This window comes from Bos javanicus, chromosome 3 (assembly GCF_032452875.1).
Source record: "Bos javanicus breed banteng chromosome 3, ARS-OSU_banteng_1.0, whole genome shotgun sequence".
NCBI classification, from domain to species: Eukaryota; Metazoa; Chordata; class Mammalia; order Artiodactyla; family Bovidae; genus Bos; species Bos javanicus.
Window position 1 is genome coordinate 54,783,989 of NC_083870.1, and position 118,383 is coordinate 54,902,371.

General features: G+C 41.0%; 3 protein-coding genes across 7 annotated transcripts; all 3 read left to right on the plus strand.

Moving 5' to 3' along the window:
* The first annotated feature begins 13,605 nt into the window (after positions 1-13,605).
* On the plus strand, positions 13,606-40,072 carry LOC133245191 (guanylate-binding protein 7-like). The gene is given in 10 exon segments (XM_061413163.1): positions 13,606-13,803; positions 17,751-17,889; positions 21,538-21,665; positions 24,612-24,734; positions 24,925-25,120; positions 27,828-28,073; positions 29,127-29,242; positions 29,245-29,427; positions 34,009-34,221; positions 38,432-40,072. Coding segments are annotated over 10 exon segments (1,764 nt in total). The 3' UTR covers positions 38,654-40,072.
* Positions 40,073-46,429: 6,357 nt separating this feature from the next.
* Positions 46,430-72,617, plus strand: LOC133244313 (guanylate-binding protein 6-like). Of its 3 annotated transcripts, none has more exons than XM_061411328.1 (11): positions 46,430-46,518; positions 50,886-51,081; positions 54,722-54,849; positions 57,508-57,617; positions 57,821-58,017; positions 60,199-60,444; positions 61,459-61,739; positions 65,264-65,476; positions 69,167-69,269; positions 69,589-69,782; positions 72,277-72,617. In XM_061411328.1, exons 2-11 carry the CDS (start codon positions 50,913-50,915, stop codon positions 72,391-72,393), a joined length of 1,758 nt encoding a protein of 585 aa, XP_061267312.1. In that variant the 5' UTR covers positions 46,430-46,518; positions 50,886-50,912; the 3' UTR covers positions 72,394-72,617. The 3 variants fall into 3 exon arrangements, with proteins under 3 accessions (XP_061267312.1, XP_061267314.1, XP_061267313.1); XM_061411329.1 differs by lacking the exon at positions 46,430-46,518 and adding an exon at positions 46,547-46,773; XM_061411330.1 differs by lacking the exon at positions 50,886-51,081 and having other exon boundaries at positions 46,431-46,518.
* Positions 46,455-104,783, plus strand: LOC133244310 (guanylate-binding protein 4-like). Of its 3 annotated transcripts, none has more exons than XM_061411313.1 (11): positions 46,455-46,518; positions 86,487-86,682; positions 90,836-90,963; positions 93,123-93,232; positions 93,435-93,631; positions 96,707-96,952; positions 97,855-98,135; positions 99,597-99,809; positions 101,020-101,122; positions 101,448-101,641; positions 102,490-104,783. In XM_061411313.1, the coding sequence occupies exons 2-11, from the start codon at positions 86,493-86,495 to the stop codon at positions 102,721-102,723; spliced, it is 1,896 nt and encodes a 631-aa protein (XP_061267297.1). In that variant the 5' UTR covers positions 46,455-46,518; positions 86,487-86,492; the 3' UTR covers positions 102,724-104,783. The 3 variants fall into 3 exon arrangements, with proteins under 3 accessions (XP_061267297.1, XP_061267298.1, XP_061267299.1); XM_061411314.1 differs by lacking the exon at positions 46,455-46,518 and adding an exon at positions 82,171-82,586; XM_061411315.1 differs by lacking the exon at positions 46,455-46,518 and adding an exon at positions 82,610-82,841.
* The last annotated feature ends 13,600 nt before the right edge of the window (positions 104,784-118,383 follow it).

Below are 118,383 nucleotides of genomic sequence, written 5' to 3' on the forward strand. Positions count from 1 at the left end.
TTATCAATGGTGCTGTATAGAAGGAGAAGTTTTGAAACTTCTGTAAAAATAAGACCGATAACTGGAAGCAGGAGGCTTAAGTCCAAACCCTAACTCCAGGGAACTCCTGACTCCAAGGAACATTAATTGACAGGAGCTCATCAAACGCCTCCATACTGACACTGAACCAAGCACCACACAAGGGCCAATGAGTTCCAGGGCAAGACATACCAAGCAAATTCTCCAGCAACAAAGGAACACAGCCCTGAGCTTCAAAATACAAGCTGCACAAAGTCACCCCAAAACCATAGACATCTCATAACTCATTACTGGACATTTCATTGCACTCCAGAGAGAAGAAATACAGCTCCACCTACCAGAACACTGACACAAGCTTCCCTAACCAGGAAACCTTGACAAGCCACCTGTACAAACCCACACACAGCGAGGAAAAGCCACAATAAAGAGAACTCCACTAACTGCCAGAATACAGAAAGGACACCCCAAACTCAGCAATTTAAACAAGATGAAGAGACAGAGGAATACCCAGCAGATAAAGGAACAGGATAAATGCCCACCAAACCAAACTAAAGAGGAAGAGATACGGAAGCTACCTGATAAAGAATTCCAAATAATGATAGTGAAATTGATCCAAAATCTTGAAATTAAAATGGAATCACAGATAAATAGCCTGGAGACAAGGATTGAGAAGATGCAAGAAAGGTTTAACAAGGACCTAGAAGAAATAAAAAAGAGTCAATACATAATGAATAATGCAATAAATGAAATTAAAACCACTCTGGAGGCAACAAATAGTAGAATAACAGAGGCAGAAGATAGGATTAGTGAATTAGAAGATAGAATGGTAGAAATAAATGAATCAGAGAGGATAAAAGAAAAACGAATTAAAAGAAATGAGGACAATCTCAGAGACCTCCAGGACAATATTAAACACTACAACATTCGAATCATAGAGGTTCCAGAAGAAGAAGACAAAAAGAAAGACCATGAGAAAATACTTGAGGAGATAATAGTTGAAAACTTCCCTAAAATGGGGAAGGAAATAATCACCCAAGTCCAAGAAACCCAGAGAGTCCCAAACAGGATAAACCCAAGGTGAAACACCCCAAGACACATATTAATCAAATTAACAAAGATCAAACACAAAGAACAAATATTAAAAGCAGCAAGGGATAAACAACAAATAACACACAAGGGAATTCCCATAAGGATAACAGCTGATCTTTCAATAGAAACTCTTCAAGCCAGGAGGGAATGGCAAGACATACTTAAAATGATGAAAGAAAATAACCTACAGCCCAGATTATTGTACCCAGCAAGGATTTCATTCAAGTATGAAGGAGAAATCAAAAGCTTCTCAGACAAGCAAAAGCTGAGAGAATTCTGCACCATCAAACCAGCTCTCCAACAAATACTAAAGGATATTCTCTAGACAGGAAACACAAAAACGGTGTATAAATTCGAACCCAAAACAATAAAGTAAATGGCAACGGCATCATACTTATCAGTAATAACCTTAAACGTAAATGGGTTGAATGCCCCAACCAAAAGACAAAGACTGGCTGAATGGATACAAAAACAAGATCCCTACATATGTTGTCTACAGGAGACCCACCTCAAAACAGGGGACACCTACAGACTGAAAGTGAAGGGCTGGAAAAAGATTTTCCACGCAAATAGGGACCAAAAGAAAGCAGGAGTAGCAATACTCATATCAGATAAAATAGACTTTAAAACAAAGGCTGTGAAAAGAGACAAAGAAGGTCACTACATAATGATCAAAGGATCAATCCAAGAAGAAGATATAACAATTATAAATATATATGCACCCAACACAGGAGCACCACAGTATGTAAGACAAATGCTAACAAGTATGAAAGGAGAAATTAACAATAACACAATAATAGTGGGAGACTTTAATACCCCACTCACACCTATGGATAGATCAACTAAACAGAAAATTAACAAGGAAACACAAACTTTAAATCATGCAATAGACCAGTTAGACCTAATTGATATCTATAGGACATTTCATCCCAAAACAATGAATTTCACCTTTTTCTCAAGCGCACATGGAACCTTCTCCAGGATAGATCACATCCTGGGCCATAAAGCTAGCCTTGGTAAATTCTAAAAAATAGAAATTCTATTTCTAAAAAATAGAAATCATTCCAAGCATCTTTTCTGACCACAATGCAGTAAGATTAGATCTCAATTACAAGAGAAAAACTATTAAAAATTCCAACATATGGAGGCTGAACAACACGCTGCTGAATAACCAACAAATCACAGAATAAATCAAAAAAGAAATCAAAATTTGCATAGAAACGAATGAAAATGAAAACACAGCAACCCAAAACCTGTGGGACACTGTAAAAGCAGTCCTAAGGGGAAAGTTCATAGCAATACAGGCACACCTCAAGAAACGAGAAAAAAGTCAAATAAATAACCTAACTCTACACCTAAAGCAACTAGAAAAGGAAGAAATGAAGAACCCCAGGGTTAGTAGAAGGAAAGAAATCTTAAAAATTCGGGCAGAAATAAATGCAAAAGAAACAAAAGAGACCATAGCAAAAATCAACAAAACCAAAAGCTGGTTCTTTGAAAGGATAAATAAAATTGACAAACCATTAGCCAGACTCATCAAGAAACAAAGGGAGAAAAATCAAATCAATAAAATTAGAAATGAAAATGGAGAGATCACAACAGACAACACAGAAATACAAAGGATCATAAGAGACTACTATCAACAATTATATGCCAATAAAATGGACAACGAGGAAGAAATGGACAAATTCTTAGAAAAGTACAACTTTCCAAAACTGGGCCAGGAAGAAATAGAAAATCTTAACAAACCCATCACAAGCACGGAAATTGAAACTGTAATCAAAAATCTTCCAGCAAACAAAAGCCCAGGTCCAGATGGCTTCACAGCTGAATTCTACCAAAAATTTAGAGAAGAGCTAACACCTATCCTGCTCAAACTCTTCGAGAACATTGCAGAGGAAGGTAAACTTCCAAACTCATTCTATGAGGCCACCATCACCCTAATACCAAAACCTGACAAAGATCCCACAAAAAAAGAAAACTACAGGCCAATATCACTGATGAACATAGATGCAAAAATCCTTAACAAAATTCTAGCAATCAGAATCCAACAACACATTAAAAAGACCATACACCATGACCAAGTGGGCTTTATCCCAGGGATGCAAGTATTCTTCAATATCCGCAAATCAATCAATGTAATACACCACATTAAAATTGAAAAATAAAAACCATATGATTATCTCAATAGATGCAGAGAAAGCCTATGACAAAATTCAACACCCATATATGATAAAAACTCTCCAGAAAGCAGGAATAGAAGGAACATACCTCAACATAATAAAAGCTATTTATGACAAACCCACAGCAAACATTATCCTCAATGGTGAAAAATTGAAAGCATTTCCTCTAAAGTCAGGAACAAGACAAGGGTGCCCACTTTCACCATTACTATTCAACATAGTTTTGGAAGTTTTGGCCACAGCAATCAGAGCAGAAAAAGAAATAAAAGGAATCCAAATTCGAAAAGAAGTAAAACTCTCACTATTTGCAGGTGACATGATCCTCTACATAGAAAACCCTAAAGACTCCACCAGAAAATTACTAGAACTAATCAATGACTATAGTAAAGTTGCAGGATATAAAATCAACACACAGAAATCCCTTGCATTCCTATACACTAATAATGAGAAAACAGAAAGAGAAATTAAGGAAACAATTCCATTCACCATTGCAACGAAAAGAATAAAATACTTAGGAATATATCTACCTAAAGAAACTAAAGACCTATATATAGAAAACTATAAAACACTGGTGAAAGAAATCAAAGAGAACACTAATAGATGGAGAAATATACCATGTTCATGGATTGGAAGAATCAATATAGTGAAAATGAGTATACTACCCAAAGCAATTTATAGATTCAATGCAATCCCTATCAAGCTACCAACAGTATTCTTCACAGAGCTAGAACAAATAATTTCACAATTTGTATGGAAATACAAAAAACCTCGAATAGCCAAAGCGATCTTGAGAAAGAAGAATGGAACTGGAGGAATCAACCTGCCTGACTTCAAGCTCTACTACAAAGCCACAGTTATCAAGACAGTATGGTACTGGCACAAAGACAGAAATATAGATCAATGGAACAAAATAGAAAGCCCGGAGATAAATCCACACACATATGGACACCTTATCTTTGACAAAGGAAGCAAGAATATACAAAGGATTAAAGACAATATCTTTAACAAGTGGTGCTGGGAAATCTGGTCAACCACTTGTAAAAGAATGAAACTAGAACACTTTCTAACACCATATACAAAATAAACTCAAAATGGATTAAAGATCTAAATGTAAGACCAGAAACTATAAAACTCCTAGAGGAGAACATAGGCAAAACACTCTCTGACATACATCACAGCAGGATCCTCTATGACCCACCTCCCAGAATATTGGAAATAAAAGCAAAAATAAACAAATGGGACCTAATTAACCTTAAAAGCTTCTGCACATCAAAGGAAACTATTAGCAAGGTGAAAAGACAGCCTTCAGAATGGGAGAAAATAATAGCAAATGAAGCAACTGACAAACAACTAATCTCAAAAATATACAAGCAACGCCTACAGCTCAATTCCAGAAAAATAAATGACCCAATCAAAAAATGGGCCAAAGAACTAAATAGACATTTCTCCAAAGAAGACATACAGATGGCTAACAAACACATGAAAAGATGCTCAACATCACTCATTATCAGAGAAATACATATCAAAACCACTATGAGGTACCATTTCACACCAGTCAGAATGGCTGCGATCCAAAAGTCTACAAATAATAAATGCTGGAGAGGGTGTGGAGAAAAGGGAACCCTCTTACACTGTTGGTGGGAATGCAAACTAGTACAGCCACTATGGAGAACAGTGTGGAGATTCCTTAAAAAACTGGAAATAGAACTGCCTTATGATCCAGCAATCCCACTGCTGGGCATACACACTGAGGAAACCAGAAGGGAAAGAGACACTTGTACCCCAATGTTCATCGCAGCACTGTTTATAATAGCCAGGACATGGAAGCAACTTAGATGTCCATCAGCAGATGAATGGATAAGAAAGCAGTGGTACATATACACAATGGAGTATTACTCAGCCATTAAAAAGAATTCATTTGAATCAGTTCTAATGAGATGGATCAAACTGGAACCTATTATACAGAGTGAAGTAAGCCAGAAAGAAAAACACCAATACAGTATACTAACGCATATATATGGAATTTAGAAAGATGGTAACGATAACCCTGTATACGAGACAGCAAAAGAGACACTGATGTATAGAACAGTCTTATGGACTCTATGGGAGAGGGAGAGGGTGGGAAGACTTGGGAGAATGGCATTGAAACATGTAAAATATCATGTATGAAACGAGATGCCAGTCCAGGTTCGATGCACGATACTGGATGCTTGGGGCTAGTGCACTGGAACAACCCAGAGGGATGGTATGGGGAGGGAGGAGGGAGGAGGGTTCAGGATGGGGAACACATGTATACCGGTGGTGGATTCATTTTGATATTTGGCAAAACTAATACAATTATGTACAGTTTAAAAATAAAATTAAATTAAAAAAAATAAAATGACAAAAAATAAAGATAAAGAGACAATATTGAAAGAACCAAGGGAAAATAAACAAATAACATGCAAAAGAACTCCCATAAGCTATCAGCTAATTTTTCATCAGAAACTCCACAGGCTAGATGAAAAATGGCATGATATAGTTAAAGTGATAAAAGGGAAAAACCAAAACCAAGCTTACTCTATGCAACAAGGCAATCATTAAGACTTGATGGAAAAATGAAAAGCTTTATGGATAAGCAAAAGCTTAAAGGGTTCAATACCACCAAACCACCATGACAACAAATGATAAAGGAATTTCTTCTAGGCAAAAATGGCCACAAGTAGAAACAAGAAAAGTTATGAAATGAAAGGCACACCAATAAAGGCAGACGTACAGTAAAGGCAGAAAATCAACCACACACAAAGCTAGTATGGAGGTTACAAGACAAAAGTAGTAAAATGGTCTCTAATCACAGACCAGATCAGATCAGTCGCTCAGTCGTGTCCGACTCTTTGCGACCCCATGAATCACAGCATGCGAGCCGTCCCTGTCCATCACCGACTCCCGGAGTTCACTCAGACTCACGTCCATTGAGTCAGTGATGCCATCCAGCCATCTCATCCTGTGTCATCCCCTTTTCCTCCTGCCTCCAATCCCTCCGAGCATCAGAGTCTTTACTAATGAGTCAACTCTTTGCATGAGGTGGCCAAAGTACTGGAGTTTCAGCTTTAGCATCATTCCTTCCAAAGAAATCCCGGGGCTGATCTCCTTCAGAATGGACTGGTTGGATCTCCTTGCAGTCCAAGGGATTCTCAAGAGTCTTCTCCAACACCACAGTTCAAAAGCATCAATTCTTCGGTGCTCAGCTTTCTTCACAGTCCAACTCTTGCATCCTTACATGACCACAGGAAAAACCATAGCCTTGACTAGACGGACCTTTGTTGGCAAAGTAATGTCTCTGCTTTTGAATATGCTATCTAGGCTGGTCATAACCTTCCTTTCAAGGAGTAAGCGTCTTCTAATTTCATGGCTGCAGTCACCATCCGCAGTGATTTTGGAGCCCAGAAAAATAAAGTTTGACACTGTTTCCACTGTTTCCCCATCTATTTCCCATGAAGTGATGGGACCAGATGCCATGATCTTTGTTTTCTGAATGTTGAGCTTTAAGCCAACTTTTTAACTCTCCACTTTCACTTTCATCAAGAGGCTTTTGAGTTCCTCTTCACGTTCTGCCATAAGGGTGGTGTCATCTGCATATCTGAGGTTATTGATATTTCTCCCGGCAACCTTGATTCCAGCTTGTGTTTCTTCCAGTCCAGCGTTTCTTCCAGTCCAGTGTTTCTCATGATGTACTCTGAATTTAAGTTAAATAAGCAGGGTGACAATATACAGCCTTGATGTACTCCTTTTCGTATTTGGAACCAGTCTGTTGATCCATGTCCAGTTATAACTGTTGCTTCCTGACCTGCATACAAATTTCTCAAGAGGCAGATCAGGTGGTCTGGTATTCCCATCTCTTTCAGAATTTTCCACAGTTTATTGTGATCCACACAGTCAAAGGCTTTGGCATAGTCAATAAAGCAGAAATAGATGTTTTTCTGGAACTCTCTTGCTTTTTCTATGATCCAGTGGATGTAGGCAATTTGATCTCTGGTCCCTCTGCCTTTTCTAAAACCAGCTTGAACATCAGGAAGTTCACGGTTGACATATTGCTAAAGCCTGGCTTGGAGAATTTTGAGCATTAGGAAGTCATGAAACACCTGGAGTAACAGGCAAATTTGGCCTTGGAATACAGAATGAAGCAGGGCAAAGACTAATAGAGTTTTGCCAAGAAAATGCACTGGTCACAACAAACACCCTCTTCCAACAACACAAGAGAAGACTCTACACATGGACATCACCAGATGGTCAACACCAAAATCAGATTGATTATATTCTTTGCAGCCAAAGATGGAGAAGCTCTATACAGTCAGCAAAAACAAGACCAGAAGCTGACTGTGGCTCAGACCATGAACTCCTTATTGCCAAATTCAGACTTAAATTGAAGAAAGTAGGGAAAACCACTAGACCATTCAGGTATGACCTAAATCATATCCCTTATGATTATACAGTAGAAGTGAGAAATAAATTTAAGGGACTAGATCTGATAGACAGAGTGCCTGATGAACTATGGAATGAGGTTCGTGACATTGTACAGGAGACAGGGATAAAGACCATCCTCATGGAAAAGAAATGCAAAAAAGCAAAATGGCTGTCTGGGGAGGGCTTACAAATAGCTGTGGAAAAAAGAGAAGCAAAAAGCAAAGGAGAAAAGGAAAGATATAAACATCTCAATGCAGAGTTCCAAAGAATAGCAAGAAGAGATAAGAAAGCCTTCCTCAGTGATCAATGCAAAGAAATAGAGGAAAACAACAGAATGGGAAAGACTAGAGATCTCTTCAAGAAAATCAGAGATACCAAAGGAACATTTCATGCAAAGATGGGCTTGATAAAGGACAGAAATGGTATGGACCTAACAGAAGCAGAAGATATTAAGAAGAGATGGCAAGAATACACAGAAGAACTGTACAAAACAGATCTTCACAACCCAGATAATCACAATGGTGTGATCACTGACCTAGAGACAGACATCCTGGAATGTGAAGTCAAGTGGGCCTTAGAAAGCATCACTACAAACAACGCTAGTGGAGGTGATAGAATTCCAGTTGAGCTGTTCCAAATCCTGAAAGATGATGCTGTGAAAGTGCTGGACTCAATATGCCAGCAAATGTGGAAAACTCAGCAGTGGCCACAGGACTGGAAAAGGTCAGTTTTCATTCCAATTCCAAAGAAAGGCAATGCCAAAGAATGCTCAAACTACTGCACAATTGCACTCTAAACACAAGGAGCAGTTAAAAAAGACACAAAATAACTAGATGTAAAACAGGCTATCAAAAACAGCAATCTTGAAGGGAGGAGAGTACAAATGCAGGGTTTTGAAAATGTATTTGAAAATGAGAGGTCAACAACTTAAAACAATCACCTATACATATAGCCTGGAGAAGGAAATGGCAACCCACTCCAGTATTCCTGTCTGGAGAATCCCATGGACTGAGAAGCCTGGCGGGCCACAGTCTATAGGGTCACAAGTAGTTGGACATGACTGAAGTGACTTAGCACGCATGAATACACATAGCTTTTCATTAAAAAAAAAAAAAAGAAAAGAAAATAAACCTCTTGGTAACTGCAAACAAAAAAATCTATAATAGATACACACACACAACACAAGGAAAAAGGAATCTAAACATAACATTACAGTTAGTCATCAAATCACAAGAGAAGAGAGCAAAAGATGAAGTAAGAGGAAAAGAAGACCTACAAAAACATTTCCAAAACAATTCACCAAATGGCCATAAGAATATACATATTGGTCATTATCTTAAGTGAAAATGTCCAAAATGCACCAACCAAAAGACACAGAGTGGCTGAATGGAAACAAATCAAAACCTGTGTATATGCTGCCTACAGAGGTCACTTCAGATCTAGAGACACACACAGTGTGAAAGTGAGTGTATGGAAAAAGGAGTTCATGCAAATGGAAATCAAATGAAAGTCAGAATAGCAACACTTGACAAAGTACTCTGTAAAATAAAAGAGAGAAAGACACTACCTAATCAATCAAGGGATCAATCCAAGAAGAAGATATAACAATGCTTATCCTCTGGCTCAGACAATAATCCACCTGCAATGCAGGAAACCTAGGTTTGATCTCTAGGTTCTGAAGATTCCCAAGAAGAAGGAAATGGCAACCCTCTCCAGTGTTCTTGCCTGGGTAATCCTATGTAAAGAGGTCTGTGGGTACAATCCATGGGGTCACAGACGAGTTGGCATGACTCAACAATGAAACAACAACAAAAATACACGTGCACTCAGCATAGGAGCACCTCAATATACAAGGTAAATCTTAGACAGGTAACAGAGCAAGATAATGGAGTAGTGTGTGTCTCCTCACACAGGGCATTAAGTAGGCACTGGTGGGGGTCCTCAGACACCTAAGGAGACAGGAGGAAGCCCCTCGTGACCAGGTGAGACTTGGGAAAGAGGAGAAGGAGGGAAAGTAGAGGCAGGGTGGGATCAGTGTACCTGTGGGTTTTGGGGGTGTGGAGAGGCTCTGATGCTCAGAGGGGCCCACTCACCAAAGTGGGATCAGTGGGGGCAGAAAGGCAATTCTGTAGATCCAATGATTGGAAGGGAACCCTGCCAGTATATCCTCTCACCCTCTGAGGCTCAGGCAAGCCTGTTGGGGTGCCGTGCCTGAACCCCTACTCTCCTCTGCCCCCTCAGAGTGAAGGCACAGTGAAGGGACTGGTGAGAATGGAGAGTGACCTTGAAGGGTTTGAGGGAAAGGCTGCCAGAGACTCTCCTACCTGCTCAGGCCCTGGCCAGCCTGATGAGGTCCCAGGCTTGAAATTTCAACCCCCAGGGCCCCTTCTGGGTGAATGGATCCTGGGCCAGAGCACCCCACCTTAGGCCTCTTCTAGCCATGTAGGTCCCCTCTGGGACACACCCACCCCCTAAGGGCCTTTCCTGGTGCATGGGACCCCAGGCCTGAAGTGCACTCCCTGGGCCCCTACCCGCACCAAGGCCTGTTATGGAAATGTGGGTCTTGGCAGCCTGAGTGCCACCCTTGACAGGGTTTCCTGGCTGTATGGGTCCAGGAGGACTGAGCACCAGCTCAGTCCAAGGCTTACTCTAGCTGCACCAGCCCTTGCAGGGATGCCTGTGGAAATCTGCATCTCTGATGGCCTGCACAGGCACCTGTGCTCAGAAGCAGCTCCAGGAGCAAACGCTGGTGAGAAAAGCACACACAGAGATGGACTGACACAACAGGACCAGAGAGCTGCCTAGGAGCCTTGGAGGCCTGCCTGGGGGTGTGGGGGTTGGTTGTAGCTCACTGCGGGAGTAAGGCCACTGAAAGAGAAGGCACCAGGGAACTGTTTATTTTTTATATTATTATTATTATTGTTTTATTTTTTTATCTTATTTTCAGTTTTTATTTATTTATTGATTTTGCTGTTGCGGTTCTCGTTTCTTTGTTGTTGTTTTATTTTTATTGTTATTTTTTATTGTTTTATTTTTATTTTATATTGTTATTGTATGTTTTTTATTCTTTTCATTTTACTTTAGCTTTTATTGTGTGTTATTGTTCTTCTCCTTACTGCTTGTTGCTTTTTGTCTTTTTCCCACACAGCATGGCTTGCAGGGGCCTGGATCTCCGGCTAGGGATTGGGCTTGAGTTTTTGTGCTGGGAGTGCTAAATCCAGTCCAGTGGACTAACAGAGAATATCAGGTCCCAAGGAATATTAATTGGTGTGAGATCTCCTGGAAGTCCTTGTCTCAGCACCAAAACCAATAGATGAAAAGATGTAACATGTTCCAGGGTTGGAAGAATCAATATTGGTCAGATAACTATACTACCCAAGGCAATCTACAGATTCAATACAATCCCTATCAAGTTACCAATGGCATTTTTCACAGAAATAGAACTAAAATCTCCTGAAGTTGGGAAGGAGACACAAAATTAGTAAACAGAAATCTATTGCACTCAACAGACTAAAAATGAGCCACCAGAAAGAGAAATTAAGGAAACAATCCCATTTACCATTCCATCAAAAACAATAAACGACATAGGAATAATCTTACCTAAGAAAAGTGCTGCACTCAATATTCCAGAAAATTTGGAAAACTCAGCAGTGGCCACAGGGCTGGAAAAGGTCAGTTTTCATTCCAATCCTAAAGAAAGGAAATGCCAAAGAATGCTCAAAATACCGCACAATTGCACTCATCTCACGCTCTAGTAAAGTAATGCTCAAAATTCTCCAAGCCAGGCTTCAACAATATGTGAAATGTGAACTTTCAGATGTTCAAGTTGGATTTAGAAAAGGTAGAGGAACCAGAGATCAAATTGCCAATATCTGCTGGATCATGGAAAAAGCAAGAAAGTTCCAGAAAAACATCTATTTCTGCTTTATTGACTATACCAAAGCCTTTGACAGTGTAGATCACAACAAACTGTGGAAAATTCTGAAAGAGATGGGAATACCAGACCACCTGACTTGCCTCTTGAGAAACCTGTATGCAGGTCAGGAAGCAACAGTTAGAACTGGACATGAAACAAAAGATTGGTTCCAAATTGGGAAAGGAGTATGTCAAGGCTGTATATTGTGACCCTGCTTATTTAACGTCTATGTAGAGTACATCATGAGAAATGCTGAGCTGGATGAAGCACAAGTTGGAATCAAGATTGCTGGGAGAAATATCAATAACCTCAGATACGCAGATGACACCACCCTTACTGCAGAAAGCAAAGAAGAACTAAAGAGTCTCTTGATGAAAGTGAAAGAGGAGAGTGAAAAAGTTGGCTTAAAACTCAACATTCAGAAAACTAAGATCATGACATCTGGTCCCATCATTTCATGGCAAATAGATGGGGAAACAGTGGAAACAGTGACAAACTTGATTTTGGGGGGGTTCCGAAATCACTGCAGATGGTGACTGCAGCCATAAAATTAAAAGATACTTGCTCCTTGGAAGAAAAGCTATGACCAACCTAGACAGCATGCTAAAAAGCAGAGACAATTCTTTGCCAAAAAAGGTCTGTCTAGTCAAAGCTGTGGTTTTTCCAGTAGACATGTATGGATGTGAGAGTTGAACTATAAAGAAAGCTGATCGCCGAAGAATTGATGCTTTTGAACTGTGGTGTTGGAGGAGACTCTTGAGAGTCCCTAGGACAGCAAGGAGATCCAACCAGTCCGTCCTAAAGGAAATCAGACCTGAATATTCATTGGAAGGACTGATGCTGAAGCTGAAACTCCAATACTTTGGCCACCTGATGCAAAGAACTGACTCTTTGAAAAGACCTTGATGCTGGGAAAGATTGAAGGCGGGAGGAGAAGGGGACAACACAGGATGAGATAGTTGGATGGCATCACCCACTCAATGGATGTGAGTTTGAGTAAACTCCTGGAGTTAGTGATGTACAGGGAGGCCTAGCGTGCGGTAGTCCATGGGGTTGCAAAGAGTTGGATACAACAGGGCAACTGAACTGACTGAACTGAAGGAGACAAAAGACATGTATCAAAATACCAGTATTTTTCACACATATAGAAGAAAAAATTTTCAGTGCATATGTAAACAAAAGACCCCCAAAATCCAACTGGGGAGGAAGACTGAGGGTGGGTTTGTGAACTTGACTGTGAAGGAAGTGATGTCATTACTCCCACCTCATCTCATTCCTGCCTCAAAGAATAAAAAGGAAAGAAAGAAAATCTAACAACTAACCTCTCCAGAAAAGGTCATGTGGTTTAGACTTGATTTCCTCTCCTTTGGGGGCTTCCATGATAGTTCAGTTGGTAAAGAATCCGCAAGCAATGCGGGAGACCCCTGTTCTATTCCTGGATCGGAAAGATCTGCTGGAGAAGGGATAGGCTACCCACTCCAGTATTCTTGGGTCTCCCTTGTGGCTCAGCTGGTAAAGAATCTGCCCTCAATGCAGGAGACATGGTTTCAATCCCTGGGTTAAGAAGATCCCCTGGAGAAGGGAAAGGCTACCCACTCCAGTATTCTGGCCTGGAGAATTCCATGGACTGTATATTCCATGGGGTCACAAAGAGCTGGACACGCCTGAGCAACTTTCATGCCACTTTGTTTTTTCTCTTTTTATCAACTTAACCCATAACAGGATGGGTGTAACACCCTGCTCCATTTTCAGTTTCAAAATAGACGTGTTTTCTCAAAACCAAACACAGGAGGGGCTCAGGAAACAAGCGAGGACAGCTGAGAAATTGTTTCCTGGCTGCAGAATACACACAAAGTACACTCCTAAAATTTACTTATACGTACTTTCTTGTTGACTAGAAAGAGCAATAAGTCCCCCAGCACAGTGCCCACACTTTGGGAGGGGAGGCAGGAGAGTATGGAGGGAGTGAAGGACAAGCAGCCTGCAGGGAGCTTTCCTCCTGCCGCTCGGTATCTCGGTTTGGACCTGAGGCAGCTGGCAGGTAACAGCCTGTGCACCATGTCCTGGATGGATGCTCCTCCTCCAGCATCCATCCAGGAGTGCAGAAAGGAGCCCACCACGGAATACAGAGGTGTGCATCCTAACTCTTCTGAGGTAAGGGGGCTGAAGTCCTTCCTAGGACTGCATGACCCAACACCTACCTCTTCACAGAGGCACTGGTTGGGGCTGTTTCCCCTGCCCCTACCCCCCCGACTCTGACTGAGTCCTGACTTTACGTTTCTGGGCATTGAAAAAACTAGAGAGAGTGGAAGTCCCATAATATACAGATTATGTAAACTCTAAGAGATAAACACGATTATTTTTGTATCAAAAATATTTAACAATCCATGGGGGAAGGATGGGAAGAAGGGATAGTTAAGGAGTTTGGGACTGACATGTACTCAATGCAATATTGAAAATGGCTAACCAATGAGGTCCTACTGTATGGCACATGGAACTCTCCTCAGCATTACGAGGCAGCCTAGATGGGATGGAAGTTTGTGGAAGAATATGTATGACAGAGTTCCTTTGCTGTCCACCTGAAACTATCACAACATTGTTAATCAGCTGTACTCCAATATAAAATAAAAAGTTTTTTAAAAAAAATTAAATATTCCACATACTATTAAACTGTATTATATGGAATAATTCAATCTTAGTCTCATTAACCAACTGTAAATAATAGCTTTAAGGTCTAATCGTGTTGATTTATCATGCACTGCTTTTAATACCTTTCCCATATAAGAACTGCCTCATAATAACTTTTGGTATTTCCTGAAAATACAAAGATTAGAGTACTTTTAACCATCACTTCAGATAACTCTCCTGAACAGTAGCCTTTGGAAAACGTTAGTCATCTGCCGTGTAGTATCATTATTTCATTCTATTTGGTTAGTTTTAAAGTGAAAAGTTTCTTGGTTTGGGTACCTCAGTATACTTTGAATTTTAAAAAATACATTGCAAACTCATGAACTCTTACACAAAACTTTATCACTATTTAATCTCAGAAAGAAAGTCTACAATTCCTCTTGCTTATGACTGCTCACCTTAAAAATTAAACAGCTATTTTTCAAGTAAAAGTGGATTTATTCAGGAATAGCAGAGGAATTGTAATTCAGAAGTAGCAAGTTACAGGAAAGCCATGGGCAAATCTCACAAAGAAAGAATATTATTTTATTGAGAAAAGGAAGGAGTTGGGAAAGATTATTTTGAAAACAAGTCCATTAGTAAAAAAAAATAAGAGGTCGGGGTGATGACCCATCCTCATTGGCTGAATTGCTGGGGGAGACAATTCTTCTAGGAGATGCAGTGTACATCTTTTCCTGTTGGGGACTGTCATTGATGATTCCCTTGTTGAAGGTTTTGTCCTTGGGGTCTATATTTGACAGTTTTCCTTATAACTTACCTCCAGTTGTACTGCATGCGAGCTCTTCTTTCTGGCATGCTGACTCCATTTGAGTGAAGTTTCCCCTTATTAAGTTTCACATAACACGGAAGTAAAAGATCATTTTGTTCTCCCATCTCTGCTGCCAATCTACTATAGGAAAAAAAAAAAAAAAAGATACATGTAGAGAGGAATTCTGCTGAAAAAAATTCATGTTTTTTTTTTTTTAAAGGTTTTAGATACCTTGATTATTTACAACTTACTGGAAGCGTTAACAGATTATTACATTTTCTAACATGTTCATCGTTAAAACAGTACATTAATGCAGGAAATTTTCTTAAAATTTTCTGAGACCCTATATGTTATCAACTGTACAGCAATGAATCAGGCAGGAATTATTCTTTTTCCTACAACATTGATAGAAAATGGAGGCTTCCAAAGTTAAGTTCCTTTTACAAGGTCTCAACAGCAAACAAGTCACGTGAACCCTCTTATTGAACCCTGGCAGCCCAACTCCAGAACTTGCACTTGGACTTGGCCAGGCAGCTCTGAGTTCCTCCAGCCTGACTCTCCCCCATCACCATCCTCCCTCTCAGCTGTCCCCACTGGATCTCCCCAGCCTGCTCATCTTCCTCTTGGGATGTGTCCTCCCACTTGCTTGCAACCAGGGAGGGAAGTGTCACTGTTTCAGGCCAGAGCCAATCCTCCTCTTTCATTCAGAAATTATCTTCCCCTTCTTCAGAGGACTCAACTGTAAAGCAATACTTACATTGGATTTACTATGAACCAGCATAATGTTAAGAATAGTGTAAGTATTATGAGGTATTTAATTCTCCTAATGACCCTAACAACAGACTGATTTTTACTTTTAGCGTCACCAGTTTATAGCAGAGAAACATAAGGCACAGATAAATTAATCTTCCCAGTTGTCACATGGTTAATAAAGTATGGGAACATGTACATACTGCTTAACATGGTCTGTGAGAAAAGAAACAATGGGACTGTCAAAGCCCTCAGAGTGCTGTTTGTCTCTTGAGATCATGAAACACCTGATCATTGTGACAAAATCATTTTAAGTAGAGCCTGGCCCAAATGTGAGACTCTGACACACCTAGGCAGACCTTTAAACACCCTGGCTGCTTGCATCTCTTCCCTATCAGCTTAAGTAATAAGAAAAGTCTTGGCTGTGTGTGACGCCTTGGGTTGGGCTGGCGGGAGAAGGTCCGGATGGGCTCAGACCTCCCCGCTACCCTCTCACCTCTGGGCCTTCTGAGTGGGTCTCGACAGGAGGCGGTATCCAGTAGGGACATGTGTGAGGGAGGAGAAGTACGGCGTCATCTGGGGCTGGCTGCACACAGAGTTCTCTGCTACCAGTGATGTTCAAATAAGCGTCAGTGAAATGACTCTTCAGGAATTGGTGCATCAGGCTGCCTCCCTTTATTCAGATAAAATAGCTGTGTGTTTTGTTTTTAAAAAAAAAAAAAAGAAAAGAAAAGTCTTATAATTTCAGCTAATAAATTAATTCGTACAAGCACAACTTTGAGTAGCCACATTAAAGGTCTATCCTTTTGTGTTTGAGAGAGAGCTATGTTCTTTATCTCAATTTTTTTCCCACACTCGCTCTTCCAGCTTGTTCCAGATCCCACTGATTCCCTGCATCCATCTGTCTTCATCAAATCATTGATTACATTCATTTTCCGTACTTGGCACGGTCTTCCCTGGCTACTGACTTCATAAATTCAACCCCCAGTGCTCTATAGGCCATTCCTTTATCCTTTCCTTCTGATCTCTTCCCATCCCCTAATATACACATATATGTTTTGTTTGGGGTCGTGGTGGGGAGTGGTTTCCCTGGTAACTCCGTGGTAAAGATTCTGCCTGCCAAGCAGGAAACGTGGGTTTGATTCCTGGGTCAGGAAGTTTCCCCTGGAGAACAAAATGGCAACCCACTCCAGTATTCTTGCCTGGGAATCCCATACATGGAAAAGCCTGGCAGGTTACTGTACATGGCGTTGGACAAGATTTAGCGACAAAACAACAACAACAACAATTTTGGTTTTACTTTATTATCTGTCTCCTCTAGAATAGAGCTCCATGATGCTGAGATTTGTCTCCATGTTGTTCACTGTTTGTTTCTGAGCCCCTAGAACTGTGTCCAGCACATGGTAGTTTCTCAATAAATATTTGTGCAATTACTGAGTGACCAAATCATTTGGAATTCCAGAAACGGTGTCTGGTCACTCCTCATCCCCTTCATATCCCATCTGCCTCTCAGATCACATCAGATCAGTCGCTCAGTCGTGTCTGACTCTTTGCGACCCCATGAACCTCAGCATGCCAGGCCTCCTCTTTGCGACCCCATGAACCTCAGCATGCCAGGCCTCCCTGTCCATCACCAACTCCCGGAGTTCACCCAGACTCATGTCCATCGAGTCAGTGATGCCATCCAGCCATCTCATCCTCTGTTGTCCCTTTCTCCTCCTGCCCCCAATCCCTCCCAGCATCAGAGTCTGCCTCTAATACCCCCTAAATGCTTGTGTTCTTAAGTCTTCATCATCAGTGCTTTGTGTTCTCATTGTATTCACTTCATGCCTCCCATGGACAGCTTGCTTTCGGGTTCCTTAAGGATCCATGAGGAAATGTACATAATTCACGTGTACAGGCCTAGGCACACTAGGCTAAATACTTACCTTTAAACCCCAGAGCACTGAAGATTCTCGAGCAGATATCTCAGCCTGTGGTGGTGGTGGCCATCACAGGGCTCTATCAGACGGGGAAGTCCTACCTGATGAACCGCCTGGCAGGACAGAACCATGGTGAGTGTTGTTCAAGACCTTTTACTTGGAAGCAGTGATAACACAGTCTGCTGATCCTCCTCCTCTAGGGTCATGTTACTGAAGAGCCTAACTCCCTACTGAAGAAAACGCCTAATTCTCACCTCTGAATTTATAACTTCAAACCCATCCCTCCACAATGTTAACTCTTTTATCCAGTAATTGAGAATTCCCAACGTCATCCAAAAATCTACCTCATTCGTCCTGATCCTATCCATTGCCAACTGCTCAGGAGTTCATCTTCAACAATCATTCCCTTCCCTTCTCCTTCTCCATGTTTGCCCTAAACCACAGGGACATTTCAGGTAGCACACAAATTTTGTTCAACATGTTCTGTTTTTTAAAAAGGATAGAAGGAAGTACAGACAGATGAATCTCTGTAAAACCCATATCTCAATGGGGCTACCACCCACCTTTTACTTCATTTAATTTGCTTATTTCCAATTTGGTAAATTATACTTTCGTTTTCTCTTTTTCCTACTATCAGCTATAATACATACAGAATGGTGCATAAAATATACACATATAAATACTATAAAATTGATAAACATAATGTAATCATCTGTCTAATCACTACTGAGATCAAAAAATAATACTTCAACACCCAAAATCCCAAGTTATGTCCTCTCACACCTTCATTAGACTTCACCAGTGTTCTGATTTTCATGGGGTATTCTTTCACTCTTCCTTTTAAAAAATTGCTTCATATTATGTTTCTCCATTTGTAAAACATGAAGTGAAAGTCGCTCAGTCGTGTCCACCTCTTTGCAACCCCATGGAATATACAGTCTCTCCTTTCTCCAGGGGACCTTCCCAAGCCAGGGATCAAACCCATGTCTCCCACATTGCAGGCGGATTCTTTACCAGCTGAGCCACACCCAGGTTGTAAAACATAGCTTGAACTTAATACAAGGGGAACTAAAGTGTGCCAATCATTGGGGTCTTGCTTCTTTTGCTCAACAAGAAGTTTATAAGGTTCATCTAGTTTGTCATATTGACTGTAATTTATTTTTGTTCACTACTTTATAGTATGCTATTGACAAAGGATAGAAGAATTCACTCGTTGATGAACACTGTTATTATCTGTAGTTTACCTTTTATGGATTCTGCTGTGGTGAATATTCTTGTATCTATCCTGGTGCACATGTACACTAGCTACCCCTGTGTGATATACTCAGAAGTGTAGCTGCTGGGTCATAGAGTCCATATATTTTCAGGCATTCAGGACAATATCAAACAGTTTTTGAAGTTTTATATGCAATTTATGTGCTTATTAGCAGTAACTGGAATTCTCCACATCATTAAAAAAATCTAGTAAAAGACTTATTTTAACTTCCGCTAATCTGGTGTCTATACAGTTGCATGTTATTTGCCTCACTACAAACATATTAATTTACTCTTTACATTTCCAATTTCATGAAATCTTTCTTTTTCTACCGAGTTGCTTGCTTGGTTCTTATTGATTTTAGGGCCAGTCTGCCAATGTCTTGGATATTGCTGTCTAAGAAAACTACACACCATTTCTTTCCTAATGCCTTCTTATGTGCCTCAGTGTCTCAGCATGATTAGGGAGTAGAACCTCAGCCAACTAAAATCTAAGAATCTTAGCTATTTCTCAATGTCTCTCTCAGACTATGTCTCTTATCTCTCTTACTTTATTTTCTTCCTTTCTTCCTCTTTTTGCTTTGCAATCTCCCATTGGCCTCAAATAAAAATATTTTATATTTGCTTTTCTTTTAGAGAAACTCCTGACAACTAGTCAGGGGAGGACTGGTTTCTCTGTCAGGCTATATTACTTAATATGTCATTTTTGAGTGATTAAAGATTTGAAAACTGTGAGAAAGGTCATCAGTCAAAGTGTTTGAACAATCAAGGTGTTTCAACAACATTCTTTTTATTCTATTTGAGATAACATCAGGTAATAAGGAGGTGAATGGCATCACTGATACAATGGACATGAACTTGGGCAAACTCCAGGAGTTGGTGAGGGACAGGGAAGCCTGGCTTGCTGCCATCCATGATGTTGTGATGAGTCAGACTTGACTGAGCAACTGAACAACAAATTCTGTTACTAAGGAAATCTCTCACTTAGTTATGTTTTAAAGAACTTGAATTGTGATTCTACCACTCCAGTTGTATGACAAGGAGACAAAAACCAAAAATGAAACAAAATTGGTGCCCAGTCAAAGTCCACGAGCAGAAGCAAGTCACTGCACTCTGCCCTTGTGGTGACTTCTTTGTCTGTCCTTGACCTCACATAACTGACAGCGATGACCCGCAGTTATACCTCATCTTTTCTCCATGAAGGAAATGGGAGCTTATATTTCTCTGTATTAATCGGCAAACAGTGAAAAGCTATCACGATGTTGAAGAGTGCAGATCACCTCAGGTGTTATATCCTCTCTGAACAGAACACACAGGATATGATCATTGAACGGCCTGAGCCGTGCTGAACCATGCTCCACTAGGGATATCATCATATCCATTTCTAGTTTCATTGAAGAGACCATGGGCATCTGGTGGGCACTTAAAATCTTGCACTATAGATAAGATTCACTGCCTGCAGCTTTTAGGCATATACCTCACATAATCTCCCTCTGGGCCTCCCTGGTGTCTCAGCGGTAAACAATCTGCCCGCAATGCAGCAACCATGCGAGACTCAAGTTAGATCCCTGGGTGAGGGAGATGAACTGGAGGAAGAAATGCAGCCCACTCCAGTATTCCTGCCTGGGAAATCCATGGCCAGAGGAGCCTGGTGGGCTACAGACTGAGCACACACACAATCTCCCTCAGTTGTTTTAAGACTCTAGAAAGAAGGGCAAACAATTCTCATGGGTCTTTTCTGATTCACTGCTGTAATATCAGCAACCTCGGGTCAATGAATGAAGAATTCGTCATTTCTTGAAGAGGAGAACAGAAATGAGGAAAATACAGGGAGGAAGGGAAGGAAAAACAAATCTATCAAGAGTGTTATATCAGTCTAAGTCCTGGAAGGACATATGGAAGTCACTTAAGGGGTAAATCAAGATGTTTATTGAAGAAACAATCACAAAGGAACAAGCAGAGCAAAAGGAATCAATGAAGGATGTAGAAGCAGTCAGAGGGTGGCAGGAACAATGGTCATGTAGCCTTTGTATCTTCTGTAGTGTGAAGAAGCAAGCAATGAATGGATTCCAGAATGTGACAAACACCAGAGCTACTGGATGGAGCTAAACAAAAGGAGATGTGGTCAAGGTGGAGGAACAGAGGTGCTGGGACAACGTGGCTCACGAGGGTGGAAGCCAGGGGAACAGGAGGCTTACTCCTGATCTCCTACTGGTACTGGTGGGACTCCATCAGAAAGTGGAGGATATGGAAGCTCTTTAATATCAGATAACTAGAAAGGTTAACAGAGTTTACACTGACCTCTTAATGTGATACAGTATGAGCCATTAATGTTAGAAGGTGAATAAGGGACATTAAATATTTCTTGGGAAGATCCTGAGTATGTGTAGCACTTGTCCTTGCTGAAATGGAAACACCTGTCCCCAACCCAGGCACTCACATTCCAACCATTTTACCCAAAGCAACCCCTGGGTAGCCTGAACTCTCTGGTCTTACTATGCGTTGCTTCCTCCTCTTTCTGTGCAGGTTTCTGTCTGGGCTCCACAGTGCAGTCTGAAACCAAGGGAATCTGGATGTGGTGTGTGCCCCACCCCTCCAAGGAGAACCACACCCTGGTCCTTCTGGACACTGAGGGTCTGGGTGATATGGAAAAGGTGAGGCAGGGAATCTTCTTTATTCCTTACTCTACTTACATTTCAATTTCCCACCTCAGTTCAATTTTTATGACATGTTCCAATCAAATTATGCAAAGCAAACTATGAATGATGAGGCTAAAAAAACTTTGCTTGAATTTATTCTATAATAAATTCAATAGTTTGGTTATTATAGATAGATCTTATTTTCAGCACTGAGACAAAAAACGTGCTGTGCTGTTGCTTAGTTGCTCAGTGGTGACGGATTCTTTGCAACCACATGGACTGTAGCCCACCAGGCTCCTCTGTCCATGGGGATTCTCCAGGCAGGAATACTGGAGTGGGTTGCCATGACCTCCTCCAGGGGAGACGAAAGATACCAGTTAATAAATATGTATTGGGCATATGAATCCCAGGGCTTTGTGTTGAATGCAACAGGTATCAGAGTGATGGAGCTAAAGGCCCAGAGCTCAGTTGGGGAGGTAAGAAATATGCAGTGTTATGAGCACACAGAACCATGTTTACACAAAGTGATAACCTACACCAGTTGTTATTTTGGGAAGTCTGGTGAAAGCTAGACTGGTGGAAGCCTGGCTATAGTCGGAAGACGATAACCAGTCTTCCACCAGTTATAATGGTGGAAGACTATAGTTATAGTCCAGTAGAAGCTATAACCCATGGGAACAATGGGCTCTACTAGTTGAGAGCTGTGGAGTTGATGGGGTTGTAAGTAGAAACCATGAAATAGAGTTTCTCTGAGTAAAAATCTATATTATTAAAAAAAATATTTAATAAAATAACATTTTTAAAAATAAATAAAATTTAAAAGTCTATTTAACAAAAATCTATTTTATATATATTTTTTTAAATCTCCAAAAAAGCTCCTTCTATACCAGGAACATTTTATTACAAGGCTCTGGGCATTGTCAGTGAACTCTTAACTGAAAAGCTTTGTAAATGGGATAATTTTAGATATTTTGACTTTATAGTGTTAGTTACAATCAGTTTTTTTCTCCTTATTTGTATTAATCTGCATCTAAATTAAATGTAGGAGCATTGAAACTTGGGTTTCATCACTGCAGAAAAGAGTTGGGACATGAATTCATGAATTCTGAATTATAAATCAAAATTTAACTTATTCAGTAGTCATGTCAGTGTCAACCCAAGTTGCTCTATGATTCATAATTGATTGTACTTTGCATAATCTGCTTCCTTTACCTAACCTCATTTGCCATAAGCCTACGCACAACAAACTGCACACTGATAATAGCAGAACCATTTGCTGGTCTCACTATCTGTAATGTATCTGGTTGAAAAAAGTGAAAGTGTTAGTCACTCAGTCGTGTCCAACTCTTTGTAACCCCATAGACTGTAGCCAGCCAGGCTCCCCTGTCCACAGAATTCTCCAGGCAGGAATACTGGAGTGGGTAGCCATTCCTTTTTCCAGGGGATCTTCTGGACCTAGTAATCAAACCCAGGTCTCCTGTATTGCAGGAAGATTCTTTACTGTCTGAGCCACCAGGGAAGCCCAGAATTATGGAGTGGGCAGTATACATATAAATCAGTTCCAAAGTCACTCATGACTTGTTATGAATATCATTTTCCACCTCATTATCTACTACTACATGGGTACACCACTTTGGCCAAATAAAATAACCTGGTAATACCTCTGCTGCTTCTGCTGCTAAGTCGCTTCAGTCATGTCCGACTCTGTGCGACCCTATAGACGGCAGCCCACCAGGCTCTGCTGTCCCTTGGATTCTCCAGGCAAGAACACTGGAGTGGGTTGCCATTTCCTTCTTCAGTGCATGGAAGTGAAAAGTAAAAGTGAAGTCGCTCAGTTGTGTCTGACTTTTCGCGACCCAATGGACTGCAGCCCACCAGGCTCCCCTGTCCATGGGATTCTCCAAGCAAGAGTACTGGAGTGGGGTGCCATCACCTTCTCCGGGTAATACCTCTATATAACCACAGTTTCTGGCAATCATGATCAGCTTCTGTGGGTCCTTCCACTTGCATGGTTCATGAAGTGACTGAAGTGAAAGCCCTCAGTCATGTCTGACTTTTGCGACCCCATAGACTATAGAGTCCATGGAATTCTCCAAGCCAGCATACTGGACTGGGTAGCCTTTCCCTTCTCCAGGGGATCTTCGAAACCCAGGGATCAAACCCAGGTCTCCCGCATTCTAGGAAGATTCTTTACTATCCCACACTGCTGGCAAATTCTTCACCAACTGAGCCATCAGGGAAGCCCTACAGCTTCACAAATCCACTTTCTGTCAATTCTTTAATGCCCAGTTCTTTTCAACTTCATGTCATCACATCACTGTAAGACACAATCACTCCTGGCTCTGAATGCACAGTTTTTTTTTTTTTTTTTCTGTCTTTGTGGCATTACTCCTTTGTCTATTACAGTAACACATTTGCTTCCACACTGAGTTGTTTATCATCTTGGATAAATAGGTATGTTCCCATATATATCTGACCCTCCAGAAAGCCATCTCTCTAGGGTAGGGATTATTATGTGGAACTTTATATTCAAGTAAGCAAATGAGTGTCTCCTGTTATCTAGATGAACAGTTAGTAGTTGAATTTAATTGATTAGTATTTCTATTCCTAATATCCATCATGATCTAGAAAATTGTTGCAAAGGAATCATTGTCCACTTTCTACTGGAAAACATCTATGTTCCAGGTGCTCTAGTAAACATTCAAACATATATATGATGTCATTCACTTCTGCTAATAGCTAATCACACAAAAGAGCTTAGATGGGTCAATATCAACACCAGAAAGATTTGCATTTTGTCCATGGGGTCGCAAAGAGTTGGACACGACTGAGCCACTGAACTGAACTGAGATGAAAATTTATGTTGCTTGCCTTCCTATCGAGTTACAGTCTGCTGTTACAGCAAATGAACAATTGAATGAGAGCATGAGTAGTGTCCTCACCCTGTAATGTACTTTCTAGGGTGACTCCAAAAATGACTCATGGATCTTTGCCTTGGCCGTGCTCCTGAGCAGTACCTGTATCTACAACAGCATGGGCACCATCAACCACCAGGCCCTGGAGCAGCTGCAGTATCCTTCCAGAGCTGAACTAGCACATTTCATTGAGTTTATGGGAATAGCAGCTGACACCGTTTCTCCTTTTCCATGACTCCATTCTGTTGACGGATGAGATTGCAAAATGGGGCAAAAGGGAATATTTGTAAAACTTGCTTTGGGGTAGGATCTGGAAATTTTGTTGGAGAGTGCTTCTTTTTCCTTACCTAAGATCCCAGCTACGTACTGAATTAACAGAGCTGATCAGAATCAAATCATCTCCCATCTCTGATGATGTAGAGGACTCAGTTGAGTTTGTGAGATTCTTTCCAGACTTTGTCTGGACTGTGCGGGATTTCATGCTGGAGCTGGAATTTGATGGAAACCCCATCACTGAAGATGAGTACCTGGAGAATGCCTTGAAGCTGATTCCAGGTATCAGAGCAGGGGCAAGGTGGTAGAAAGCTCAGTAGAAAGTGGGATCAAGAGCCCTGATATTCAGCACTTGATGTCACTCTTAATTTGGGGTTGGAATGAGGCTATGCTAATGGTGCCTGGTGAACGACTGGTGGGTGGCTTCAGTCATTGTTGTTACTGGAAGAACTTCAGAGACCAGAGCATAAGTTCGCTGAGGAAATTTAGAATCTAGTATTAAACGAACAAGTTTAGAAAAATTTATATCATGAAGAAAAAGTCTCACATATTGTATTAAATATTAAGTGCCTCTTTTTTCCTGTTTGAGAAAAATAACCCATCAAATTGAAATTGGTAGATGTAGAATCATAAGGTAAATAAAAGGATTAGTTTGTGAAATATTGATACATTTCACAGAGTGTTTTTTATTGCCCTATATAGATATATTCTTAATAGACAAACTATTTATACTCTAATTCGTTCAAAAGAAAAGCATTGCTACATCCTTCCATTGAGACTATCAGACTTCAGAGGCTTTCTCACAACATCATACTCTTCATTCTAGAGACTTACACCATATGTACATGCATGCTCGTGTGCTCAGTTGCTCAGTCATGTTTGACTCTTTTAGACTCTATGGACTATAGCCCGCCAGGCCCCTGTGTCCTCGAGATTTTCCAGGCAAGAATAGTGGAGTGGGTTGCCATTTCCTCCTCTGGGGATTCTCCCTCCCCAGGGACTGAACTCACATTTCCCGTGTCTCCTGCACTGGCGGATGGATTCTTTATGACTGAGCCACATATAACCTCTCTTACATGGTATATGTCATATTCATATACTAAGTTGTTTACTCAAATTATATTTAGCAGAGAGAATAATAGGTGGTACCTAAAAGCAATATTGATTGTGTTTAATAATGTACTTACCATTTCAATAAATATTTACTGAACTGATGATATATGCCCCAAATCCCTCTCTATGATACTGTCACATCCAATAGAAAGTGTTGCAGAGGACTGATGGAGTGTCCTCATTTCCTTTAGGCCAATCTAACCATGAGATTGTGTATGCTAAAGTAATCTCAAAACATATTTATAGAATATGCATTTTTATTTGATTTTATAAAGCTTTTCTTTCCTGTATATCATTTGTGCCCAATGTGATTACTTTCCCAGATATATTGTGAATATCCTTATTTCCACCATTACTTTTCATGTCTGAAATGGAGATTGTAACATCAAACTAGTGTTTTTGACAGTTATTTGGATTGGCTTAACTTTCAAGAAGCACCTAATAAATAATTGATCCAGTGCACACTATGCAATGGCTGAGTAAAACAAACATTTCTTCAGTTGGTATAAGCATTTCTTTTTCCTCCCCAGAAGTATTTCCTTCAATCTTGGCTCAGTATAAAAATAGAGTTTCTATGTTAGATAACTTTAACTTATTTAACTTTATTTTGGGGGGCTCCAAAATCACTGTAGATGGTGATTGCAGCCATGAAATTAAAAGACACTTAATCCACAATGGAGTATTACTCAGCCATTAAAAAGAATACATTTGAATCAATTCTAATGAGGTGGATGGAACTGGAGCCTATTATACAGAGTGAAGTAAGCCAGAAAGAAAAACACCAATGCAGTATACTAATGCATATATATGGAATTTAGAAAAATGGTAACAATAACCCTGTATACGAGACAGCAAAAGAGACACTGATGTATAGAACAGTCTTTTGGACTCTGTGGGAGAGGGAGAGGGTGGGATGATTTGGGAGAATGGCATTGAAATATGTATAATATCATATACGAAACGAGTCACCAGTCCAGCTTCGAGGCATGATACTGGATGCTTGGGGCTGGTGCACTGGGATGACCCAGAGGGATGGTATGGGGAGGGAGGAGGGAGGAGGGTTCAGGATGGGGAACACATGTATACCTGGGGCAGATTCATTTTGATATATGGTGAAACCAATACAATATTGTAAAGTTAAATAAAATAAAATTAAAAAAAAATGATGGCAAGATGTAGAAATTTTCAAAGGAAAAAAAAAAAGACGCTTACTCCTTGGAAGGAAAGTTATGACCAACCTAGATAGCATATTCAAAAGCAGAGACATTACTTTGCCAACAAAGGTCCGTCTAGTCAAGGCTATGGTTTTTCCAGTGGTCATGTATGGATGTGAGAGTTGGACTGTGAAGAAAGCTGAGCACCAAAGAATTGATGCTTTTGAACTGTGGTCTTGGAGACTCTCAAAGATATCCAACGACTCCATTCTAAAGGAGATTGGTCCTGGGTGTTCTTTGGAAGGAATGATGCTAAAGCTGAAACTCCAGTACTTTGGCCACCACATGCGAAGAGTTGACTCATTGGAAAAGATTCTGATGCTGGGAGGGATTGGAGGCAGGAGGAGATGGGGACAACAGAGGATGAGATTGCTGGATGGCAGCACCAACTCGATGGACATGAGTTTGAGTGAACTCTGGGAGTTGGTGATGGACAGGGAGGCCTGGCGTGCTGCGATTCATGGTGTCGCAAAGAGTCGGACACAGCTGAGCAACTGAACTGAACTGAACTGATGATAGATTAGAGTAAGGTTGATTTTCAAATAGAAAAGATTTATAGGCATAGGCATTAGAATGATTGTAAAAATTCATGGAAATCAAAGTCCTCAGCACCCTTACCAAGAGTCTGTCTCTTCTTTGATTGTTCTTTTCTGCTTTTGCAGAAGAAAATCACCAAATTCAAAATTCCAACTTACTTAGAGAGTATATTAAGAAGTTCTTTTCCAAATGGAAGTGTTTCATCTTTGACCGCCCTGCAAGTAACAAAAAACAATTACTCCATCTTGAGGAAATATCAGACAATGAACTGGATGTGAATTTCAAGAAGCAGTCAAAAGTTTTCTACTCATATATCTATACCCATGCAAAGACCAAGGCCTTAAAAGAGGGAATCACTATCACTGGGGAAAGTGAGCCTCCTTTGCTACAGCATGTCTCTCTGTGATTCACAGTGGTTGAGGAACGTCTGGTGGAGTTGAAGTTGTAAATGTACTCTGGGATTGTCGATAATGGTGCTTTCTTCTTTTTTTCTTCATTAACTGTGTTCTCTATACAATTTGGAAAATCAGATATTCATCCCCACATAGAAATGCATGCTTCTTCATTAAAATTGCTCTGTATGAGGCTTTTTTGAAGCATAGCAAATCTCATGAAACTATTGCATTGGCCATAATGTTCTTTCAGGTTTTTCAGTAAGATATTATGGGAAAACCCCAACAAACATTTTGGCCAACCCAATATTACACTAAAGATATGTTAAGGATACACCCATATTCATGGTGATGAACCACTGAGTGGGTAAGTGTTTCTAGTGAGGATATACAAGGTATTCTGTGAATTTACATGAATCAATAATAAGTAGTAGGTCATGAATCCATGTAAACTCATTGAGAGTCTGAGAAACAAATCTAAATATAATCTTATGTAGTGCTGGCTTCATGCCCATGTCAATGGGGCAGTCACATAGTGCCCTGTGCTGAGATGGGGCTGCTTGCTTTAAAGTTCATATCATGGTCTGGAAATTCTTGATGACATTTTTGCATGTGGCACTACATTTTCATTTGGAAATAGTGCTCACAAAATATGCAGTTTACACACACACACACACACACACACACACACACACACATATATATATATAAGTTCTTTGTATTTTATTACAATGGGAAAAGTGTTACAGGAGAACCTTGAACATACTGTTTGAGATAATTCAGTTAATACTGTATTGTGATGAAATGATAACTATAAAATAGCATGAATGGGTGATACAGTGATGTTAGTATAAGAAAGTTATAGAAGGTGGAGGATACAGTGATGAGGATAAGGATGAAGATGAGGAAAAAAAGAGAAGAAAGAGAACCACAAATTTAATAAAACTTTAGTAATTTTAAGAGTATTGATTTAAAGTTCGTAAAACAAGGGAGAATGTTCTGTTTATTTTCAAAATATAATGTGTCATTCAGGGTTGGGGACTCTGGTGGAGGCCTACGTAAATGCCATCAACAGTGGATCAGTTCCTTGTCTGGAGAACGCGGTGACAACTCTGGCCCACTTGGAGAACTCAGCAGCTGTGCAGAATGCAGCTGACCACTACAGTGAGCAGCTGACCACTACAGTGAGCAGATGACCAAGAGTCTGAGCCTCCCCACAGACATGCTCCAGGAGCTGCTGGAGGTGCACGCAGCCTGTGAGAAGGAAGCCATTGCAGTCTTCATGAAGCACTCATTCAAGGATGAAAAGAAGGATTTCCAGAGGAAACTTCTGGTAATGTAGCCTAGAATATAGCCTTTCTGATACCTTTTCTTCCAGAAACGTGCTCAGGCTCCTTCTTTTTACTTGTGGTTCAAATGCTTCTCATTTGTAAAATGAGTTTGGATTCATGTGAAAGACAGGATTCTACAGGTTGCATTCCATCCCTTTTTCTAAAAACTGGCCTCTTTATTTTCTACTGTAAGCAAATTACCCTGTACTTAACTGTTTAAAACAACACACATTTATTAGCTCAAAATTCTTCAGGTTAGATCCCAGCTCAAGGTGTACAGGTGATGTGCTCTGTGTACAACAAGATGGAGGGGGGAAAAGGCTCAAAGGGCTTAGTAATACTCCCAAGAATAAACAGCAAACAGTTTGTCATAGCATAAGAAGAATATGATTTGAGCCAAATGAGGACTAGAGCCTTGAAGATACACATACAAGAAGCATTTGAATTGTGCTCCACTGGACTCCAAAATGGGTGCAGGGAGGAGGGGCTGCAAAACCCTCAATATAGGCAAAACCCACAAAACTACCTGTAGTATTTGTTAAGAATTAAGACCGGAGTTGGAAAGAAGTAAGAGTGCTTGTTAAAGGATTGTTTGGAGTCTGAAACCATTGCCTGTTTACAGTGGGATCTTTGAGACCATAAGTTTTCACCTTCCGGTTGCTATTATAGCAGACACTGTTTTGGGAATGGATGGTGGCATCCTTGAGTGTGACAAAGTTCAGGAGATTCAAGTTCTCAGTGATGCAGAAACATGCCTGAAACCACATCCAGAATGGCCACCAAGGTCAGTTTTGAATTTCTGCACAAGTTATTCCATTTTGATTTTTAAATGCATTCCTTTAATGATTGAAGCAGATGTAAATGCATGCTTGATAGGCCACAAACAGATTACTGTATTTAGCATAAAGTTTAATTTAAATCATGTATAAGCCACACTGTCATCCCTGCATGTAAATATGTGAATGTATCTTTCTTCAGCACTCATATGGGCTCTGGATAACCACCCTGCTCCATCTTTGGGCCAGCAATGGTGCCCTGTATTCTTATTTTCTTTCTAATCTCTCTGAACGCTTCTTCTGCCACCAACAGGAGAACACTACATGTGAAAGACTTAAGTGATTAGGTATTGTCCACTAGGGTCATCTCTACTTTTTAAAGTATCGTGTGGAAAATTCTGAAAGAGATGGGAATACCAGACCACCTGATCTGCCTCTTGAGAAATTTGTATGTAGGTCAGGAAGCAACAGTTAGAACTGGACATGGAACAACAGACTGGTTCCAAATAGGAAAAGGAGTTCATCAAGGCTGTATATTGTCACCCTGTTTATTTAACTTATATGCAGAGTACATCATGAGAAACGCTGGACTGGAAGAAACACAAACTGGAATCAAGATTGCTGGGAGAAATATCGATAACCTCAGGTATGCAGATGACACCACCCTTATGGCAGAAAGTGAAGAGGAACTCAAAGCCCTCTTGATGAAAGTGAAAGTGGAGAGTGAAAAAGTTGGCTTAAAGCTCAGCATTCAGAAAACAAAGATCATGGCATCCGGTCCCACCACTTCATGGGAAATAGATGGGGAAACAGTGGAAACAGTGTCAGACTTTATTTTTCTGGGTCCAAAATCACTACAGATGGTGACTGCAGCCATGACGCTTACTCCTTGGAAGGAAGGTTATGGCCAACCTAGATAGCATATTCAAAAGCAGAGACATTACTTTGCCAACAAAAGTCCGTCTAGTCAAGGCTATGGTTTTTCCCGTGGTCATGTATGGGTGTGAGAGTTGGACTGTGAAGAAGGCTGAGCGCCGAAGAATTGATGCTTTTGAACTGTGGTGTTTAAGACTCTTGAGAGTCCCTTGGACTGCAAGGAAATCCAACCAGTCCATTCTGAAGGAGATCAGCCATGGGATTTCTTTGGAAGGAATGATGCTAAAGCTGAAACTCCAGTACTTTGGCCACCTCATGCGAAGAGTTGACTCATTGGAAAAGTCTCTGATGCTGGGAGGGATTCCGGGCAGGAGGAAAAGGGGACGACAGAGGATGAGATGGCTGGATGGCATCACTGACTCGATGGATGTGAGTCTGAGTGAACTCTGGGAGTTGGTGACGGACAGGGAGGCCTGGCGTGCTGCGATTCATTGGGTCGCAAAGAGTCGGACACGAATGAGCGACTGATCTGATCTGACGCTATATATCATAATCTAAAGGCTAATAGAGTTTTGCCAACAGAATACACTGGTTATAGCAAACACCCTCTTCCAACAACACATGAGATGACTCTATACATGGACATCACCAGATGGCCAACACCGAAATCAGATTGATTATATTCTTTGCAGCCCAAGACGGAGAAGCTCTATACAGCCAGCAAAAACAAGACCGGAAGCTGACTGTGGCTCAGATCATGAACTCCTTATTGCCAAATTCAGACTTAAACTGAAGAAAGTGAGGAAAAACACTAAACCATTCATTTCAGTTCAGTTCAGTCGCTTAGTCATGTCCGACTCATTGAAAACCCAAGAACGGCAGCACTCCAGGCCTCCCTTTCCTTCACCAAACCAGAGCACACCCAGACTCATGGCCATCGAGTCGATGATGCCATCCAACCATCTCATCCTCTGTCGTCCCCTTCTCCTCCTGCCCTCATCTTTCTCAGCATCAGGGTCTTTTCAAATGAGTCAACTCTTCTCATCAGGTGGCCAGAGTATTGGAGTTTCAGCTCCAACATCCACTGGATCATCGAAAAAGCAAGAGAGATCCAGAAAAACATCTATTTCTGCTTTATTGACTATGCCAAAGCCTTTGACTGTGTGGATCACAATAAACCGTGGGAAATTCTGAAAGAGATGGGAATACCAGACCACCTGACCTCTCTCTTGAGAAACCTGTATGCAGGTCAGGAAGCAACAGTTAGAACTGGACATGGAACAACAGACTGGTTCCAAATAGGAAAAGGAGTACGTCAAGGCTGTATATTGCCTCCCTGCTTATTTAACTTCTATGCAGAGTACCTCATGAGAAATGCTGGGCTGAATGAAGCACAAGCTGGAATCAAGATTACTGGGAGAAATATCAATAACCTCAGATAGGCAGATAACACCACCCTTATAACAGAAAGTGAAGAAGAACTAAAGAACCTCTTGATGAAAGTGAAAGAGGAGAGTGAAAAAGTTGGCTTAAAGCTCAACATTCAGAAAACTATGATCATGGCATCAAATCCCATCACTTTATGGCAAATAGATGGGGAAACAGTGGAAAGAGTGACATACTTTATTTTTCTGGGCTCCAAAATCACTGCAGAAGGTTATTGCAGCCATTAAATTAAAAGATGCTTTCTCCTTGGAAGTAAAATTATGACCAACCTAGACAGCAAAAAAAATAAAATAAAAATAAAATGCAGAGACATTACTTTGCCAACAAAGGTCCACCTAGTCAAGGCTATGGTTTTTCCAGTGGTCATGTATGGATGTGTGAGTTGGACTATAAAGAAAGCTGAGCGCCGAAGAATTGATGCTTTTGAACTGTGGTGTTGGAGAAGACTCTTGAGAGTCCCTTGGACTGCAAGGAGATCCAACCAGTCCATCCTCAAGGAAATCAGTGCTGGGTGTTCATTAGATGGTCTGATGTTGAAGCTGAAACTCCAATACTTTGGCCACCTGATGTGAAGAGCTGACTCATTGGAAAAGACCCTGATGCTAGGAAAGATTGAGGGCAGGAGGAGAAGGGGACGACAAAGGATGAGATGGTTGAATGGTATCACTGACTCAATGGACATGAGTTTGGGTATGCTCTGGGAGTTGGTGTTGGACAGGGAGGCCTGGCATGCTGCAGTTCATGGGATTTCAAAGAGTTGGACATGACTGAGCAGCTCAACTGAACTGAAACATATGATCAATGTTCAACTTACTCACAGGTCCAGGAATGTGTATACCAGGGAGAAAATTCTTGGTGATCATAATTCTGCTTACCATTGGCATTTTCACAGAAACTTTGTCTTTTAGTCTACCTTTGTCCATTCTCCCAGTTAAAAAATCTTTTAGAGGAAAATCAGATCAATTATAGTTTACAAGTACAAAGGTGACAAATAAAGTTCCTATATTTTCATACACTCAACCCCTCAATGAAGCAACCATTCAGAAAGAGTTCAAAATTCTGTTGTGTATACTTAACTCATTAAGTTAGGCAATTGATTAGCTATGTATTAATATATATCTTTATCTAAAGCACCTAGGAGGCATAGGAAGCCCTACTTCAAGTCATAATTGAGCTTTCCATTTTTCTTAGTTGATGGGTGGATCACAATTAATCCTATTACTGTTAAAGAACAAAGGAATTCACAGCTGCCAATCCATCAGTTCACAGATATTGAGACTAAGCCAACAGAGTTTAGAGACTTCCTAAAAGTCACACAAAAAGTTGGTCAGATCTAGAACTAAAACTAGTCTCGTGACTCTGTATCTATTATTCTGTTTCTCATGTGCCCTGATGTTGTGCGACTGCTTCCTTCAAGAGGATCACAGTTGGACCTTCTCTTCTAACAGCTTCTTTCTACTGAATTTCTCTTCATTTCCTTGACAGGTCATGATCAAGAAAAAGAAAGAAGATTTCTTGCTGCAAGATGAAGAAGCATCTGTCAAGTATTGTCAGGCTGAGCTTAAGAAGCTTTCAGACCCCTTGATGAAGAGTATTTCAGAAGGAACTTTCTCTCTCACTGGAGGACACCTTCACTACTTAGAAGCATGGAACAGGTTTGAAGAGAACTATAAACTCATTCCCAGGAAAGGAGTTAAGGTGAGGAGTAAGGGGATTGGGAAAGAACAGAAGATTGGAGTCAAAGAGTCTTTGCTGGTTCTTTTAAAATTCTAAGACCATAGCACCATTTTTGTAGAGAAAGCAGAGCATGGTGGTATTGCTACACTTTTAGCTTTTATATCCACAATTTTGCAGCTGCTTGGAGATCTGGGTTCAATCCCGGGGTTGGAAAGATCCCCTGGTGGAGGAAATGGCAACCCACTCCAGTATTCTTGCCTGGATAAATCCATGGATACAGGAGCCTCATGGGCTATCTACAGTCCATGGGCACACAAGGAGTCGGACATGACTACGTGACTAACACTTTCACTTTCTTTAAATAAACTAGAGATACTTCTTCTCAAAGACAGGATCTATTATCAAGAATCTAGATGAAAGAGAACATTCCTTTCAATTAGCAAACACTGTAATAAGTTTTGAAAAAACACTAAATCAAAAAGATACCAGCATCCTAATGTTCATAGCAGCATTATTTACAATAGCCAAGACATGGAAGCAACATAAGTGCCCATCAACAGATGAATGGATAAAGGAGATGTGGAATGTGCATATACTGGGATGCTACTCAGTTATCAAAAAGAATGAAATTTTGCCATTTGTGGCAACCTGGATGGACTTGGAGGGCATTATTCTCAAAGCAATGTCAGACAGAGAAAGACAAATGCTGTATGATATCACTTACATGTGAAATCCAAAAAATACAACAAACTTGTTAGTATAACTGAAAAGAAGAAGACTCACAGATATAGAGAACAAATTAGTGGTTACTAACGTGGAGTGGGGGCAATATAGGAGTGAGGGTGGGAGGTACAAGTGACTGGGTGTAAGATAGGCTACAAAGATATAGTGTAAAATACAGGAAATATAGCCAATATTTTGCATTAACTATAAATAGAGTATAACCTCTAAAAATTGTGTAAAAAATAAAATAATAAAAAATTTAAATGAGTACCCCCCAAAATGGACTTTCTGCAAAGTGTAGGGAAAATTAAAGAAAAGTTGTTGTTCTCAAGAAGTTTATAATCTTACCTGAGGACACATAAATAGCCATTGGATATGGTGGCACAATGGTTATCATACAGGCACACACTGATAGAGATAGTGACAGGGACGAATGTAGTGGTAGTGATGATGACTGACGTATGTTGAGAACTCACTACTTCAAGTGTACTTCAGGTGTTTTGGTTAGATCATCGATTTAGTCCTCAGAATAATATAGATTAGATACTGCTATCATCTTCATTACAAAATTGATAAGTATGACACAAGGAAAAGGAACTCAGTTACCTAATGTCACATATCTATCAAGTGGTAGTGCTGATAGGGTAGCTGTTAGGTTCTTGGCAGCCATTCAGAACTCAGAATAACACTTAAGAAAGCTTCCTGGAGAAGGGGGCAAAAGCTACACATTGAAATGCCAATAAACGATAACTTAATACAGAAAGGATAGGTGAGCATGAGTCAGAAGGAAAGCAATGTGCAGCTAGAGCAGTTGCAAACAGTGGAGGATGGGTGATTTTACAGCTGCACATAATTCCAGCATCTACAACCACTGTGGGGTCTGAAGAAAGGTGAAGAATTTACAGGGTCAAATCTGGAGGGTCGATGCTGTTGTTCAGTCACTAAGTCATGTCTGACTCTGTAATCACATGGACTGCAGCATGCCAGGCTTCTCTGTCCACCATATCCTTGAGTTTGCACAAATTTATGTCAGCAATGCTATCTAAACATCTCATCCACTGTTGCCCACTTCTCCTCCTGCCTTCAGTCTTTCCCAGCATCAGGGTCTTTTTCAGTGGGTCAGCTCTCTACATCACGTTGCCAAAGTATTAGAGCTTCAGCTGCAGCATCAGTCCTTCCAATGAATATTCAGGGCTGATTTCCTTTAGCATTGACTAGTTTGATCTCCTGCTGTCCAAGGGACTCTCAAGAGTCTTCTGCAGTATCATAGTTCGAAAGAATCAGTTCTTCAGTGCTTAGCCTTCTTTAGGGTCCAACTCTCACATCTGTACTTGACTACTGGAAAAACCATAGTTTTGACTATATGTACCTTTTTTTGCAAAGTGATGTCTCTGCTTTTTAATACACTGTCTAGGTTGGTCATAGCTTTCCTTCCAAGGAATAAGCATATTTAATTTCATGTTTACACTCACCATCCACAGTGATTTTAGAGCCCAGGAAAATAAAATCTGTCTGCTTCCACTTTTTCCCATTCTATTTGCCATGAAGCAACTGGTCTGGATGCCATGATCTTACTTTTTGTTTTAATGTTAGGTTTTAAGCCAGCTTTTTCCACTCTCCTCTTTCACCCTCATGAGGCTCTTTAGTTCCTCTTCACTTTCTGCCATTAGAGTGGTATCACAGGCATATCTGAGGTTGTTAATATTTTGCCCAGCAACCTTGATTTCAGCTTGTGCTTCATCCAGTCCCACATTTAGCACGATGTACTCTGCATGTCAGTTAAATAAGCAGAGAGACAATATACAGCCTTCACATACTCCTTTTCCAACTTTGAACCAGTTTGTTTCAAACTAACCGTTGCTTCTTGATTTGAATACACGTTTCTCAAGGGACAGATTAGGTGGACTGGTAATCCCACCTCTTGAAGCATTTTCCACACTTTGTTGTGATCCTCACAGTCAAAGGCTTTTGCATAGTCAATGAAGCAGAAGTAGATTATTTTCTGCAATGCCCTTGCTTTCTCTGTGATCCAACAAACGCTGGCAATTTGACCTCTTTGAAACCCTACTTATACATCTGTAAGTTCTTGGTTCATGTAATGCTGAAGCCTAGCTTGAAGGATTTTGAGCATTTGCTAGCATCTGAAATGAGTGCAATTGTATGGTAGTTTGAACCTTCTTTGACATTGCCCTTCTTTGGGGTTCGAATCAAAACTGACCTTTTCCAGTCCTGTGGCCACTGTTCTTTTCCAAATTTGCTGATGTAGTGAGATGCTGATTTAACAGCATCATCTTTTAGGATTTTAAATAGCTCAGCTGGAATCTGTCACCTCCACTAATTTGTAGTAATGCTTCCTAAGGCCCATTTGACTTCACACTACAGGATGTCTGGCTTTAGGTGAGTGAGCACACCACTGTATTATCCAGGTCATTGAAACATTTCTTGTGTAGTTCTCCTGTGTATTCTTGTCACCTCTTCTTAATCTCTTCTGCTTCTGATTAGGGCCTTATCGCTTCTGTCCTTTATCATGCCCATTCTTTGCATGAAATGTTGCCTTGATATCTCCCATTTTATTGAAGAGATCTCTAGTCTTTCCCATTCTACTGTTTTCCTCTATTTCTCTGCATTGTCCATGTCAAAAAACCTTCTTATCTCTCCTTGCTATTCTCTGGAACTCTGCATTCAGTTGGGTATATACTTACCTTTCTCCCTTGCAGAGGGAAAACTACTAGGCCATTGAGCTATGACCTAAATCAAATCCCTGATGATTATACAGTGGAGGTGACAAATAGATTCAAGAGATTAGATTCTGTTAGACAGAGTGCCTGAAGAGCTATGGATGGAGGTGTGTAACATTGAACAGGAGGCGGTGACCAAAACCATCCCAAAGAAATCTGTAGGTTCACTGAACAATAATTTCCCCAGGAAGATACTATATTGAGGTTGCCTGACAAGTCTTTGCTCTTTGTTTTTTCCTCAGGCAAACCATGTCCTCCAGAGCTTCCTGCAGTCACAGGCAGGAGTAGAGGAAGACATCCTGCAGGCAGATCCTCAGAGGGGAAGGTGGCTCCCATGCTGCCCTTTGGCAGGTTTGGGAGGAAACACTTTCTGACACTAGAGCTTCCTCTTCTTATGTGGATCTTCTCTGCTACACATGGAAATAAACAAGGGAGTTTGGGTTGTATGTACATCCAATCAGTGTGTCTACATCACGTACCAAAGCATGTTTTCTGATGTGATAACAGGAACAGTCAGACTCCTTCCCACCACTTTAATGTCATTTTAGTCTTTGAGCTCAGGAAGGTATAGCTCAGAATAACTGTTTTTAAGAACTAGTACTAAAAGGATGGGCTTCCCTGGTAAAGAACTCATCTACCAATGCAGGAGACAAGGGTTCGATCCCTGGGTCAGGAAGATTCCCTTGAGAACAAAATGGAAACCCATTTTCAGTATTCTATCTTTTTTTTTTTTTTCTCTAATATTCTTGCCTGGGAAATCCCACGGACAGAGGAGGCTAGTGGTCTACAGTCAAAGTGGTTGCAAAGAGTTGGAAACCATTCCTCAATTAAAACAACAACAACTGAAAGGAGTTGGTTGGAAAGTACATGCACACCCGTCTGAACCTGCTGCTATTCTCAGGAAGGGACTGGACACCCCACGTGCTCTGGGTTCCTCGAACTTCTCTGCAAGAAAACTATCCAGCAATGAAGTCATCACCTTTGACCCATGAACAATGATACAGTAATTGGAAAGACTCCAGTTGTCATCATAATTGCAGCTGTTCAAGGAGCTTCTGTTGAAATAAAACTATACTTTTGATAGGAGGATATATTTCTCACTAATATGACACCCACAAGCTGACAGACCGTGGCATCTACCAGATGACTCTGCTTTCTTAAGGGATGTGAGTTAACACTCAGTTGCCACTTCTGTAACCAAACTCTCTGGAATAGGTCCTGCAGCTTGTCTAGTCCCCAGAGACCCTCTGGTGTCACCAGAAGAATGCCCTGAATACCGGAAGTCTGGATGGTCTGGTAAAGGGGGCAATGAGGAGTTCTGCTTTCCCATCAAATCTCCCTGACACACGTGACAAATAACACAAACAAGAAAGAGGCACACATGTTTCCACCATGAAGTGATCATGGTTCAGAGAAACAAAGGGGTCAAGAGTAAGGGACTGGACAATTACAGCAGAGTGAAAGGAACCTGCATTGCTCTGATGTTCAGTTCTAAGTGGTCATCTATTGGAATAAAGTTATACTCATCTCAAGACAAACCTCCTGGTGAAAAGCTACTTCTATACTTCATAACTAATAAATATATGCTAATTGCTAATGGAATTAAAGATCTATACAAGTATTTGTTGAGCAATTCTGTAGGAAGGCAGCATCACAGTCATTCTTTCACACAACATTTGGTACAGGAAGAAGTGAGCTACTCTGGACATCTCTACATTCCTTACTCCTTCTCCTCAGACTTATGTACGGCATGCTCATGAGGGTCTCTTGCCTGTTGACTGGGTATTACACAATCCTCACAGAATGTATTTATTAAGAAAATTCTTTAGTGTTACAGATGGATTGTCAGAACTCAGTAGAAATGCAAATAGAAAATCCAGCTCTTTGAGACCTTATGGACTGTAGCCTGCCACACTCCCCTGTCCACGGGATTCTCCAGGCAAGGGTACTGGACACGACTTTGTGACTGAATAACAACAACAACAACAGTGCTTTTATTCTGCTCCCAAGAAAACAAGGTCTGCAAAGACACATGTATGCCCTTAGGACTTGTAGGCTAGTATTTTCACCAAAATATTCCTCCCTGCTCCCAATCAGATGGTAGCAACAGTACCTCTTCATGATGATCAAAGTCAATTGTCATGATAAACTACTCCTGTGCCTGCTGCTTTATTGGCAAAAGATGCCCAGAGAAAACAGGCAGCATCTATAGCTTTAGGTTTAAGGTGCCTTTAATGTGCCCCCTCAATGAAACACTCCTTCTCTAGAACCACAGGCCTAGATTTTCAAGGTCAAGGAGCACAAATTTCCCTAAAGAAGTCCCTGTGAGTGATACTGTGTGCCATTGGCCTCCAAATCCATGTATTATGCCTATTGGGTGCACAGCGTTCTATAATGACTTTGGGCTTACATTATTGACCACATCCTGAACAATGATGTCCCATCCTCTCAAGAGTTATGATCAAATTGGCATCTCAATTGCCTCCTGAGAGTGTTCTACAATTCTACTGGGCAGGCTAGTTCTGAACTGTGTGATTGTGGTAGAACCAGTTGAATTCATGTCACATGATCTTAAGCTCATTCTGTATTGTGTGAGTGGCCAAACACATCCCCAAGAACTGAAAAAAGGCTCATCTTCAAAAGGATGTTGAAATCCTGCTATAATTAGAGCCAGCATACAAGAAGCTAACTACAAAGCTATAGCTTTAAAAAGAGATTTACATATTCTCATCCAAATTTGTCTGCATTAGCTTCCCTTTGTTTGCTTATCATTATAAGGTACATTTAAAGGGTACAAAATAGGGAGTGGAATTCAGCTGGACATATTGAACAGCTGGGAATACTTTGAAAAAGAAAATATTTGTGCTTAACTAGCTTTTGTCTGTGTCAGGTAATGGCTGCAGTTCCTATTCCCCTCATTCGAAGTAAGAACCAAGACAAAACAGAGTAGTAGTTTAATTGATAGATGTCCACACCACTTCTCATGCAAGAATTAGATAGACTAGTTTAAGATAATTAGAGATACAGTTTAAGATTTTAACTATAGTAATACCATTGTGACATGACTATTGGCTCCAATATTCTTAAAAAGTAGTGGAGATGAGTGAGAAAGCAATAATTCCTGGTGAAGTACATGTGGATCCTAAAAATTTAGAACAATGGACAACACAGAATGAGACTGCTAAGTCGCTTCAGTCGTGTCCGACTCTGTGCGACCCCATAGACAGCAGCCCACCAGGCTCCCCCATCCCTGGGATTCTCCAGGCAAGAACACTGGAGTGGGTTGCCATTTCCTTCTCCAATGCATGAAACTAAAAAGTGAAAGTGAAGTCGCTCAGTCCTATCCGACTCTTAATGACCCCATGGACTGCAGCCTATCAGGCTCCTCGGTCCATGGGATTTTCCAGGCAAGAGTACTGGAGTGGGGTGCCATGGCCTTCTCCGCAGAATGAGACTAACGGTGTATGAATGCACAGATACTTGGGGCTTTCGGTTTGTATTAGATCCTGCTTTCTGTTTCTGTATAGCTCTAGTAGACTCCGCCCCCTGAACTCCTACCTAACTGTATTAAAGTCTGCGGACTTTGATCATGAGAACTCTCTGACACTTCAAAAATGGTAAAAGGAACCTTAAGCCAGAAATAACTTTTTCCTTTAAAAATGAGATCTAAAGAGAGTTTAGCTTGAACACTATCAGCTATCCCTTTACCTCGTGTTGCAGATACACTGAGGCTGAATTTCCTCAGGTGATACACCTCCACTCCAGCTTGCAAGCAGAGTGACATACTTATTATAGCCAAATAAGCAATCAAGGTCTATCACCTTACAATTTTATAGTCCTGAATGCCTATTCTTTTCTCTTATTTATTTCAGTGCTCAGCAATATCCAAGGTGCTTTTAATTTTGCACATTTTTACAAATATTTTGTCTCAGTGGCTACTCTCTCCAATTCTACAGCTCCCCAAACCTAGGAATTTTATCCCCAAAGGCTATTATTCCTTTGAATCCACATTTTCCACACCTGATGAACTACACTCATATTTCAGAACTGAAAGTGTGTCAGGTTTGAACTATTTACAATGCAGGTCAATCCACAGCCCATGGTCTTTCATGAAACTCTGAGGATGTGAAAATGAGACTCTTCCTCTCAAAAGTTTCACTAGACACAAAGTTCAGTGCACTAGATGACAAACAAGCACAATTTCTAAAGCAAGATGCAAGACCACTTATTCTGGAGTTCAGTTCAGTTCAGTCGCTTAGTCGTGTCCAACTCTTTGTGACTCCATGAACCACAGCACGCCAGGCCTCCCTGTCCATCACCAACTCCCGGAGTCTACCAAATCCATGTCCATTGAGTTGGTGATGCCATTCAACCATCTCATCTTCTGTCGTCCCCTTCTTCTCCTGCTCTCAATCTTTCCCAGCATCAGGGTCTTTTCCAGTGAGTCAGCTCTTTGCATCAGGTGGCCAAAGTCTTCCATTTAGGAACACATTTTAATCATTCTTAAGTTCAGTTCAGTGGCTCAGCTTTGCAACCCCATGAATCTCAGCACGCCAGGCCTCCCTGTCCATCACCAACTACCGAAGTTCACTCAGATTCATGTCCATTAAGTTGGTGATGCCATTCTTACTTACTTAAGTAATTATTCTTACTTTTCCAAAATAGTATACTTTTGTCAATTATACCTATGGGATATAATTTAAAAAGGATTTTTCCTGAAGCAGTGACAAACCATGGAAACTGAAAATAAGACTCCAAATATATTTGTAAGTAGTAATATATATCATGTTTATAATATGTGTAATATATATTATGTTTCAGAGCCAAACATATCTAAGTGGCCTTATGGTCTTCATTTTGAAACATATATCTTTATACTCACATTGACAAAAACAAAGTTAATGAACACAGTCCCTTGGACTGAAAGGAGATCCAACCAGTCCATTCTGAAGGAGATCAGCCCTGGGATTTCTTTGCAGGGAATGATGCTGCTGAAACTCCAGTACTTTGGCCACCTCATGCAAAGAGTTGACTCATTGGAAAAGACTCTGATGCTGGGAGGGATTGGGGGCAGGAGGAGAAGGGGACGACAGAGGATGAGATGGCTGTGTGGCATCACTGACTCGATGGACATGAGTCTGAGTGAACTCCAGGAGTTGGTGATGGATGGGGAGGCCTGGCGTGCTGCAATTCATGGGGTCGCCATGAGTTGGACATGACTGAGTGACTGAACTGAACTGAACTGAATGAAAACAGAAGAGAATAGGTCAAGAGATCCAGAACAAGACCAAGAGTGAGGGAGGAAAAGAGAAAAATTTCTGGGATCCAGATAACTGAGAAAAGAAAAGTTAATTAATTTGGCTTTAGGTTACGTGCTCAATCTCCCCCTAAATCCATCTCAGTGGCTCAGGGATTGTAGAGCCACGGTAGTTTTCCCAGTTTGGGTTCAAGTCTTGAATCTACCAAGGGAAGTCTCAGAATTCTAGATATATCTGGCCCTGATATTGTAGTATACACCTTTAGAGTCATATAACACGCTTTGCAGCTCCAAATATGGTCTCATTCTAATTTTACAAAATAAGCATACGGCAATCTGAACTATGGAATGAGGTTCGTGACATTGTACAAGAGACAGGGATCAAGACCATCCCCATGGAAAAGAAATGCAAAAAGCCAAAATGGCTGTTTGGGGAGGCCTTACAAATAGCTGTGAAAAGAAAAGAAATGAAAAGCAAAGGAGAAAAGGAAAGATATAAGCATCTGAATGCAGACTTCCAAAGAATAGCAAGAAGAGATAAGAAAGCCTTCCTCAGCGATCAATGCAAAGAAATAGAGGGAAACAACAGAAGGGGAAAGACTAGAGATGTCTTCAAGAAAATTAGAGATACCAAGGGAACATTTCATGCAAAGAGGGGCTCGATAAAGGACAGAAATGGTATGGACCTAACAGAAGCAGAAGATATTAAGAAGAGATGGCAAGAATACACAGAAGAACTGTACAAAAAAGATCTTCACGACCCAGATAATCATGATGGTGTGATCATTGACCTAGAGCCAGATATCCTGGAATGTGAAGTCAAGTGGGCCTTAGAAAGCATAACTAAGAACAAAGCTGTGGAGGTGATGGAATTTCAGTTGAGCTCTTTCAAATCCTGAAAGATGATGCTGTGAAAGTGCTGGACTCAATATGCCAGCAAATTTGGAAAACTCAGCAGTGGCCACAGGACTGGAAAAGGTCAGTGTTCATTCCAATCCCAAAGAAAGGCAATGCCAAAGAATGTTCAAACTACCACACAATTGCACTCATCTCACACGCTAGTAAAGTAATGCTCAAAATTCTCCAAGCCAGGCTTCAGCAATATGTGAACCATGAACTTCCTGATGTTCAAGCTGGTTTTAGAAAAGGCAGAGGAACCAGAGATCAAATTGCCAATATCCGCTGGATCATGGAAAAAGCAAGAGAGTTCCAGAAAAACATCTATTTCTGCTTTATTGACTATGCCAAAGCCTTTGACTGTGTGGATCACAATAAACTGTGGAAAATTCTGAAAGAGATGGGAATACCAGACCACCTGATCTGCCTCTTGAGAAATTTGAATGCAGGTCAGGAAGTAACAGTTAGAACTAGACATGGAACAACAGACTGGTTCCAAACAAAAAAAGGAATACGTCAAGGCTGTATATTGTCACCTGCTTATTTATCTTATATGCAGAGTACATCATCAGAAATGCTGGACTGGAAGAAGCACAAGCTGGAATCAAGATTGCCAGGATAAATATCAATAACCTCAGATATGCAGATAACACCACCGTTATGGCAGAAAGTGAAGAGGAACGAAAAAGCCTCTTGATGAAAGTGAAAGTGGAGAGTGAAAAAGTTGGCTTAAAGCTCAACATTCAGAAAATGAAGATCATGGCATCTGGTCCCATCACTTCATGAGAAATAGATGGGGAAACAGTGTCAGACTTTATTTTTGGGGGTTCCAAAATCACTACAGATGGTGACTGCAGCCATGAAATTAAAAGACACTTACTCCTTGGAAGGAAAGTTATGACCAAACTAGATAGCATATTGAAAAGCAGAGACATTACTTTGCTAATAAAGGTTTGTCTAGTCAAGGCTATGGTTTTTCCAGTGTTCATGTATGGATGTGAGAGTTGGACTGTGAAGAAGGCTGAGCGCCAAAGAATTGATGCTTTTGAACTGTGGTGTTGGAGAAGACTCTTGAGAGTCCCTTGGACTGCAAGGAGATCCAACCAGTCCATTCTGAAGGAGATCAGCCCTGGGATTTCTTTGGAAGGAATGGTGCTAAAGCTGAAACTCCAGTACTTTGGCCACCTCATGTGAAGAGTTGACTCATTGGAAAAGACTCTGATGCTGGGAGGGATTGGGGGCAGGAGGAGACGGGGATGACAGAGGATGAGATGGCTGGATGGCATCACTGACTCGATGGATGTGAGTCTGGGTGAACTCTGGGAGTTGGTGATGGACAGGGAGGCATGGCATCCTGCAATTCATGGGATTGCAAAGATTCGGACACGACTGAGTGACTGAACTGAACTGAACTGAATCTGGCTAAGGATTTTTATATTTTTCTAGCTGCTTTTCAACTTAAAGAAGTCTGCATAGGGAATATGTGCCAAAGCACTTCCTCTTGGGAACATTTGGCCATAGAACTTTGAGATTATATTCTGCCTGTCCTTCCTTTCCCTCACTTCCATCTGAAATACAAATGGGATAGTGAAACCCTGCTTCATAGGGTAGAAACCTGACACAGAAACTGCAGACTAAGGGAAATTCTTGAGCTCATCTTACAGAATGAGCAGATAAGGGAACAGCTTGTTTGAAAACGCCTTCCTCTTGTAACACAGCAAAACTGTTTGAGGCCAGGTGAAACCAATATAGCTGATCAGAGTCAGAATAGACCTGCCTGTCCCATAGGGGACCTAGTGTCATCACAGCCCCTGCAGCCTTACTGGGTTGCCTCACAAATCAACTCTCTGCTGCAAATCTCCTGCTCTCAGTGTTTTGGCTTGCAGCTCCTTGGGCAAAAGAACCTGGTTCCCTAACAGCAGCAGTCAGCCTTTTAACTTACAGGTTAGTACAATGCCTTAAAGGATACAGAAAAGAACGGAAGGAATCTGAATCAACCCCTAACCTCCAAATCTGGATCCACACTAGTAAAAGGAAAGAGGAAAATTCTAACAAAATAATAGTGAAGCTCAAGAGGGAGGGGAAATACATATAATTATGGCTGATTTGTGTTATTGTGTGGCAGAAACCGGCACAACAATGTAAAGCAATTGTTCTCCAATTAAAAAAATAGTGAATATGTCTGGGCTATAAAATTGAGGGTTTTATACACACATATTTATTTTGCTAATGAAAAAAAAGATCGAGTTAAAACACTTTTTAAAAAGGAAAGAGAAAGGAAAAAATGAAACATTTTTCAAGTGAAGAAACATTAATAAACTCCCTCTCTGACAAAACACCCCTGAGAGACAGACTGTTGAACTCATCCTACCATTACTTGCACCTCCTTCAAACCAACTGTGGAGGAGGGACAAAGTTGCCCTGACCCAGCCAGGCCTGGAGGAACACCTGTCTCCCTGTCTTTCCTGGAATTCATCCAGATTCCTGCCTCCATTAAAAAAAGAAACAAACAATTATCCCTCTCTGTTTTGATTTCATTTCCCATAATCCCCACCCATTTTAATAACCAGCTGGCTTTTCAGCTTCCTCTCCCGCCCCCCCGCCAGCTTCTGAGCATAAGAGTGGTTTCCAGAGGAGCCAGAAACAGGAAGAGCCCTAGGAGCCAGCCAGAGCAACTGACTTGACCCCCAGCTGCAGCTCCAGGTAAGTCTGCTCCTAAACTTGGCCTTCCAAGCACACTTCGGTTAAATAACAATAAATCTCCCAGCGCAGACCCCACACTGGGGGAGGAGAGGAGCAGATGGAGGCGCGGGGCCAGCGGGTGGCGCCGGCCAGGCGCATTGTTCAGGCAGCTCCGAGTCTCCTTTTGGATCCCAGGCTGCTTTCAGGCTTGTCGCCCGGATGCGCCGCTGCTCCCGGAGCATCTAAGCAGGGCTGCAGCAAAAAGCAGGAGAGCAGGTATGTCTTCTGAGGAAAGGAAGCTGAAGTCATTTTTGAGATCGAAGACGTAAACTCACCCTCACTCCCCAGCCCGCCCTTCGCAGAGGCGATGGGTGCGGTCTCTTCTCCTAGCCCCCTCTTGCCCTCCTCAGGCACATCCTGAGTGCACCCCGCTGGGCAGTGGTCAAACAAAAAAGATGGTCCTAGACAGAGAGCCAATTTAAATCCTAAAAGATGGACTCGGGATTATTTTTGTCTTAACATTTGATACTCTGAATACATACAGAACTGTTTTCTTTGGAATAATTCAATCTCACTCTTACTAAAAAAAACTCTTAATAATAACTGTAAGATCTAATTATGTTTGTTGATCATGCATGATTTTTTAATGAGTGGCACATACATTAACAGCCTCAGAATAACCTCTGGTACTTGCTGAAAATCTCCAGTGTGGGGTATTCTTGACTATCAGATAATTCTGAACAGTCACCTTTGGAAACTTGTTGGTCATCTTCTGCCTTCTATTAGCACTGTTCTTTTCTATTTGTTTAGTTTATTTTTTATGGCTTTCTGTTGTTTTATATGTATTTATTTATGAGGCCATGCCATGCAGCACGTGGGGATCTTAGTTCCTGGACCAGGGAACCCCTGTCTCTTGCATTGGGAACAGGGAGTCTTACACTGGACTGCTGGGAAAGTCCCTCCAAGTGCTTAGTTTTGAAGTTAAGAGCTTCTTGGTTTTGGTCCCTCAGTATACTTTGAGTTAAAATACAAAATCTTTGTAGACTCATTGACTTACACAAAGCTTTATCAATATTTGGTCTAAGATATAAACTCCACAATTTCTCTTGCTTATAGCTATTCACCTTAAAAATAAAAGTTATTCCCACTGTGGGGAGGGAGGAACGCTGCAAACAAATAACACTGGGGTGTGCTGGCAGCGCCTCAACCACACTGGGCCTGCCCCTGCTCACGGTGCATGCGCCCTCCCTGCCCACACTGCTCAGGCTCTAGGTTGCTCCACCAGGAACCGCCAGGAACCGTCTGAGGCCGGCCTTGGGCTGCATGCACCTCCCAGGTCTAAGCCACTCAGGTTCAGGCACTTGGGTGGTTCTTAGAGGCGCAGACTCAGTGGGGCCTGGGTTTTGTGCCCTTCCCATGTCCGAGCAGCTCAGGTGATGAGGTGTTTGGCGAGCGTGGTCACTGGGACTTATCTCCTCCCCCATCCCTGCCACTCGGTTTTCTGGGTGTACAACCGGCACACCTTCTCAGGCGGATGTTGACTGTCCAGAACCCCAAGAAGTCTTAGTTAGCAAAGAAGCCTGCTTGCAGTTTGGTAGATAATGTCTCTCTGGGGCTGCAACTGCCCCATTCCGGCTCTGGCTGCCTGTCACCGGAGGGGGATGGTCTGCAACTGGCTAGTTCTGTTCAGTCCTTTGTTCTGTGCGCAGGCCTGGGGTGTCTTAGGTTAGGGGTTTTCACGTGGTAGCTATCCCACAGTCTGGTTTGCTAGCCCAAGTTAGTTCGCTCAGATTGCCCTTGGGGCATCAGGGCTATGTCCTTACTCTAAGCAATGCAGCCTGCGCCTCCCTGACCAGCCCCTGCTTGCTAGTGCTGGGTGCAGGCGTCTGCGCTGCTTCTCCGCTGGGGGAGTTACCATTGGGCTCGTAATCTGTGGGTTTTAATTATTTATTTATTTATTTTTCTTCCCTGTTATGTTGCCCTCTGTGCTTCCAAGGCTCGCCACAGACTTGGCAGTGAGAGTGTTTCCTTGTGTTTGGAAACTTCTCTCTTTTTAAGACTCCCTTCCCGGGACAGAGCTCCATCCCTACCTCTTTTGTCTCTTTTTTTGTGTTTTATATTTTTCCTACCTCTTTTCGAAGACAATGGGCTGCTTTTCTGGGTGCCTGATGCCCTCTGCCAGCATTCAGAAGTGGTTTTGTGGAATTTGCTCAGCGTTTAAATGTTCTTCTGATGAATTTGTGGGGGAGAAAGTGGTCTCCCCGTCCTATTGCTCTGCCATCTTAGGACCACCCACCAATCTACTATAGGGAAAAAAAAAAAAGATACATGTTAGAGAGGAATTCTGCTGAAAAAATTCATAACTTTTTTTTAAAGGTTTTAGATACCTTGATTATGTACAACTTACTGGAAGCGCTAATAGACTATTACATTTTCTAACATGTTCATTGTTAAAACAGTACATTAATGCAGGAAATTTTCTTAAAATTTTCTAAGAGCCTATATGTTATCACATGTACAGCAATGAATCAGGTAGGAATTATTCTTCTTCCTACAACATTGATAGAAAATGGAGGCTTCCAGAGTTAAGTTCCTTTTACAAGGTCTCAACAGCAAACATGTCACGTGAACCCTCTGATTGAACCCTGGCAGCCCAACTCCAGAACTTGTACTTGGACTTGGCCAGGCAGCTCTGAGCTCCTCCAGCCTGACTCTCCCCCATCACCGTCCTCCCTCTCAGCTGTTCCCACTGGATCTCCCCAGCCTGCTCATCTTCCTCTTGGGATGTGTCCTCCCACTTGCTTGCAACCAGGGAGGGAAGTGTCACTGTTCAGGCCAGAGCCAATCCTCCATTTTCATTCAGAAATTATCTTCCCCTTCTTCAGAGGACTCAACTGTAAAGCAATACTTACATAGGATTTACTATGAACCAGCATACCGTTAAGAATAGTTTAAGTATTATGAGGTATTTAATTCTCCTAATGACCCTAACAACAGACTGTTTTTTACTTTTAGTGTCACCAGTTTATAGCAGAGAAACATGAGGCACAGATAAATTAATCTTCCCAGTTGTCACATGGTTAATAAAGTATGGGAACATGTACATACTGCTTTACACAGTCTGAGAAAAAAACAATGGGACTGTCAAAGCCCTCAGAGTGCCGTTTGTCTCTTGAGATCATGAAACACCTGATCATTGTGACAAAATCATTTTAAGTAGAGCCTGGCCCAAATGTGAGACTCTGACACACCTAGGCAGACCTTTAAACACCCTGGTTGCTTGCATCTCTTCCCTATCAGCTTAAGTAATAAGAAAGTCTTATAATTTCAGCTAATAAATTAATTCGTACAAGCACAACTTTGAGTAGCCACATTAAAGGTCTATCCTTTTGTGTTTGAGAGAGAGCTATGTTCTTTATCTCAATTTTTTTCCCACACTCACTCTTCCAGCTTGTTCCAGATCCCACTGATTCCCTGCATCCATCTGTCTTCATCAAATCATTGATTACATTCATTTTCCTTACTTGGCACGGTCTTCCCTGGCTACTGACTACATAAATTCAACCCCCAGTGCTCTATAGGCCATTCCTTTATCCTTTCCTTCTGATCTCTTCCCATCCCCTAATATACATATATATGTTTTTTTGGGGGTCGTGGTGGGGGCCGGTTTCCCTGGTAACTCAGTGGTAAAGAATCTGCCTGCCAAGCAGGAAATGTGGGTTTGATCCCTGGGTCAGGAAGTTTCCCCTGGAGAACAAAATGGCAACCCACTCCAGTATTCTTGCCTGGGAATCTTGTACATGGAAAAGCCTGGCAGGTTACTGTACATGGCGTTGGACAAGACTTAGCGACAAAACAACAACAACAGCAATTTTGGTTTTACTTTATTATCTGTCTCCTCTAGAATAGAGCTCCATGATGCTGAGATTTGTCTCCATTTTGTTCACTATTTGCTTCTGAGCCCCTAGAACTGTGTCCAGCACATGAGAGTTTCTCAATAAATATTTGTGCAATTACTGAGTGACCAAATCATTCAGAATTCCAGAAATGGTGTCTGGTCACTCCTCATCCCCTTCATATCCCATCTGCCTCTAATACCCCCTAAATGCTTTTGTTCTCAAGGCTTCATCATCAGTGCTTTGTGTTCTCATTGTATTCACTGCATGCCTCCCATGGACAGGTTGCTTTCGGGTTCATTAAGGATCCATGAGGAAATGTACATAATTCACGTGTACAGGCCTTAGCACACTAAGCTGAATACTTACCTTTTAGAAACATACAAAGAATAGAGAATTGATGTACAGGTTCCACAAGCAGAAGCCTGGTGTGCACCATGAGAGATGACTTGCGGATCTTGTGTTTTACTGAACTGTTCCTCTGGGTTACAGTTTCGAGTGTCATCTGGGTCCAATATAATGGACCCCATCTGTCTGGTGGAAAACCGGAACAATCAGCTGCTGGTAAACCCCAGAGCACTGAAGATTCTTGAGCAGATATCTCAGCCTGTGGTGGTGGTGGCCATTGCAGGGCTCTATCGGACGGGGAAGTCCTACCTGATGAACCGCCTGGCCGGACAGAACCATGGTGAGTGTTGTTCAAGACCTTTTACTTGGAAGCAGTGATAACACAGTCTGCTGATCCTCCTCCTCTAGGGTCATGTTACTGAAGAGCCTAACTCCCTACTGAAGAAAACGCCTAATTCTCACCACCGAATTTATAACTTCAAACCCATCTCTCCACAATGTTAACTCTTTTATCCAGTAATCGAGAATTCCCAACCTCATCCAAAAATCTACCTCATTTGTCCTGATCCTATCCATTGCCAACGGCTCAGGAGCTCATCTTCAGCAATCATTCCATTCCCTTCTCCTTCACCACGTTTGCCCTAAACCATAGGGTCATTTCAGGTAGCATGTTGTTTTTTAAAAAGGATAGAAGGAAGTACAGGCAGATGAATCTCTGTAAAACTCATATCTCAATGGGGCTACCACCCACCTTTTTTACTTCATTTAATTTGCTTATTTCCAATTTGGTAAATTATACTTTTGTTTTCTCTTTTTCCTACTATCAGCTATAACACATACAGAATGGTGCATAAAATATACATATACAAATATTGTAAAATTGGTAAACATAATGTAATCATCTGTCTAATCACTATTCAGATCAAGAAATAATACTTCAACACCCAAAATCCCAAGTTATGTCCTCTCACACCTTCATTAGACTTCACCAGTGTTCTGATTTTCATGGGGTATTCTTTCACTCTTCCTTTTAAAAAATTGCTTCATATTATGTTTCTCCATTTGTAAAACATGAAGTGAAAGTTGCTCAGTCGTGTCCACCTCTTTGTGACCCTGTGGACTATACAGTCTTTCCCTTCTCCAGGAGACTTTCCTAACCCAGGGATCAAACCCATGTCTCCCACATTGCAGGCGGATTCTTTACCAGCTGAGCCACACCCAGGTTGTAAAATATACCTTGAACTTAATACAAGGGGAACTAAAGTGTGCCAATCATTGGGGTCTTGCTTCTTTTGCTCAACAAGAAGTTTATAAGGTTCATCTAGTTTGTCATACTTGACTGTAATTTATTTTTGTTCACTACTTTATAGTATGCTATTGACAAAGGGTAGAAGAATTCACTCATTGTTGATGAACACTGTTATTATCTGTAGTTTACCTTTTATGGATGCTGCTGTCTTGTTTCTATCCTGGTGCACATGTACACTAGCTACCCCTGTGTGATATACTCAGAAATGTAGCTGCTGGATCATAGAGTCCATATATTTTCAGGCATTCAAGACAATATCAAACAGTTTTTGAAGTTTTATGTGCAATTTATGTGCTTATTAGAAGTAACTGGAATTCTCCACATCATTAAAAAAATCTGGGAAAAGACTTATTTTAACTTTGGCTGATTTGGTGTCTATACAGTTGCATGTTATTTGCCTCACTACAAATAAACATCTGTACCTTTGAACATATTAATTTACTCTTTACATTTGCAATTTCATGGAATCTTTCTTTTTCTACCGAATTGCTTGCTTGGTTCTTATTGATTTTAGGGGCAATCTGCCGATGTCTTGGATATTGCTGTCTAAGAAAACTACACACCATTTCTTTCCTAATGCCTTCTTATGTGCCTCAGTGTCTCAGCATGATTAGAGAGTACAACCTCAGCCAACTAAAATCTAAGAATCTTAGCTATTTCTCAATGTCTCTCTCAGACTCTGTCTCTTATCTCTCTTACTCTATTTTCTCCTTTTCTTCCTCTTTTTGCTTTGCAATCTCCCATTGGCCTCAAAAATATTTTATATTTGCTTTTCTTTTAGAAAAACTCTTGACAACTAGTCAGGGGAGGACTGGTTTCTCTGTCAGGCTGTATTACTTAATATGTCATTTTTGAGTGATTAGAGATTTGAAAACTGTGAGAAAAGTCATCAGTCAAAGTGTTTAAACAATTAAGGTGTTTAAACAACATTCTTTTTATTCTATTTGAGATAACATCAGGTAATAAGGAGGTGAATGGCATCACTGATACAATGGACATGAACTTGGGCAAACTCCAGGAGTTGGTGAGGGACAGGGAAGCCTGGCTTGCTGCCATCCATGATGTTGTGATGAGTCAGACTTGACTGAGCAACTGAACAACAAAATCTGTTACTAAGGAAATCCCTCACTTAGTTATGTTTTAAAGAACTTGAATTGTGATTCTACCACTCCAGTTGTATGACAAGGAGACAAAAACCAAAAATGAAACAAAATTGGTGCCCAGTCAAAGTCCACGAGCAGAAGCAAGTCACTGCACTCTGCCCTTGTGGTGACTTCTTTGTCTGTCCTTGACCTCACATAACTGACAGCGATGACCCGCAGTTATACCTCATCTTTTCTCCATGAAGGAAATGGGAGCTTATATTTCTCTGTATTAATCGGCAAACAGTGAAAAGCCATCACGATGTTGAAGAGTGCAGATCACCTCAGGTGTTATATCCTCTCTGAACAGAACACACAGGATATGATCATTGAATGGCCTGAGCCGTGCTGAACCATGCTCCACTAGGGATATCATCATATCCATTTCTAGTTTCATTGAAGAGACCATGGGCATCTGGTGGGCACTTAAAATCTTGCACTATAGATAAGATTCACTGCCTGCAGCTTTTAGGCATATACCTCACATAATCTCCCTCTGGGCCTCCCTGGTGTCTCAGCGGTAAACAATCTGCCTGCAATGCAGCAACCATGCGAGACTCAAGTTAGATCCCTGGGTGAGGAAGACGAAGGGAGGAAGAAATGCAGCCCCCTCCAATATTCCTGCCTGGGAAATCCATGGACAGAGGGAGCCTGGTGGGCTACAGACTGAGCACACACACAATCTCCCTCAGTTGTTTTAATACTCTAGAAAGAAGGGCAAACAATTCTCATGGGTCTTTTCTGATTCACTGCTGTAATATCAGCAACCTCGGGTCAATGAATGAAGAATTCGTCATTTCTTGAAGAGGAGAACAGAAATGAGGAAAATACAGGGAGGAAGGGAAGGAAAAATAAATCTATCAAGAGTGTTATATCAGTCTAAGTCCTGGAAGGACATATGGAAGTCACTTAAGGGGTAAATCAAGATGTTTAATGAAAAAATAATCAGAAAGGAACAAGCAGAGGAAAAGGAATCAATGAAGGATGCAGAAGCAGTCAGAGGGTGGCAGGAACAATGGCCATGTAGCCTTTGTATCTTCTGTAGTGTGAAGAAGCAAGCAATGAATGGATTCCAGAATGTGACAAACACCAGAGCTACTGGATGGAGCTAAACAAAAGGAGATGTGGTCAAGGTAGAGGAACAGAGCTGCTGGGACAACGTGGCTCACGAGGGTGGAAGCCAGCGGAACAGGAGGCTTACTCCTGATCTCCTACTGGTACTGGTGGGACTCCATCAGAAAGTGGAGGATATGGAAGCTCTTTAATATCAGATAACTAGAAAGGTTAACAGAGTTTACACTGACCTCTTAATGTGATACAGTATGAGCCATTAATGTTAGAAGGTGAATAAGGGACATTAAATATTTCTTGGGAAGGTCCTGGGTATGTGTAGCACTTGTCCTTGCTGAAATGGAAACACCTGTCCCCAACCCAGGCACTCACATTCCAACCATTTTACCCAAAGCAACCCCTGGCTAGCCTGAACTCTCTGGTCTTACTGTGCGTTGCTTCCTCCTCTTTCTGTGCAGGTTTCTGTCTGGGCTCCACAGTGCAGTCTGAAACCAAGGGAATCTGGATGTGGTGTGTGCCCCACCCCTCCAAGGAGAACCACACCCTGGTCCTTCTGGACACTGAGGGTCTGGGTGATATGGAAAAGGTGAGGCAGGGAATCTTCTTTATTCCTTACTCTACTTACATTTCAATTTCCCACCTCAGTTCAATTTTTATGACATGTCCCAATCAAATAATGCAAAGCAAACTATGAATGATGAGGCTAAAAAAACCTTTGCTTGAATTTATTGTATAATAAATTCAACAGTTTGGTTATTATAGATAGATCTTCTTATTTTCAGCACTGAGATGAAAAATGTGATGTGCTGTTGCTTAGTTGCTCAGTTGTGACTGATTCCTTGCAACTGCATGGACTGTAGCCCACCAGGCTCCTCTGTCCATGGGGATTCTCCAGGCAAGAATACTGGAGTGGGTTGCCATGACCTCCTCCAGGGGAGACGAAAGATACAAGTTAATAAATATTTATTGGGCATCTGAATCCCAGGGCTTTGTGTTGAATGCAACAGGTATCAGAGTGATGGAGCTAAAGGCCCAGAGCTCAGTTGGGGAGGTAAGAAATGTGCAGTGTTATCAGCACACAGAACCATGTTTACACAAAGTGATAACCTATACCAGTTGTTAGTTTGGGAAGTCTGGTGAAAGCTAGACTGGTGGAAGTCTGGCTATAGTCAGAAGATGATAACCAGTCTTTCACCAGTTATAGTGGTTATATATATATATAACTGGTTTCACCAGTTATAACTGGTGAAAGACTATAGTTATAGTCCAGTAGAAGCTATAACCCATGGGAACAATGGGCTCTACTAGTTGAGAGCTGTGGAGTTGATGGGGTTGTAAGTAGAAAACATGAAATAGTTTCTCTGAATAAAAATCTATTTTAATAAAAAATATATTTAATAAAATAACATTTTTAAACATAAATAAAATTTAAAACTCTATTTAACAAAAATCTATTATATATATGTTTTTTAAATCTCCAGAAAAGCTCCTTCTGTACCTGGAACATTTTAGTCCAAGGCTCTGAGCATTGTCAGTGAACTCTTAACTAAAAAGCTTTGTAAATGGGAAAAATTTAGATATTTTGACTTTATAGTGTTAGTTACAATCAGTTTTTTTCTCCTATTTGTATTAATCTGCATCTAAATTAAATGTAGGAACACTGAATCTTGGGTTTCATCACTGCAGAAAAGAGCTGGGACATGAATTCTGAATTATAAATTAAAATTTAATTTATTCTTAATCACATCAGTGTCAACCCAAGATGGTCTATGATTCATAATAGGTTGTAGTTTGCATAATCTGCCGCCTTTATCTAACCTCATTTGCCATAAGCCAGTGCACAACAAACTGCACACTGATAGTAGCAGAACCACTTGCTGGTCTCACTATCTGTAACGTATCTGGGTGAAAAAAGTGAAAGTGTTAGTCACTCAGTCGTGTCCAACTCTTTGTAACCCCATAGACTGTATCCAGCCAGGCTCCCCTGTCCACGGAATTCTCCAGGCAGGAATACTGGAGTGGGTAGCCATTCCCTTTTCCAAGGGATCTTCTGGACCCAGGGATCAAACCCAGGTCTCCTGTATTGAAGGCAGATTCTTTACTGTCTGAGCCACCAGGGAAGCCCAAGAATTCTGGAGTGGGCAGTATACATATAAATCAGTTCCAAAGTCACTCATGACTTGTTCTGAATATCATTTTCCACCTCGTTATCTACTACTACATGGGTAACACCACTTCAGCCAAATAAAATAACCTGGTAATACCTCTATATAACCACAGTTTCTGGCAATCATGATCAGCTTCTGTGGGTCCTTCCACTTGCATGGTTCCTGAAGTGACTGATGTTAAAGACCTCAGTCGTGTCCAACTCTTTATGACCCCATAGACTACAGAGTCCATGGAATTCTCCAGGCCAGCATACTGGACTGGGTAGCATTTCCCTTCTCCAGGGGATCTTTGAAACCCAGGGATCAAACCCAGGTCTCCCGCATTCTAGGAAGATTCTTGCCACATTGCAGGCAAATTCTTCACCAACTGAGCTATCAGGGAAGTTTCTGTCAATTCTTTAATGTCCAGTTCTTTTCAACTTCATGTCATCACATCACTGTAAGACACAATCACTCCTGGCTCTGAATGCACAGAGTATTTTTTTTTCTGTCTTTGTGGTATTACTCCTTTATCTATTACAGTAACACATTTTATTCTACACTGAGTTGTTTATCATCTTGGATAAATAGGTATGTTCCCATATATATCTGACCCTCCAGAAAGCCATCTCTCTAGGGTAGGGATTATTATGTGGAACTTTATATTCAAGTAAGCAAATGAGTGTCTCCTGTTATCTAGATGAACAGTTAGTAGTTGAATTTAATTGATTAGTATTTCTATTCCTAATATCCATCATGATCTAGAAAATGTTGCAAAGGAATCATTGTCCACTTATTACTGGAAAACTTCTATGTTCCAAGTGCTATAGTAAACATTCAAACATATATAAGATGTCATTCATTTCTGCTAATAGCTAATCACACAAAAGAGCTTAGATGGGTCAATATCAACACCAGAATGATTTGCATTTAGTCCATGGGGTCACAAAGAGTTGGACACGACTGAGCCACTGAACTGAACTGAGATGAAAATTTATGTTGCTTGCCTTCCTATCGAGTTACAGTCTGCTGTTACAGCAAATGAACAATTGAATGAGAGCATGAGTAGTGTCCTCACCCTGTAATGTACTTTCTAGGGTGACTCCAAAAATGACTCATGGATCTTTGCCCTGGCCGTGCTCCTGAGCAGTACCTGTATCTACAACAGCATGGGCACCATCAACCACCAGGCCCTGGAGCAGCTGCAGTATCCTTCCAGAGCTGAACTAGCACATTTCATTGAGTTTATGGGAATAGCAGCTGACACCGTTTCTCCTTTTCCATGACTCCATTCTGTTGACGGATGAGATTGCAAAATGGGGCAAAAGGGAATATTTGTAAAACTTGCTTTGGGGTAGGATCTGGAAATTTTGTTGGAGAGTGCTTCTTTTTCCTTACCTAAGATCCCAGCTATGTGACTGAATTAACAGAGCTGATCAGAATCAAATCATCTCCCATCTCTGATGATGTAGAGGACTCAGTCGAGTTTGTGAGATTCTTTCCAGACTTTGTCTGGACTGTGCGGGATTTCATGTTGGAGCTGAAGTTTAATGGAAACCCCATCACTGAAGATGAGTACCTGGAGAATGCCTTGAAGTTGATTCCAGGTATCAGAGCAGGGGCAAGGTGGTAGAAAGCTCAGTAGGAAGTGGGATCAAGAGCCCTGATATTCAGCACTTGATGTCACTCTTAATTTGGGGTTGGAATGAGGCTATGCTAATGGTGCCTGGTGAATGACTGGTGGGTGGCTTCAGTCATTGTTGTTACTGGAAGAACTTCAGAGACCAGAGCATAAGCTCACTGAGGAAATTTAGAATCTAGTATTAAACAAACAATTTTAGAAAAATTAATATGAAGAAAAAGTCTCACATATTGTATTACATATTAAGTGCTCTTCTTTCCTCTTTGAGAAAAATAACCCATCAAATTGAAATTGGTAGATGTAGAATCATAAGGTAAATAAAAGGATTAGTTTGTGAAATATTGATACATTTCACAGAGTGTTTTTTATTGCCCTATATAGATATATTCTTAATAGACAAACTATTTATACTCTAATTCATTCAAAAGAAAAACATTGCTACATCCTTCCATTGAGACTATCAGACTTCAAAGGCTTTCTCATAACATCATACTCTTCATTCTAGAAACTTACACCATATGTACATGCATGCTCGTGTGCTCAGTTGCTCAGTCATGTTTGACTCTTTTTGAATGTATGGACTGTAGCCCACCAGGCTCCTGTGTCCTTGAGATTTTCCAGGCAAAAATAGTGGAGTGGGTTGCCATTTCCTCCTCTGGGGATCTCCCCTACCCAGGGATTAAACTCACATCTCCCATGTCTCCTGCACTGGCGGATGAATTCTTTATGATTGAGCCACATATAACCTCTCTTACATGGTATATGTCATATTCATCCAGTAAGTTGTTTACTCAGATTATATTTAGCAGACAGAATAATAGGTGGTACCTAGAAGCAATATTGACTTTGTTTAATCATATACTTAAACCTTTCAATAAATATTTATTGAACTGATGATATATGCCCCAAAATCCCTCTGTATGATACTGTCACACCCAATAGAAAGTGTTGCAGAGGACTGATGGAGTGTCCTCATTTCCTTTAGGCCAATCTAACCATGAGATTGGTATGCTAAAGTAATCTCAAAACATATTTATAGAATGTGCATTTTTATTCAATTTTATAAAGCATTTCTTTCCTGTATGTCATTTGTTCCCAATGTGATTTCTTTCCCAGATATATTGTGAATATCCTTATTTCCACCATTACTTTTCATGTCTGAAATGGATATTGTAACATCAAACTAGTGTTTTTGACAGTTATTTGGATTGGCTTAACTTTCAAGAAACACCTTATAAATAATTGATCCAGTGCATACTATGCAATGGCTGAGGAAAACAAACATTTCTTCAGTTGGTATAAACAGTTCTTTTTCCTCCCCAGAAGTATTTCCTTCAATCTTGGCTCAGTATAAAAATAGAGTTTCTATGGTAGATAACTTTAACTTATTTAACTTTATTTTGGGGGGCTCAAAAATCACTGTAGATGGTGATTGCAGTCATGAAATTAAAAGATGCTTATTCCTTGGAAGGAAAGTTATGACCAACCTAGATAGCATATTCAAAAGCAGAGACATTACTTTGCCAACAAAGGTCCATCTAGTCAAGGCTATGGTTTTTCCAGTGGTCATGTATGGATGTATGAATTGGATTATAAAGAAAGCTCAGTGCCGAAGAATTGATGCTTTTGAACTGTGGTGTTGGAGAAGACTCTTGAGAGTCCCCTGGACTGCAAGGAGATCCAACCAGTCCATTCTAAAGGAGATGGGTCCTGGGTGTTCTTTGGAAGGAATGATGCTAAAGCTGAAACTCCAGTACTTTGGCCACCTCATGCGAAGAGTTGACTTATTGGAAAAGACTCTGATGCTGGGAGGGATTGGGGACAGGAGGAGAAGGGGACTACAGAGGATGAGATGGCTGGATGGCATCACCGACTCGATGGACATGAGTTTGAGCGAACTCTGGGAGTTGGTGTTGGACAAGGAGGCCTGACGTGTTGCAATTCATGGGGTCACAAAGAGTCCAACACAACTGAGCGACTGAACTGAACTGAACTAATGGTAGATTAGTGTAAGGTTGATTTTCAAATAGAAATGATTTATAGGCATAGGCATTAGAATGATTGTAAAAATTCCTGGAAATCAAAGTCCTCAGCACCCTTATCAAGAGTCTGTCTCTTCTTTGATTGTTCATTTCCACTTTTGCAGATGAAAATCACCAAATTCAAAATTCCAATTTACCCAGAGAGTGTATTAAGAAGTTCTTTCCCAGACGGAAGTGTTTCGTCTTTGACCGCCCTGCAAGTAACAGAAAACAATTACTCCATCTTGAGGAAATACCAGACAACGAACTGGATGTGAATTTCAAGAAGCAGTCAAAAGTTTTCTGCTCGTATATCTATACCCACGCAAAGACCAAGACTTTAAAAGAGGGAATCACTATCACTGGGAAAAGTGAGCCTCCTTTGCTACAGCATGTCTCTCTGTGATTCACTGTGGTTGAGGAATGTCTGGTGGAGTTGAAGTTGTAAATGTACTCTGGGATTGTCGATAATGGTGCTTTCTTCTTTTTTTCTTCATTAACTGTGTTCTCTATATAATTTGGAAAATCAGATATTCATCCCCACATAGAAATGCATGCTTCTTCACTAAATTGCACTGTATGAGGCTTTTTTGAAGCATACCAAATCTCATGAAACTATTGGGTTGGCCAGAATGTTCTTTCAGGTTTTTCAGTAAGATATTATGGAAAAAGCCAAACAAACATTTTGGCCAACCCAATATTACACTAAAGATATGTTAAGGATACACGTATTCATGGTGATGAACCACTGAGTGGGTAAGTGTTTCTAATGAGGATATACAAGGTATTCTGTGAATTCACATGAATCAATAATAAGTAGTAGGTCATGAATCCATGTAAGCTCATTGAGAGTCTGAGAAACAAGTCTAAATATAATCTTACGTAGTTCTGGCTTCATGCCCATGTCAATGGGGCAGTCACATAGTGCCCTGTGCTGAGATGGGGCTGCTTGCTTTAAAGTTCATATCATGGTCTGGAAATTCTTGATGACATTTTTGCATGTGGCACTACATTTTCATTTGGAAATAGTGCTCACAAAATATGCAGTTTGCTCACATATATATAAGTTCTTTGTATTGTATTACAATGGGAAAAGTGTTACAGGAGAACCTTGAACATACTGTTTGAGATAATTCAGTTAATAATGAATTGTGATGAACTGAGAACTATAAAATAGTGTGAATGGGAGACACAGTGATGTTACTATAAGAAAGTTGTAGAAGGTGGAGGATACAATGATGAGGATAAGGATGAAGATGAGGAAAAGAAAGAGAAGAAAGAAAACCTCAAAGTCAATAAAACTTTAGTAATTTTAAGAGTATTGATCTAAAGTTCATAAAACAAGGGAGAATGTTCTGTTTATTTTCAAAATATGTGTCATTCAGGGTTGGGGACTCTGGTGGAGGCCTACGTAAATGCCATCAACAGTGGATCAGTTCCTTGTCTGGAGAACGCGGTGACAACTCTGGCCCAGCTAGAGAACTCAGCAGCCGTGCAGAAGGCAGCAGACCACTACAGTGAGCAGATGACCAAGAGACTGAGCCTCCCCACAGACACCCTTCAGGAGCTGCTGGAGGTGCACGCAGCCTGTGAGAAGGAAGCCATTGCAGTCTTCATGATGCACTCCTTCAAGGATGAAAAGAAGGATTTCCAGAAGAAACTTCTGGTAATGTAGCCTAGAATATAGCCTTCCTGATACATTTTCTTCTAGAAATGTACTTAGGCTCCTTCTTTTTACCTGTGGTTCACATGCTTCTCACTTGTAAAAGGAGTTTGGATTCATGTGAAAGACAGGATTCTACAGGCTGCATTCCATCCCTTTTTCTAAAAACTGGCCTCTTTATTTTCTACTGTAAGCAAATTACCCTGTACTTAGCTGTTTAAAACAACACACATTTATTAGCTCAAAATTCTTCAGGTTAGATCCCAGCTCAAGGTGTACAGGTGATGTGCTCTGTGTACAACAAGATGGAGGGGGGAAAAGGCTCAAAGGGCTTAGTAATACTCCCAAGAATAAACAGCAAACAGTTTCTCATAGCATAAGAAGAATATGATTTGAGCCAAATGAGGACTAGAGCCTTGAAGATACACATACAAGAAGCATTTGAATTGTGCTCCACTGGACTCCAAAATGGGTGCAGGGAGGAGGGGCTGCAAAACCCTCAATATAGGCAAAACCCACAAAACTACCTGTAGTATTTGTTAAGAATTAAGACCGGAGTTGGAAAGAAGTAAGAGTGCTTGTTAAAGGATTGTTTGGAGTCTGAAACCATTGCCTGTTTACAATGGGATCTTTGAGACCATAAGTTTTCACCTTCCGGTTGCTATTATAGCAGACACTGTTTTGGGAATGGATGGTGGCATCCTTGAGTGTGACAAAGTTCAGGAGATTCAAGTTCTCAGTGATGCAGAAACATGCCTGAAACCACATCCAGAATGGCCACCAAGGTCAGTTTTGAATTTCTGCACAAGTTATTCCATTTTGATTTTTAAATGTATTCCTTTAATGATTGAAGCAGATGTAAATGCATGCTTGATAGGCTACAAACAGATTACTGTATTTAGCATAAAGTTTAATTTAAATCATGTATAAGCCACACTGTCATCCCTGCATGTAAATATGTGAGTGTATCTTTCTTCAGCACTCATATGGGCTCTGGATAACCACCCTGCTCCATCTTTGGGCCAGCAATGGTGCCCTGTATTCTTATTTTCTTTCTAATCTCTCTGAATGCGTCTTCTGCCACCAACAGGAGAAGACTACATGTGAAAGACTTAAGTGATTAGGTATTGTCCACTAGGGTCATCTCTACTTTTTAAAGTATCCTACGCTATACAACATAATCTAAAGGCTAATAGAGTTTTGCCAAGAGAATGCGCTGGTCATAGCAAACACCCTCTTCCAACAACACAAGCGACCATGCTATACATGAACATCACCAGATGGCCAACAGCCAAATCAGATTGATTATATTCTTTGCAGCCAAAGATGGAGAGGGTCTGTACAGTCAGCCAAACAAGACCAGGAGCTGACTGTGGCTCAGATTATGAACTTCCTATTGCCAATTTCAGACTTAAATTGAAGAAAGTGGGGAAAAACACTAAACCATTCAGTTCAGTTCAGTTCAGTCACTTAGTCGTGTACAACTCATTGAGAACCCAAGAACTGCAGCACGCCAGGCCTCCCTGTCCATCACCAACACAGAGCCCACACAAACGCATGGCCATCGAGTCGATGATGCCATACAACCATCTCATCCTCTGTCGTCCCCTTCTCATACTGCCCTCAATCTTTCCCAGCATCAGGGTCTTTTCAAATGCATCAACTCTTCTCATCAGGTGACCAAAATATTGGAGTTTCAGCTCCAACATCCACTGGATCATCGAAAAAGAAAGAGAGTTCCAGCAAAACATCTATTTCTGCTTTATTGACTATACCAAAGCCAAAGCCTTTGACTGTGGAAAATTCTGAAAGAGATGGGAATACCAGACCACTTGACCTGCCTCTTGAGAAACCTGCATGCAGGTCAGGAAGGAACAGTTAGAACTGGACATGGAACAACGGACTGGTTCCAAATAGGAAAAGGAGTACGTCAAGGCTGTATATTGTCACCCTGCATATTTAACTTCTATGCAGAGTACCTCATGAGAAACGCTGGGCTGGATGAAGCACAAGCTGGAATCAAGATTACCGGGAGAAATATCAATAACCTCAGATAGGCCGATAACACCACCCTTATAACAGAAAGTAAAGAAGAACTAAAGAGCCTCATGATGAAAGTGAAAGAGGAGAGTGAAAAAGTTGGCTTAAAGCTCAACATTCAGAAAACGAAGATAATGGTATCCAGTCCCATCACCTCATGGCAGATAGATGGGGAAACAGTGGAAAGAGTGACAGACTATTTTTCTGGGCTCCAAAATCACTGCAGATGGTGATTGCAGCCATGAAATTAAAAGGCGCTTGCTCCTTGGAAGGAAAGTTATGACCAACCTAGACAGCATATTAAAATTCAGAGCCATTACTTTGCTGACAAAGGTGCATCTAGTCAAGGCTATGGTTTTTCCTGTGGTCATGTATGGATGTATGAGTTGGACTATAAAGAAACCTGAGCGCCGAAGAATTGATGCTTTTGAACTGTGGTATTGGAGAAAACTTTTGAAGAGTCGCTTGGACTGCAAGGAGATCCAACCAGTCCATTCTAAAGGAGATCAGTCCTGGGTGTTCATTAGAGGCTCTGATGTTGAAGCTGAAACTCCAATACTTTGGCCACCTGATGCGAAGAGCTGACTCATTGGAAAAGACCCTGATGCTGGGAAAGATCGAGGGCAGGAGGAAAAGGGGATGACAGAGAATGAGATGGTTGGATGGTATCACTGACTCAATGACATGAGTCTGGGTAGGCTCCAGGGTTGGTGTTGGACAGGGAGGCCTGGCGTGCTGCAATTCATGGGGTCTCAAGAGTCGGACACGACTGAGCAACTCAACTGAACAGAAACATATGATCAACGTTCAACTTTCTCAGAAGTCCAGGAATGTGCATACCAGGGAGAAAATTCTTGGTGATCATAATTCTGCTTACCATTGGCATATTCACAGAAACTTTGTCTTTTAGTCTACCTTTGTCCATCCTCCCAGTTAAAAAATCTCTTAGAGAAAAATCAGATCAATTATAGTTTACAAGTACAAAGGTGACAAATAAAATTCCTATATTTTCATACACTCAACCCCTCAATGAAGCAACAATTCAGAAAGAGTTCAAAATTCTGTTGTGTATACTTAACTCATTAAGTTAGGCAATTGATTAGCTATGTATTAATATATATCTTTATCTATAGCACGTAGGTTGCATAGGAAGCCCTACTTCAAGTCATAATTGAGCTTTCCATTTTTCTTAGTTGATGGGTGGGTCACAATTAATCCTATTACTGTTAAAGAACAAAGGAATTCACAGCTGCCAATCCATCAGTTCACAGATATTGAGACTAAGCCAACAGAGTTTAGAGACTTCCTAAAAGTCACACAAAAAGTTGGTCAGATCTAGAACTAAAACTAGTCTCGTGACTCTGTATCTATTATTCTGTTTCTCATGTGCCCTGATGTTGTGCGACTGCTTCCTTCAAGAGGATCACAGTTGGACCTTCTCTTCTAACAGCTTCTTTCTACTGAATTTCTCTTCATTTCCTTGACAGGTCATGATCAAGAAAAAGAAAGAAGATTTCTTGCTGCAAGATGAAGAAGCATCTGTCAAGTATTGTCAGGCTGAGCTTAAGAAGCTTTCAGACCCCTTGATGAAGAGTATTTCAGAAGGAACTTTCTCTTTCCCTGGCGGACACCGTCGCTACTTAGAAGCAAGGAACAGGTTTGAAGAGAACTATAAACTCATTCCCAGGAAAGGAGTTAAGGTGAGGAGTAAGGGGATTGGGAAAGAACAGAAGATTGGAGTCAAAGGTTCTTTGCTGGTTCTTTTAAAATTCTAAGACCATAGCACCATTTTTGTAGAGAAAGCAGAGCATGGTGGTATTGCTACACTTTTAGCTTTTATATCCACAATTTTGCAGCTGCTTGGAGATCCTGGTACAATTCCAAGGTTGGGAAGATCCCCTGGTGGAGGGAATGGCAACCCACTCCAGTATTTTTGCCTGGATAAATCCATGGATACAGGAGCCTCATAGGATGCATACAGTCCATGGGCACACAAGGAATCGGACATGACTGCGTGACTAACACTTTAATTTTCTTTAAATAAACTAGAAATACTTCTTCTCAAAGACAGGATCTATTATCAAGAATCTAGATGAAAGAGAACATTCCTTTCAATTAGCAAACACTGTAATAAGTTTTGAAAAAACACTAAATCAAAAAGATACCTGCATCCCAATGTTCATAGCAGCATTACTTACAATAGCCAAGACATGGAAGCAACATAAGTGTCCATCAACAGATGAATGGATAAAGGAGATGTGGAATGTGCATATACTGGGATGCTACTCAGTTATCAAAAAGAATGAAATTTTGCCATTTGTGGCAACCTGGATGGACTTGGAGGGCATTATTCTCAAAGCAATGTCAGACAGAGAAAGACAAATGCTGTATGATATCACTTACATGTGAAATCCAAAAAATACAACAAACTAGTTAGTATAACTGAAAAGAAGAAGACTCACAGATATAGAGAACAAATTAGTGGTTACTAACGTGGAGTGGGGGCAATATAGGAGTGAGGGTGGGAGGTACAAGTGACTGGGTGTAAGATAGGCTACAAAGATATAGTGTAAAATACAGGAAATATAGCCAATATTTTGTGTTAACTATAAATAGAGTATAACCTTTAAAAATTGTGTAAAAAATGATTAATAATAAAAAATTTAAATTAGTACCCCAAAATGGACTTTCTGCAAAGTGTAGGGAAAATTAAAGAAAAGTTGTTGTTCTCAAGAAGTTTATAATCTTACCTGAGGACACATAAATAGCCATTGGATATGGTGGCACAATGGTTATCATACAGGTACACACTGATAGAGATAGTGACAGGGACGATGTAGTGGTAGTGATGATGACTGACGTATGTTGAGCCTTCACTACTTCAAGTGTACTTCAGGTGTTTTGGTTAGATCATCGATTTAGTCCTCAGAATAATATAGATTAGATGCTGCTATCATCTTCATTACAAAATTGATAAGTATGACATAAGGAAAAGGAACTCAGTTACCTAATGTCACATATCTATCAAGTGGTAGTGCTGATAGGGTAGCTGTTAGGTTCTTGGCAGCCATTCAGAACTCAGAATAACACTTAAGAAAGCTTCCTGGAGAAGGGGGCAAAAGCTACACATTGAAATGTCAATAAACGATAACTTAATAAAGAAAGGGTAGGTGAGCATGAGTCAGAAGGAAAGCAATGTGCAGCTAGAGCAGTTGCAAACAGTGGAGGATGGGTTATTTTACAGCTGCACATAATTCCAGCATCTACAACCACTGTGGGGTCTGAAGAAAGGTGAAAAATTTACACGGTCGAACCTGGAGGGTCGATGCTGTTGTTCAGTCACTAAGTCATGTCTGACTCTGTAATCACATGGACTGCAGCATGCCAGGCTTCTCTGTCCACCATATCCTTGAGTTTGCACAAATTTATGTCCACTGAGTCAGCAATGCTACCTAAACATCTCATTCTCTGTTGCCCGCTTCTCCTCCTGCCTTCAGCCTTTCCCAGCATCAGGGTCCCACTGAAAAGTGGGTCAGCTCTCTACATCAAGTTGCCAAAGTATTAGAGCTTCAGCTGCAGCATCAGTGCTTCCAATGAATATTCAGGGCTGATTTCCTTTAGGATTGACTAGTTTGATCTCCTGCTGTCCAACGGACTCTCAAGAGTCTTCTGCAGTATCATAGTTTGAAAGAATCAGTTCTTCGGTGCTTAGCCTTCTTTAGGGTCCAAATCTCACATCTGTACTTGACTACTGGAAAAACCATAGCTTTGACTATATGTACCTTTTTTTGCAAAGTGATGTCTCTGCTTTTTAATACAGTGTCTAGGTGGGTCGTAGCTTTCTTTCCAAGGAATAAGCATATTTAATTTCATTTTTGGACTCACCATCCACAGTGATTCTAGAGCCCAGGAAAATAAAATCTGTCTGCTTCCACTTTTTCCCCTTCTATTTGCCATGAAGCAATGGGACTGGATGCCATGACCGTAGTTTTTTTTTTTTTTTAATGTTAGATTTTAAGCCAGCTTTTTCCACTCTCCTCTTTCACCCTCATGAGGCTCTTTAGTTCCTCTTCACTTTCTGCCATTAGAGTGGTATCACAGGCATATCTGAGGTTGTTGATATTTTGCCCAGCAATCTTGATTTCAGCTTGTACTTCATCCAGTCCAACATTTGACACAATGTGCTCTGCATGTAAGTTAAAAAAGCAGAGACACAATATACAGCCTTCACATACTCTTTTCCCAACTTTGAACCAGTTTGTTTCAAACTAACTGTTGCTTCTTGATTTGAATACACGTTTCTCAAGGGACAGATAAGGTGGACTGGTAATCCCACCTCTTGAAGAATTTTCCACACTTTGTTGTGATCCTAACAGTCAAAGGCTTTAGCAGAAGCAGAAGTAGATTATTTTCTGCAATGCCTTTGCTTTCTCCGTAATCCAACAAATGTTGGCAATTTGACCTCTTTGAAACCCTACTTATACATCTGTAAGTTCTTGGTCCATGTAATGCTGAAGCCTAGCTTGAAGGATTTTGAGCATTTGCTAGCATCTGAAATGAGCACAATTGTATGGTAGTTTGAACCTTCTTTGACATTGCCCTTCTTTGGGGTTCGAATCAAAACTGACCTTTTCCAGTCCTGTGGCCACTGTTCTTTTCCAAATTTGCTGATGTAGTGAGATGCTGATTTAACAGCATCATCTTTTAGGATTTTAAATAGCTCAGCTGGAATCTGTCACCTCCACTAATTTGTAGTAATGCTTCCTAAGGCCCATTTGACTTCACACTACAGGATGTCTGGCTTTAGGTGAGTGAGCACACCACTGTATTATCCAGGTCATTGAAACCTTTCTTGTGTAGTTCTTCTGTGTATTCTTGTCACCTCTTCTTAATCTCTTCTGCTTCTGATTAGGTCCTTATCGCTTTTGTCCTTTATCATGCCCATTCCTTGCATGAAATGTTGCCTTGATATCTCCCATTTTATTGAAGAGATTTCTAGTCTTGCCCATTCTACTGTTTTCCTCTATTTCTCTGCATTGTCCATGTCAGAAAACCTTTTTATCTCTCCTTGCTATTCTCTGGAACTCTGCATTCAGTTGGGTATATACTTACCTTTCTCCCTTGCAGAGGGAAAACTACTAGGCCATTGAGCTATGACCTAAATCAAATCCCTGATGATTATACAGTGGAGGTGACAAATAGATTCAAGAGATTAGATTCTGTTAGACAGAGTGCCTGAAGAGCTATGGATGGAGGTGTATAACATTGAACAGGAGGCGGTGACCAAAACCATCCCAAAGAAATCTGTAGGTTCACTGAACAATAATTTCCCCAGGAAGATACTATATTGAGGTTGCCTGACAAGTCTTTGCTCTTTGTTTTTTCCTCAGGCAAACCACGTCCTCCAGAGCTTCCTGCAGTCACAGGCAGGAGTAGAGGCAGCCATCCTGCAGGCAGACCAGGCCCTCGCTGATGTGGACAAAGCCATGAAAGGTACAGGGAGGACTGAGCTCTCAGAGGGGAAGGTGGCTTCTGTGCTGCCCTTTAGCAGGATTGGGAGGAAACACTTTCTGACACTAGAGCTTCCTCTTCTTCTGTGGATCCTCTCTGCTACACGTGGAAATAAACAAGGGAGTTTGGGTTGAATGTACATCTAATCAGTGTGTCTACATCATGTACCAAAGCACATTGTCTGATGTGATAGCAGGAACAGTCAGACTCCTTCCCACCACTTTAATGTCATTTTAGTCTTTGAGCTCAGGAAGGTATAGCTCAGCATAACTGTTTTTTGTTTAAAACTCTTGTGAAACAGAGGAATATACCAAAAGACAAGCAGCAGAGATGAAAAAGGATCTGCTAATACAGAAACTGAATGATAAGATGCAAAAAATGGAGGCACAAGGGAGAAGCCACAAGGAAAGTATAGCCAAACTGAAAGAGAAGTTCATGTTGGAAAGAGAAAACCTTCTTAGAGAGCAGGAAGAACTGCTTGAGTACAAGCTGAAGGTAAGTCTAGATGGGCGTGGGCAGAGTCTGATGGACAAAATGCTAGTTTCTCAGTAATAAAGGGACAGAAATATGACCTATATTCAGATCCCAGAGAGAAATCCAAAGACAGGTTTCATGTAACATCAGTGTGGATTGTGCTGAAGAATTAACCTCTGTAAGACTCAGCATCTTCTGTAGTGCTAAGGCTTGGAAGGAACAAATAAAGGTCCAGGCTCCTGGACTGAGGGTCAAACTTCCCCTAAGTGAACAGGATCCCAGTCTTAGAGTACTTAGGACTTGCAGTACAACCATCGAAGACCTGTAATATTTCCATCTGCTCTCAAAAGTATCAATTGTGCTTCTACCAAATACAGGATGTTGAAAACTTAAAATGGCTACATTATTTCCAGATCTGTCTGATTCACTTTATACACCTAGAGTAAATGAATTCTTTGTCCAAACCTGGAGTTTCAGTGTTCTAAAGAGAGTCAGCAGACCTCATTATTTATGACATGTGCGTGGTCACCCTACCTCAAGGGAACTGAGAAATATTTAGAATTCACCTACAGTTTAGGTCAGTTCAGTTCAGTTGCCCAGTCGGGTCCGACTCTTTGCAACCCCATGAATCGTAGCACGCCAGGCCTCCCTGTCCATCACCAGCTCCTGGAGTTCACTGAGACTCATGTCCATCGAGTTGGTGATGCCATCCAGCCATCTCATCCTCTGTCATCCCCTTTTCCTCCTGCCCCCAATCCCTCCCAGCATCAGAGTCTTTTCCAATGAGTCAACTCTTCGCATGAGGTGGCCAAAGTACTGGAGTTTCAGCTTTAGCATCATTCCTTCCAAAGAAATCCCAGGGCTGATGTCCTTCAGAATGGACTGGTTGGATCTCCTTGCAGTCCAAGGGACTCTCAAGAGTCTTCTCCAACACCACATTCAAAAATATCAATTCTTCGGCACTCAGCCTTCTTCACAGTCCAACTCTCACATCCATACATGTCTACTGGAAAAACCATAGCCTTGACTAGACGAACCTTTGTTGGCAAAGTAATGTCTCTGCTTTTCAATATGCTATCTAGGTTGGTCATAACTTTTGTTCCAAGGAGCAAGCGTCTTTTAATTTCATGGCTGCAGTCACCATCTGCAGTGATTTTAGAGCCCCCTAAAATAAAGTCTGACACTGTTTCCACTGTTTCCCCATCTGTTTCCCATGAAGTGATGGGACCAGATGCCATGATCTTTGTTTTCTGAATGTTGAGCTTTAAGCCAACTTTTTCACTCTCCACTTTCACTTTCATCAAGAGGCTTTTTAGTTCCTCTCCACTTTCTGCCATAAGGGTGGTGTCATCTGCATATCTGAGGTTATTGATATTTCTCCCGGCAATCTTGATTCCAGCTTGTGCTTCTTCCAGCCCAGCGTTTCTCATGATGTACTCTGCGTATAAGGTAAATAAGCAGGGTGACAATATACAGCCTCGATGTACTCCTTTTCCTATTTGAAACCAGTCTGTTGTTCCATGTCCAGTTCTAACTGTTCCTACAGTCCCTCCCAAAGTGCAATCTTAGGGCTGGAACACATTAGTGGGGTAGTTTTAAGTCCTGACTTAGGCCTAACTGCTCCTTGCCCAGGGAGATGGTGTTGAGGGATCCTGGGAAGCTAAACCAGGGATGCTTTCACTCCCCACCATGTTCAAACATTTGGAAATACTGGACAAACTCATCAAAGAGCATCTAAAGTAGTAGGGAAATAGACACATGTGCTGAGCTGCTGAGGTTGTTAGATACTGTTCTTTCAGTTCAGTTCAGTTGCTCAGTCGTGTCTGACTCTTTGCCACCACATGAATTGCAGCACGCCAGGCCTCCCTGTCCATCACCAATTCCTTGAGTTCACCCAGACTCATGTCCATCGAGTCAGTGATGCCATCCAGCCATCTCATCCTCTGTCATCCCCTTCTCCTCCTGCCCCCAATCCCTCCCAGCATCAGAGTCTTTTCCAATGAGTCAACTCTTCTCATGAGGTAGCCAAAGTACTGGAGTTTCAGTTTTAGCATCATTCCTTCCAGAGAAATCCCAGGGCTGATCTCCTTCAGAATGGACTGGTTGGATCTCTTTGCAGTCCAAAGGACTCTCAAGAGTCTTCTCCAACACCACAGTTCAAAGGCATCAATTCTTTGGTGCTCAGCCTTCTTCACAGTCCAACTCTCACATCCATACATGAACACTGGAAAAACCATAGCCTTGACTAGACAAACCTTTATTAGCAAAGTAATATCTCTGCTTTTCAATATGCTATTTAGGTTGGTCATAACTTTTCTTCCAGGGAGTAAGCATCTTTTAATTTCATGGTCGCAGTCACCATCTGCAGTGATTTTGGAGCCCCCAAAATAAAATCTGACACTGTTTCCACTGTTTCCTCATCTGTTTCCCATGAAGTGATGGGACCGGATGCCATGTTAGATACAAATAAATGACAATTGGATATTTCCAACAGGGTACTGTCTTCTTTCTACAGGTGCAAAGGGAACTACTCAATGTGGACTTTCAAAAAAAATCTGATGAATTATGTATTGAGATAATTAGACTACGACAAGTAACTACAAGAAATGAAAATACATGCTTACTACTTTAAGGATCCTGGCAGGTTTTACCTTTGTCTTAATGTCCTTATGAAGTGACTTTCTTTAACAATGTGCATAGGGATGATGTATCTCATGTGCATTAAAGATCTAAACATAAGACAGAAACTATAAAAATCTTAGAGGACAACATAGGCAAAACACTCTCCAACATACATCACAGCAGGATCCTCTATGACCCACCTCCCTGAATATTGGAAATAAAAGCAAAAATAAACAAATAGGATCTAATTAAAATTAAAAGCTTCTGCACAACAACAGAAACTATAAACAAGGTGAAAAGACAGCCTTCAGAATGGGAGAAAATAATAGCAAATGAAGCACCTGACAAGCAACTAATCTCAAAAATATTCAAGCAACTCCTGCAGCTCAATTCTAGAAAAATAAACGACCCAGTCAAAAAATGGGCCAAAGAATTAAATAGACATTTATCCAAAGAAGACATACAGATGGCTAACAAACACATGAAAAGATGCTCAACATCACTCATTAGCAGAGAAATGCAAATTAAAACCACAATGAGGTACCATTTCATGCCAGTCAGAATGGCTGTGATCCAAAAGTCGACAAGCAATAAATGCTGGGGAGGATGTGGAGAAACAGGAACCCTCTTACACTGTTGGTGGGAATGCAAACTAGTACAGCCACTATGGAGAACAGTGTGGAGATTCCTTAAAAAGCTGGAAATAGAAGTGCCATATGACCCAGCAATCCCACTGCTGGGCATACACACTGAGGAAACCAGAATCGAAAGAGACACGTGTACCCCAATGTTCATCGCAGCACTGTTTATAATAGCCAGGACATGGAAGCAACCTAGATGTCCATCATCAGATGAATGGATAAGAAAGCTGTGGTACATATACCCAATGGAGTATTACTCAGCCATTAAAAAGAATACATTTGAATCAGTTCTAATGAGGTGGATGAAACTGGAGCCTATTATACAGAGTGAAGTAAGCCAGAAAGAAAAACACCAATACAGTATACTAATGCATATATATGGAATTTAGAAAGATGGTAACGACAACCCTGTATGCGAGACAGCAAAAGAGACACAGATGTACAGAACAGTCTTTTGGACTCTGTGGGAGAGGGAGAGAGGGATCATTTGGGAGAATGGCATTAAAACATGTATAATATCATATAAGAAATGCATCACCAGTCCAGGTTCGATGCAGGATACAGGAAGATTGGGGCTGGTGCACTGAGATGACCCAGAGGGATGGTAAGGGGAGGGCGGTGGGAGGGGGGTTCAGGATGGGGAACACGTGTACACCCTTGGCAGATGCATGTTGATGTATGGCAAAACCAATACAATATTGTAAAGTAAAAAAAAATAATAATAATAAATAAATAAACTAAATATCTAGAAAAATAAATAAATAAAAGAATTGACAATTCCACTTAAGTACATTATAAAGGGTTTCATATAATAGTTGCTAACCTTTGAAATATGCCACTGTAGTTTCAAAACAGAAAAGTTTAAAAGTAAAAAAGATGTTATTACTGAAGAATCAGGGCCTGATATCCAAATATCTAAGTAATTTTGATTGAAAGTGAAAGTGAACTCGCTCAGTTGACTCTTTGCGACCCCCATGGACTGTAGCCTACCAATCTTCTCCATCCATGGGATTTTCCAGGCAAGAGTACTAGAGTGGATTGCCATTTCTTTCTCCAGGGGATCTTCCTGACCCAGGGACTGAACCCAGGTCTCCCGCATTGTAGGCTGATGCTTTACCATCTGAGCCACCAGGGAAGTCCTAATTTTGATTGAATTAATTTAAATAAATGGCGAAGAAGTTAGTGGGTAATGGTTGATTCATAGAAAAGTTTTAAGAAAAGTATAAAAAGAAATCATAAGAGGAAAAGTCTCCATGGAACAGGCATGGAGATGATTTCTTTAAGCCATAATGAGCCCTTATACGTCAGTGAGGGAAGAGCAACAATCACATTTTTCAAATGGGTAAAAACATGAGAATATAAATGTCTAATTATACTGATAATAAAAGACATGAGGGGTAAAATTAGGAGGGACCTGTGTCACCTCTCAGCTGGACCAGAAAGTAGTTTAGACAGGACATAGGCCAGCAAGGGTGACAGGAAACTGGCAATCTCTGATATATGCTAGGAAGAGTAAAGATTAATGCAAATATATACCAAACCTTAAGTGAAAATACTGTTGATACAGCAAGTTCTCATTTAGGAATTTATCTTAAACATTTATGTACCCAAGTTGAAAATGGAATGTGTGGTAGTATATTTATTGAGGGGATTGTTGTAATCCCAAAAGACTGGAAACATCTCTAAAGTCCCTCTGTCACATACTAGTGAGATAAATCCTGGGACACACTTACACAGGAGTACTCTACAGTCACTGAAATGAAAAGGGAGATTCTATTTGTGCTAAGGTGAGACAGTCTCCAAGATGTTGTTGCTCAGCTGCACAGTTGCGTCTAACTCTTTGCAACACCACGGACTGCAGCATGCCAGGCTTCCCTGTCCTTCACTATCTCCCAGAGTTTGCTCAGACTCATGTCCATTGAGTTGATAATGCCATCCAACCATCTCATCCTCTGTCACCCCCTTCACCTCCTGCCCTCAATCTTTCCAAGCATCAGGGTCTTTTCCAGTGAGTCGGCTGTTTGCATCAAGTGGCCAAAGTATTGGTGCTTCAGCTTCAGCATCAGTCCTTCCAGGGAATATTCAGGGTTGATTTCCTTTAGGATTGACTGGTTTGATCTCCTTGCTGCCCAAGGGACTCTCAACAGTAGTCCTCTTCAACACCACAGTTTGAAAGCATCAATTCTTCAGCATTCAGCCTTCTTTATGGTATAACTTTCACGTCCATACATAACTAGTGGAAAAACCATGGCTTTGACTATATGGACCTCTGTCGGCAAAGTGATGTCTCTGCTTTTAAACATGCTGTCTAGGTTTGTTGTAGCTTTTCTTCCAAGGAGTGAGTATCTTTTCATTTCAAGGGTGAAGTCACCATCTGCTGTGATTTTTGGAGCCCAAGAAAATAAAGTCTGTCACTGTTGCCATTTTTTTCCCCATCTATTTGCCATGAAGTGATGAGACTGGATGCCATGATCTTTGTTTTTTTGAAGTTTGAGTTTTAAGCCAGCTTTTTCACTCTCCTCTTTCACCTTCATCAAGAGGCCAAGATATATCATGAGTGAAAAAAAATAAAGATAAAGAAAGTGTGTAAGTTGCATTACTGATTTAACACATAATCAGCATATACACACATTTTCCTCTATTTCTGGAAATAGGAAAGAAACTGGTATCCCTGAGCACAACAGGAATGGACCTGTATATTTGAGATAAAAAACAAGAGGAGAAATAGGTCCATTTGACATATTCCTCTGTGGGTTTTATATTTTGCATGAATTATTACCTACTCAAAAATAAAAAGATATAATTAATGAAATAAAAATAACAATATATGGAATGGAATGGTTCTCATGACAGGATGAAAGTATCAAACACTATGAGAAATAAAAAGTCAGCTCCAGAGGAGGAATCTGCTTACTACAGCAGGAAACAGTACTAGATCTGCATCCTGACATTGTTGTCATCAAGGCTTTGAAGCCCTAGTCCCTAAGCTACTCTCAGGTGTAAAATCTATTGGAATGTAGGTTGGAATGGCCTCAAAGTTCCTGTACATTTATAAAGATCATGTATTCAAAGGAGACTCATTCCATTTCAACTCAACATTTTATGTATTCTTGTCAGCTGTTCAATGCTAGACTCGTGTACTCGGAATGAACTGAGTGTGGTGTCCCTCCTGTGTGCTGCCATCATACTATGTTTCACTCTGACCACAGGATTTTTATATAATTTTGATATTGAAATAACCTGTTGATATTCTGTCTCCCCTACTGCCTGATGATCTCTTCTACTTGATGATCTTCACTGTATATTTATCTCCCCTGCAAAGCCCAGGTTTTCATAATCCCCAGGTGTTCAAACAATGTATGTGGATAAATACATGACCTTCCACTCATCAGAACCACAGACTGCCATTTCCTTACTCTACTAACTGCTGCCCAGGACACTCAAAATCAAGAACAGTTTTATGAACTAGTACTAGAAGGATGGACTTCCCTGGTAAAGAACTCATCTACCAATGCAGGAGACAAGGGTTCAATCCCTGGGTCAGGAAGATTCCCTGGAGAAGAAAATGGAAACCCATTTTAAGTATTCTCTTTTTTTTTTTTTTCTAATATTCTTGCCTGGGAAATCCATGGACAGAGGAGTCTAGTGGTCTACAGTCAAAGGGGTTGCAAAGAGTTGGAAACCATTCCACAATTAAAACAACAACAACCGAAAGGAGTTGGTTGGAAAGCACATGCACACCCATCTGAACCTGCTGCTTTTCTCTGGAAGGGACTGGACACCCCACGTGCTCTGGGTTCCTTGAACTTCTCTGCAAGAAAACGATCCGGCAATGAAGCCATCACCTTTGACCCATGAACAATGATATTGTAATTGGAAATACTCCAGTTGTCATCATAATTGCAGCTGTTCAAGGAGCTTCTGTTGAAATAAAACTATACTTTTGATGCTGCTGCTGCTTCTGCTAAGTTGCTTCCATCGTGACCGACTCTGTGCAACCCCATAGACAGCAGCCCACCAGGTTCCCCCATCCCTGGGATTCTCAAGGCAAGAACACTGGAGTGGGTTGTCATTTCCTTCTCCAATGCATGAAAGTGAAGAGTGAAAGTGAAGTCGCTCAGTCATGTCATGTCCGATTCCTAGCTACCCCAAGGACTGCAGCCTACCAGGCTCCTCCATCCATGGGATTTTCCAGGCAAAAGTACTGGAGTGGGGTGCCATTGCCTTTCTCACTGAATATGACACCCACACGCTGACAGACCGGGGCATCTGGCAGATGACTCTGCTTTCTTAAGGAATGTGAGTTAACACTCAGTTGCCACTTCTGTAACCAAACTCTCTGGAATAAGTCCTGCAGCTTGTCTAGTCCCCAAAGACACTCTGGTGTCACCAGAAGAATGCCCTGAATACTGGAAGTCTGGATGGTCTGGTAAAGGGGTCAGTGAGGAGTTCTGCTTCCCCATCAAGTCTCTCCGACACACATAGCAAGTAATGCAAACAAGAAACAGGCACACATGCTTCCACCATGAAGTGATCATGGTTTAGAGAAACAAAGGGGTCAAGAGTAAGGGACTGGACAATTACAGCAGAGTGAAAGGAACCTGCATTGCTCTGATGATCAGTCCTAAGTGGTCGTCTATTGGAATAAAGTTATACTCATCTCAAGACAAAGCTCCAGGTGAAAGGCCTCTTCCAGACTTTATAACTAATAAATATATGCTAGCTGCTAATGGAATTAAAGATCTAGACAAGTATTTGTTGAACAATTCTGTAGGAAGGCAGCATCACAATCATTCTCTCACACAACATTTGGTATAGGAAAAGTGAGCTACTCTGGACATCTCTACATTCCTTACTGCTTCTCCTCAGACTTGTTTACAGCATGCTCACAAGGGTCTCTTGCCTGTTGACTGGGTATTACACAGTCCTCACAGAATATATTTATTAAGAAAATTCTTTAGTGTTACAGATGGATTGTCAGAACTCAGTAGAAATGCAAATAGAAAATCCAACTCTTTGAGACCCTATGGACTGTAGCCTGCCACACTCCTCTGTCCATGGGATTCTCCAGGCAAGAGTACTGGACACAACTTTGTGACTGAATAACAACAACAACAGTGTTTTTATTCTGCTCCCAAGAAAACAAGGTCTGCAAAAACACATATATGCCCTTAGGACTTGTAGGCTAGTATTTTCACCAAAATATTCCTCCCTGCTCCCATCACATGGTAGCAATAGTACCTCTTCATGAGGATCAAAGTCAATTGTCATGATAAACTTCTCCTGTGCCTGCTGCTTTATTGGCAAAAGATGCCCGGAGAAAACAGGCAGCATTTAAGCTTTAAGTTTAAGGTACTGTTAGTGTGCCCCCTCAATGAAACACTCCCTCTCTAGAACCACAGGCCTAGATTTTCAAGGTCAAGGAGCACAAATTTCCCCAAAGAAGTCCCTGTGAGTGATACTGTGTGCCACTGCCTCCAAACCCATGCTTTATGTCTATTGGGTACACAGCATCCTGTAATGACTTTGGGCATAAGTTATTGACCACATCCAGAACAATGGTGTCCCATCCTCTCAAGAGTTATGGTCAAATAGGCACCTCAATTGCCTCCTGAGAGTGTTCCACAATGCTACTGGGCAAGCTAGTTCTGAACTGTGTGATTGTGGTGGAACCAGTAGAATTCATGTCACATGATTTTAAGCTCATTCTGTATAATGTGAGTGGCCAAACACATCCCAAACACAACATCTGAAAAAAGGCTCATCTTTGAAAGGACACTCAAGTCCTACTGTGATCAGAGCCAGCATAACAAGAAGTAACTACAAAGCTATAGCTTTAAAAAGAGATTCACATGTTCTCCTCCAAATTTGTCTGCATTAGCTTCCCTTTGTTGGCTTATCATTTAAGGCACATTTAAAGGGCACAAAAGATGGAGTGGAATTCAGCTGGGTATATTGAACACTTGGGAATACTTTGAAAAAGAAAATGTTTGTGCCTAACTAGAGTTTGTCCTTGTTGGGTAATGGCTGCAGTTTCTATTCCCCTCATTCGAAGTAAGAACCAAGACAAAAAGAGTAGCAGTTTAATTGATAGATGTCCACACCACTTCTTATGCAAGAATTAGACAGACTAGTTTAAGATACACAGTTTAAGATAATTAGATATATAGTTTAAGATGTTCACTATAGTAATAAAATTGTGACATGACTATTGGCTCCAATATTCTTAAAAAGTAGTGGAGATGAGTGAGAAGGTAACCATCCTGGTGACATACATGTGGATCCTAAAAATTTAAAACAACGGACAACACAGAATGAGACTAACGGTGGATGAGTGCACAGACACTTGGGGCTTTCGGTTTGTATTAGATCCTGCTTTCTGTTTCTGTATAGCGCTAATAGACTCCGTCCCCTGAAACTCCTGCTGCTGTTGCTGCTGCTGCTAAGTCTCGTCAGTCGTGTCCAACTATGTGCGACCCCACAGACGGGCAGCCCACCAGGCTCCCCTGTCCCTGGGATTCTCCAGGCAAGAACACTGGAGCAGGGTGCCATTGCCTTCTCCCTGAAACTCCTACCCAGCTATATTAAAGTCTGTGGACTTTGATCATGAGAACTCTCTGACACTTCAAAAATGGTAAAAGGAACCTTAAGCCAGAAATAACTTTTTCCTTTACAAATGAGATCTAAGGAGAGTTTAGCTTGAACACTGTCAGTTATCCCTTTACCTCATGTTGCAGATACACTGAGGCTGAACTTCCTCAGGTGACACACCTCCACTCCAGCTTGCAAGCAGAGTGACATACTTATTATAGCCAAATAAACAATAAAGGTCTATCACCTTACAATTTTATAGTCCTGAATGCCTATTCTTTTATCTTATTTATTTCTGTGCTCAGCAATATCCAAGGTGCTTTTAATTTTGCACATTTTTACAAATATTTTGTCTCAGTGGCTACTCTCTCCAATTCTACAGCTCCCCAAACCAAGGAATTTTATCCCCAAAGGCTATTATTCCTTTGAATCCACATTTCCACACCTGATGAACTGCACTCATATTTCAGACCTGAAAGTGCTTCAGGTTTGAACTGTTTACAGTGCTGGTCAATCCACAGCCCATGGTCTTTCACGAAACTCTGAGGATGTGAAAAAGAGACTCTTCCTCTCAAAAGTTTCACTAGACACAAAGTTCAGTGCACTAGATGATAAACAAGCACAATTTCTAAAGCAAGATGCAAGACCACTTATTCTGGAATTCAGTTCAGTTCAGTCACTTAGTCGTGTCTGACTCTTTGTGACTCCATGAACCCCAGAACGCTAGGCCTCCCTGTCCATCACCAACTCCTGGAGTCTACCCAAACCCATGTCCATTGAGTCAGTGATGCCAACCAACCATCTTATCCTCTGTCATCCCCTTCTTCTCCTGCCCTCAATCTTTCCCAGCATCAGGGGCTTTTCAAAGGAGTCAGCTCTTCGCATCAGGTGGCCAAAATCTTCCATTTAGGAACACATTTTAATCATTCTTCAGTTCAGTCTAGTGGCTCAGCTGTGTCCGACTCTTTGCGACCCCATGAACCACAGCACGCCAGGCTTCCCTGTCCATCACCAACTACCGACATTCACTCAAATTCATGTCCATTGAGTTGGTGATGCCATTCTTACTTACTTAAGTAATTATTCTTAATTTTCCAAAATAGTATACTTTTGTCAATTATACCTATGGGATATAATTTTAAAAGGATTTTTCCTGAAGCAGTGACAAACCATGGAAAATGAAGATAAAACTCCAAATATATTTGTAAGTAATAATATATATCATGTTTATAATATGTATAATATATATCATGTTTCAGAGCCAAATAAATCTAAGTGGCCTTAGGGTCTTCATTTTGAAACATATATCTTTATACTCACATTGACAAAAACAAAAAGTTCATGAAAACAGAAGAGAATAAATCAAGAGATACAGAACAAGACCAAGAGTGAGGGAGGAAAAGAGAGAAATTTCTGGGATCCAGGTAACTGAGAAAAGATTAACATTATTTGGCTTTAGGTTATGTGCCCAATCTCCCCCTAAATCCATCTCAGTGGCTCAGGGATTATAGAGCCATGGTAGTTTTCCCAGTTTGGGTTCAAGTCTTGAATCTACCAAGGGAAGTCTCAGAATTCTAGAAAAATCTGACCCTGATATTATAGCATATACCTTTAGAGTTATATAACACGCTTTGCAGCTCCAAATATGGTCTCATTCTATTTTACAAAATAAGCATACAGCAATCTAGCTGCTTTTTCTACTTTTCTAGCTGCTTTTTCAGCTAAAGAAGTCTGCATAGGGAATACGTGCCAAAGCACTTCTTCTTGGGGACGTTTGGCCATAGAACTTTGAGATTATATTCTGCCTGTCCTTCCTTTCCCTCACTTCCATCTGAAATACAAATGGGATAGTGAAACCCTGCTTCATAGGGTAAAAACTTGACACAGAAACTGCAGACTAAGGGAAATTCTTGAGCTCATCTTACAGAATGAGCAGATAAGGGAAGAGCTTGTTTGAAAACTCCTTCCTCTTGTAACACAACAAACTGTCTGAGGCCAGGTGAAACTAACATAGCTGATCAGAGTCAGAATAGACCTGCCTGTCCCATAGAGGACCTAGTGTCATCACAGCCCCTGCAGCCTTACTGGGTTGCCTCACAAATCAACTCTCTGCTGCAAATCTCCTGCTCTCAGTGTTTTGGCTTGCAGCTCCTTGGGCAAAAGAACCTGGTTCCCTAACAGCAGCAGTCAAGCTTTTAACTTACGGGTTAGTACAACACCTTAAAGGATACAGAAAAGAATGGAAGGAATCTGAATCAACCCCTAACCTCCAAATCTGGATCCACACTACTAAAAGAAAAGAGGAAAACTCTAACAAAATAATAGTGAAGCTCAAGAGGAAGGGGATATACATATAATTATGGCTGATTTGTGTGTTATTGTGTGGCAGAAACCAGCACAACAATGTAAAGCAATTATTCTCCAATAAAAAAAAAAAATAATGAATATGTCTGGGCTATAAAATTGAGGGTTTTATACACACATATTTATTTTGCTAATGAAAAAAAAGACCGAGTTAAAACACTTTTTAAAAAGGAAAGAGAAAGGAAAAAATGAAACATTTTTCAAGTGAAGAAACATTAATAAACTCCCTCTCTGACAAACCACCCCTGAGAGACAGACTGTTGAACTCATCCTTACCATTACTTGTACTTCCTTCAAGCCAACTGTGGAGGAGGGACAAAGTTGCCCTGACCCAGCCAGGCCTGGAGGAACACCTGTCTCCCTGTCTTTCCTGGAATTCATCCAGATTTCTGCGTCCATTAAAAAAAGAAACAAAGAATTATCCCTTTCGGTTTTGATTTCGTTTCCCATAAGCCCCACCACTTTTAATAACCAGCTGGCTTTTCAGCTTTTTTTTTTTTTTCCTCCAGCTTCTGAGCATAGGAGTCCGTTTCCAGAGGGGCCAGAAGCAGGAAGAGCCCTAGGAGCCAGCCAGAGCAACTGACTTGACCCCCAACTGCAGCTCCAGGTAAGTCTGCTCCTAAACTTGACCTTCCAAGCACACTTCGGTTAAATAACAATAAATCTCCCAGCGCAGACCCCACACTGGGGGAGGAGAGGAGCAGATGGAGGCGCGGGGCCAGCGGGTGGCGCCGGCCAGGCGCATTGTACAGGCAGCTCCGAGTCTCCTTTTGGATCCCAGGCTGCTTTCAGGCTTGTCGCCCGGATGCGCCGCTGCTCCCGGAGCATCTAAGCAGGGCTGCAGCAAAAAGCAGGAGAGCAGGTATGTCTTCTGAGGAAAGGAAGCTGAAGTCATTTTTGAGATTGAAGAGGCAAACTCACCCTCACTCCCCAGCCCGCCCTTCGCAGAGGCGATGGGTGCGGTCTCTTCTCCTAGCCCCCTCTTGCCCTCCTCAGGCACATCCTGACTGCACCCCGCTGGGCAGTGGTCAAACAAAAAAGATGGTCCTACACACAGAGCCAATTTAAATCCTAAATGATGGACTCAGGATTATTTTTGTCTTAACATTTGATACTCTGAATACATACAGAACTGTTTTCTTTGGAATAATTCAATCTCACTCTTACCAAAAAAAGCTATTAATAATAACTGTAAGATCTAATCATGTTTGTTGATCATGCATGGTTTTTAATGAGTGGCACATACATTAACAGCCTCAGAATAACTTCTGGTACTTGCTGAAAATCTCCAGTGTGGGGTATTCTTGACTATCAGATAATTCTGAACAGTCACCTTTGGAAACTTGTTGGTCATCTTCTGCCTTCTATTAGCACTGTTCTTTTCTATTTGTTTAGTTTCTTTTTATGACTTTTTGTTGTTATATTTATTTATTTATTTATTTATGAGGCCATGCCATGCAGCACGTGGGGATCTTAGTTCCTGGACCAGGGAACCCCTGTCTCTTGCATTGGGAACAGGGAGTCTTAACCACTGGACTTCTGGGAAAGTCCCTCCAAGTGCTTAGTTTTGAAGTTAAAAGCTTCTTGGTTTTGGTCCCTCAGTACACTTTGAGTTAAAATACAAAATCTTTGTAGACTCATTGACTTACACAAAGCTTTATCAATATTTGGTCTAAGAAATAAACTTCACAATTTCTCTTGCTTATAGCTATTCACCTTAAAAATAAAAGTTATTTTACAAGCCAAAGTGAATTTATTCAGAAATAGTCGAGTTATTGCAATTTGGGACAAGCGAGCTATTTAAAAAAAAAAAAAAAAAAGCCATAAGGAAGTCCAACAAAGAAAAAGAACATTATAGAGAAAAGTAAGGGGCTGGGAAGGTTGGTTTGGAAAAAAAAGTCAGAGTTCAAGAGTGATGACCAATTCTCATTGACTGAGTTGCTGGGGTAGTCAATTCTTGTAGGAGATGCAGTGTACACCTTTTCCTCTTGAGGGTTGTCATTGGAAACTCTTTCCCTGTTGAAAATTTTTCCCTTGGGGTCCATAATTGACAATTCTTCCGTAACTGACCTCCAGTCTGCAGGTCTGCAACAAGCCCCCTTCTGGCTTGCTGACTCCATTTGAGTGAAGTTCATTTTGGGTGTGGGGGGGTGGGGTTGGGGACACATGAAACCCAGTTGGCTCAGAATCCTCCTGCCAGTGCAGGATATGCAGGAGACACCAGAAACATGGGTTTGATCCCTGGATCAGGATACCTTGGAAGAGAAAATGGCAACAGGCTCCACTATTCTTGCCTGGAGCACACAGCACATACATGATGGGGGAGGGGACACAGGCCTTCAAGTGAGATCTTACTTCCCAGACCAGGGACGGAACCGGCACCCTTGTCAGTGAAAGCACAGAGTCCCAACTACTGTCAGGGAATTCTCCAGGTTTTCCTTTATTAATTTTGACATAACGCAGCAGTAAAAGGTCGTGTTTTATTCTCCCATTTCTGCTCCAAATCCACTATAGAAAAAGAAAAGAAATCGTTCTGAAGAAATCTTTTAAATAAATAAATGTTTTTTCTGATAAAAAAGATTTTAGATACCTTATAATTCTTGGCAATTTGCAGCTTACAGAGCTCCCTGACACATTATAACACACTGTGTAATTAAAATAGTACATGAATCAAGAAAAATTTTTTTCATGATTTAGAGCCTGTTATCAGCTGCACTGTAATGAATCAAGAATTGTTGCTTTACATATAAACCTCTAAGAAACAGAAGGTGTTGGAGTTAAGTTCCTTTTTCAAGGCATCAACAGAAAATAAGTGCTATGAACCTTCAGGTTTGAACCCTGGCAGCCCGACTCCAGAACCTGTACATGGACATCCCAGGGCAGCTCTGAACTCCTCCAGCCTGGCTCTTCCTACATCACTGCTATTCCGTCTCAGCTATTACCACTGGATCTCCCCAGCCTGCTCATCTTCCTCTTGGGCTGTGTCCTCCCACTTTCTTGCAACAGGGAGGGAAGTGTCAGAGCCAATCCTCCACTTTCATTCAGTAATTACTGTCCCTGTATTCAGACATTCCGTTGTAAAGCAATACTTATATAGAATTTACTATGTACCAGCATAATTTTAAGACTATTGTAAGCATCATGAGATATTTAATCCTCCAAATAACCCTAATGACAGATTGATTTTATGTCTAATGCTGCCATTGTATAGAAGAAAAAACTGAGGCACAAAGAAATTAATCTTCTCCATCGTCACACAGCCAGTAACATATGGAAACATGTGGATGTTGCTTAGTATTGTTTTTGAGAAAATAAAGGAACGGTCAAAGCCTTCTGACTTCTGTCTGTCTCCTAAGATCATGAAACATCTAGTCATGGTGATGAAATCATTTAGAGTAGAGCCTGGCCCAGATGTGAAACCCTGGCATATCTAGCCAGACCTTATAACACCCAAGTTGCTTGCATCTCTTCCCTATCTGCTTAAATAATAAGAAATACCCTTTAATTTCTGTTAGTAAATTAATTGTTACATGTGCAACTTTGTTAGGTACCTTAAAGATCTGTGCTGTTTTAAAAGAGAGCAGCATCTTTATCTCAACTTCTATCTCTCACAATCACTCTTCCTCCAGCCTGTCCTACCCCAGTGATTCCTTCATCTGGTCACCAGTCACATTCATTTTTCCTTTGTTGGCAAGGTTTTCCCTGATTAATCTCCATGTAAATTCAAGTCCCATTCCCTGCTCATTTCCCTCTGAGCATTTACCACCCTCTAATATCCATATATGTGGATGTTTTATTTCTTCACTTTCTATATTATTTGTCTCCTTTACTAGAATAGAGATCCATGAAGCAAGAATTTGTATCTGTCTTGTTCACTGTTTGATCCTAAGCTCCTAGGACAGTGTCCAGCACATGGAAGTTTCTCAATAAATATTTGTGCAATTAATGAGTGATCAAATCATTCTGGAACTCAAGAAATCATCTCTGGTCCCTCCTCATCCCGTTCATGTCCCATCTGTCTCTACTTACCCCCAAAATGTTAGTGTTCTCAAAGCTCTATCATCAGTGGTTTGTGTTCTCAGTCTGTTCACTGTATGCCTCATGTGGGCAAGGTTGCATTAGGGTTCATTTAAGGATCAATAAGATAATATACATACTGTACCTGTATAGACCTTGGCACACTAAGCTAAATACTTAACTTTTTGAAATATACAAAACAAAGAGAATTGATATCTAAGTTCCACAAGCAGAAGACTAATGTGCATATGACTTTGGTAACCATGAGGGATGACCTCAGGACCCTGTAGGGTTTTTTTTTTTTTTCATATTTTATTATTTTTTAATTGAAATATAATTCCTTTACAATGTTGTGTTAGTTTCTGTTGTACAACAATATGAATCAGCTATATGTATACATATATCTTCTCCCTCTTGAGCCTCCCTCCTGCCCCCCATCCCACCCCTCTGGGGACCTTGTGTTCTACTGAGTTGTTTCTCTGTGTTACAGCTTCCCATGGCATCTGGATCCACCATAATGGACCCCATCTGTCTGGTAAGAAACCAGAACAATCAGCTGACAGTCAATCCTAGAGCACTAAAGATTCTCGAGCAGATATCTCAACCTGTGGTGGTGGTGGCCATCGCAGGGCTGTATAGGACCGGAAAATCCTACCTGATGAACCGCCTGGCAGGACAAAACCACGGTGAGTTTTGTTAAGTGTCGTTCAGGACATTTGCTTGAAAGCATAGTAATGCAGGCTGCTGATCTTCCTCCTCTAGGGTCATGTTAAGGAAGAGCCTAACTCCCTCACCCACGTCGCTGGAAAAACTTCTAATTCTCACCACCGAGTTTATAACTTCAAACCCATCCCTCCACAATGTTCACTCTTCTGTCCAGTAATCGAGAGTTCCCAATTCCATCAGAACATCTACCTCGTTCATTCTGATTCCATCCACTGCCGTCTTCTCGGGCTCATCTTCAACAATTACTGCCTTCCTTTCTCCTTCACCACATTTGCCCTAAACCACAGAGTCATTCCAAGCAGCACACAAATATTTTTTAATATGTCTTATTTTTAGAAAACAATAGAAGGGAGCATCGACAGCAAAATCCCCATATTCTATACCTCAACGAGACTACCATGCATTCCTTTTGGTTTAATTTCACAGTAAAACTTTAATAACTATACATATTTTCTTTCTCTAACTAGTCTTTTCTAATATGTGAACTCTAAGGCACATAGATGGGGCTTCCCTAGGGGCTCATATGGTAAAGACTCTGCCTGCAAAGCAGGAGACCTGGTTTCAATCCCTGGGTCAGGAAGATCCCCTGGAGAAGGGAATGGCAGCCCACTCCAGTATTCTTGCCTGGAGAATTCCATGGAGAGAGGAGCCTGGCAGCTATGGGCTACTGTCATTGGGGTTGAAAGAGTCAGACACGACTGAGCGACCAACACTTCCAGGTTTCCCAGGTGGTGCCGTCGTCAAGAATCTGCCTACCAGCGCAGGAGATGCAGGAGACTCAGGTTTAATCTCTGGGTTGGGAAGATTCCGCAGAGAAGGAAATGGCAAGCCACTCCAGTATTCTTGCCTGGAAAATGCCATGGACAGAGGAGCATGGTGGACTATAGTCCATGGAGTCACAAAGAGTCAGTCAAGACTGAGCACACACATGTAATAACACTTATGGAAGAATACATAAAAATATATATATACATATTAAAAAGTTGATAAGTATGAAGTGATCAACTGTTCAGTTGCTGCCCAGAGTAAGAAATAAAACATCACCAACACCCAAAAGCCCAAATCACACCCTCTTACACCCTCACTGGAGCTCACCGATGTTTTGATTTTCATGGTGCCTTCTTTCATTCTTTGTATTTAAATATTGTTTTACAATCTTTGCAACTATATCTTAAAAATAGCTTAAACTTTATAGAGGAAAGTACATTCTGGTATTCATTGGGATCTTGATTCATATTCTCAATAAGAAGTTTATGAGGTTCATCTAGTTTGTCATGGGTGTGTCTGTAAGTACTTTCGCTATTTTGTACTTTTAAACTGACAGAGGATACCACAATTTACTGATCCATTTGTTGTTGATGAACACTGGCATTATTTGCAACTTTTATCTTTGATGAATGGTGCTCTCATGATTATTATTCATCTATATCCTGGTGTGTGTATATACTAACTTATGTTTTACCTAGAAGTGGAATTGCTGCATCAAGAAGTGTTTGTCTTCAGCCTTTCTGGATAACATCAAACAGCCTTTTTAGCTTTATGTTCAGTTTATGTGCTTATTAGCAGCAATTTAGATTTTCCACATTTTCACAAAATTTCAGTAAAAACATTTTTAAACTTTTGTCGATCTGGTGTCTGTATGGTTGCTTGTTATATACCTCACTACTAATAGGTTTGAGCACTTTTTCATATGTTTGCCTTTTGCCTTTCCTATTTCAAGAGGGTTTTTTTCTACCAAGTTGCCTGACTTGTTTCTGATTTTTAGGATAATACACTCATGTCCTGTTGGACATTTCTAAGAAGACACCATTTCTTTCTAATGCCTTCCTCTGTGGCCCAGCAGCTTAGCACAATTAGGGAATAGAACCTCAGTTCACTAAACTCTAAGGGTCCCTAGGAATATCTCAGTGTCTCACTCAAATTCTCTGTTTTCGTGTCTGTCTCTCTCTCTCTCTCTTCCCCCATCTCTCTTTGTTCTTCCTTTCTCCCACTCTCATTTTTCCTTTGCAATCTCTTACTGACTTAAAACAAGACATTTTAAGTTTGTCTTTCTTTGAAAGGAAATTGATCACCAATCAGGGGAGGATGCTTTTGCTTGCCAGTGTAAATTAATAAATAGGTCATTTTTGGAGAGATTTAAGATTTCAGAACTCTAAGAAAGAGATACATACAAGGAGTTTGAGGAACATTCTTTCTTTTCCTACTTGAGATAACATCTGGTAATAAAGAGGTGATTTTCCTACTGAGGAAACCTTTAACCTAGTCATGTTTTAGGGCTTCCCTGGTGTCTCAGTTGGTAAAGAATCCACCTGCAATGCTAGAAGCCTGGGTTTGATCCTGGTTTGGGATGATCCCTTGGAGGAGGGCATGACAACCCACTCTAATATTCTTACCTGGACAATCCCCATGAACAGAGAAGCCTGGCAGGCTACTGCCTGTGGGACTACAGAGTCGGACACAACTGAGCAACTAGGCAGTCATGTTTTAACACATCTGAATTGTGACTTACCACATGAGTCATATCACAGGAAGAAGAAAGCACAAATTAGCACCCAGTCAGGGTTGACTAGCAGAAGCAAGTCAGTATTTTCTCTCCTGTGGTAATACCGTTGTCTGTTCTTTACATCTCATAACTGGCTGTGATGACCTCCACTTATAGCTTGTCTTTTCTCCCTGGAGGAACTGATAGTTCACATTTCTCTGTATTAATCAACACACAATCCAATGCCATCATTATGTAGAAGAGTGAAGATCATCTCAGGTCCTATACCCACTTGGAGCAGAAGACACAAGATACGGCACTGAATGGCCTGAGCCATGTTGAACCATGCTCCCTTAGGTATTGCGTCATATCCATTTCTATTCTCAGTTGAAGGGAGGAGCATTGGCATCTGACCAAGGTCAAAATCTTGGACTGTTGGGTGAGATATCTTACCTGCAGCTTCTTAGGCATATACCTCACATCCTCTCCCATCTCTGGGCTTAAGCCTTGAGAAAGAAGGGCAAGCAAGTCTTACAGGTCTGTTTTGCTTTCCCTTCTGTTATATCTCCGTGTGAGTCAGTAAACAAAGAATTCATCATTTTTGAAGAGGAGAAGAGAAATGAGGAAAATACGAGGAGGAAGAAGAGGAATAAAACTAACAAAAGTTGATGTATCAATGCAGGTTGTGAAAGGACACAGAGAATCCACTTAGAGGGGAACTGAAGATGTTTATTGGAGGGACGATTACAAGGGCACGAGCTGAGCAAAGGGAACCAATGAAGTAATGCAGAAACACTCAGAGGGTGGCAGGAACAATGTCAAGTAGCTTTGATATCTCCTACAGCATGAAGAGACAAGCAGTGAGTGGATTCCAGATGTGGTAAAGATCAAGGTCTTGTGCTTAGTTGCTCAGTCATGTCCGACTCTTTGCGATCCCAGGGACTGTGACTCACCAGGCTACTCTGTCCGTGGGATTCTCCAGGCAAGAATACTGGAGTGGGTTGCCATGTCCTCCTCCAGGGGATCTTCCCAACTCAGGGATTGAACCCAGATCTCCCCCATTGTGGGTGGATTCTTTACCATCTGAACCACCAGGGAAGCCCAAGCATTCTGGAGTAGGTAGCCTATCCCTTCGCCAGGAGATCTTCCTGATCCAGGAATCAAACAGGGTCTCCTGCATTGCAGGCCAATTCTTTACCAAAAAGGAGATGTGACTAAATATGGGAACAGAGGCACCGGGACACCATGGTTCATCAGGGTGGAAGCCAGGGCAACAAGTGCCTGCCTTCTAATCTCCTACTGTTACCTCTCACTAGTAAAAGTCCATCAGAAAGTGGAGGATAAGGGAGCTCTTCAGTGTCAGACAAATGTAGAGAGGTTAATAGAGCTAACATTATTTAAGAATGTGACATAGTTTGAGTTATTAATGCTAAGAGATGAATAGGGGACACAAAGTGTTTCTTGAGAAGGTTCTGAATATGTGTAGAGGTTGGATCTTCTGTACTTGTTGAAGTGAAAGCATCCTCCCCACAGGCAGGCACTCATATGCACACAAGTTCACCCAAAGTAACCTGTGGGCGGCCTGGACTATCTGCTTTTACTTTGCATTGCTTCCTCCTCTTTCTGCGCAGGTTTCCGTCTGGGCTCCACAGTGAGGTCTGAAACCAAGGGCATCTGGATGTGGTATGTGCCCCACCCCTCCAAGGAGAACCACACCCTGGTCCTTCTGGACACTGAGGGTCTCGGTGATGTGGAGAAGGTAAGGCAGGGAATCTTCTTTACTCCTGACACTCCACTTACAAATTCAATTTCTCACCTCAATTCAACTTTTACAACATATTCCTCTAAACTGCAAATCCAGTTATAAATAATGAGGTTAAATTCTCTTTCCTTGAATTTTCTCTTTAATAAGATCAATACTTTGGTTACTGGGGACACATCTCCTTATTTTTAACACTGGGGTGAAAGATGGAAGTTAACAAATATGTATTGGGTTCAAATCTAAGGCTCTGTGTTAAGTGCAACTGTGAGTGAAGTATAACCCAGAGCTGAGTTGGGGAGATAAAAAATAAGCAGACCCATGAAAAAAAGAGTGAGGCCTTACCCCAGGTTTTAGGTTTGGGAAGAAATCTTAGTGAAAGCTGTAATTCATGCAGTCAATTGGATCTACAGGTTCAGATGTGTAGAGTTAATCAAGCTGGAAGTAGGAATCATGAAAGTAGATTCAGCAAATAAACTATTTTTTAAATCTGCAGAAAAGCTTCCAACATACCAGGAGCGTTTTATTCCATGTTTTGGATCTCTGAAGAGGAATTCTTCAATAAATTCTATAAAAACTTGAGCTAGACTCATGAACTAGAGAATGTAAATGGGATAATATTAGGTATTTTGTCTTCACAGTGTTACTTGCAATCAAATTTTCTCCTTATTTATATTAATCTGCTTCTAAATTAAAAGTAGTAGCATTGAATCTTTGACTTTCATCACTGCAGAAAAGGATTTAGGGCATGAATTCAGAAATTCTGAGTTTAAAAATCCAGATTTAAAGTATTCAATAATCATCTCAGTGTCAACCCAAGATGGTCTACTAACTCCTGCTAGATTCTAGCTTGCATGACCTTCTTCTTTTTGTCTAATTGTATTTGTTAAGAAACCAAAGCACACCAGACTGCACACTGATAGCAGCAGAACTTGCTGCCCTCCCTACCTGTAGTGTGTCTCAGCAATATATACTCTGTTCCAAAGTCACTCGACTTCTGAATCTCATTTTCAGCCTCATCATCTATGACCACATAGGTAACCACTACTTCAGTCAAATAAAATGAGCATGTAATACGCTTTCTGATCATGCTCTCTGACAACTGAGATTGGTTTCTGTGGGCCCTCCATGTGCATGGTCCCTGTAACTGCACAAGTCCATGTTCGGTCATTTCTTTAAAGCCCAGCTCTTTTTAACCTAATGCCATATTGCTGTCAGACACAATCATGTCTGGCTCTGAAAGCACAGAGTACATTTTCTGGTTCATTTGAAATCATCCCCTTTGTCTTTTACAGTATAGTATTAGGTTTCATGCCTGGCATCTTGGGTGTATTTACATGTTGCCAGATAATCTGCCCCTCCATCTCTCTAAGGAGGGACTGTCATAGGAAACTTTATATCCATATAAGCAGATGTTGTATCCACTGTTTTCTAAATGCACAATGAATAGTTGATGAATTTAATTGAATAACACTAGTTCCTAACATAGCCTATGATCAAGAAAAGAAGTGCAAAGGAATCATGGCCCATTTATTATTGCATAACTTACGTGTTCCAGGCACTGTACTAAACATTTGACATTTAAAAAAAATAATTCTGTTTATTTATTTATTTTATTTTTGACTTCACTAGGTCTTGGTTGTTGTGTGGGCTTTTCTCTAGTTGCAGACAGTGGGGGCCACTCTCTAGCTGCAGTGCTTAGGCTTCTCACTCCTGGGTCTTCTCTTGTTGCAGAGCACAGGCTCTAGGGTGCGTGGGCTTCAGTAGTTCCAGTGCATGGGCTCAGTAGTTGCAGCTCTCGGGCACTAGAGCACAGGCTCAATAGTTGTGGTGCTCGGGCTAGTCCTCCACAGCATGTGTGATCTTCCCAGTTTAGGGATCTAACCCACGTCTCCTGCATTGGCAGGTGGGTTCTTTACCACTGAGCCACGAGACAAGCCTGATGCACATTTATGATGTCATTCACTTCTGTTAATAGCTAACCACACCAAAGTGCTTAGAGGGATCAGTGTCAATACCAAAAAGGTTTGCGTTTAGCATTGTCTTGAAAATTTATATTACTTGTCTTACTATTTAATTACAATACAACTGTTATAGTAAATGAACAACCATATGGGAGAAGGAGGAGTAGCATCCTCACGCTGTAATATACTTTTTAGGGGGACTCCAAGAATGACTCGTGGATCTTTGCCCTGGCCGTGCTCCTGAGCAGCACCTTTGTCTACAACAGCATGAGCACCATCAACCACCAGGCCCTGGAGCAGCTGCAGTATCCTTCCAGGAACTGAACCAGCACATTTCATTGAGTTTATGGGACTAGCGACTGAGACTGTTTCTTCTTTCCCATGATTCCATTCTCATGGCTGACATAGAGGGAAAATGGGGCAAAAGAGAAGGTTGATATAATGTGTTTTGGGGCCAAATCTGGAAATTGTGTTGGAGGGTGCTTCTTATTCCTTAGCTAATCACAGCTATGTGACTGAACTAACAGAGTTAATCAGAACCAAATCATCTCCCAGCTCCAATGAGGAAGAAGGCTCAGCCGAGTTTCTGAGTTTCTTTCCAGACTTCATCTGGACTGTGCGGGATTTCACATTGGAACTGGAGTTAGATGGATACCCCATCACTGAAGATGAGTACCTGGAGAATGCCTTGAAGTTGATTCCAGGTATCAGAGCAGGGCCAGAGTGTTGGATGGTTCAGTAGGAGGTAGTAGGGTCAACAGAGCTCTGACATTCAGCACTTGATGTCAGTCTTGATTTGAGGTTGAGTTGAGGCCATGCTAATGGTGCCTGGTGAATGACAGATGGTGGCTTCAGTCATTATTGTTACTGGGAAAACTCTAGTGACCAGAGCTTAAGCTCACAGAGGAAATGTGGAATCCAATATTAGACCAAATGATTTTAGAGAAATAAATACCACGAAAAAAAAAGGCTCACATAAACTTATATTACATAGTAAATCTAAGTGCTTCTCCTTTTCTATTTGAGAAAGATAATCCATCAAACCAGAATTAAAAGGTAAACAAAAGAACAAATTTTCAAAGTACCTTTAACACAGTGCATCTTACCAGCATAGGTAGCTGCATTCTTCATATTGATAGATAGGCTATTTATACGCTACAGAGTTCAGGAAAAAAGCACTTCCATGTCCTTCCAGTAAGACTGTCAGATCCTTTATATGCTCTTCCTCATAATATCACACTCTTCATCCTAGAACCTGACATAGTATATGTCAGCTAATATAATAAGTTAGTCATTCAAATTATTTTAGCAGAGTGGTACCTGGAAGCAATATTCATTTTTGTTCCTTTAATCATTTACTTCCCTGGTGGCTCAACTGGTAAAGAATCTGCCTGCAATGCAGGAGACCTGTGTTCAATCCCTGGGTTGGAAAGATCTCCCAGAGAAGAAAATGGCTACCCACTCCAGTATTCTTGCCTGGAGAATTCCATGGACAGAGGAGCCTGGCAAGCTACAGTCCATGAGGTTGCAAAGAGTTGTTCACTTTCAATGACTTGTTCATTCTTTCAATAAATAAGTATTGTTGAACTACCGGTAGATGCCCAGAATCCTTCTATATAATAACCACATCCAGTGTAAAATTATGCAAAGAAGAGATGAGGTCTCTTGGTTTCAGTTCAGTTCAGTTCATTTCAGTCGCTCAGTCATGTCCAATTCTTTGTGACCCCATGGATGGTAGCACGTCAGGCTTCCCTGTCCATTACCAACTCTCTGAGCTTGCTCAAACTAATGTCCATCAAGTCGGTGATGCCATCCAACCATGTCATCCTCTGTTGTCCCCTTCTCCTCCTGCCTTTGATCTTTCCCAACATCAGGGACTTTTCAAATGAGTCTGTTCTTTGCATCAAGTGGCCAGAGTATTGGAGTTTCAGTTTCAGCATCAGTCTTTCCAATGAATATTCAGGATTGATTTTCTTTAGGATGGACAGGTTGGATCTCCTTGCAGTCCAAAGAATTCTCAAGAGTCTTCTCCAAAACCACAGTTCAAAAGTATCAATTCTTTGGTGCTCAGCTTTTTTTATAGTCCAACTCTCACATTCATACATGACTACTGGAAAAACCATAGCTTAGACTAGATGGACCTTTGTTGGCAAAGTAATGTCTCTGCTTTTTAATATGCTGTCTAGGTTGTCATAACTTTTCTTCCAGTTGGCAAGCGTCTTAAAATTTCATGCCTTCAGTCACCATCTGCAGTGACTTCAGAGCCCCCCAAAATAAAGTCTGTCACTGTTTCCATTGTTTTCCCATCTATTTGCATCAAGTAATGGGACCAGATGCCGTGATCTTGGTTTTTTAAATGTTGAGTTTTAAGCCAACTTTTTCCACTCTCTTCTTTCACTTTCATCAAGAGGCTCTTTAGTTCTTCTTCACTTTCTGCTATAAGGATGGTGTCATCTGCGTATCTGAGGTTATCGATATTTCTCCCAGCAATCTTGATTCCAGCTTGTGCTTCATCCAGCCCAGCATGTCTCATGATGTACTCTGCATATAAGTTAAATAAGCAGGGTGACAATATACAGCCTTGACGTACTCCTTTCCCAATTTGGAACCAGTCTGTTGTTTCATGTCCAGTTCGAAATGTTGCTTCGTGACCTGGATACAGATTTCTCAGAAGGAAGGTAAGGTGGCCTGGTATTCCCATCTCTTGAAGAATTTTTCACAGTTTGTGGTGATCCATATAGTCAAAGGCTTTAGCATAGTCAATAAAGCAGAAGTAGATGTTTTTCTATAACTCTGTTGCTTTTTTGTTGATCCAATGGATGTTGGCAATTTGAGCTCTTGTTCCTCTGCCTTTTCTAAATCCAGCTTGAACATCTGGAAGTTCATGGTTCACATACTGTTGAAGCCTGGCTTGGAGAATTTTGAGCATTACTTTGGTAGCATGTGAGATGGGTGCAATTGTGTGGTAGTTTGAACATTCTTTGGCATTGTCTTTCTTTGGGATTGGTCTCATTTAGGCTACACTAACATGAAATGGTGTGTGCTAAAGTAATCGCCAATCATATCTACAATGTGTGTACTTTTTTTCTCTGATTTATGAAGCGTTTCTTCACATCATGAGTATCATTTGTCTTCCACAGGTTATTTTACCAGCAATATCATAAATATATAATAAATATCTTTATTTCTACCATCACATTACTATAGAGCCCATATGTCATTTCTCAAGTGGGAACTCTAATATCAGAAAAATATTTCTGACAATTTCTTGGATTAATCTATTACTCAAGAAACATCTAATAAGTAGTTGATCCACTGCACAGCATGGAAAGTTAAGGAAAAGAATCAGAAGTTTGTCACTACGAATGGATTCCTCCCCCGCCTCCTCAGAAGTACTTCCTTTGTTCTTAGAGATATACAAAAAAAAGGGGGCGAGGGGAATTTCCACCCCTGGGTAGATTAGTGTAAGATTGATTCTCATAATTCAATAATAGGAGATACACGAGTCATCTGCGTATCTGAGGTTATTGATATTTCTCCCGGCAATCTTGATTCCAGCTTGTGCTTCATCCAGCCCAGCATTTCACATGATGTACTCTGTATATAAGTTAAATAAGCAGGGTGACAATATACAGCTTTGACGTACTCCTTTCCCAATTTGGAACCAGTCTGTTGTTATTCTTGAGAATAACAAGAATTATAGTGATGCAAAGATCCTTGGAACTGAAAGTCCTCAGGCCTCTATTCCTTTCATGATTGCTCTTTTTCCAATTCTGCAGGCAAGGATCCCAAAATCCAAAATTCCAACATGACCAGAGAGTGTATCAGGAAATTTTTTCCAAAAAGAAAGTGCTTTGTCTTTGACCGGCCTACAAATGACAGGAAGCTATTACTCCGTGTTATGGAACTATCAGATAACCAATTGGATGTGAATTTCCAGAAGCAGTCAGAAGATTTTTGCTCATATATCTTTACCCATGCAAAGCCCAAGACCCTAAGAGAAGGAATCACTGTCACTGGGGGAGGTGAGTCTCCTTCGCTACCTCATGTCTCTCTGTGCTTCAGGGTGTGGTAAACTTGTGATTACACTCTGGATTTCTCTTGGTTTCTCTGTAGTTGCATTTTCTTCTCCATGTGACTTGGAAAATAGATGTTCACACCACTCATGAAAATGCATGTTTATTCATTTAAAGAAGCATATATAAGTGCTTTGCAGTCTACCAAATCTCATGAAACTATTACATTAATGATATAAATTAAAGATAGAAATCTTCATGGTGATGAGATGTCTGAAGGGATAAGTGTTTCGAGTGAGAATGGGAAAGATATTTTGTGAATTTACATGAATCAGGAAATAAATAGTAGTTATGAATCTGTGTAAGTTCATTGAGAGTCTGAGAAACAAATGTAAATACAATCTTATGTACAGGGCTGGCTTCACGGACATGCCACCTGCGCAGTCATGCTGCAATGAGCCCTGCTTGGTTTCATGTTTGTTTCAACTGTCCTGAAATTCTTGATGACATTTCAACAAGACATTTTCATTTACAAATAATGCCCACAAGCTATGTAATGTACTTATATCTATAATAAGTTCTTTTTATTTTATTACAATGGGGAAAGTGATCTAGGAGAATCTTGGGCATATTGTTTGAGATCATTTGTTCGATATTGTAATATGATGAATTTGAGAACCATAAAAGATAGAGTGAATAGTAGACATAGTGATGTTATTATAAACAAGTAGATTCATAGATCAAACAGGAGAGGGATACAAGAATGAGTAAAGAGAATGAGGAGAAGAATAGAGGAAAAGGAAACTTCCACTTCCATAAAATTTTAGTGATTTTTTTAAGGTGCTAATCTCTAAACCTATGAAACAGGTAAGAATTCTCTCTCAATTTAATAAATATTATGTATCTTTCAGGGTTGGGGACTCTGGTGGAGGCCTACGTAGATGCCATCAACAGTGGAGGAGTTCCCTGTTTGGAGAATGCAGTAATAACTCTGGCTGAGCGTGAGAACTCAGCAGCCGTGCAGAAGGCAGCTGATCACTACAGTGAGCAGATGACCCAGCGACTGAACCTTCCCACAGACACACTCCAGGAGCTGCTGGAGGTGCATGCAGCCTGTGAGAAGGAGGCCATTGCCATCTTCATGGAGCGCTCCTTCAAGGATGACAAGCGGATGTTCCAGAAGAAGCTCGTGGTAATGTGTCCTAGAATATATGCTTCCTTATTCCTTTCTTCTGGAATGATACTGAGACTCCCCCTTTTTGACAAAATGGTCCCTGTGCTTCTTATCATAAAAGGAGTTTAGATTCTAATGAGTGATAGGGCTCTACAGGCTACAGGTCATCACTTTTTTAAAAATTGGGCTTCTTATTTTCTGTTGTGGCAAAACAAATTACTCTGCTCTTAGCAGCTTGAAACAACACACATCGATTAGCTTATCGTTCCTTAGGTAAGATCCCACCCAGGGTCTGTGGGTATTCTGCTTGGTGTACCATAGCTAAAAACAAGGTTCACATTGACTTGGTATCCACATGGACGTTCTGGGGAACTCCCCTCCGTCTTCAACGCAGCAATGGTGCACTGTTTTCCTCTTCTATTTCTAATCTCTCAGACTACCACTTCTGCTACCAACTAGAGAAGAATAACATGTAAAGTGCAAGTGTGACCAGGAAATATCCACCTGAGTAATCTCCATTTTATAAAGTCAACATGTTCCATGCAATATAGTCTGTACACAGAATAATTGTTCATCATATTCACAAGTCCAGGGACTAGGTAGAGTGTGGACCCTGGGAAAGAGAATTCTTAGAGATCACAATTCTGCTTACCATTAGCACCTTCACTGAAAGTCTGACTTTCAGTCTTGCTTTACCATTATGTTACAAAAATCTCTTACTTCGTATTGAGAAAACAAGCCTGATTGGAATTTATAAGTACAAGCAAAAATTTCTTTTCCTATATTTTCACACACTCAAATTCTCAATGAAATGAGAGTATAAGAAAAGTTGAAAACTCTAATTGGTGTGGTGTTGTTTCACTAAGTCACGTCTCACTCTGAGATCCCATGGATTATAGCCCCCCAGGCACCTTTGTCCACAGAATTTTCCAGGCAAGAATACTGGAGTGAGCTGCCATTTCCTACTTCAAGGGTTCTTCCCAACCCGAGGACTGAACCAGCATCTGTTGCGTGTCCTGCACTGGCATGTGGATTCTTTACCACTGTGTCACCTGGGAAGCCCTGCTCAGTGTATAGTTAATTCATTAGTAGGAACTTGATTTCCTATGTATGTACGTTTTATCCTTACCACCCAAGTTGGCAGAAGAAGCCCTACTTTCAGTCATGATTGTCTTTTCGTTGTTCATTGGTGATGGATAGATCACTATTAATGCTAATGCTGTTAAAATAGTACTTTGCTTCTGCCAACCCGTTCATTGCACAGATATTGACACTGAGCCCAGGGAATTTAGGGGACTTCATACAAGTCACACAAAGAGTTGGTCAGAACTGAGACTACAACTGAGGCCTGACTCCATGTCTATTATTCTGAGTCTCATGTGCCCTGATGCTGTCAGACTGCTTCTTCCAAGGGAGCACAGCTAGACCATCCTGTCTAACAACTTCTTTCTATCGAATTTGCCCTTATTTCCTTGGCAGGACATCATGGAGAAAATGAAGGACAGTTTCATGATCCAGAATGAAGAGGCTTCTGTCAAATATTATGAGGCTGAGCTTAAACAGCTTTCAGAATCTTTGATGAAAAGTATTTCAGGAGGCACATTCTTTGTCCCTGGAGGACACAGTCTCTATTTAGAAGCAAGGAACAAGTTTGAACAAGATTATAAACTGGTTCCCAGGAAAGGAGTTAAGGTGAGGAGTAATGGGATTGGGAAAGAGCAGCAGATTAGAGTCAAAGGGTCTTTGTTGGTTCATTTGGTTGCCAGATCCTGATTTGCACAGAGGCAGCTGGTCATGAGGAGGCTGACTTGGAACCCCAGGAGGGTTCTGAGTCTAGTGCTGTTTTTCTGATGAGTTGAGTAAGAGTCCAGGAGATCCCAGGTCTGTTGGCTGCCCACTGGTGGGTGAGCCAGGTCCTAGGCCTAGTAACACCCTACTAGAGGAGAGAGCCACGTCCCGGGGATGGGTGCAGGGTCCAGGAGTTCCAGAGCATGTGTTGACAATGGTAGAGCTGTTAGGCTCCTGGATCTGGGGGATTTTGAAGATTCTGTTGGCCTGATATTGGTCCAGGTGGTCTTGAACCCAGCTGATCCCAGGAATGACATGGCCTGCTAGTGAGTGGACTGGCCCTGCAGACTGAGAAACTGAGGTCTTTTGCACCTGGTATCTTTCCCTGATGTGTCCCAGGGTCTCTGGCTGGAGGGTGCTGGGGTTTCAGGTCTCGTGCTTGTGTCCTAGTGAATGGGACTGGGTCCCTGGCCCTCTGGTAGACATAGCCATGTCCAGAGGCAGCTGTGGGCTCAGGAGATCTGCTGGTGGATGGAGCTGCATGCATGTCTAGTCCGTTGCTTGGCCTGAGGCCTCCCAGTACTGGCATCTGCAGACCATTGCATTAGGGCAGGGCTGGGTCTTGGGGCTAATAAGATTGGGGGAAGATTCCAAAATGGTGCTCGCCAGCACCAGTGTCCAAGTGGTGGAAGGAGCTTCCCAGAATGTCTTCTGCCAGTGTCTATGTCCCCAAGAGAAGCTCCAGTTGCCTCCAGCCAATCTGGGAGATTCTCCAGGGTCAGCAGGTAGGTCTGACCCAGGCTCCTATCAAGTTACTGTTTATTCTCTGGGTCCTGGGACACATGAGATTTAGTGTGCACTGTGTAAGGGCTAGACTCTTATTTACCCAGGCCCTCTGGGACTCCTGAAAATCAGCTCCACTGGCCTTCCAAGCAAATGCTCCATGGGTGTTTGTAGACATGCACATAATTCTCAGGTCTGTAACCATTTGGGGAGCCTACAAAGGATGGAGAATTTATAGGATACAGTCTGTAGTTTACTGAACAATAATTTCCACAGCAGGACACTACGTCTCTTCTACCTGACAAGTCTTCGCTCCTTGTTGTTTCCTCAGGCAAACCAGGTCCTCCAGAGCTTCCTGCAGTCACAGGCAGGAGTAGAGGAAGCCATCCTGCAGGCAGACCAGGCCCTCACGGATGCGGACAAAGCCATGGCAGGTACAGGGGTGGACTGAGCTCTCAGAGGAGAAGGTGGCTCTTGTGCTGCCGTTTGGCAGGTGTGGGAACAAACACTTTCTAACATCAGAGCTTCCTCTTCTTCCATGGAAGCTCTCTGCTACATGTGGAAGTAAACGGGGGAGTTTGGGTTATATGTCCATCCAATCAGTGCTTCTACATCATATGCTGAAGCATGTTGTCTGATGTGGTAGCAGGAACAGTCAGACTCCCTCCCACAATATTAAAGGCACCTTATCTCTGAGCAAAGGAGGTGACAGCTCAACATAAGTCATGTTCTCCCCTCTTTAAAATTCTTGTGAAACAGCTGAGTGTGCCAAGAAGGATGCAGCTAAGAGGGAACAGGAGCTGCTAAGAGAGAAACAGAATGAAGAGAAACAAAAAATGGAGGCACAAGAGAGAAGCTTCAAAGAAAACCTGGCCCAACTGCAAGAGAAGATGGATAGGGAAAGAGAAAACCTTCGGAGAGAGCAGGAAATGATGCTGGAGCACAAGCTGAAGGTAAGTCTAGATGGGCCTGGGTGGCACCTGATGGGGAAACCCTAACTCCTCAGGAGTAAAGGGACAGGAATTTGACCTTAAGTCAGCTCCCGGAGGGAATACACAGGAGTCACTGTAACATCAAAGAAATGTGAATCGGTTTATGTCTGTAAGACTCGGCACCTTCTGAAGTGTTAGGGTTTGAATGGGACCAACCAGGCTCCTGGACTGCTGTTCACAGTGATTATAGCATCACATTTGTTCCCAAGTGAATAGGACCTCAGTCTTAGAGTCCTTAGAATTTGGGATACAACCATCAGAGACCTGGAATAGTTCCATCTGCTCCTGAAACCATCAGATTGTGCAGGTATGAAATACTGGATGCTGAAAGCTGTAAAATTTGCTACATTTGTTTCCATGTCTCCTGATCCATTTTATACACCTAAACTTAAATGCATTCTTTGTCTCAGCCTGGAGTTTGATAGCTAGAGTTCTAAGTGAGTCAGCAGTGCCATCTTGGTGACATGTGTGTGGTCATTCTACCTCAGTGAAACTGACAAATATTTAGAACTCACCTACATGTTCTCCTGAAGTGTATTTATGAGGCTGGAACCTCTCCCTGGGGTAGTTTTCAGACCTGACCTATACCCAACTTCTCTGTACCCAAGAAGATGGTGTTGAAAGAACATGGGAAACTCTAAACCCTGGATGCTCTCCCTTCTGTGTTGCAAATGTTTGCAAATATTAGAATAATATTAAAAAAAAATCTAAAGTGTTAGAGAAGTAGACACACATGCATATCAACTGTAGTAGTTCGACACAAAATGCTGATTTGGGGTATTTTCAAAAAGGGACTCTTCTTTTTACAGATGCAAAAAGAGTTACTCACAGAAGGATTCAAAAAGGAAGCTGAGGCATTAAGTAAAGAGATAAATCAACTAAAAGAAGGTATTCAAACAACTGAAAAGTCCTTCAGTATTTCAGATGTCCTTGATATAATGAGCATGGCATTGATTGCAGTACTCCCTGGGGCTTATAAAGTACTTGGTATGGGACTGAAACTTCTCAATGATCGTATGAAAGGGGCTGAGAAACCCTACTAAGTATATTTTGAAAGGCTTCTTATGTTTTAGTAGTGTAACACTACAGTTCATTTTTAAAATATGTATGTCATGATAGTTTTGTTCAAGAGGAGCTTAAAAACTGATTACCAAAGAACTGCTAATGTTATTACAAAAGTGATTACCAGTGCTTGATATGCAAAAAATCCCACACAATTTTGAATGAATTAGTTAATTTTTAAAAAATGGAAACAAGTTGGAAGATAATGACTAATTATAGGTAAGTGTTAAGAAAAGCAAGAAAACAAATGAGAAGAGGAAGAACAGTCGCAGTCTCTAATAAAGTCTTGGAGATCAACTCTTTAAGTTATAATGAGCCCTTATAAATCAATGAGGAAAGAACAACCAACAGATTTTTAAATGGGCAAAAATATACCAACAGAATAAATATGTTTAACTTTATTGATTATAAATGATGTACAAGGTAAAATTAGGAGGGACATGTGTCACCTCCCAGATGGGCCAGAAAGAAGAGTTTGAAAGAGACACTGGCTGGCAATGGTACCAGGAAATTGGGGGTCTCTGATAAACGCTAGAGAGAGTACAAATTGGTGCAAATATGTGTCAAAGATTTAAATGCAAGTACTGCTGATACAGAAGTCCATGTTTAGCCATTTATCTTACAGATTTTTTACCCAAGTTGCAAATGACATATGTAGCAGTTTATTTGTCACAAAATTGTTGTAATTCCAGAAGACTGGAAACTTCAAAGTCCCTCTGTCACATACTAGTGAGATAAATCCTGAGACACACTTACACAGGAAAACTCTACAGTCACTGAAATGAAAAGGGAAATGCTATTTGTTCTAAGGTGAAAAAATCTCAAGATGCAGAAAGTGTGTATAGTTGTACTACTGATTGAAAAAAATAATGAATATGTGCACATATTATCATCTATCTTGGAAATTAAAAAAAAAATTGGTATCCGTGAGCACAATGAGATAAATATGATAACATGAGAAGATAACTAACTTTGCCTGGCACATTCCTAGGTGACTTTTATACTTTGTAAGAATTCTTACTTCTTGAAACATAAACTAAGTTATTAAAATTAAAAACAGAAGCAGTAATGCACAGATTGGAAAAGAGACTTCTCTTTAAGAATATGCGAAATAACTTCTTAAGGAAGCAGGACTAGTAAAGTGTCTTGAGCTCCTTTGATCTCTTGAACATTTGTGTGAACATTGAGTGTAACACAGGCAAGAACATTTAAACAACCAATCTGCAGTCTGGGGAAGTCCTGCTCTGAAGCAAAGGCCTGGTCCATGGTGAGCAGCTGTGGCAAGTCCTCTGGGCTTGAGGTTCTCTCAGGGCCTGGGTTCCCTCTGGAGTGGGGAGAAGTGGGGCAACAGGAGTGAACCTTGGAACATGCACAGCAAGCAGAGCCATGACCCCTCCCTACGTTATGTCCTGTTCATACAAGGAGGTTGGGATCTGTTCAGTTCTCTGGACATATCACATGTTTTACGCCACACTGACTTCATTGTTAATTCTTATGCCACTTAACAAACTCCTTGCTGTTAATTCAGATAAGAAGGCCTCCTGTACAAAATCACCTTAACATGTTTCATTCTAGATTTGGTCAGTTCACGTTCTATTAATTACCCTATGGGCATTAATTGGAGTCAGCATCTAAACATAAAGAGCACACTTATTATTCGGAAATATTTTAGTGTTAATTACCACTTGGAAAAAATAACTTTTTCCAGTTCCAACCTCCTTGTGTTCTGAATCTTGGTTTCCTACTTGCTCAATAGAATAAAACACCTTTATTGCACCCCAAAACTATATCATTTACCCCTGGTTTCTGTCTAAACCAAGAGGACTAGTAAAATCTCTTATGCAGTCTCATTTCTATGTAAGCATCTCTATTAAGATAATTCATCTGTGTACATCAAACACTCTGTATGACAGATATTATGTAATGTCATTCATTGCTTAATACTCACCTAACAAATGTATGACAATGGATTTCAATACCTATCACCTAGCAGGAAATTTTCTCTTGAAAATAAATATTTCTCTTTTTCAAAGGAAAAGTATTTTCCTGTTGTACATGTGTTATTCTATGATTATAAAAGAATTCAAAATCATTTTTAAAAATTCACTATTCACAGAAAAGTATAAAAGTAATAAGCTACAATCCTAACAATGAGATAGAAATGCTGTTTATAATGGAATACATAATGTTCAAGGCTCTGATGTATTTATTATTGCTGTACAAATGTTTTTATAAAGAGATCAGTTATGTACCTATTATTAATTGATTTATTCACAATGAACATGCCCAAATTTATCTACAGACAGTAACTTTGGTCATCTGGAAAGGGGTGTGAAATGTAGGCAAAAAATTCAATCCTTCATATTATTGGTAAATTAAAAGTCTTAAAGAAATTCCTCTTCTTAATGATGTATAAAGAGGATATTTTTTATATTATTCAATAAACTATACCTAGCCCGTGCCTATCGGAGAAGGCGATGGCACCCCACTCCAGTACTCTTGCCTGGACAATCCCATGGACGGAGGAGCCTGGTAGGCAAAGAGTTGGACATGACTGAGCAACTTCACTTTCACTTTTCACTTTCATGCACTGGAGAAGGAAATCACAATCCATTCCAGTGTCTTTCCTGGAGAATCCCAAGGACGGCGGAGCCTGGTGGGCTGCCGTCTAAGGGGTTGCACAGAGTTGGACACGACAAGCGACTTAGCAGCAGCAGCAGCACATGCCTATGGGGCTTACCTGGTGGCTCAGAGGTAAAGAAACCGCCTGCAATGCAGGCGCCATGGATTTGATCCCTGGGTCAGGAAGATACCCTGGAGGAGGAAATGGCAAGCCACTCCAGTATTCTTGCCTGCACAATCCCATGAACAGAGGAGCCTGGCAGGTTATGGTCCATGGAGTCGCAGAGTCAGACACAGCTGAGCACACATGCATGACAGTACATGCGTATTGGTAGACTATAATGACTAGAAAGGATAAAATCATGTCATTTATAAATCTAAGCAAATGAGCCCTTTCTATGGCAGTTTTTAGCCAATATAGAGGAGGACTTGGGTGGAAAGCACTTACACGCCCATCTGAACCTGCTGTTTTTCTCTGGAAGGAACTGGATACCCCATGTGCTCTGGGTTCCTTGAGTTTCTATGTCAGAAAACTATACAGCAATGAAGTAACCACCTTTGGCCAACAGAACAATGATGCTGTTTAAAATAGTGAAGAAAGAGCCTGTAATTGGCAATACTTCAGTTGTCACCATAATTGTCAGTTGCCTAAGGAGCTTCTGTTGAAATAAAACTGTGCTTTTGATACGAGGATCCATTTCTCACTGAACATGACAGTCACAGGCTGACAGACTGTGGCATCTACAGCATGACTCTGCTTTCTTAAGGATTGTGAGTTAAGGCTCAGTTGCCACTTCTCTGACCAAAGTCTCTGGAATAAGTTCCACAGCTGGTCCAGTCCCCAAAGACCCTCTGGTGTCACCAGAGGAATGCCCTGAATACCGGAAGTCTGGATGGTCTGGTAAGGGGGGAGAGGGGGCAGTGAGGAGTTCTATTTCCCCATCAAGTCTCTCTGACACACATAACAAGTAATGCAAACAAGAAACAGGCACACCCATTTGTGCCAGGAAGTGATCATGGTTTAGAGAAACGAAGCGGTTAAGAGTGAGGGACTGGACAATTACAGCAGAGTGAAAGGAATCTGCCTGACTCTGATGTTCAGTCCTAAGTGGTTTTCTGATGGAATAAAGTTATACATATCTCAAGACAAAGCTCCAGTTGAAAGGCCTTTTCCATACTTCATAATAATAAACATATGTTAAATTACTGATGGAATCAAAAATCTATACAAGCACTTGTTGAGCAATTCTGTAGGAAGGCAACATCATAATCATTCTTTCAACACAACATTTGGTAGAAGTGAGCTTCCCAATGTTCTACCAACATTGGGAAGAAGTGAGCTACTCTGGACATTTCTACATTCCTTACCCCTTCTCCTCAGACTTGTGTATGGCCTGCCTCACAAAGGTCTCTCATCTGTTGACTGGGTATTACATAGTCCTCACAGGATGTATTTATTAAGGCAATTCTTCAGTGCTACAGATGGGTTGCAGGAACTCATTAGAATTGCAAACAAGAGACTTCTCTTCAAGAGTACAAGATATGACTTTTTAAAGAAACAGGACTGAAAAGACAGTGTCAAGGGGTTTCCTTTGGTCTCCTCAGGCTCATGTTCAATTCTGCTAGTTGTGTGAACATTGAGTATAACACAGGCAAGAACATTTAAGCAATCAGTCTGCAGCCTGGGAAAGTCCTGCTCTGTGAAGCAAAGGCCCGGTCCATGGTGAGCAGCCGTGAACAAATGTGGCAGGTCCTCTGGACTTGAAGTTCTCTCAGGGCCTGGTCCTCCCTGGGGTGGGGAGAGGCAGGGCAACAGGAGTGAAACTTAGAACATGCAAAGCTGGCAGGAGCCTCGGCTTCCTACTTTACTTCCTGTTCAGAAAAGGGGCTGGGACTTGCTCAGTTCTCCTAACCTATCACATGTTTTAAGCCACACAGATGTCATTGTCATTACTATTGTTGACTCTTATGCCATTTCACATCTCCAGGGGATCTTCCACAGCCAGGAATCGAACCCAGGTCTCCTGCATTGCAGGTGGATTTTTTACCAGCTGAACCACAAGGGAAGCCCAAGAACATTGGGTAGCCTATCCCATGTCCAGGGGATCTTCCCCATCCAGGAACCGAACCAGGGTCTCCTGCAATACAGGCCTATTCTTTACCAAGTGAGCTATAAGGAAAGCCCATCACCAACTCGATGGACATCAGTTTGATGGCATCACCAACTTGATGGACATGAGTTTGAGCAAGCTCCAGGAGTTAGTGATGAACAAGGAAGCCTGGCCTGCTGCAGTCCATGGGGTCACAAAGAGTCAGATACGACTGACCACGGAACTGAACTGAACTGATGCCACTTAGCAAACTCCATGTTGTTAATTCAGAGGACTTCCTGTACAAAACCAACTTATCTTAAAATGTTTTACTCTAGATTTGTCAAGTCACATTCTGTTAACCACCCTATGAGAATAAATTGGAGTCTACATTTAAACATACACAACGCACTATTATTCGGAAATATTTTGATGTTAATTACATGGAAAATAATTTTTTCCAGCCCAACCTACTATTGTTCTGAATCTTTGTCTCCTACTTACACATGGACAGAGGAGCCTGGTGGGATACAGTCCATGGTGGGGTCGCAGAGAGTCAGACACAACTTAGTGACTAAGCATGCACATGTGAACTTACTAGGATAAAACACCTTCACTGTACCCTGCAACTTCATCAGTTGCTCCTGCTTTCAAGCCAAACCTAGAGGAGTAAAATCCCTCATGATTTCAATCCAAACCAAGAGAAGTAAAATCCCTCATGGTGACCACATTTCCTATGTAACCTAACCTACCTAAGATAACTCATCTGTGTACATTGAACACTATATAAGACTGACTTGGCACAATGTCACTGATTATTAAGCACTTGTATATAAAAAATGGCAGATGAATTTCAATACCAAGCACCTAGCAGAAATTTTTTTCTTAAAAGATTTTTTTCAAAAGATAATTATTTTACTATTATGTATATGTTCTTCTGCCATGACTGTAAAATAATTCAAAGTCATTTAAAAAATTCATTAGTCACAGAAAGAATAAAAATGATAAACTAAAATCCCAACCATGAACTAGAAATTCTAAGAATGACACATATAGTAATTAAGGTTTTTATTATTAGTTTATAAATGTTTCCATAAGTAGAATAATTTTGTACCTATTATGAATTGAATATCCACAAGCAACATGCCCAAATTTATCTATGGACAATAACTTTGGTCATCTGGAAAGGGATATGTAGTGTAGGCAGGAAATTCATTGTTTCATATTATTGGTGAATTAAAAGTCTTAACAATGAAAATTCTCTCCATAACCAATACAACAGAAGGAAATTTGTTATTTTACTGAATAAGCAGTACGTAGTACATGCATAGGCTTCCCAGGCCACACTCGTGGTAAAGAACCTGCCTGCCAATGCAAGAGATATAGAAGACTCAGGTTTGATCCCTGGGTGGGGAAGATCCCCTGGAGAAGGGCATGGCAACCCACTCCAGGATTCTTACCTGGAGAATCCCACGGACAGAGGAGCCTAGCAGGCTACAGTCCATAGGGTCACAAAGAGTCGTACATGACTGAAGCAACTTAGCACTCATGCACGCACATAGTACATGCATATAGATAGACTGAAATGACTAGAAAGAATAAAATCATGTTACTTATGTATGCAAGCAGTTGAATCTTTTTGCATTGCACAATTTTTAATATATAACATATTTTCTTAGAATCAATTGTATCCCATTTTCCCATTAGTAGACTGAACAGCACATTTTGCTGTCATATGCTGAACTTTCTGTACCTTCCTTTATAGAGTTCAACCTATGCTAACATGGGAACTGAGGTATTCATTGTTTGGTTAATTGCCCTCATCTAAAAGAATATTCTAACTTCTCTCATCTCCCTAAAGAGAAATGTTTACAGCCAGGATTGAGCCTAGTTTAAACTCTCAAGGTGTCAGGGAGCCTGGGGCTCTAACTTTCTGGCTATTCACATTTCAAAAGGAATGGAGCTGAAACACTTGGAGACCTCTCAAGGTTATACAGCTGCCAGTCCCTGGGAAGTTTTATTGGCATTCAAAATTTTAGAGAAAATATAGAGATTGGTCCAGCAACTATGGAAAACAGTATGACGTTTCCTCCAAAAAAACCTGGAACTACAATATGACCCAGCTGTTCCAATTCTGAATATTTACCCAAAGAACACAAAAACTAATTTGAAAGGATATATGCATAGCCATGGGCTTCCCTAGTAGCTGAGGCAAAGAATCTGCCTGCAATACAGGAGACCAGGGTTTGATCCCTGGGTCAGGAAGATTCCCTGGAGGAGGAAATGGCAACCTACTCCAGTATTCTTGCCTGGGAAATCCATGGATAGAGAAGCCTGGTGGGCTAGAGTCCACGAGGTAGAGAAGAGTCCAGCACGACTAAGCAACTAAGCTTATACACACACATGACACCTATGTTTATAGCATTATGTGTGATAGCTAAGAAATGGAAACAACCTAAGTGCCTGTCAATAGATTAATGGATAAAGAAGATGAATGGTTTACGCATAAAATAAATACTACTTGGCCATTAAACAGAATGAAATTCTGCCATTTCCAACAACATAGATGGACCTTGAAGGTGTTATCCAAAGTGAAATAACTCAAGCAGGGAAAAGCAAATGCCATATTATTTCACTCGTATGTGGAATCGTAAAAAAAAAGCAAATGAACAAACAAATAGAACAAAGCACACTCATAGATACTGCAAACAGTTGTCATTTGAGAATCTGACACTATCTTCTTGAAACCTTTGGTAAGAAATTAACTCTAGATCAAGTTGATATTGTCCAGTGATTCTGCAAAAGAGTCTAAGTTCTTGACCTGACTGTGACATAGAAAAACAAGCAGTTCAGGGATGTTTAATTTTCCTTTGTTTTTGATAAAAAACACTGATAATTGGAGGCCTCAACTGACCTTTTTCTTAGTGTTAAAAACTTCTCCCAAAAGATCTTTAAACATTTTAAATTAAAGCAGGACAAAAGAACACAAAAATGCTCAGTTCAAAAGTACATAATAGGTGAAATATTACAAAATGAACACACTCCAGTAATTATTTCTGAGGTCAAAAATAAGAACACTCCCAAGTCCAGATGTTTTCTTGTACCCCTTTTAAACTTTAACCCAAGCCCTGCCACTCCAACGCATAGCTATTAGGTTGGTTTAAAAGTAATGGCGGTTTTGCATTGTAGAAATTTGCCATTTAATATTGGAATATATCCTCAAATAAATGTAGTTATGTCATATATCATTTTAATGTGCACTTCTTGCTTTATATGTTTTTGCTAATGACTTATTACTTGCTGCTTATTTTATATTTATTTTAGACTGTGACATGTTAGACGAAAAGCAAATTTGAGCAATTTTTTTATTTGAGTTCAAAATGGGTTGTAAATCAGCAGAGATAACTTGCAATATCAACAATGGATTTGGCTGAGTAACTGCTAATGAAAGAACAGTACAGTAGTTGTTCAAGAAGTTTTGTAAAGGAGACTAGAGCCTGAAGATGAGGAGTGTATCAGCTGGCCATTGGAAGTTGACAGTGACCAATTGAGAGCAATCATTGAAGTCGATCCTCTTACAACTACATGAGAAGTTGTTGAACTCAATGTTGACCATTCTATGGTTGTTCAGTCTTTGAAGCAAATTGGAAAGGTGAAAAAGCTTGATAAGTGGGTGCCTGGTAAGCTGATCGCAAGTCAAAAAACGTCACCGTTTTGAAGTGTCTTATCTTACTGCATGCAACAACAACCAACCAATTCTCAATTGGATTGTGACATGTGATGAAAAGTGGCTTTTATACAACAACCATAAATGTCCAGCTCAGTGGTTGGATCAAAAAGAAGCTCCAAAGCACTTTCCAAAGCCATACTCGCATCAAAAAAAGCTCATGACCTTTTGGTGATCTGCTGCTGGTCTGAAGCACTACAGCTTTCTGAATCCTGGCAAAACCATTACATCTGAGAAGTATGCTCAGCTAATTGATGAGATACACTGAAAATTGCAGTGCCTGCATCTGGCATTGGTCAAAAGAAAAGATCCAGCTCTTCTCCATGACAGTGCCTGACCTGTCTGACCACACAAGGTCACATAACCAATGCTTTGAAAGTTGAGCAAATTGGGCTACAAACTTTTGCCTCATCTGCCATATTGCTAACTGACTACCACTTCTTCAATCATCTCGACAACTTTTTGTAGTGAAAATGCTTCCACAACCAGCAGGAGGCAGAAAATGCTTTCCAACAGTTCATTGAATCCTGAAGCACAGATTTTTATGCTACAGGAATAAGCAAACATTTCTTCTTGGCAAAAATGTGTTGATTTTTATGGTTCCTATTTTGATTAATAAAGATGTATTTGAGCCTCGTTATAATGATTTGAAATTCACAGTCCAAAACCGAACTACATTTGCACCAATCTTGCAAGAGAGTTCCAGAAAAACATCTATTTATGCTTTATTGACTATGCCAAAGGCTTTGACTGTGTGGATCACAATAAACTGTGGAAAATTCTGAAAGAGATGGGAATACCAGACCACCTGACCTGCCTCTTGAGAAACCTATATGCAGGTCAGGAAGCAACAGTGAGAACTGGACATGGAACAACAGGCTGGTTCCAAATAGGAAAAGAAGAAGGTCAAGGCTGTATATTGTCACCCTGCTTATTTAACTTCTATGCAGAGTACATCATGAGAAACGCTGGGCTGGAAGAAGCACAAGCTGGAATCAAGATTGCTGGGAGAAATATCAGTAACCTCAGATACGCAGATGACACCACCCTTGTGGCACAAAGTGAAGAGGAACTGAAAAGCCTCTGGATGAAAGTGAAAGAGGAGAGTGAAAAAGTTGGCTTAAAGCTCAATATTCAGAAAACGAAGATCATGGCATCTGGTCCCATCACTTCATGGCAAATAGATGGGGAAACAGTGGAAACAGTGACAGACTTTATTTTGGGGGGCTCCAAAATCACTGCAGATGGTGATTGCAGCCATGAAATTAAAAGACACTTGCTCCCTGGAAGGAAAGTTATGACCAAACTAGATGGCATATTCAAAAACAGAGGCATTACTTTGCCAACAAAGGTCCATCTAGTCAAGGCTATGGTTTTTCCAGTAGTCATGTATGGATGTGAGAGTTGGACTTGAAGAAAGCTGAGCACTGAAGAATTGATGCTTTTGAACTGTGGTGTTGGAGAAGACTCTTGAGAGTCCCTTGGACTGCAAGGAGATCCAACCAGTCCATTCTAAAGGAGATCAGTCCTGGGTGTTCTTTGGAAGGAATGATGCTGAAGCTGAAATTCCAGTACTTTGGCCACTCATGCCAAGAGTTGACTCACTGGAAAAGACTCTGATGCTGGGAGGGATTGGGGACAGGATGGCATCACCAACTCGATGGACATGAGTTTGAGTGAACTCCGGGAGTTGGTGATGGACAAGGAGGTTTGGTCGCAAAGAGTCAGACACGACTGAGCAACTGAACTGAACTGAACAGCTACTACCTGGCTTTTAACATCAGAGAGTAGATCTGCTTGCTTGTCAACGTTACAGAGATGGAATCAAACAGTATGGATTCTACTGTAGCTGGCTCCTTTCATTCAACATTACCACTAGGAGATTCATCCATGTTGTTAGATTTAACTGTAATTTTGTCATTTTCATGCTTTAAGTCTTTTCATAGTAGTTGTTAGAAGTTATGTTATACAGTGCAAATATACTACAATGTACTTATCCATTTACTGTTTATGAACAATTTGGCTATTTTCACTGCTGAAGTATTTCAAATATTGCTGATATGATCATTATATGTATTTCCTTGGTGTGCATGTGCATACATTTCTGATAGCAATATACTTAAAAGTGAAATGGCCACGTTCTTGGGTATTTATGTTAAACTTTAGGATATAATGCCAAAGAGCTTTACCACTGGTGGACTCTATTGTCTGTTGCTACATAAGAAACACTGCAAACCTATTGAATAAAAGCAAAAATTATTTTATTTCTCATAATATGAGAAATATTATAAGAGTTGAGTGGGTAGTTCTTTTCCTGGACTCACCTGGTCTCAGTCACATGGCTGTATTCTATGTGTGAATCTGTAGGAGGTGGAGGACCTTGCACTGCCTTGCCCACACGTCTGTGGCCTGAGTGGGATGGCCAGAAGACTGGAACCTCTCTCTTCACATGGACTTTCATCATCAAGTTGTCTAGCCTTCACTGAGTCAGCCATCGATTGATTTCCATTTTATCATGTTATGCTTACGCTATAAAGTTGAACAGACTATCACCCTATCCAACAAATCTTGTAGGCCTGTTATAAGAGAAAATGGGTCCTGATCATAGAGAGAAAAAAAAAGGTGTGTGTTTTTTTTTTTTAACTATTTTCCTCTGCAGACTTGGTAAACTAAATAGGGGACAGGACTCACTTCCTATTAGAAATAAGCCTTCAGTGTTAGCAGGTCAGAAACAATCAACTCTATAGTGGAAGCAAATCATTCTTCATTATAGGATAAGACTGAAAACTAGGGGGTTATACTCTATGTTTATTTGTATCTCAAAGAGCTAACAAATGTTAGGTCGTGATGACCTCAAGTTGTCAAGATTGAGACATTGAAATTAAAAAGACACGGAAAAGCCTACTAACAGAAGGTTTTTGCTGCTTTTAACTCAACAAAATTATCAAATCATCCAGGCCTCGTTAAAGAGGCCATGCCTACAATTGTGTAAATAAATACACTATGGAGAGTAGAATTCAGAGGAAAAAACAAGCCATGATTCATCAAAAACTGCTTCATAATGGTAGCTTTGTTGCATGAATGAATTTAAAGCAATATACAAGCTAATACATATGAAAGTGATAAAGAATAAATTAAAAAAAAAAAGAGAGACGTCAAAATCTGAAAACACAATTGAGTAAAAAGCCAACAGAGTAAGAGTCACATTGAGGTTTCAGGCCTGGTGAGAAACATGTGAATGCAGATGCAAAGATTGAGAACCAGTGAATGGAAGACAAGATGGGCCCTGCAGCTCCAGGGGCCATGCTGAACAGTAAGAGGAGAAAGCCACTGGGGAGTCTGAATCACTCCATCTGACCCAAACTGTGTTCAGAGACAGACTTAAGAGAAATCAGGACCAAGGCTAGATGAGGACAGTGTCTGTGTTTCAAAGTACAGAGGTATATTTGACACAGTTCTCTACATGCAGGCTACCTACTATTGATACTATACACCTGACCTGAGAAAGCTCAGCTTTGTTCAACGCAGTGACCTAAATATGAAGAAGTGGAGCTTCCAAAGCAAATTTTGTGGTGAAGTCAAGAGATGAGGGACGGTCCTAAGATGGCAGAGGAATAGGACAGGGAGACCAATTTCTCCCCCACAAATTCATCAAAAGAGCACTTGAACGCTGAGCAAATACCACAAAACAACTTCTGAACACTGGTGAAGGACACCAGGCACCCAGAAAGGCAGCCCATTGTCTTTGAAAGGAGGTAGGACAAAATATGAAAGATAAAAAGAGAGACAAAGAGTCAGGGATGGAGACCCATCCCAGGGAGGGAGTCTTAAAAGAGGAGAAGTTTCCAAACACCAGGAAAGCCTCTCACTGGCAGGTCTGTGGGGAGTTTTGGAATCTCAGAGGGCAACATAACGAGGAGGAAAAATTAAATAAATAAAACCCACAGATTATGCACCTAACTGCAACTCCCAGCGGAGAAGTAGCCCAGATGCTTGCGTCTGCCACCAGCAAGCAGGGGCTGAACAGGGAGGTGCGGGCTGCATTGCTTAGGGTAAGGACCAGGCCTGAATGCCCTGAGGGTAATCTGAGGGAGCTAATGTGAGAGAGAAACCCAAACCGTGGGATAGCCAGAGAGGAACAAAAAAAAAAAAAAAAAAAGGAAAGAGAGAGAGAGAACTTTCCAGTGAAAAGTTCTAACCTAAGGCACTGACAGGCCTGCTTACAGAACAAAGGACTGAGCGAATACCAGAGGAGAGTCAGCTTGCTGCAGACCGACCCATCCTCTGCCGGAGGCAGAGAGGCAGGCGGGTGCCAGGCAGAGCCAGAAGGAAAGGGGCAAACTTGGCCCCAGAGATGGCATGCCCTACCAAACTGTGAGCAGGCTCCCTGTTACTAACCAAGTCTTCCTGGGATCCTGGACAGTTGACATCCATCAGGAGGGTCACAGCCAGAGATCAGCGCCCCAGAAGAGATACACGGCACACCTGAGATGGCGCTCCCAATGCGCACCCAGGAAACCCAGTGGCTGGGACCGGGGAGGTGATAAGAGGCACAGCCCAATTAATATAGTGAAAATGAGTATACTACCCAAAGCAATTTATAGATTCAATGCAATCCCTATCAAGCTACCAACAGTATTCTTCACAGAGCTAGAACAAATAATTTCACAATTTGTATGGAAATACAAAAAACCTCGAATAGCCAAAGCAATCTTGAGAAAAGAATGGAACTGGAGGAATCAACCTACCTGACTTCAGGCTCTACTACAAAGCCACAGTTATCAAGACAGTATGGTACTGGCACAAAGACAGAAATATTGATCAATGGAACAAAATAGAAGGCCCAGAGATAAATCCACGCACATATGGACACCTTATCTTTGACAAAGGAGGCAAGAATATACAATGGATTAAAGACAATCTCTTTAACAAGTGGTGCTGGGAAATCTGGTCAACCACTTGTAAAAGAATGAAACCAGAACACTTTCTAACACCATACACAAAAATAAACTCAAAATGGATTAAAAATCTAAACGTAAGACCAGAAACTATAAAACTCCTAGAGGAGAACATAGGCAAAACACTCTCTGACATACATCACAGCAGGATCCTCTATGACCCACCTCCCAGAATATTGGAAATAAAAACAAAAATTAACAAATGGGACCAAATTAACCTTAAAAGCTTCTGCACATCAAAGGAAACTATTAGCAAGGTGAAAAGATAGCCTTCAGAATGGGAGAAAATAATAGCAAATGAAGCAACTGACAAACAACTAATCTCAAAAACATACAAGCAACTCCTACAGCTCAACTCCAGAAAAATAAATGACCCAATCAAAAAATGGGCCAAAGAACTAAATAGAGATTTCTCCAAAGAAGACATACAGATGGCTAACAAACACATGAAAAGATGCTCAACATCACTCATTATCAGAGAAATGCAAATCAAAACCACTATGAGGTACCATTTCACACCAGTCAGAATGGCTGTGATCCAAAAGTCTACAAATAATAAATGCTGGAGAGGGTGTGGAGAAAAGGGAACCCTCTTACACTGTTGGTGGGAATGCAAACTAGTACAGCCACTATGGAGAACAGTGTGGAGATTCCTTAAAAAACTGGAAATAGAATTGCCTTATGATCCAGCAATCCCACTGCTGGGCATACACATCAAGGAAACCAGAAGGGAAAGAGACACGTGTACCCCAATGTTCTTCGCAGCACTGTTTACAATAGCCAGGACATGGAAGCAACCTAGATGTCCATCATCAGATGAATGGATAAGAAAGCTGTGGTACATATACACAATGGAGTATTACTCAGCCATTAAAAAGAATACATTTGAATCAGTTCTAATGAGGTGGATGAAACTGGAGCCTATTATACAGAGTGAAGTAAGCCAGAAAGAAAAACACCAATACAGTATACTAACGCATATATATGGAATTTAGAAAGATGGTAACAATAACCCGGTGTATGATACAGCAAAAGAGACACTGATGTACAGAACAGTCTTATGGACTCTGTGGGAGAGGGAGAGGGTGGGAAGATTTGGGAGAATGGCATTGAAACATGTAAAATATCATGTATGAAACGAGTTGCCAGTCCAGGTTCAATGCACAATACTGGATGCTTGGGGCTAGTGCACTGGGACGACCCAGAGGGATGGTATGGGGAGGGAGGAGGGAGGAGGGTTCAGGATGGGGAACACATGTATACCTGTGGCGGATTCATTTTGATATTTGGCAAAACTAATACAATTTTGTAAAGTTTAAAAATAAAATAAAATTGTAGTTGGAAAAAAAAAAAAAAGATGCACAGCCCAGCTGGGATGAGTGTGCTCGCCAGGCACCTGGTCGGCTGAGCTGCTGGGACCTGGGAAGGGCACAAAACTCAGGCCCAACTGAGTCTGTGCCTTTGTGGGAGTACCCGAGAACCTAAACCTGAGCGGCATAGATCTGGGAAGTGTGGGCAACCCAGGGCCCATCTTAGACAGTTCCCTGGCAGAGCAACCTGGAGCCTGAACAGTGTAGACCGAGAAGGCACACATGCCGTGAGTGGGGGCAAACCCAGTGTGGCCCAGACACTGCAAGTGATATTTGTTTGTAGTATCATGCCAGTGATATTTGTTTGTAGTGTTCTTCCCTCCCTGCAGTGCAATTGAAAAAATAAGCCTAAGTAAATGATCACCTTCACCCCCTTGTGTCAGGGCAGAAGTTAGATACTGAAGAGACTTGCAAACAGAGGAAGCCAAAATAAACAAAGAAGAGGGAATGGCTTTGGAAGTGACAGGTGCAACAGATTAAAACCCTGTAGTTAGCACCGGCTACATTGGAAGGGACCTATAGACCTTGAGAAGAAGTGTAAGGTGGAACAAGGAACTATCTGAAACTGAACTGATGACACAATGCCCTCAACCCTCCAGAGAAATTCCTAGATATATTTTTACTATTATCATTAAAAATTTTTTAAAGATTTAAAAAATTTTAAGTTATTACTCCTTTAATTTTCATTTTAAAGCCTACTATTACCTTGAAAAAAACACCCTATTTTTAAAGCAAATTTCATTTTTTTATGTATATAACTTTTGCAATTTTGTTTTTTTAATATAGTATTTTTGAGAGTCTAACCTCTCCTCTAGATTTTTAATCTTTTCTTTTTGGTATTTGTTATCAATTCTGTACCTTTAAGAATCCAATC

Coding starts and splice junctions, on each gene's coding strand:
- LOC133244313 (XM_061411328.1), top strand. CDS start 50,913: ATGGACCCCATCTGTCTGGTGGAAAACCGGAACAATCAGCTGCTGGTA. Junction 51,082..54,721: donor CCTGGCCGGACAGAACCATG/GTGAGTGTTGTT, acceptor CTTTCTGTGCAG/GTTTCTGTCTGGGCTCCACA. Junction 60,445..61,458: donor AATCACTATCACTGGGAAAA/GTGAGCCTCCTT, acceptor TGTGTCATTCAG/GGTTGGGGACTCTGGTGGAG.
- LOC133244310 (XM_061411313.1), top strand. CDS start 86,493: ATGGCATCTGGATCCACCATAATGGACCCCATCTGTCTGGTAAGAAAC. Junction 86,683..90,835: donor CCTGGCAGGACAAAACCACG/GTGAGTTTTGTT, acceptor CTTTCTGCGCAG/GTTTCCGTCTGGGCTCCACA. Junction 93,233..93,434: donor CAGGCCCTGGAGCAGCTGCA/GTATCCTTCCAG, acceptor AGCTAATCACAG/CTATGTGACTGAACTAACAG.